A 144,179-nucleotide genomic window follows, 5' to 3' on the forward strand; every position below is an offset into this window, starting at 1 on the left:
TCAGCAGGGAGTCTGCTTCTCCCTCTCCCCCTGCTTGTATTCTCTCAAATAAATTCATAAAATCTTTTAAAAATTATGTACTTCTATTATAATGTATATATGTTGAAAACTAATATAAGCTAATAATTAATATAAATTAATATAAAACTAATAGAATACTGTATGTCAACTAGAACTAAAAAAATGTATACACTTCTAATCAAATGAAATGCAGGATTTTTTAAAATATTTTTTCAATGCAGGATTCTTGATTGATCCTAGATTGGGTGGTTGGTAGGGAGGGAAGGCTAAAGGATGCTTTAGGGGAAATTTTAATATGAAATGCATCTTAAGTAATAATACTCTTCTGTTAGATTTCTTTGGTGTAATATATTGTGGTTATGTAAAAAAGAATGTCTTTGTTCTTAGGGGACACAGCTTGAGGCACTGAGGGGTGAAATATCATGATGCATATTTCAAATGGCTTGGGAAAAACCCTATTTATAAAGCATATATTGCAAAATGTCAACAGTAAGTCAATCTTCAGATAAAGGGTGTTATTATGTTCACTGCACTACTTGAAATTTTCCTTAGGTGTGAAAATTTTCAAAATAGAAACCTGAGGAAAAATTACATACTTCTATAATAATAAAGCAGTTGGAAAACAAGAAAGACCCATAAGACAACCAGTCACTGATTAAGATACTTTCTACATGGATGGGTCACATCTTTTTGTCTATGGGGATCTGTTTCATGTTGGTGACAGTGGCTCACCACAGGCTGCTGCACTGATACGATAGGCTGTAGATTACCACAGCCCCCAGAGGTGGCAGGCATAACTCAGTGCTCACTCACTTGGTCTCTGGAATAATCAGATGATGCTCTTTTGATGAATATAAAGTATAAAAAGAACCTCCTCTTTGAGAAGTTTTTACTATTTCATACAAAGAATGAAATTAAGCAAATGGCTATATTCTACAGCACATAACAAGCTCAGAATGGGCAATATTATTGATATCATGATGGTGGTTAATATATTCATTCATTTCCATTTCCATTTTCCCACTCTTAAGTCCCAATTCTCTGAAAAAAATTCTTTTTAAAGGTTTAATCTTATATAGCAAAGGAATAAAGGTAATGTTTCTTGGTTTTCAAGTTCTGATTTAAAATTTAAACCAAGTCAATACAAAAATGTTCCTTCAACCAAATAAAAGCCCTTTTTGGGACGCCTGGGTGGCTCAGTTGTTTAAGCCTCTGCCTTCAGCTCAGGTCATGATCCTGGGGTCTTGGGATCAAGTCCCGCATCAGGCTCCTTGCTCGGCAGGGAGCCTGCTTCTCTCTCTGCCTCTGCCTGCTTGTGCTCTTGTGTGCTCTCTCTGACAAATAAATAAAATCTTAAAAAAATAAAAAATAAAAACACCTTTTTCTTTTTCTTCAAATACTTAGTATTATCAGGTTCCTATGGAACTGTAATAACTGAAGGACTATATCCTATGTACAACAAATAAGTTGAGGAATATAAAAATAAATGTATGTCTACAAACATGTTTTCCAAAGTACTATAAACTTTTACCTCAGGTTCTTTAAATAAAAATTCATACAGTATTCAGAACGAAATCAAATGATGAAGCAACATCAAATACCCAATAGCATAACTAATAATAGCCAACATCTATATAAAACATTACTATGTATAGGAACTAAGTGCTTTTTATCTCATTTAATTCCCATAACCATAAAGTAGGTACTATTATTATACCCATTTTACAGATGAGTGGTCAAAGGCTAGAAACTTGTCCAAGGTTTATTCGGCTGGTAGGTATTACAGGGAGTCTTCAGACCCAGGTTGTTTGGCTTTGAAATCTGTGCTCCTAACCACTGCACTATAATGTTTCTCTATACCAGCTACTAATTAAAAAGTCAGAAATGTATTCCTTCCTAACCTTAGTCATCATGATAAAGAGTACCTTTGGCTTCTACATATCTGAATTTTCAACATATTATATTCCTTCCAACATATAATACCATCCTCAATTCTGAGCCACCTGATTTATTTTTACTACAACCCCCCCTCCATCCCCACCCCTATGTACTCTGCTCTCATTAAGTGGCTGCATTTATATTAAACTCTGCTTAGAATAATAACCAAAAATATATGAAATAATTAAATCTTGTTTGTTCAAAATTAAAGAGGAGTTCAACACTTTCCCTAACTCTTCAACTACTCTCTTATCAAGGCTTCAAAGACTTGCTCAGGAAAATACTGCTGATGATGATAACCAGAGTATCTTACCAAGAACACATTATGCCCTAGGCTGAAATACTATCAAAACAGTATCCTCAATCTTCTTTTCCATGTGTATGATGCTTAGCAGGATGGGGGTGATGGTGGAAATTATGGCAATAAATATAAACTGTATTTTCTAGAAACATTTTCATTTCATGGAAATACAATGTTAAGACCACAGCAAGCTAAATATGGAAACGTGAAAGTCATTTATTTTTTAAAAACCAGGCAATACAAAGACAATTGAAACCCATATATGAAGAAATTTCTGAAACAAACAAAAGAAAAAATCTCATCTACAAAATTATTTACATGTTTAGGGTTCATATTAAAAAACATGGTCCCTAGTTCAGTATAGACATAGAGAAGAGTCTATGGTAACAAACCTGGAGGGCAACTTCTGCAGTACTTCTCCGTACATGACATAAACCAAATGAGGAAACCCCTTGAAGGTACTTCAATGTTCAGAGGTTTTAAGACCTTTGATGATTTTAAAGGTAAGAAACAACATTAAACTGGCTTCCACTAGGACACACCACTGGCTTCATATCAGTGACTAATCACAGTGTTTCTCAACGTACCTCCATTTGGGAGCAGAGCAATCTGCAGAGATGACAGTTTTTACACATGCCCTGTTACCTACACCAATATAATCACTACATTATCTTATGAAGACAAATAGTTGTCACTAAACTCTCAAAATATATAATGAGTTTTCTAAAGTTTTTTTTTTTAAAGTCCAGGTTCATCAATGATGAATAAAAAATCCATTACCGACTTTCCTACTTTCTTTAACTCTATTCCTGCTTAAATGCAAAAGCTGACAGTTTCTGATTGGTAGAAAGATCTAAAGGTTTTTGCTTTTTAGGCAAATTCAGATTCTCCTTTGCTTTTTCCTTCTCATTTTCAGTTTCATAACTTTCATCAACCACATGTTTTCGCTTCTTTGCTTCAGCTCCATCACTTGTAGTTCCTCCTTTGGCCTTGGAAGCCCATGCCTTTGTAAAAATATGGGAGGAGAAAAGATTTTTAGGCAGTAAAAGAAATAGGAAGGAAATTATTTCCTTTCTTTTCCAGGTAAAAATCCATATATAAAAGAGCAGTATTAAAAAAAAAGCAGCATAATTAGCACTTGAATTGTTAAGCTAATCATTAAGGGCTCTCATCGTTAACAGATCTTTTACTTAATTGCAGGGCACGTTAAAAAATTTACATTCTACCTCTAATATCTCAACCTAAACTCTGCTTGTATTTAACCATATTAAGTGCAAAATACTATAACAGCAGCTACTTTTTTAAAAATGAAACTTTTTGAGATTATTCACAAGCAGTTGTAGGAACAATACAGAAGAATCTCGTGTACCAGTTTCCCGGTTTACCCCAATAGGAGCATCTTGCAAAACAAATGTAGTATGACAATCAGGGTACTGACATCAATACAATCCTCTCTTTTTTATTTCTACTCCTATGTGTGTTGTGTATATTTAATTCCAATGTAGATTCCATGTTCAAGATACAAAACAGTTCCATCATTATAAGGATCTCTCATGTTGCCCCCAAAACCTACACTTCCCACCCAGGTCCCCACTCCTGGTAATTACTGCTCTGTTCTTCATCCCTATCACTTTGTCATTTCAGGAATGACATTTCAGATATTCTTTTAGGACTGGTTTCTATTCACTAAGCAAGAACCTTACAAAGTTCAGTCGTTTCCATTTGTCTCTTATTGACTGACTGAATGACTGATTTTTTAAGTAGGCTCTACACCCAGCATGGAGACCAACGAAGGGCTTGAACTCACAACCTTGAGATCAAGAACTGAGCAGAGATCAAGAGTCAGATGCTTAACTGATTGAGGCACCCAAGCGCCCCTCCATCAGTCTCTTAAATCTATTTTAATATGTAATAGTTCCTCCTTCCACTTTGCTTCTTTTCCTATTTCTTTACTATAGAAAAGGAACCCTTTGAAGCTGCAGAATTTCTCACATTAACAGACTGGATTTAAGAAAACGTTTAAGGTTTACCTTAACAATACTGATTACATTTTTAAGTATTCAAATACACAATCACAACCTTTACCAAGTCTCTTTCTCTTCTGCTGCATAAGACCATTCAAATGCAATTTTATCTAATTCTTTAGCATTTCTATCTTCTTATAAATTCTTATAAAAAATGAGAAGCATGAAGTTGCCAGTGAAATTCTAATGAGGCTAGAGGTGGTTAAACCAGTTTCTAGTCTCCTCTTTTTGTAATATACTTTACTCTTGAAACCCAGTTTATCGAGGCAGGTATCTATTTCACCAGGTGCCCATGCTGTGTACTGTCAGCCCTGGGGAAGTGAAATCTGAGGATTTAACTGATATACCCCAAACATTCCTTCCCCTTGCACCAGAACGCTGCTCCCAGCCCTCCCTCACATGACAGAAATTACATGAGGAGCAATAGGTACCAGCCACCTGTCCTAATTTCCAAGTGAAAGGCTATAATAGAACACTACCTTTTCTCCCCAAAAGCAGTATTCTCATTTTGGGTTTTTTGGGTTTTTTTTCCTTAAAGTAAGCTCTACACCCATAGTAAGGCTTAAACTCATAATCCCAAGATCAAGAGTCACATGCCCTACTGACTGAGCCAGCCAGGCAGTCCAGTATTCTCACTTTATATTCAATGTGGAAGTACACAGCATTTTAAAAAATTCTTCTTAAATTACAAGAACCTTAAAATCCAAACATGTGAATTTCATTTTTACTTATTCACTCAGTTTGCTTTTGATTTAGAAGTAATGTACTTTTTCTTGGAGTAGCCTCCTAACTTGCATTATATAGGAACTTATATACAGATATAAACAGTATATCTGCACCAAATTTAACCCCTGGCACTAAATAACAATTATTATACACCCATACAGTCAAAGCTGACATTTCAGTTATTTAATTCCCTCTCAACCAAGAGTTTACCAGAATATCTGCAATTTCCAAAAACAGAAAAAGGGAATTTTCTGTAAGAATTTTTAAAACCTGGGAATTTAATAAGCTCTCAATCTCAGCAAAATTATCCTTACCTTCCTTTCTTCAGCTGACAATACTCTAAATCGCATCATTCCTTCTTTTATTATGTCTGCTTCATCTGAAAAGTCAGGATTGTCAGACAAAATACTACTTCTGTTTTCTTCCAGCCACATCTGGAACCCAGTCTTTGGCCTAAAATAGCAATTATGTGAAAAATATTTTATACTTAAAATGCAGTTTAAAGTGCTTTATGATTTTTCAGGTTAGTAATGAACCATTAGTCTTTGCATACCTATATAAAGTAAGAGAGACACAATTAAAATTATTTTTTTAAGATTTTTTTTTTTTTTTGACAGAGCACAAGCAGGGGGAACAGGAGAGGGAGAAGCAGGCTCCCTGCCGAGCAGGGAGCCTGATGCCGAGCTTGATCCCAGGACTCTGGAATCATGACCTGAGCCGAAGGCAGACACTTAACCAACTGAGTCACCCAGGCACCCCGAGTGACACAATTAATTACATCTGTTAATATTCATACTACATATTACCCTGGAGACCATGGGAATAACGAACTGAAAAATCCCTTGTAAGATCAATTCAAAGATTTTACTTATATTTGTATTTTCCAAGTGGAGCAACCATGAACTCTATACTTTCAGCTCTTTTTAGAATACTTATATACTCAAGATCTCCAATTCCCCTCAGGCCCGCTGGGCCAGTAAAATTTTTCCAAGTATCCTTGGTGGGTTCTCTTTCCATTTCCCAAACCAGCTATTTGAAATTTTTATTTCTCTCAAGATCCTTACCCAACCCCTCTCTGCTCTCATAGCTGACCAGGGAGTGTGGGTCCTTTCTTGTGCAACTATTATGTAAAGCATAAACACGGCACACTTGTCAATTTCATTAGACTTTACTTCTGACACAACTGTCTTTAGGTCATAAGCAAAGGTTTAATGTAAACATTTAATATTTACTGAGCACTTACTATGCGCTAGGCATTGTTCTAAAAGCCATGTATTACCTCATTTCACCCTATGAGGTAGGTGCAATTACTATCTCCATTCCATAGATGAGGAAATTAAGGCTCAGAAATGTGAAATAACTTATTCCAGATTACACAGATAGCAGAAATCAGACCTGGGATTGAACAACTTGGCAGTCTGACTCCAGCGTCCCCATGCTTAACACATCAGCTCTACTACTGCCCCACACTATTCTGTAACCAAATGGAGCCTGAATAATAAATTTAAGGACACAGCAAAAATTAGATGCAAAAATACCACGGAAAAATGTTTATGATAAAATTTTAAATGGAACCAGAAAGACAGGATATAACATTATAGCTCTAGTACAAATCTCATTAAATATAACATCTTAATTTTACTAAAAAAAGATTAGAAGGGAATTACCTTTATGAGTAATTGCGGGATTTTGCCTAAACTTACTAATTTTTAGAAAAACAAGCTATTAAAAAAATATTATTAGTCTGGCTAGAACTACTTGCCCAATTTCTGGAAATATCCTAATATAATTCTACTTTCAGAAAAATAATAGAGCAAATAAAAACAAATAGCAACACTAAATAAAGGTTCTTGAATTTCTAGAAATTAATATTCATTTTAATCAAACTTGGGGCAAGTCTAGCTAATAGCATACAATCCCCCCCCAAACAGCTGTTGTTCAAGAAAAAAACAAAATTGAACATTTCTCTTCTGATTAAGTATATCAACATTTGTGACAAAATATTTAGTTAAGCAGTGATAATTCTTTAATGAAATTTCATGTAAGTAAGTTTTCTGTATAGCTCACTGATAGTAAAAAAAAAAATGGAATCTTCTTAAATAAAATCTTCATCATTTAACATTTGATTTGAATTCGGGACAAAAATGGGAAAAATAAAAACCAAAGCTAATCCTCAAATTAAATTGGTTAACATGAGTGGCACCTGCCTGGCTCAGTTGGTAGAGCATGCAGCGTTTGAACTTGGGGTCATGAGTCTGAGCCCTACATTGGGTATAGAGATTACTTAAAAAATAAAACCTTTAAGGGGCACCTGGGTGGCTCAGTGGGTTATGATAGATAGTTACATGGGAGAAACAGTCATGATCTCAGGGATCCTGGGACTGAGCTCCATGTTGGGCTCCCTCCTCAGCAGGGAGTCGTCTTCTTCTCCCTCTGCCCCTCCCCGCTGCTTGCGCTGAACTCTCTCTCACAAGAAAATAAATAAAAACCTTAAAAAAAAGAGAGACCTCAAGAAATGTGGTAACATACTGCACTGGCAGACAAATAGGATACAGGCAAATAGGAACTCTCATATTGCAGGAGGCAAAGAAAATGATACCACATCAACGGAGAAAAATTTGGCAATATCTATTGAAATTACAAGTGCACATTAACTTGAAGCATACAGGAATCCATCTTATAGCTATATGTATATGTGAGAAATGACATTCACATGAAGTTATTCTTTGTGCTACTATTTGTACTAGCAAAAGACCAGCAACCACATTCTGTTCACCAGTAGAGAACTGAATAAATTATGGTATATCCATTCAGTGTATGTGAAAAAATTAAAGAAACTCTTTATGTAGTAATATGAGATGTTCTATAAAAAATGTTAAGTGAAAAAAAGCAAGGTACAGAATAACATGTATGCTACCATTTCTGTAAAAATAAAAAAAATAGATAAATCTAAATATTGGAGGCTATGTGAGAAATCTGTTGTAGTGACTGTGCAAGAGGGGAACTGGGTGGACAGGAAAGATGTTTACTCTTTATCACACTTTTTTTGGGTAGCTTTTCACTGTTTCTCCCATGTAACTATCTATTTTAAGATAAACAAAAAAAACTATAAAATATGTACAATTTAAAACACATATAATTTATTAGGGTGTATCTTATTAAGTAACATAAATAGACATTAATCAATATTTATGGCTTCCTTTCCTTAAAGTTATGTGTTCAGAATGTCCACTACCAGTGTCAATGTATTACTTGTAATAATGAACAAGAGAGTTGAGTAATTTTGTATTGTTTCTGTATGCCTTTTATTGGGATATTATATCTTAAGAATAATAAATTTGTTTATGTACTGACCTTTGATTTTCAGTGTTTTGAGGAGACATAGCTGGTGTTTCAGATGACGACTTTTTAGGATGTTCTTCTTTTACATCCTCAGTCTTATCAGTTTGGGAAGTTCTTTTCTGGAAATAGGATGCTGCAGATGCCTGTAAAAACAAACATAATGAATACTCCAACAAAATCTAGTAAGATTTTATATACTACAAGCAACTTTTGAAAAGTGTGGGAAAATATATGTAGAATTCTTAAACCAACATGTGAAGAAGCCCCCTAAGGTTCTCAGCTGAACATAAACATGACTACAGACACAAAATCCCCTAAAACTACAAATTCCGTATTTTCTAAGTGCTGAATTTTATTATATGAAATAGAAAAGAAAAAAGGTCTACCGTACTAATGACAAATCTGGGATGAAATACAAAATCTGGGCTGAAACCAGAAGGCAAAATCAGAATACAGAACAAGACTGGGGGGCGCCTGGGTGGCTCAGTTGTTAAGCGTCTGCCTTCAGTTCAGGTCATGATTCCAGGGTCCTGGGACTGAGCCCCACATCGGGCTCCCTGCTCAGAGGTAAGCCTGCTTCTCCCTCTCCACTCCCCCTGCTAGTATTCCCTCTCTTGCTGTCTCTCTCTCTCTGTCAAATAAATAAATAGAATCTTCAAAAAAAAAAAAAAAAAAAAAAGATTGGGGCCAGCTACTACAGCATCATCTTTAAACAAAGATACACATCAGAATCATCTGGGAATTTTTTTTTAAAGACCAGACAGATGCCTGAGTCCCTGGGCCCTGAATGTATATGTATATGTATGTATGTATGTATGTATGTAATATATATATATATTTTTTTTCTTTCCCCCCCAAAAAGTGATTCTGAAGCAAAATCAGATTGGAGAACCACTACCCTTGCTAGACAATCAATCATAAACAACTGGAGCCTCCTGTCCCATACCTGAAAGAGTGAACAAAACAGAATATGTGCTGCTTATTGTTAATGTGGGTAGTTGAAATTGTACCTGCTTAGACTTTGGCTTTGGAACTAGAGGCTTTATAACTGGAGACTTTTCATTATTTATAGCTCGATTAAGTGCAGCAGATTTCTTGGATGATTTGTTCATATTGTCTAAAATATTACTTGAACGTGCTGAATTCACTGAAGTGGATGGTTCTTTGGAATTGGTTGATACCTAAAGAACAAACTATTAGCATTTTATATTTAAAGAAGAAAAAAAAATCCCAAGAGATTCATTTTTCCTTAAAATATGTCAGGTCTATATTATGGTCTCACATTTGGAACTGAACACATTTTGTACAATACAAATTAAGACTGATACACATATTAAACATACCACATCCCCAGGGAAAAGAGGGAATAATCTTTCAAAACTATCAGTATTTAGGGGCACCTAGGTGGCTCAGTTGGTTAAACAACTGCCTTCGGCTCAGGTCATGATCCCGGAGTCCCAGGATCAAGTCCCACATCAGGCTCCCAGCTCTATGGGGTCTGCTTCTCCCTCTGACCTTCTCCCCTCTCATGCTGTCTCTCACTCTCTCTCTCTCGAGTAAATAAATAAAATCTTAAAAAAAAAAACAAATCGGTATTTAGAAGGTAAGTAGAACATACAACTCTTAGCCCAAGTGTGAACTAGTGCTGCTTTCATCTGTTTTCATGAAGATCTGCTTTAGTCTTTAATGCCTCCAAGTCTGGAGAGTGTCATCTGGTGGTTTGGAAATATTTCTTTGTATAAAAATGTATTGAAATACATTTTAAATATCACTGGAAAGAGTTTACCTTGAAGGGGTTTACTCGTCCTTGGTTGCTACAGGTAACTGCACCTTTCGTAAGAAAGCAAGCCTCACTTAATAGTGGCAAAACATAGAAGACTTCTGACTTCTCTAATAATAGATGGAATATTTTAATCTGTATCATACAAAAACAAATGTACTTTGCAGCTTTAAAATTATTAACAACTATATATGACCTCCTACCTCTTTCCAAGCTAAAATACAAGCTAGTAAATGGGAACTATCCCAACTTGTTACTATGAAATATAACAACCCAATATTCATATAGATCTATCCTTTTCTCCTATTACCATGGAAGAACAGTGACTCGTTTTAGCTAAGGTTAATAATTCCTCTACTTGTGCTCTAGATCCCAATCCCTCCTGCTTTGTCAGGAAACTTGCCCTATCAGTACCTACACCATCTTTGGATGTATACTATCTTTTCCTCTTTATTGGCTACTCAAGTTTCCTAACTTAAAACAAACAAACAAAAACAAGCCCTCTCAACCCCAAAGCCCCTCAAGCCACTACTTTTAATTCCTTCCCCTATAGAGCCAAATTCAAGAGCTGTCTACAAAGCTATTCCCAGTTCCTCAAGGTTCATACATTCCCACATCCAAAATAAAACGGCTTCCAGCCCTACTATCCTATAGAATACCCTTGCTAAGGACCCAATAAAGTCCGTGTGGCCAAATCTGGTGGGTAGTTTTCACTCATCATCATTTTGACCCACTCAACAGCATTCTACAAAGCTGAGTGTTCCTTTCTTTTTAATACTGTCTCCTACCCTGATTTCTGAGATTCCATGTTCCTATCTCCTTCCTCTCTTACCTCATTTTCTTTTGATGGTTCTTCCTTCGCCTAATGTTTAAATGTTGGGGATTCTCCACCCCCTAAGCTCACTTTTCTTCTCACTTTATATCCTCCTCCAATGCTCAATCACCCATGCCCATGATTTAAATTGCTATAGTTATGCCAACAATTTTCACTTCATCTCCCTCCCAGACTACTTTCCTGAGTTCCTAACCCAAACATCCAATAGTAGTTCATCTTCCTCCTATCTAAACCTGAGTTTCCCTAGTGTTTTCTAACCCAGTAAATGGTACCATCATTCATTCAAATATTCAAGCTGGGAAACTGAGTCATTCTTTATACCCTGAACTTTCATACTCTCTACATTTTCTTCAGAAACACTTTATCAATTCTTCTCTTTCTTTCTCCCATTAGTCACCACCACCCGAGTCTAAGCCACTATTCAATGTCACTTGGGCTGTCTCCTTATGTGCATTCCTCCTCTGCCAGTGTGCATGCTCTGCCTCTGCTTTAAACCTACAACAGCCTCCCAGTGACCTCAGAATAAAGATAAAAATCCCTACTGTGGCCTACATGGATATGCATGATTTAGCTCCCGCCCTTCCCTCCAAAACCACTCGGTGTCACTTTTCTCTGCCTCTGTGCTCTTCGCACCACTCTTACAGTCTTCGCAAATGCTGTTCCTTAAGTCACACACCTTTCCCTTGCTTCTGCTCTCACCCACATCAGCCTAGCTGATTCTTATTAATCTCTGCTTTAAACATTCCATGAGGCCTCCCTTGGGGTCCCAACAAAGCCCTTACCTCTGACTAGATTATAGCACACTGTTATATGCTCTTATAATACTCTGTACATGTGTTTACAAGTAATTTTTAAAAATCAAAGGTCTATATACACATGGTTTAAAAATTCAGTTGATACTATGTAAGATTTACGCAGGAATCAACCACGCATGTCTGCCTGACTTCAGTATGTCCCACCTAGTCAAATACCTGACACACAATAGGCATTTAATAAATATTTGTAAAATTAGCAGTTTCACAAACAATATTTCTGATAAAAACAAACCAAGGGCAGAAGAGTGGAGGTGGGGGTGGGGAAAAGGGGTGTATTTGAATAGATATATCACTTTAAAGACTACTTGCACAATTTTCTTGATATTACAGAATCACAAATATTTCTTACCTGACTTAATAGCTGGCACATCAGCAGAATTTGCACTTTTGGAAAATGGATTCTGTCCTATAAAATTTAAAACAATACAATGTAAATGGGGAGATAAAGTCACTCTCTATAATCAACAATCAGCATAGATATCTCAACAAAGCACCAGTATTCAATTTTCCTCAGCTAAGTAAAATGGGGAAAGCCACATAAATGACATTTCTCATCCTTAAATTGCCTTAAAAATGTATCTTATGGGGCACCAGGGTGGCTCAGTTGGTTAAGCATCCAACTCTTGATTTCAGCTTAAGTCATAATCTCCAGGTTGTGAGATTGAGACCCATCTGGCTCCTCGCTCGGCGGGCAGTCTGCTTCTCTCCCTACCTCTTTCTCTTTCCCTCCCCCAACTCACACACATACTCTCTCTCTAAAATAAATAAATAAATCTTTAAAAAAAAATCTTGCCATGGTTATGTAATTCTGGTTCTTCTTTATCATCAGATTCTCTGGTGTCCTCTGCATCTTCTTCAACTTGGTTTCTAAGCCTTGGCTGGCTCCACTCTGTAGCAGCATTACTGTAACTAAAAGACAATATATTGTTCAATAAAGAGCTATACAAAGATCAATTTAATATTCAGAATGGTAAAGAAAAATTTAAGCAACTGATTATTTCTTACCCAGCATTCAGATCTTTTCTGAAATCTTCCTCTTCCTCTTCTTCTACCTGGGTTGCTGCCAATTCAGCTGCCTTCTCTACAGCCAGTTCACTAAGTCTTTGGGCCAATATTAATCTCCGGGAACGAGAAGCATATTTAATGGCTAAATTCACAGCATTTTGAGTCATTAAATCAGCTAGTTCCACACAACGGAATTCCCGATCCAGTTTACAAGAAAGCTAACCCAGAATAGAAAAAAAACAAAACCATGTCAAGAGAAACTTTTTATTTTTAAAAATTTTAAATGTATTATTATGTTCAATTAGCCAGCATATAGTACATCATTAGTTTTTGATGTAGCTCTCAACAATTCATTAGTTGCATATAACACCCAAGAGAAACTTTTTAAAAATTAGAGAATACTAGTAGTAAAACTGAGAAATCAGTTTTCTAGATAATGCATCTCATTGATTCTAAGAACCATATTTTTATACATTTTAACATCTCTGAAAGTGGGAGCATCTCACAATTGATGATGGGTCAGAGTTTAATTTCTAGCATTTTGGGGGGGGCTTAAATAATGATGCATTTTACAATCAATAGTAGCTTAGATTCAATGAAATAAGGCTTAGAATTTCAAACTATTAATTGCAAGGGAAGTAAAGATACTCCTTTACAATTCAAATGTGGTTTTCTTAAACTTGTTTCACTGCCCACCCACCCTCACCCCACCCTCGCCAAATAAGGCAGCAAGTTCAAAGAAGGAATAGATAGTAAATGATTTATTTGTTATTACTTTGCCCAGAATTGGTACACAAATACTACTAAGTGAGTTTGGGTGGGGGGAAGTATATTTAGCCATTCATTTTTAAGTGTGATTGTCTAAGATCTCCAACTACCAGAAATAGTTACACAACTTCTAATTAACAACTCCCTTTTTCTTGCTCTATTTTTTTATATGTAACAATACAAAACAAAGGGCATTCATTTAACATCTTAGAAAACACTTGACTACTTTTCTTTTGGTATGAATTTTTACAACTCAAAGTGAGGCAACTCAAGTATAATGTAAGGAAAATTAGTACTTCACAGACTACTAAGGGTTTCCTAATTCATAGGGTAGAAGGATTATTTTGTTACTTAGACATCCCACATCTCATGCCTCAGCACAGAAGGTTTAGACAGTCACCTGCATGTCCTTTTCAAGGTTTCTATTATCACTCATCTATAAATAGTACTTCTTAATCAGGGTAGTACTCTGCCTCAGGGGGCATTTGGAAATGAAAAGTAGTATGATTCGCATAGTAATGAGGCTGAAGTTCCGGCATTTGCCAGGGGGACAGGAATGCTAAAGAACTGACCAGTCCTTAAGCTACTGATAGTCTGTTCAGAAACACTGTTCCAGAGGAAATGCTCCTCCAATGCTACATGGTAAATAAACCAAACGGATATTCTTACCTGTGCTGTGGGAAATAAAAAGGTTACTAGTTCCTGCACAAATGACATTTTTATAAAAGGAACAAAACTTACTCTACAATAAGCTAATTAAATTTCTTTAATACTGGGGTGCACTCAGTTGGTTAAGTGACTGCCTTCCGCTCAGGTCATGATCGGAGTCCCAGGATCAAGTCTCACATTGGGCTCCCTGCTCAGCAGGAAGTCTGCCTCTCCCTCTGAACCTGCCCCCCTCACACTCTCTCATTCTCTCTCTCTCAAATAAATAAATAAATAAATAAATAAAATCTTTAGAAAAAAATTTCTTTTATACTATACTCAAGGCAGTGTCACATAGTGGTGACAACAATGAATACCACCTTTTTCCAACATGATGGCTCTAGAGAGTATAAGGCTAAGTGAAATTAGTCAGAGAAAGATAAATACCATATGATTTCACTCATATGTATAATTTAAGAAACAAAACAAACATAGAAAAAAGGACAAACAAAAAAACTAGACTCTTAACTATAGAGAACTGGTGGTTACCATAGGAGACATCAGTAGGGAGATGGGTGAAATAGGAGGAGGAGGTTAAAAGTACACATATCTGCCTATGATCTTAGTTACAAGGTAATGTCTAAAATATTTTACTTATTTATTTTTTAAAATATTTTAACGGCAACATCAACTGGGAAACAACTGAGTAATGTACAGAATTGTTGAATTATACACCTGAAATTAACATAACACTAAATTATACTAGAATTAAAATTTTAAAAATTAAAAAAAAAGTTTCTGAGGTTGTGGAACTTGGTGCTAATTCACATACTTTTAAGAAATCCAATCTATAGAAAAGTGCAACTTTAATTTTTCCAGCATATTTATTATACTTACCGCAAGCATTTTCATTAAAAGCTCCTGTTGTTCTTTTATTGCTTGATTTTTAGTGCTTTCTTCATATTCATAACCATTTTTAGCTAAATAATCAAGGTGATTGTGAAACATGATGGAACGCCAAAACTGTTCCTACAAAAGTGAAAAAAACAGCTTAGAGAAAACTACCAGCTTAATATCAGGCAAGTATTAAATATTTATCTTAAGATAACGGATTCTGAATTAAAATAATTTTTGAAATACTTTTTCTATAGTTTATTTTGTAATTCAAATTTTAACATGATACCAAACCTTAACGTCATCTTTTGTACTTAAAAAGAAAAAAAAAAGGAAATATAGCATTTTAAACAGTATCTTACTATCATTAATGCTCAGAGAAGGTGGTATACTACTTTTTAAGAGGCTGGTTTACTTCCTATTTAGAATAACTAATTACAAGATTTCAAATGACTTTTGATGGTACAGGGCTAGGCCTAGAGTGAAGCAAGCCTGGTCTAAGACCCAGTATTTATGGAAGCCCACCCTCTCAGGCACTCGCCCAACTCTGAGAGTGAGTGAGAGCACTTACCCTGATGTTCATACCCATTTACCTGACAGACAAAATCCCTGGAAGCAGAGATGGCAATCAGGTACCCTTGTGATCATAAGCAGTCATCCTCCCACCCTGTTACCACTATTTATTTAATCATAAAGTAATGAGATTCAACACTGTTTATCAGGGAAATTTTTAAATGTCTACATCACAGGCAATGTATTATCAAATTCAGAGTGCCAAGGTAAGATTTCCACATACCTCCATTTGTCCTTTCTCTGTTGCAATCTGACAATAAGGAAGCTTAAAGGATAGTATAGCTACAGCAGGTCGTGGAAGGGTGGGAGGAAACCGAGAACCTTTGCAAGGAATGCACCTGTCAATAAAAAAAAAGTCTCACTTCAAAAACTCCCTCCCAAATCATAAAAACTCTTAAAATATAAAATTTCCAAAATTCAGTAACTTGGAATAATATTATTCCAATAGCTAGCTTAATAATATACAACAAATTACTTTTTTTTTAAACTTCACACCTCATTAGGTTTAAAAACTATCCCTCCCCATGCATTTTAAGAATTTCAACAACCCCTCCTCACATCAGTTTTTCCTTCGGAAACTGTCCACTTTTAAAATACGGTAGCTATGCCATAAATAGTTGTCAAGGGATCCATGTTATAAAACAGTTCACCCAAGATGAAATGCTGATGAAGCATTTCCTTTTATTTATCAGTTTGGGAATACTTGGTACTGCTGGTAGAAAGTGTCAAATAAGAGAAAAAGACAGTGATATGTCCAATAGAGATAAGTATCTACTACTAGATATTGGTAAAAGTGAAGCAGAAAATCCAGTATATACCTGGTTATAATATATACCTGCTCTGCTAAATCAATGGTTGCCTTACGTGATAATAAATAGCTCAGCGGGTGAGAGCTTTGTCTAAACCTTTTCTGATTATGATATGAAAGTACTTAAAGACGCCCATCAGTATGAATAGTAATGCAATTCATTAATTAAAAAGCATTTATTAATCGCAGAGTGACATATGCATGTAAAATACCCTTTCAACTTATGTACTCCAAATTATTTATAAGAAAACCACTGGAAAACCATGCTCACACATGAAGTACCTTGGGCGAATTTTCTAATTTCTCTAGTCATTTAAAAATACAGTACAATGTTCAATGCCTATTAATAAACACCCATTTAATTTATAGTACAGCCTTTTAGTCATGGCTTAAAGTCATGACTTTCTTAAAGGGAAATACTAAGTAGAAATCAGATCCTCAGGTGTAAATTTTTTTCATAAATGTCTTCTAATATTATCAAATGCCCACTAGAATAGTTAAAAATTAAATAAGTGGCAATACTCAGCAATCTTTTAAACTATAGAGGCCCCCCTTCCTAGTAAGATTTGAATACACTTTCTTCTTTTTGTGACCCTACAATAAAAATACAAACATGTTTTTAGCGTTCCAATACTTTTGAACATATAATCTCATTTCTTCTTCTCCTTTCACAATTTCATATAAATCAGTGGTTATCACCATACCAGGTGGCAGTTTGAATACTTGAAAAAAATCTCTTGTAGCAATTCTGTCATTCACAGAAGCTAGTGGCTTATTAGTCATGCAAAATGAAAAAGCACATGTGCATTCGGAAAGGAACAAGTCTAATTATACATATATATGTACATTAACAAAATCAGAAGGAACATTGGGAGTAATCTTAACTGCCTTAATATTTATTTTTTTCTATAAAAAGACTTATACTCTCTTGTTTAAAAAACATTTTATACCTCAAATACTCTATTGACTTATCACAGTAAGCAATTACCACAAAGAAAAATTAGGACTTTAGCTAATGGTTTTTTAAAGCTACATTTACATCAAAGCAGGGTACTAATTCACATTTCTTATACTTTTAGCTTTAAAGACTTGAAGTAAAAAGACCTGTTCTCCATTAAATACCCTTTCATGAAAGAAGAGGAAGAACAAACTCATCTGACTGCTAATTTGGTGGGTTTTGCCTACAATGAATGAGCCTCCAGGAAATTGCGTGGCTAAACCATCTGGAGGAGAATATGCAAAAAATAAATTATGGTTTACTAAGAAAACAAAATTACTTCAATTCCTTTTCAAATAAATATTAAAACTTGTTCTCTTATTAAGGGAAGAGTTGAAAAAATATTAGACTAGTGAAAATTGGGGCCAATGTCCAGACTAAGCTTCCCCCGGGTAACAAGTTTTGCTTTGTGTTCTGGGTTGCACGGAGGAGACTTTGTTCACAACTTGTTTAGAGCATGTACTCAGGAATAAATAATGATTTTAGCAGCCAACTCTTCCAGGCTGCTGGCCTTATCTACCTTTACGTAGTACAGCACATACAGTCAGTACTGTAACAAATGCTTGTTAAAACTCAAAACAAGAATTTGTTTGAAAGCATGCTTAAAACTCTTAAGAGCTTTTAAAAGCTAAATAGAAAAGGAAGGAAGGTTAATGTTGGTAGAGAGCAAACTGGACTGTAGCATGCAAAATCAGGAAACTCAGTTATATATTAACCAGTAGTGATTATGAAAAAAAATCTTCAGTGGAAACAATAAAGATAGTTTTTGCTAAACTGAAGTATCATTCGAATGGAGGTAGGAGTGATAGCTTCTACAGATTAGTAATTACTCATATTCATGATTAAAGGCAGGTATTTCGTATGGACTCAAATGACATGTTTTTGTTTTTGTTTTTTAAGATTTTATTTATTTATTTGACAGAGACCATAAGTAGGCAGAGAGGCAGAGAGAGAGGGGGAAGCAGGCTCCCTGCTGAGCAGAGAGCCTGATTCGGGGCTCGATCCCAGGACCCTGAGATCATGACCTGAGCTGAAGACAGAGGCTTAACCCACTGAGCTACCCAGGCGCCCCTCAAATGACATGTTTTTAATTCCTTTATTTATATCCCTAGGAGTTGAACAGTTAAGTCATATACTAACTCTATGTTTAACCGTTTGAGGAAATGCCAAACTGTACCGAGTTTCTATCCCCACCTAGCGCTGTTTAGGGTTCTGCATGCTCAACAGCACTAATTATTGTCCATCTTTCAGATAATAACCATCCTGGTGGGTATGAAGTATCTCTGTGATTTTGATTTGCATAATGATGCTTAATAACTAATGAATACCTTTTCATGCATTATAGGCCATGCGTGTTTTCTTTCGAGAAATGTCAATTCAAATACTCTGCCTAGTTTTTAATTGAGTTACCTTTTCTTAGGTTACAAGAATTCTTTATAAATTGATACACATCCCTTATCACCTAAATGATGTGTTTCACCTTTTAAATCTACATGGTACTCTAGTGTGCACTCGTACCTAACATTATTACCTATTCTACTAATAGAAATTTAGAAATCTTTTGCTAATATTAACAATCCTACAATGTAGGATATCTTTTCCATGTGTCATTCCCACATGTGCTAGCAGCAGTATTTCCTAAACTTTAATGCACACACAAATCACCTGAGGATCTTGTTAAAATGTAGGTTCTGATTCAGTAAGTCTGAAGTGATGCCTGAGATCTGGCGTTTCTTTTCTTTGAAAGATTTTATTTATTTATTTGAGAGAGAGTGCACGCATATGCGTGCGAGAAAGAGAGCATGAGGAGCAGGGGAGCCGGCATGTGGCTCCATCCCAAGACCCTGGGATAATGATCTGAGGGGAAAGCAGATGCTTAACCGAATGAGCCACCCAGGTGTCCTGAGATCTGGCATTTCTAATAAGCTCCCTGGTGATGCTGATATTGCTGGTCCATGGATCACACTTTAAACAGCAAGTACTAGTATATCTGCAGGACAAATCCTAAGGCAGATAAAAGAGCACATGCATTTCTAATTCTGGTAGTTCTTGACAAACTGCCTTCCATAGGGATTATAACTAATTATACTCCTATCAGCAATTATAAGCTTGATTATTTCCCCCCAGCCTCACCAACTAAGAGCGTTATCAAATTTTCAGATTCTCCTCACTTGATAAGTAAAAAGAAAGTTTTTATAAGTTTTGATTCATATTTTTCTTATTTTGATATCAATCATCTTTTCACATATCCCAAGAGCCATTTTTATTTTCTTTTCTAACTAGTGCCTTTCTTGAAATAGTCTCTACTTACAGCTTCTGTGATATGATGTTCTTCAAGTGATTTTTCTCTTATTTGCTTAGCCAATATTCCTTTGCCTCATTCAAAAGCTCCATCTCCCAATACCTGACCTCTAAATGTTGGAATTTCTAAGGGGTGGATTCTGTGACCTTTTTTGTTTCTTTCTTCTAAGTGATCTCGTTTATTACCATTGACTTTATTTTTTGTTAAAGTGTTTTATTTATTTTTGAGAGACAGAGAACAAGCGAGCGGGGAGTGGAGGGGCAGAGAGAGAAGTAGGCTCCCCACTGAGCAGGGAGCCCGATGTGGGGCTCAATCCCAGGACCCTGAGACCATGACCCAAGCCGAAGGCAGCCTCTTCACTGACTGAACCACCCAGGTGCCCCGTGTTTATTACTATGACTTTAATACCTTCTATATTCTGGTGATTCCCAAATTTATATCTTATAGTCATGTATTATAATACCTTCCTGATATCGCCACTTGGATATTCTGCAGGCATTTCAACAATATACCCAAGAGAGAATTTGTTTTCATCTCTCTTATTTCTATAAATGGTATGACTATCCATCTAGTTGCTTTAATTGGAGACATGGGTGTCATTATTGAGTCTTCTCTCTCACTCCCAACACCCCATCTATCAGAAAATCCTACTTGTTTCTATCTCAGATCTAGTTCCCTTAATTTCTACTGCCGCCACCCTAGTTCCAGCTACACTAATAGCTCTGCTGGATCACTGCAAAATCTTCCTCAATGTTTCTCAATGGAGGCACTGATAGCACTTGGGAAGGACAATCTGTAGTTCAGTAGGACCATCCTGCACATTCTAAGATGTTCAACAGCCCTGGCCACAGCTCTCTAAATGCCAGGTAACCCCTGATCATTGTGATGGCTAAAAATATGACCCTATGTCTCCAAACACTCTCAGAAAGCAGGATAAATCCCCTGACTGAAAACTGGGCTCCCTGATTTCAGTCTTACCTCTGCCAATACGTTTAGCACATGTATTTTTCTTTTTATAGTATAAATCAGATTACATCATTCCCCAGATAAAACTGTAGAACGGCTTCACGATACAACTTCAAATGAAATATTAACTTCTCTATATGGTCTATAATGCAGACTGTGTCTAACTTTCCGATATCAGCATGGACTTTTGCTTCCCATCAACGCTTAACTTCTTGTACGCTAGCCATTTTTGCATTGATTCAATTCTTTAAACACACCTAGCTCTTTCTGACCTGAGGACTTTTATACATGCTATCTATTCTGCATGGATCATTTTTCACTCTGCTTTTGCCTCACAGACTCCTTGGCCTTAGTCTCATTTTAATTCTATCTCTATTAAGAGTCCTATGTGATCATGCTACCTAGAATGTGCCCTTCTGTTATGCTCCATCATGGGTCTGCTCAGATTAATTTGTGGCATTTATCCCAAGTAGTAATTAAATTTACTTATTTCTGTTATCTGTCTCCCCAGTCTATAAGCTCCATGAAAGCAAAGACCTCTTTGTTCACCAAGTACCGACATAATGTCACTGCCAGTTGCTTAGACCAAGAAGATATACAGTGTCAAAAAAAGAAGAAAATATTTAATATTGAATAGAGACTAAATGGATTGAGAGTTGTACACCTGCAGTCAGCTACTAAATTTCTATTAGTCCTCTCTCTGGTTACAATTACTGAGCCCTTTAAAGCTTTCAAAAAGCCACTGAATTATTCAATTCTAAATCACAGTTTAAAATAAAAGGCTGTAATAAAAGATGAAATGCCACATTTAGCTCTCCTTTCCCTGTCTGGCTGAAATAATACTGAAGTCTCACCAATAAATTTAATTTCTATTTTGTTCAGTAAGTTCTAAGTCAAGCAATCAGTTGAAAACTTCAAAATGAATATAAACAAACTTCTAAGCTAGTAAATATGGAAAGCAAATATATGAACTAAGGTGAAGGACAAAAAAATTTTTTAAATACCCTTAAAGTGTATAAAACAAAAAATTTCACAGTACTTTTTATAAAGAAACAACCAAGCACTTTCTAATAGCCTACCTGAGTTGCTGGGGATTTTCATGGATACCAACCACCCAGTAGTGATCAGATTTTCCTTTGCAGTGTTCTCTTGTGTTACATATTGGAGTCCATGTGTTACCAAGCCCTCTGTTAAGCATTCGAACAATGCCTTCTGAATCCACATAACAGGGAGTACCTACACACCAATTGAAAAAGAAATCACTTGGAGAAATAGCTACATATTTGTGAAATAAATCCCATTTCAAAAATATATACCAATGATTCAAATGTCAGTTCAAAAGCAAAAAGGTGAATAACTAAGATCATTTCCCACAAAACTTCATTAACCACACAGAGTAAGACCTAACTGAATAAAAGAAAAAAAAATTGCATGACTAAAATTTACCCAAGGGAAAAGCTGATAGTTTCAGTGAGAACTATGCCACCTACTGGAATATAGCAATATTTTTAAAAGCCAATTTCAGTTAAAAAAAAAAAAAAAAGTTAAACCTGAATCTGAAGTTTCGCTAGTTAAGAGACATTTGGAAAAATGACCGGAACCTGACGCACAGTGATGATCTAGAGAAATTTGTCTTTAGTACTCTTCTTCTTCTTGCTTTCTTGGGCTTGTCACTGTTGTGTTCCTCAACTCCTACCTAAGCAATTCTTAACCTGAAAACAAGTCAGTATCTCTGTTTCCCACTTACTCTGCTCTCATGTCAGGAAGTACACAGCATATTTGCTAATTACCCCTTTCATTATCTGTGACTTCATACACCTCTCACACTGCAAACAGCATGTTCCTCAAGTCTAGATCTAACTGGTAACTGGGGAAAAAAATAAAGCTATATGAATGGAAGTTATTAATGGTCACATTAGAACATAAATAACCAATAAGGGGCACTGGGGTGGCTCAGTGGGTTAAAGCCTCTGCCTTCGGCTCGGGTCATGATCCCAGCTTCCTGGGATCGAGCCCCATGTTGGGCTCTCTGCTCAGTAGGGAGCCTGCTTCCCCCTCTCTCTCTGCCTGCCTCTCTGCCTACTTGTGATCTCTCTCTCTGTGTCAAATAAATAAATAAATAATAAAATCTTAAAAAAAAAAAATGCTAAAAAAAAGGAAAGAGGGGAAAAAATGAAGCTAATTTGAATAATATATTTTATTAAATCTAGTATATCCAAAATATTATCATTTTAACATGTAATCAATGTAAAAGAATTACTGAGATTCTTCTTTTTTTGTACTAAACTTTCAAAGTTCGGAGTATTTTATACTTACCACCATCTCAATCTGGATTAGCCACATTTCAAGTGCTCAATAGCCACACGTGGCTACTGCAGTAGATAGTGCAGCTATTGAAATTTCCTATTTTTTTTTGCATAGAATCTCCTGGAAAAGCCACAACTTTACCACTGACTTGTATCTCCTCGTTATCTATAACAAACTTTTAGAGAAATGTATTTCTCTCTTTGTATGTTTTCTAAACAGAATTCACATGAACATCAGATCTTATACATAAAAGAATGGCTATCTTGCCTAACAATTCCAGTTTCCACACTGCCAACATAGTAAAGAAATTTACACATATAATATAGATAACTCACCTTAAGAAAAATAATTAGGAATAAAACAATGGAACAATTTCTACTTGAAAAAATGTCTTTAATATAAATAAGTTAATTTGTCTTGCCTTCAGCTGAAAATCCAACCCACACTAGGTAGGATTTCCTCGTAAGAGGAAGAGGATCACCATGTAAAATTTGTTTTTTCTTTTTCCCCAGCTCTAGCAGTTGAATTCCAAGGCACTGATCACCATCAAATCCTGCACCTAGTGAGAATATATAAATAGAAATCAGGTATCAAAGGCTACTTAGCTATAATGCTGTCTAGAGTACCTTCTGTGAACTGATTTTGTGATAAACTCTACATTAAGTAGCACTACTTTTTATGGATAACCCACCTGACTGAGGTACCATTCCAGTATTAAAGCAGAATACTATGTTACAGGGACTATTTATACAAAGTGGTATTAAGATATTATTATTCATTCACCCAAGAAATATTTACAAAGAGCTTACTATGTGCCAGGTACTAAGGCTACAATAGTAAAGAAGACATATCCTCAGGAAATTTATATTCAGGTAGGAGAAGACTAATTTTGGAAAAAAATGTTAAGTGTTAACAGAGAATTAAAATAATAATGTGATACAGAGTGTCAGATTGAGTGATTACTTTAGACTGGAGAGTCAGAGGTGGCTGTGTGAGAAAGTAAAATTTAGCTGAGATATAAATTACAAGTTAGGGGAAAGAGCTGTAATATAGTAAACAGAAGGAACAGCTAATGAAAAGATCCTAAGATGGGAACAAGCTTGGTAAATTTGAAGAGAACAAAGAAGCTAGTATGGCTAGAATGAATGATAAGAAAAAGTGGCAAGAGATGAGGTTGAAGAGGCAGGCAAAGGTCAGATCATGTAGGACCTTGCTAGCTGTGATTAAAGGTTTGATTTTTATTCTAAAGCAATGGGAAATCATCAGAGGGATTTGAGCAGAAGAGGGACATGCTCTAATTTATGTTTTTAAAAGATCACTCAGGTTGTTATATGGAGAATGGACTATGGAAGGCAAGGGTTGAAGCTAGCAAGCCAGTTACAGGGCTACTAGTCCAGGAGAAGAGGGGTTTTAGTGGAGGAGATAAAAAGACAGTTTGGAATGTTTTACTCGATAGAACTGACACGGTGATATGACTTCACTGATAGGGTTGATGTGGGGGCGGTGAGGGAAAAAGAAGGATTCATGATTCATTTCTGACTTGACTGGCTGGGTTAAGAGTATGCCATTTACTCAGATGAGGAAAACTAAGTAAAAGGGAAGGCGAAAGGTAAAAAACAAAAAGGCAAAAGTTTTATTATGACCGAATTTGAAATGAGTATCAAAATTGTACAAAGAGATTGCAAGCAGCCACTGGATATATAAGTCTGTAGATACAAGGAGAGGGTAGGGCTGGTGATACTAATTTATAGGTCATGGACACACAGATCTATATAAAGCCACAGGCCCTGGGGTACCTGGATGGCTCAGTTGGTTGAGTGTCTGCCTTTGGCTCGGGTGGTCCTGGGATCGAGCCCCACTTTGGGCTCCCTGCTCAGTGGGGAGCCTGTTACTCCCTCTCCGTCTACCACTCTGCCTACTTGTACTCTCTCTCTTAAATGAATAAATAAAATCTTAAAAAGTAAAATAATAAAGCCACAGGCCTTAAGGAGATATCCCAGGGTAGTTTCTCAAGCTGTACTTTTGAGCTATGAGTCAAGAAATCAATTTAAAGTTGCAAATAGTATTTAAAGAAAATTAAAATCAGGGGCGCCTGCATGGCTAAGTTCGTTAAGCATCTGCCTTTGGCTCAGGTCATGATCCCAGGGTCCTGGGATCTAGCCCCACACTGGGCTTCTTGCTCAGCTGGGAGCCTGCTTCTCCTCTCCCTCTGCCTGCTGCTCCCGCTGCTTGTGCTCTTTCTCTCTGTCAAATAAATAAGATCTTTAAAGAAAACTGAAATCAAGGAGTAAATACTGTCCATGAGACTTTTATTTCAGTTACATTTACAGATATGTATAAAATGGCAATGAAGAATGTAGTTCTTATTAAGGCTAAGAGTCAAAAGACTGAAAGTTCCTCATCTAGAGAGCGTACAAGAGGAGCGGGGCTACGATAGAGTCCTGGAGCATTCCAGCCAAGAGGCTGGCATAGGAGGTAGAGCCAGAAGAATAGCCAAAGGAGTTATCAGTAAAAAAACATCCAGGGTGATGTTACAGAATCCAAGAAAGGAAAGTGCTGGGTAGGGGATGGGTAAAATAGGTGGTGGGGTTTAAGGAATGCACCTGTTGTGATGAGCACTGGTGATGTATGGAATTGCTGAATCACTCTATTGCACACCTGGAACTAATATAACACTGTATTTTAACTAAGTTGGAATCAAAATTTAAAAAAACAGAGAAAGATGGAACTAGAGTGTACTGTGCTAAGCAAAATAAGTAAGAGAAAGACAAATATCACATGATTTCACTCATATGTGAAATTTAAGAAACCCAACAGATGAAGATAGGGGAAGGGAAAGAAAAATAAAATAAGATAAAAATAGAGAGGAAGAAAAAGCATAAGAGACTCAATAGTTAAGAGAACAAACTGAGGGTTGAGGGAGGGGAGGTGGGCAGGGGGATGGGTTAAATGCATGATGGGTATTAAAGAGGGCATGTGTTGGGATGAGTACTGGGTGTTATATGTAAATGATGAATCACTAAATTCTACTCCTGAAACCAATACTACACTATTTATGTTAACTTGAATTTAAATAATATTTTTAAAAAATAGAAAAAGTGTTTCTAATGGAATTATCAAAAAAATAAGCATAAAAAGATTATCAGTAATCTTCCTTCTTTTCTTAAGTAAGCTCTAGGCCCAACATGGGGCTTGAACTCATGGCCCTGAGATGAAGGTTGCCTGCCCCCTATCAATAATCTTGATAAAATCAGTCTTGACACATAGTGGTGGGTACTGAAGACAGAATATGAAGTGAAGGAAGCAGCAACTTCTTAAGTCATATTCAAACTGTCTTGGTCCTGTACACTAGAAATTAGTTTATTTTTTGAGGCATTTAAACTCTGAAAATTCTTACAAGATTTAGACATGGAAGTAACTAAACATGGAATTCTTTCTAGAATACAGTTTTCCTACAAATAAAATATTTTCCTTTTCATTGCTATTAGTGAATACAACAAAATTCTGTAAATTTGAAGACTATACTGATTCAAATACAAAATGACTGTAAAAGTAGGTATATAACCCAAAACAAAATAAGAGAAAGAAAAATTCTCAAGTAATTTTCATTTTACTTCAGGTCTCGGTAAAATTATAAAAGACTAGGAAAAAACTTACCTCTATGATAAACAATGAAAAGCTGTTCTCCATGTCCTGCCATTGATACTATAGGGCCAGGAAGACTGAAGATCTCTTTCTGAACACCTCCAATAGTGAACAGTCGAAGGAGCATGGCACTGGTGGCAGCAGCTGCCCATCCCAGACCAAGACATATGGCTTCAATATCTTCATTCTGAGGCATGTCTACTAACCACTCTTTGCTTGAATCCCAAGAACTAAAGTGCAGACAGTGAAGCTTGCTAAAAATTAAAACAAGACAGAAACAAACTTTCATATTTGATATTTTATATCTATAAAACTAATCATGATATCCCAGTGATAAAACCAAATAGCTAATTTTTCTATTAAACATAAATAGTCCAAAAATAGCTTTGAAAAAGTAATTATGAAATATCCTTAAAATGGACTATATTAAAGCCATTTAACAGTCATGTTAACAGTAAAGTGCTCATAACTTAATGTTAAATGAAAACAGGCAGACTAAAATCTGCAGAATATGACCTTAGGTTGCAAATATACAGAAAAAGATGACTAAATTTTTAAAAAGAGATGAAGCATCAAAATGTTGAAGAGTTCTTTCACTGCCAAAAAAATTTAATACAGGAAAACAAAAGAAAAAAGGAAAAACAATCACATAATCCCACCAGCAAGATCACCAACCACTGCAAACAATTTGATGTTTCCAGTCTTTTTTCTTTGCATACATACAGACACATAAGTTATTAAACTTAAGTTTGGGAATGCAGATACTATAGTACTTGGAAACAGAGGTAGTACTGATTTTCTGAAGAGTAATTTAAAATTTTTTTTTTTTAAAGATTTATTTATATGAGAGAGAAAGAGAGAGCAAGTGCATGAGTGGGGGTAAGTGGCAAAGGGAGAGGATGAAGCAGACTCTCTGCTCAGCAGAGAGCCTGATTAGGGGCTCAAACCCAGGACCCTGGGATCATGACCTGAGCCAAAGGCAGACACTTAACCAACTGAGCCACCCAGGCACCTCTAAATTCAATTTTAAAATAAAAAGTCACATTGTATATAGCTATGAAATAACATATCCAGGAAAACAGGGAAAGATATTTGAAATCAAAATTGCACATGGAAACAAATGTTCTAATTATGGTAAGACTCTGAGTTGGAGGCACTGGTGGTTTATTTTAGTGTACTAATTTAATTCAATAATGAAGTATTGAAAAAAATAATGAAGTATTGAGTGGATTTTACAATGTGTAAATTAGGAAACCAATTAAAATGTTAAGATGTGTTTCTCAGACTTTAATGCAAACTCAATCACCTGTAGATCTCATTAAAATGCAGATTCTGATTTAGGTCTGAGGTGGAGTCTGAGATTCTGTTTTCAACGAGCTTCCAAGTGACCCATGCTCCTAGTTTGTGGACCACACTTAGAGCAGCAAGAAGCTAATGTCTCCAATCAGGATTTTAATTTCGAATCACCTCAGAGTTGGTAAAACCTATAATCAAGTGTATAAGCATTAAAATCAGCTGAAAAATCAGGAAAAGGCAATCTGGCTGAAATAACAGAAAGATGAATAAAAATATTTTTTCTTCTTTAAAAATATATGGATGGATTCAGTGTTCCACTGCTTTTCCATCATAATTTTGTCTATGTATCTACTTACCAAATATCATTCTGCCCCCTCCCTTTTTAAAAAGAAGTTTCAATTCAGGGCGCCTGGGTGGCTCAGTGGGTTAGAGCCTCTGTCTTCAGCTCAGGTCACAATCCCAGGGTCCTGGGATCGATCCCCACATCGGGCTTTCTGCTCAGTGGGGAGCCTGCTTCCTCCTCTCTCTCTGCCTGCCTCTCTAGCCTACTTGTGCTCTCTGTCTTTCAAATAAATAAATAAAATCTTTTAAAGAATTACATAAAAAAAAGTAAATGTTTCAATTCTAATTTATAAGGACAAAAAAACCCAAAAAACAGAAAAAAATCCAGGTCAGTAGTTGTCCAAGGTTGGTATCAACTGCAAAGGGATACAAGGGAATATTTTTGAGTGATAAAAAATATTTTGAGGAGGACCTGGCTGACTCAGTCGGTACAACACGTGACTCTTGGTCTTGGGGTTATAGGTTTGAGCCCTACACTGCTGTAGGGATTACTTAAAAATATAGCAGCAATGTCCACAACAGCCAAACTATGGAAAGAGCCGAGCTGTCCACTGACAGATGAATGGATGAAGGAGATGTGGTATAGGGACACCTGAGTGGCTCAGTCGGTTAAGCGTCTGCCATCGGCTCATGTCATGATCCCACAGTCCCGGGATCAAGTTCCACACAGGGCTCCTTGCTCAATGGGGAGTCTGCTTCCCTCTGCCTGTTGTTCCCCCTGCTTGTGCTCTTTCTCTTTCTCTTTCTCCTTGACAAATACATAAATTAAAAAAAAAAAATGTACACACACACACACACACACACACACACACACACACACAGAGGAGTATTATGCAGCCATCAAAAAATGAAATCTTGCCATTTGCAATGACGAGGATGGAACCAGACTGTATTATGCTCAGCGAAATAAGTCAATCAGAGAAAGAAAATTATCATGATTTCACTGACATGTGGAATTTAAGGGGTGCCTGGGTGGCTCAGTGGGTTAAGCCTCTGTCTTCGGCTCAGGTCATGATCTCAGGGTCCTGGGATCAAGGCTCTGATTTTCTGAGCCCACATCAGGCTCTCTGCTCAGCAGGGAGCCTGCTTCCCCTTCTCTCTCTGCCTGCCTCTCTGCCTACTTGTGATCTCTGTCAAATAAATAAATAGAATCTTTAAAAAAAATTATTAAAAAATGTGGAATTTAAGAAAAAAACAGAGGATCATAGGGGAAGAGAAGAAAAAATAAAACAAGGCGAAACCAAAGAGGGAGACAAACCATAAAAGACTCTTAATAATAGGAAACAAACTGAGGGTTGCTGGAGGGTATGGGGTTGGGGTGATGGACACTAAGAAGGGCATGTGATGGACACTAAGAAGGGCATGTGATGTAATGAGTACTGGGTATTATATAAGACTGATGAGTCACAGGTCTGTACCTCTGAAACCAATATATGTTAATTAAATGAATTTAAATTAAAAAGTTTTTAAAAAAAATTTTTTGATTGTGACAGTTGATACATACACATTCGTTAAACTCACTAAACTGTATACCTAAGAAGTATATTTTATTATACATGAATTACACTAATAAAGTAAATTTTAAAAGGGGGAAAAGGGGGCAGGGGTTTGTACAAAAAGAAATCTAGAAAGGATACATACCAAATTGTTAACAGTGGTTATATCTGAAAGTAGAATTCTGGGGGGGATTTTTATTTCCTAAAAATCCTGTACTGCTTGTCTGTTTACAATATATATATTAATACATATACAATATATATATAATTACATGTATATATATGTGTGTATATATAATGTAATATATATTATGTAATATATATTATATTATGATTCTCTAAGTATGATTTTTAATTATATTATGTAATTATGTCTATAATATATAAGCAATTATAGAGATAATTATATAATTATAACTATATAATATACCATACTATATACATCTATATATCATATATATCTTACAATAGTAATGAAACAGAGTATTAATGTTTTATCTAACTCTTTAATTTCTCTTGCAATTATAAATTGTTAATTGTATCATGTCATTTCCCCTGCCCCCCCCACAATGCAGGGCTTGAACTCACAACCCTGAGATCAAGAGCTGAGCTGAGATTAAGAGTCAGATGCCTAAACCGAATGAGTCACCAGATGTCCCATGTCATCCTGATTTGTAGTTAGAGACTGTAAAGGACAGGACAATTAGGCAAAAAGAGACATGTTCTGAGGTATTATGTATGAAACTCTTCTGTATCTAACAATTCAGCAGTGACAAATTCTTCCTAATAATCTGGAATTTACCTTGCTAGTTCATCAGTACTTTCACATGCCAACAAAATAGCTTCATAAGATAGATCTGCTACTGTGTAATTCAAAGTGTTTGATAAGTGTGTTGCGTGGTGTATGGAGGTATCATGGAACTCCACATCTATGGCATTGTCTTGCTCATCATTATAGCAGCGAATAATTCCAACAGAGTTCCACACCTACAAACATTAAGGTTAAATACAAGTCTGAGATAAATTAAAGGTCCTAGAATCAGTGGACTAAAGTAGTACAAATTAATAAATATTATAATTCAGTCTGTATTGAAATTGAAGTTATGGGAGCAAACACAGCTTAACTACCTTTAAATAGTTTCAAGTAAGAGTAGTGACATCAGAACTACAATTACTACCCACTCTTTTCATGAGAAGAAGGCACATAAATATTTAGTAGCAAGTGGAGTATTTCATTTAATATTTTAAAAATTACATGAATGCCATAAAAAATATAATTCTGAACAACCAAACCATTAAATTCCCCAACAGAAATATTTCAAAAATTTATTTACTTATAAATATGGATATAAATGACAGAATATTTTCCTGCTCCAACTAACTGCTTTATATTGTAGGAATAAATATATACATTTTAAGGCAACATAAACCAATACCATTAAACATAAACCAATACCATTTAGGAAACTTATCTTCCACCCATATAGACTACAGGCTGACACTTTCCTCTACTACAAATAACTATAAATAAAATATGTAACAACAAGAAATTAAGACCTACTACTTGATGATGACTAGGGACACCAATAAAAAGTTTTATTAAAATAAAACATCACTTTTAATATTTACATACAAATTTATGCCAGGCCTATCCTTTCAAAAAGGACAAGAGGCAAAGTCCTCAATGGAAAGCCTCAAATAAGTAAAAATATTAAACTTTTTAGTTCTCAGAACAAAAAGCTAATATATTCATTCATCCATTTAGGAAATATATTCTTAATGCCTACTGTGCCATACCTTGTTCTAAGTGCTATCAGTAAACAAAACAAAAACAATTTCTTATACTTATCACCTTCTAATATATTATATTAGGAGCTGCCTTCCTAAAATACCTTCTATCCAGCGTTTTGGAATCAGTATAAACTTCTATATAAAAATATGAGAAATAAAGTTTGGAAGTACAATCAAGAGATATTGCAAGATATATAGTCACACTATGTTCATTATGTCACTTTGCAAAGCAGATTTTTTTTTTTTTTTTGCAAAGGAGAATTTTATTTAACGTGATTTCCAATAATAAGGTTGAAATAAGGTTAAAACTATAAGTTAACCATAAAATAAACCAACCACAAAATTATAATGAACCAAAGTGCTTTTGGCCAGTTAATCAAGGTTTTAAAAAATACTTTGTACCGAACAAAATTAACTATAGTGAGATACAACACTTACAGTTTAAAGAGTTAAATAAAACTATTTTAAAGTTAAATGTAGATCCAAGGCTTACCATGAACCTATGTGTGAGATGCATGGGAGTAGAACCTGACTGGAATGGCTTTTGCCGGGGAGTTGGCATTGGCCCATCATAAAACGGCCTTTGGGATGTTACAAGTGGTAGATTATGAATGCTGTTGGCCTGATCATCTTCCTCCTCCTCTTTGGAAAGACTAGAACCAGCTTTCAACATGGTAACATCTAGAAAATAAAAAATCATACTTAGAGAATCATAAATACCAATGATCTAGAAAAAGGAAAGCATTATGAAATCTAAATAAACTTTTCCATTCATATTTAATAATATTAACATGCTATCTGCCTCTTCTACTGTGTTAACATTTACAGTGATGGTACAAAACAATAGAGGGTAAAACTGTTGGTGTGGCAGTGGCAACAATCTGTATTAGTAGTCAATTCATTGTTAACCACCACTCAATTGCAGTAAAAATATTAATTCTGTTGAATCTTGATCCAACATAGATTTTTTTTTAAATGTTCTTTGTGCTAAAATGGGAAGTGTGCATAAAGAGTGATGTCTGTCTCAAAAAAAAAAAAGCATTTGTGCAATTGAGTTGTAAGCTGAACTAGTTGATTTTTTCACAGAACACCATCTATACTTGAAAGAATGCCAAATAAACTATGGCTATGCAGTCTTTGGTATTTGGTAAACATTTTCTTTAAATAAATGAAGTTGATCATTTAAGAAAAATAACTGACAGAATTTGTTGTCAATGATAAAATTTGAGTTTTCAAGCAAAAATCAGAATATTAGAAAACAGGGCGTCTGGGTGGCTCAGTGGGTTAAGCCTCTGCCTTCAGCTTGGGTCATGATCTCAGGGTCCTGGGATTGAGCCCCACATCAGGCTCTCTGCTTGGCAGGGAGCCGGCTTCCCCCTCTCTCTGCCTGACTCTCTGCCTACTTGTGATCTCTCTTTCTCAAATAAATAAATAAAATCTTTAAAAAAAAATATTAGAAAACTTATACCTGCCACCATGAGCTTGACTGCTTCCTAATATTTAAAAACTTCTGATGAGATTGGTGATGATACTGATACTGGGCAATAGTGTCAAAATTAAAAGACCTGCAGACCTATAGTGAACCAGTATTTTCCAAATTACCAATGCATATATTTCAAAATCAAACATGGTAAATTAAAAGATTCATTCAAGTCAGACCAATGGATTTTAATGTAATACAGCTGGAATATTCACTGGAGTTTCTGGATTCCACATTGCAAGTAAGTTGAGTTTTTGGTACAGTAGCAAAGAAGACTATCTAGAAGTATTTCAACAGGCTGTTAAAATACTCCCTTTTCAAACTACGTGTGCATGTGAGCCTGAATACTCTACACATACGTCAAGTAAAAACAACATATATGGCAACAGACTGAACTCTGAGGCATATGAGAGAATTCAAGTCATCTTCTGTGCTAGACATTAAAAAAATTTTCTTAATGCCAATTTTAATAATGCCAATTTTCTTATGAAATTTTTTCATCTGAAACATTATGTATACACAAATGAGTTTATTGTTATTTAAAAGTAAATATTTTTAAAATTTCTTAGTTTTAGTTTCTACCATGGTAAATAACAATATAACTCCACAAATAATTTTCTTTGAGATCCTCAAAAGTTTTTAAGAATGTAATGAGCTCCTGAGATCAAACATTTGAGGACTTCTGTTGTATAAAACCTGTATGATTTAAATGTAGCACAATCTACCACCATAAAATGGTATTTGGCATTTATTTGATAATGCCATTTATTTGATAATGATACATTTATTTGATAATGTTAAATGTGCTATTTTAGCATATAAGTTGTTGCAACAGGCACTTTATAAAGGTTTTTTTTTTTTTAAATTTTATTTATTTATTTGACAGAGAAAGAGACAGCGAGAGAGGGAACACAAGCAGGGGAAGTGGGAGAGGGAGAAGCAAGCTTCCTACTGAGCAAGAAGCCAGATGTGGGGCTCAATCCCAGGACTCTGGGATTATGACGTGAGCCAAAGGCAGATGCTTAATAACTGAGCCACCCAGGCACCCCTAAAGGGTTCTTTCAATTATCTCTATTTCTTTAACAGATACTATACTATTCGGGTTACATATTTCTTGAGTTAGCTTGGTAGCTTATATCAAAGAATCATCCATTTTATCAAAGTCGTTACATTTATGGGCACAAAGTTGTTCATAACATTCTCCTTTATTCTTCTGTTATTAATAGCAGTGCTATCTTATAGAAATGAATTATATGCATAATTTTAAATTTTCTAGTAGCCATATTTTAAATAGTAAAAAAACCCCAGGTCTAACCGATTTTAATATTATTCTATATTAAAATATTATAATTTCAACACATACTCATGTAAAAAAGGACTAAAATATTTTACAATCTTCTCATACTCTCTTCAAAATCTGGTTGTGTTTCATACTTACAACACATTTCATTTTAAACTAGCCACATTTCAAATGCTCAATAGCCACAGGTAGTTAGTGGCTACCATACTGGATAGTATACGTCTATAGGATCTATGGTGATGAGTCCCCTTTCATCACTTATATTAGTCATTTGGGTCAGTCAGGATAGAGATTCAACAACTTTACTGATCTTTTTAAAGAACTAGCTTTTGGTTTCACTGACTTTCTTTATAGTTTTTTGGTTGTCAGTATCATTGAATTGTTTATTTCCTTCTTTCTGCTAGTATGGAGTTTAATTTCCTCTTAATTTTCTAATTTGCCAAAGCAGAAGCTTAGATCATTGATTTGAAACCTTTCTAACAAGTATTTAATATGATACATTTCCCTCTGTATACTGCATTAGCTACATTCTGTAAATTTAATAATGACTTCAAATAAAAAAATCTTTTCAATAAAAAATTGAAAAGATCAGTCAATGGGATGCACAATCATATCCACAAAATCAACACATACCAACTGAATTATCATCATCTTCTAGGATGTGACTTCTTTGTCTAGGACGACCTGAGGCCAGCATGAGGTTGTCATCCTCTTCCTCATCATTTATAATCCTCTTTGAAAAAGAGGGGGTCTCAACTGCATTGTCATTTAGAAAATCACCAGCATTATTCGCATCATCTCCATCAAAAAGATCACTGTAATCCTTTTCCACTTTGCTAGATACCTTGAACAAATTAACACAAATTACAAAGTATCAGTGAACTATTTAGATAGACTCCTTTACTCAAAAGGCAATTCTGTAATACATACCTATACATTCTACCATGTAAGCAAATGTACCTGACAAGAATAATAAATGTACTTACGAGGGCTGTATTTATATTTATGTGAGAACTAGTCGTTACTTTAAGTGCCTTACAGACTAAGGATGGGACAGGAGTGCAGGACAGATATGTAAAGAACTACTGTATATACCCAAATACAAGGCAAGATTTTACTCCTCAAAGGTCATTCTCCAGAGAAGTCACCTAAAGTCCCTATAAAATCTCTTTTATTATAAGATTCTCTCATTTACTTTTATTAAATTGATTTTTTACTGCTTAGGTAGGATATGTTTGCTTTCAATGATCTCAGTTAAAGCTAGTTTTTTTGTGGGCTTTTTTTTTTTTTTGATGCTTATAAAAGTAAATGGATAGAACCAACAGACAAAGGAAGCAAGGAAATTCAACACTAATCCCTGATTCCTAGGAATATGAACATTGTAGATGTAGAATCTACCTTTGTAGATCCCAGATGACTGTAAACAGTTTTTTAGATCACATTACTATATTTGTTGGGTAATCTCCATGCCCAACGAGGGGCTTGAACTCACAACCCTGAGATCAAGAGATGCATGCCCTACTGACTCAGAAAGCCGATGAGATCACTTTAAAAAGTGAATAGTGGGCGCCTGGGTGGCTCAGTCGGTTGAGTGTCTGTCTTCAGCTCAGGTCATGAACCCAGGGTCCTGGGATCAAGCCCTATGTCTGGCTCCTTACTCAGCAGGGAGTCTGCTTTTTCCTCTGTCCTTCCCTCTGCTCATGCTCTCACACTCAAATAAATAAAATCTTAAAAAAAAAAAAAAAAGAATACTAAGCAGATACACTGTAGAACTCACAGGTGACTCCCATAGTATAAATGAATGTACAAATGTTCAATACATTTGTTATTGTATAACAATTTTTTTTACAACTGTATAACTGTACAAATGTTAAGCCAATGGAAACTTATAGTTTGGTAAAAATTCTTTTTTTTATTTTATTTTATTTATTTATTTGACAGAGTAAGAGAGGGAATACAAGCAGAGGAAGCCAGAGAGGGAGAAGCAGGCTTCCCGCTGAGCAGGGAGCCCAAAGTGGGGCTCGATCCCAGGATGCTGGGTTCATGACCTGAGCCGAAGGCAGACATTTAATGACTGAGCCACCCAGGCGCCCCTGGTATAAAATTCTAATGAGAGCACAATCAACAGATTCAAAAAGACTTTATCACAAATCTTTTAGATGGAAATACATAAAATTGTGTTCTAGAAAACTAATGTTTAATGAAATGAGAGAACAGAAATAAAAAATGCTTCTAAACTCCTGTATTTAAATATATGATCTGAAAGTAATAATTAAGAACTAAATGCTCTAGGAAGGTTTTTTTTAAATATTTAACTATTTTATCTTTAGTCCTAGAAGTTTACATACTCACTTGGGTTAAAAACTTTTTTTGGATTTTCTTTTTAAAAAATGAGGAATTTTATTAGAGAAATTAAAATCAAAACCTCATTGAAATACCACCTTATACCATTTAGAATGGCCAAAATTATCAGGACAGGAAACAAGTGTTGGAGAGGATGTGGGGAAAGGGGAACCCTCTTACACTGTTGGTGGGAATGCAAGTTGGGGCAGCCACTTTGGAAAGCAGTGTGGAGATTCCTCAAAAAATTAAAAATAGAGCTACCCTATGACCCTGCAATTGCACTACTGGGTATTTATCCCAAAGATACAGATGTAGTGAAAAGAAGGGCTATATGTACCCCAATGTTCATAGCAGCAATAGCCACAGTCGCCAAACTGTGGAAAGAGCCAAGACGCCCTTCAACAGATGAATGGATAAAGAAGATATGGTCCATACATACAATGGAGTATTATGCCTCCATCAGAAAGGATGAATACCCAACTTTTGTATCAACATGGACGGGACTGGAGGAGATTATGCGGAGGGAAATAAGTCAAGCAGAGAAAGCCAATTATCATATGGTTTCACTTACTTGTGGAGCATAAGGAATAACATGGAGGACATTAGGAGAAGGAAAGGAAAAGTGAACTGGAGTAAATCGGAGGGGGAGATGAAGCATGAAAGACAATGGACTCTGAGAAACAAACTGAGGGTTTTGGAAGGGAGTGGTGGGAAGGATGGGTTAGCCTGGTGGTAGTTATTAAGGAGGGCAGGTATTGTGTGGAGCACTGGGTACAGTGCATAAACAATGAATCTTGGAACACTGAAGAAAAAAAAAAAAGGACTTTTGCCTTATACTTACGATGAGGACCATAAAGTATTAGAGGTATTATGATAGGAATATGTACTCTGAAGAATAAAAGCAAAAAAGAAAAGAGTGAGCGGTTCTGGATATAAGGCTTAAGGTTTTATAAGAGGTGACCTTTGAACTAAAAACTGTTTTACAATTTACTTCATTTTTATCAATGTTACACATGCATATAAATTAGTCAGTTACAAGGTTTATTATAAAAATGAAAATAGTCCTCCTGTACAGCCTCCAACTTACCTTTCTATTCTTTTAGACAATTCTTTTGATAACTTCCTCCATAGTTTTAAATAATATTCTAGTGCTATTTTTTTGGCTTTTCAGTTTTAACCATTATCTATTAAATAGATTCTATTAGCTTCTGTATATTAGGAAATATGAGGATTTGGTGTAATTTTCAACCACCCCTATTCTCTTGTACGTATGTACATTATTCTCCTACTCCAATCCTCCCAATATAGAGATTATTATGACCATATAGATGATATTCATGGTTGAATAAAAATACTAACAGCTATTCATGGTTGACTATAACTTATAAAGTGTTGTGTTAGAAACCTTCTAATTCTATACATAATTCATATAATCCTCACAATAAAACTCTACATGGTAGACATTATTCCCATCCTCATTTTATAAATGTGGCATATTATGATCACTTTTCCTTCCTTTTGTAATTTTTTTTCCTGGAGTTAAGAATCCTCTCTCTTTAAGCCTTTTTTCTTGGACAGATTCCCCAAAGACAATTCTTCCAATCTCTTGCCTGAAAAGCCTAAGTAAGACCAGCTGACAATGGTCTTAGGAGCCAACTATGAAAAATAGGCTGGGAATTTTAACACCCAAGTATATACACTTTCATTTAATCCTTTTCAGTACAGTATTCCTCCTCCACCCAATGCTGCTCAACTGTACCCAGTGCACCAACTAAAGACCTCTGTTTTACCTTTTCTAGAGAACAAATTTCCAGCATTCTGCCAGAATATACATGGCAGTGAGGGAAGGCAGTTACCTAGGTGTGCACACTAATGTTGAGATTGGAGATATCTACTTGTTTATTAAACCAACCTTCTGTTTTTAGCAGAAGTGGGGTTTTTAGCCCCACTTTTAGATGTGTCTAGTGCTACCAAATTCTGAATCACTGAGAGAGTCAGGCAGTGAAATACTATTTCAGGCAGGCAGTCTGAATTGCATCTCTGCTTTCCCCCAACTATGGTCTTAGGAGTCAATTTTTTGACCTTTTGAGAAACTAAACTTAAGTTTCCCATCACACTTCTATTTTCCAGGGGTTCCAGTATCAGTATCCGAGTAGACATAAATGGGGGGGGTGGGTTAAGTAAATGATCTTTAACTGGAACCCTAAACCAAGACTTAAAATAAGACTGGGTATATTTGCCATGTAGGAGGAGTAACAAACAAAAATAAGGAGTTGTATAAAACAAGGTGGCCTGTTTAAAGCAGTTCAGTAAGGCCAGATGGCTAAGCATTAAGAGATCTAAGGGTAGCTCTAAGAGTTAAAGCTAATTCAGAGCGGAAAAGGTTTAGAGGCTAACCTAAGTTATACTTATTAACCCTAATTTTTATCTATATTTATTTAAATAACAATCTCCAGAAACCCAGGATACTAAAACAGTATTTCACAGTGGTATTCTTTATAAAGCCAAGAAATATTAATAGGCATTCTATGGAGGGGAAAAGTTTCTCAGTAAAATATATTTAGGAAGCATTAGGTCAAACAAGTTTAAACAGTTTTCTTTATGACAGGTAATTACTGAATATCTAATATAACATGAATTGTGATTTTCCAAGAAAGTACTGTATTTTGTGGTGTTTTCCAAATCCATATGACAACAAAAGAGTTTGAAGAAACTGTTCCACCATCTATTACTTGTTACCTTACTGCTTGAAGTCTTTCCACTGGGTTCACAAACATTCTCCAGAAGCCCTAGATTTCCTTCTGCATCAGTATAAGCTATTCGACCACAAGTAGGATGCCATGCCAGGCCACAAATTGCATAACCCTTCTCATGTTTCACCCTAAAAATTAAAAAGTGAGTTCTTAAAACAGTACCAAAGTATATAAACTATACATTGCTTTAGGTTAATTTTAATTAGAAAGGTTAAATGACTTCTGACAAACTAATAACCATATACTATATGTTTGTATTCTGACAGTCTAATAATTGCAAAAATTTGAAATGCTTCATAATAAAACAAGAAATCTAATAGAAATGAGCAAAAAAACCAAAAATAAAACAAAAAAAAACCCAAAAAAGGGGGGGGAGGGCCTGGTTGGCTCAGTCAGTAGAGCATCCAACTCTTGATCTCAGGGTCGTGAGTTTGAGCCCCACACTGGGTATAGAGATTAGTTGGAAAAAAAAAAAAAAAGGACAAAAGATATGTTGAATCATACCTTTCCATGCAATCTTTGGTTTCCACATTCCAAACTATAATTAAACCATTAATACTCCCTGCAGCTAAATATTGCCCACAGGGAGACCAGGTTACTATATTTAGGGCCTATGAGGAAAAACAATGAATAAATAACAATCTGCACAATTCGAAACTAAACACTTATTTTTATTACCAAATTCAAATTTTTACAATCCATACTCTGTGTAACTTCTAATTAAACTGATTCATAAAGGCAGGACAGTTTGGCAAGACTTTCTAAATTTCTTTTTCAGTAATATTTAACTATCACTAGCAGCTATTACTTTGTTTACCATGAGAAAATTATATTGACACAATTTTAAAAGCAAAATCTAAAAACTGTTATTATCCTAGAATACAGATCATAAAAAGTACCCTCGCAACCATCCCTATCAAGATGAAGAGAACCACAGTAAGTGAAGTGAACCATATTAAGCCATTGCTGACTTACTGGGCCTCTTGTTTCCTTGAGAGCCAAATGGGAATGTATAACAGAAAAAGAGAGAGAGAATATAGAACAACAAACTTTCCTGCCCTAACATTTCAGAGTCTATGATCACAAGTCTCAATGAAACTCACTAAAAATAAAGGTGAATTAATTACTGATAATGTGAAAATAACATGTTCTAATATTATGTTAGGGTTAAATATGACTTCTTATAAATTAAGAGATTTTCTTATCAAATACCACAAGGAGGGACGCCTGGGTGGCTCAGTCGGTTAAGCGGCTGCCTTTGGTTCAGGTAATGTTCCCAGGGTCCTGGGATTGAGTCCTGCATAGGACTCCTTGCTCAACGGGGAGCCTGCTTCTCCCTCTGCCTCTGCCTGCCACTCTGCCTGGTTGTGCTCTCTCTCTCTGACAAATAAATAAAAATGAAATCTTAATTTTTTTTTCCACAACGAAAGAGTTCACACAGGACCTAACAAAGACCTATTTACTGTCCAGTTACCGGCTAAATGAAGAGAGGCTGAGGGGGCAAAAGGTGGACACATGCACAACAATCTGGAGTTGTTCTCCACGTCCAACAGTACTTCACTACAACTATATTTAGGCAAAGTGTGCATGAAATACTCCTGCTAGCCTAATGAAAATTTCACTTATAAAATCTACCTGGGGGGGGGGGGGGAACCTACCTGAGAGATGAAATTGTCTGAAAGATCATATTGATTATTCCACGTTTCTCTTCTATATAGCTTAACAGACTTTTCCACAGGAACTGCCAGCAACTATTAGGAAAGATAAATGATTTAAACAAAAGTTTACATTAAATTAGTGAGAAAAAAAGCAAAAAAAAAATCATCCAAATAAGACTACAAAACATAAAAACAAAATTGTACTTCATTTGGCAGCTAACAAAATTCTGAAAATTACTTAAAATTTTGATAAGCAAAGAATGAGTGATCACTCTATTGCTTGCACTGACAACCAGAGCACTTATAGTTACATATTTTTGATACTACTTCTCAGGAATCCAAGCCCTTTGGATCTAAACATCCACCTCATTTGCCAAAAGGAAAGAAACAGATCCAGAATGCTTTAAATATATTGAGAAAAGGAAGCTGATCTTCTTACACATTCTTCCAAAGAACAGACTAACAGAATAAAAACCATATATTCTTTCCATGTTTATACAAAAAAGAGAAAACTATATATTATTTATGAACAGAAAAACTATGTTAATTGTATTGATTTTTAATTAGATTAATGTTTCATGAGCAAAAAAAAAAAAAAATACAAAGTCCCTCAACTATCACTTTAATGCAGAATGTAGTAGTCTTAAGAGTTCACATGCTACAAAGGGCATACATTAAAAGAAAGTCTCTCCCTCCCATCCCTAAATCCTATTTCTACTTCCCAAAGGTGCACATAAGCATAGACTGCACCAGAGTGCATAAGAACAGGGGTGGTTGGGTGGCTCAGTCAGTTATGCGTCTGCCTTTGGCTGAGGTCATGATCCCAGAATTCTGGGATTGAGCCCCATATCAGGTTCCCTGCTCAGCCAGGAGTCTGCTTCTCCCTCTCTCCCTCCCCCTTACTTGTGCTTGCTCTCTCTTCTCTGTGTCAAATAAATAGAATCCTAAAAAAAAAAAAGGCATACACACACACACACACACACAACAAATAGTAGCATTCTATTTATACACCTACTGCTCTACAGCTTAATGTTTTTTATTTCACAATGTATCAGAAGACTATTCCCAGTAAGCACATACAGATCTACCTAACTTTAACAATTGCAGAATACCCTACTTTCAGGAATACCAGGCTTAAAGATACAAATGTAGTGATCCAAAGGGGCACATGCACCCCAATGTTCACAGCAGCAATGTCCACAATAGCCAAACTATGGAAAGAGTCTAGATGTCCATCAACAGACGAATGGATAAAGAAGATGTGGGGTGTGTGTGTGTGTGTGTGTACACACACACACACACACCCCACATCTTCTTTATCCATATCCATATTCCTGTGTGTGTGTGTGTGTACACACACACACACACACACACACACAAAATAAAATCTTGCCATTTGCAATGACATGGATGGAACTAGAGGATATTATGCTAAGTGAAATAAGTCAATCAGAGAAAGCCAATTTTCGTATGATCTCACTGATACAAGGAATTCGAGAAATAAGACAGAGGATCATAGGGGAAAGGAGGGAAAAATGAAACAAGACAACCAGAGAGGGAGATAAACCATAAGAGACTCTTAGTTTCAGGAAACAAACAGAGGGTTACTGGAGGGGAGAGGGTGGGAAGGATGGAGTGGCTAGATGATGGACATTGGGGAGGTTATGTGCTATGGTGAGTGCTGCGAGTTGTGTAAGACTGATGAATCACAGACCTATACCCCTGAAACAAATATACATTATATGTTAATTTTAAAAAGGGGAAAAAAAAGGAATACCGGGATTTATATAACCAATTCCTATTAATAAACATTTAGGATGTTCCTATTCTTTTGCTACTATAAACAGTGATGCAACATTTTCATTATATATATCCTGCAGTGCATGTATACAAATATGCTTACAGGATTTATGCCTAAAACTAGTACTGTTCATTCTGATAAAAACTGCCACACCTACTTTCACATAGTATATAATCAAACTTTTAATGTTTGGACATCTGATAAATGAAAAACAGGCTATCACAATAGTTTCAATTTGCATTTCTTTTGGTATGAAAGGTGGCATATACTTTCATATGTCAAAAGTCATCTGTATTATCTTTTTCTATACACTGCCTGTTCATGTCCTTGACCATCTTTCTATTAGGATCTTACGAACTGTTTTTTTTGTTTTTTGTTTTTTGAAAGGTTTTATTTTGGGGCGCCAGGGTGGCTCAGTCATTAAGCGTCTGCCTTCGGCTCAGGTCATGATCCCAGGGTCCTGGGATCAAGCTCCACATCGGGTTACCTGCTCAGTGGGAAGCCTGCTTCTCCCTCTCCCACTCCCCCTGCTTGTGTTCCCTCTCTTGCTGTATCTCTGTCAAATAAAAGAATAAAATCTTAAAAAAAAATAAAAGGAGGAAAAATTTTATTTTTATTTATTTTTCAAAAATATTATTTACTTATTTCAGGGAAAGAGGGAGAACACAAGCAGGGGTAGACAGGCTGAGGGACAGACTCCCCACTGAGCAGAGAGCCCAATGTGAGCCTCAATCCCAGGACCCTGAGATCATGACCTGAGCAACACGATACTTAACCAACTGAGCCACCCAGGTGCCCCGAAGATTTTACTTTTAAGTAATCTCTACACCGAACGTAGGGCTCAAACTCACAACCTTGAGATCAAGAGTTACACACTCTTACAAACGAGCCAGCCAGACACCACAGATCTTACTGATTTTTAAGAACTTTTTTTTTAAAAAGACTATTTATTTATTTGAGAGACAGTGTGTCAGAGAGAACATTAGTGGGAGGAGAACAGAGGGACAAGCCAACTCCCCATTAAGTGTGGAGCCCAACGCAGGGCTTGATCCCAGGACCCTGAGATCATAACCTGAGCCAAAGTCAGACACTTAACCTACTGAGATACCCAGGTGCCCCGACTTATAAGAACTTTCTGAATTTTAAGAAAATTAACTCTTTGGGCGCCTGGGTGGCTCAGCTGGTTGAGCGTCTGCCTTTGGCTCAGGTCATGATCTCAGGGTCCTGGGATCAAGCTCCATGTCGGGCTCTCTGCTCAGCTGGGGGGTCTGCTGCTCCTTCTCCCTCTGTAGCTCCCCAATTGTGTATGCATTGTCAAATGAATAAATGATAAATAAATAGAAAATTAGCTCTTTGTCATACTGTTTCAAACATTTTTCCAGTTTGTCATTCGTTCTTTGAAATGTTTCATACAAAAATGTGTGCTTTTTATACTGTCAAGTTTATTAATCTTCTCTGAAAAATTTCACATACACAGAAAAATTGAAAGAATTATATAGCAAACACGATTCATCATGTAGTAGGAAGCCTTTAAGATCGTTCTCAAAGATTCTCAGCTCCTGGTATTCATACTCTCTGCCAATACATTTACTCAATCTTCTTTTCTCCACCTTTCAATAAACTAACTCTTTACATACTGGATCTATTTCTCTGTTTAACAGATATCTATCCATGACTCAGTGGCACCCTTTAATTCTCATAGCATCACAATATGTGTATCTGACTAGATTAGATTCCAACACTTTTATTTTCTAAGACTTTGTTTTCCACATGGATTTTACAACAGCTCTACGGTCCCCTTAAAACATCTTACTGATATTTCACATTTGAACGTTTTCTAAACTATAGGTTAATTTAGGAAAGAACTGACATCTTTATATCAAAAATTCCCTTCTAAAAATGGAATATATTTTTCTATTTAAGTCTTCTTTTACTCCTCTTGATAGCATGCTAAAGTTTTCATTATACAGTCCTTTCACATTTTGGTAAGTTTATCCTTGTTATTTCATCTTTTTTGATTTCAAAGTAAATGCATCATTTTTCCCCACTATCTTTTCTAATAATTATTTTTTTAAGATTTTATTTATTTATTTGTCAGAGAGAGCGAGCGAGCGAGCAAGCACAGGCAGACAGAGTGGCAGGCAGAGACAGAGAGAGAAGCAGACTCCCCGCTGAGCAAGGAGCCCGATGTGGGACTCAATCCCAGGACGCTGGGATCATGACCTGAGCCGAAGGCAGCCATTTAACCAACTAAGCCACCCAGGCGTCCCTCCCCACCATATTTTCTAAATGGCTATTTTTTATATATAGGATTGTTACTGGTTTTGCATATTAGTTTGTTTCCAAACACCTTGCTGGATTTTCCTACTAATAATATTTTTCCCTCAGTTGATTTCTTAAGATCTTATATTCAACCATTTCATTTGTAAATAATGAGCATTCTCCATCCTCTTTTCAAACAATTCCTACCTTTCTATTGTCTATCAGCTGCTACTAAAACGTTAAATGCTACTAGTAAGAGGTAGACATAACAAGACTTTCCGGAGTTGTTCCATTATATACAAAATAAAGAATATAAAATTAACTCATACAAAATGTATGCTTCAGAAAGAACCTTTACAAAGTTAACATGTTTCCTTTTTTTTTTTTTTAAAGTAGGCTCCATGTCCAGTGTGAAGCCAACCCAGGGCCTGAACCCACAATCCTGAGAAATCAAGGCCCACACCATCAGTCACAAACTTTAACCAAATGAGCCACCCAGGCACCCCCAAAGTTAAAACGTTTCTTAAAGCATTTCAATACTTATTGGTTGGCTTGGGGCACTAAAACTTACAACTTAATGAAACAGTTACAATTTAAAAAACTAATTCTACTATTTTCACATTCAAAGTTGACAAGAACTATAAGTAACTAAAACAAAGGTTGAAAAGTAAGAATCACTTACCTTCCCACTTTTTGGCTGCCAAGCAAGTCTGCAGATTGATTTTGCATTTATCACATCATTGCATTTTTGTAGCAGTGGCCAACTAATAGTACAAGTCTGATATTTTAAAAAAGAAAATTTATTTCCCTTTATGAAACTTCTCCCAAAGAGATATGCAGAATGGAATATATTTCAGAGGTGCTTTCTTCAACTGACATATAGCTATGAAAAAAGCAACTTGACTCACTTTCATCTAACTATGATATATGATTGACCTAAATTACTTTAAATAATTCAGAGGTATAAAAAGCACAAATCTTAAATATTTAATTAAATAAGTGTTTTTCCTATGTAGAATAAGCAAACAATATACTCACTGAATACACGTATATACACACATGAAAAAAAACCTCAATACATTAAATTCTTAAAACATTTAAAAAAATAAAGGTAAGAAATCTATAAAATGCTAAGGTATCAAAGTCAACCCTTTAAAACAGTTCAAACATGAGCGGAAAAAACTGTGGCTATTGAGGCATACCCTGTGGGGGATGCTTTTCTCATCAGCCACATTATCTCTAGAATGCCTCAGGAAGAATTAATTATTCCCTTTGCCAATCCAGAGACCACTTCCCAACACATGGTAGTTCATAGGAGAGTAAATCTATACTGACAGATTTTTTCCTCCACTGATTTATAAAACCTAAAACTGAAATATAAATCTACTATTTCCCATGTGATTGGGTATAAACACAATTACCCTTCAACACATTTCCACATTAGGTTATTACAGGAGTTGATCACAAAAACAGTACTCAATGCTTCTCAAAAAAAAAAAAAAAAAGAACTATAAAGAAAAAGAATTATTAATTTGACCCCATGCTATGTAATACCACATTTATGGCAGAAATGAGCACAAAGTTTTAAATTCAAATTGATAAGTTTACCTGATCTGAAATTTGCCACACTTTGACAGATCCATCACAACTAGCTGATGCCTGTAAGAATAAAATAAATTTCTCTATGGTTACAGCCATAATACCATAAAGTAATTGGTGCAACTGATAAACCAAATAGCCTTTTTATCAACTGTGTGAAATTTTCTGCTAATTTCCTTATAATTTTAAAAATACTGAAAAAAAAAGAAGAAATGGAAAAAATGATTACCAGAAAGATGTCCTTAGGATCAAAGGAAAGACTTAAAACAGGAGCATCATGTCCTCGAAATGTTTTCTGTTGGCTGCAATCCATCACATCCACAACTTTGAGTAGAAAATCACTATGAACAGTAAGAGTAATGTATAACAGAGTATTAATAAATACCCATGCAAAAGCCTCTCCTATATCTATGACCCAAATATTTCAAAACCACAAGAGTAAATGTCATAATTTCTTTACAGCAACATGTAAAATTTGGCATCCAAATTTAAGGATCTACTTTTTAATCTTGGCTCTGTAAAGACACTAAAAACACAACTCAGGATTTCCCTTTAAAATACAAATACTTCCTAAGTGGCTTCCTTCGTTACATCTTAAGCTTCTATTATTAATTAATTAATTAAAGTCCCAACCATTTTTATTTTTAAGTTACAACCACTTTTAAAAGCACTATGTCAGGGGCATCTGGGTGGCTCAGCTGGTTAAGCAGCCAGCTCTTGATATTAGCATAGGTCATGATCTCAGAGTCCTGGGATCCAGCCCTGCGTTGGGCTCCATGCTCAGCAGGGAGTCTGCTTGAGATTTTTCACTGTCCCTCTCTACCCCTCCCCCTCCTCATGCACACTCTCTCTAAAATAAATAAATAAATTCTAAAAAAAAAAAAGTACTATGCCTTTTTTTCCCCTCAGCAATTCATTAGTTCCTTTCTTTTTTTCATATGACAAATAAGCATAAAGAGAAACAACAAAAATTCTGACAATTGAAGTTCTTCCCAAAATGATTTTTAAAATTTCCTATCAAACTATCATGTTTCCCCAATCTTTTTCAGCATTTATTGAATAGGCTGTCTGCAAAGCAGTCTATCTCAATTAATAAAGCAGCACAAGGTTGCCCTCAAAAACCTTTACTAAAGACTTGAATAGGGGCACCTGGGTGGCTCAGTGGGTTAGACCTCTGCCTTCAGCTCAGGTCATGATCCCAAGGTCTTGGGATCCAGCCCTGCATCGGGCTCTCTGCTCAGCAGGGAGCCTGCTTCCCCCACCTCTCTCTCTTTCTGCCTGCCTCTCTGCCTACTTGCAATCTCTGTCTGTCAAATAAATAAATTAAATCTTAAAAAAAAAAAAAAAGATAGTTAAAAAAAAAAAGACTTGAATATAAAAATTAAGTGGGGCACCTGGTTGACTCAGTCAGTTAAACATCTGACTCTTGATTTCAGCTTAGGTCACGATCTCGAGGTTGTGAGACAGAGCCCCACATCCGGCTCTGAGCTGGGCATGGAGCCCACCTAAGATTCTCTGTCTCCCTCTCCCTCTGCCTCTCCCCACCCCACAAAAAATTAAGCCCCCCACCTTTCCCCCTACACACACACACACACACACACACACACACACACACGGGACAGAGTCCTGAAAATGTTACACTGAAGCCAATGAATGAGGCCATTCTGTTCTAATATTACTTTTTGGGTATCAGAGGGCCTTACCTAGATCCAGCAGCAACTTTTCCACCATCCCCATTAAAGACCACATGGTTTGCATTTGTGGTGAAGCGAGTCAATATACCATCTGGAACTCCTTCAGGAAATGTGTGGACTTGAATAGTATTATTAGATACTGCAGTGACCAATTTCCCATTCTAAAAGAAACATTGGCAAAAAAAATCCTAATCAATTGAGTCTCTCCATACTTAACAGTCCTATAAAAAACATAAAAGCTTATAATTGTAGTTAATGTCAAGAGAAAAATCATCATTCAATGTACAAGTTTCCTGAAGTACCTATTAGCAAAAAAAATTTACTTACTACCTTTACGGAATTTAATTCTCACTTCATCAGCCAAATTTTTAGCCTCTGAATTTTCATTTACTTCTGACAAGAAAATTATTTAAATAGTATTTTTATGCATCCCCAAGTGTCATGAAAGAGACTCAAGGGAGTTTTTCAGAAAAAAAAAAAAAAAAAAACATAGCTAGTCTCAGTGAGGGAACAGCACATCAGAAGGTATGGCTGGACTACAGCGTTGCCACTGTGTTTCCACAATAAAATCATCAGATATCTTTGGAGTAAGTAAAATCTAAATGCAGAATCCATGGCTTCTCTTTAAAAACACTAAGTAAGAAGACAGCAGAATCAGAGAATCCTAAAAAGAATACACTTATAATGATGAACAATGTAAAATGGTTGAGAATTACTATATTGTACAACTGGAACTAATATAACACTGTAGGTTAATTATACTGGAAGTAAAAATATAAACAACCTTTTTAAAAAATAATAAAAACACTAAATGAACAGAAACTTTCAGGATCTGAAAATGATCAGCAGATACCATTGCTCTGAATAGATTTTGGCTAAGAATCATAAAAGGTCAAGTATCTGCCCCAGAACCTTAATTTTATTACTTACTTCTCTAGGAGGAACTAAATCCTGACAGACTAAATCATAGTCTACCAATGCCTTACATGCTATAATAAATCATAATCAATTATTTAGGTTAAATGGTAACTGCCGACGAAACAAATTACTCAAGTTTGTTAATAAATATCATACAGCAATAGGTCTCAGTCATATTTGCACATGTAAGACCCTCCGCTTGTCTACAACACCTGCTCTCACTCCAATGGAAAAGGAACTTGGTAATACAGTGACATTTTACTATATAGAAAAATTGGGGAAGATGTATACATCTGTTCAACGAACAGTACAGATGACTCAGATTTGAACTATAATATATACTTATCTTCAATTACCGGAAAATTGGTGAAAAAAACTGTTTATGCCTACATTGTAACTACTGTTTAAGTAATTAAACAATCCACAATACACTAAATCTAACAGAAGCTAATCTAACAATAACTTAAATGTGAAAACAAGAAGAGAATTCAGGAAAAACTAACCAACTCAAGACAACACATGATGCTACATGTTCTTTGGCAAAACTGCAGAAACACTAACTATATGTATGCATGTACAGGAATTTTGCAACCTGGCTGTGCTTTACTTGGCAGACAGATCTCTCAGTGGAATCCAACTAAGCATCCTCAGTTAGATCTAGTAAAGAATTCTGGTAACCATTAACTGGTCCTCTATTCATGCAAAAATATTAAAGTATATATCTATACTTACTCACCCAAGAGACCTGAATAAAGGACGTGCTTTGAAGTCAATTTCCAACAAATCTACTGGGAAACCAAATCATTATCAGTTCTTTATCAACCAGTAAAGTTAAAAAAAAGAAAACACTCAAAAAGAATCAGGGATCTGATCAGATGACTCTTCTCCCTAATAGACTGAGAAGAATGGATCCAAGCACAGGCTGACGTGAGCTCCAGCCCACTGTGTTCCTTTTTTTTAAGATTATTTATTTATTTATTTGACAGACAGAGATTACAAGTAGGCAGAGAGGCAGACAGAGAGAGGAAGAAGCAGGCTCCTCCCGATGCAGGGCTCAATCCCAGGACCCTGGGATCATGACCAGAGCCAAAGGCAGAGGCTTTAACCCACTGAGCCACCCAGGCGCCCCTGCCCACTGTGTTCCTTACCAACAGTGTCAATTGACCTTCTTCAGAGCTTTGACCTTTCCAAGAATAAAATGGAGGTAATTTCACAGACTTCCCCGTATCTTTGTTAAAAGGCCTTGACAATGTAAAATACTATGCAAGCTTTAACTATTACTACCAGATGATTCATCTCATTTTCACTGTTTTTGGAGAGTGATATTTTCTCCACTTTGTTCTCAAACAAAACATCTGACTGTACTTCCCTATACCAATGACTCCAAGAACAGAAAGTATATTTATAAGCAATTATATTTTATTTTTTTTAAAGATTTTATTTATTTATTTGACAGACAGAGATCACAAGCAGGCAGAGAGGCAGGCATAGAGAGAGGAGAAAGCAGGCTCTCCACGGAGCAGAGAGCCCGATGTGGGGCTCTATCCCAGGACCCTGAGATCATGGCCTGAGCCGAAGGCAGAGGCTTTAACCCACTGAGCCACCCAGGCACCCCAGCAATTATATTTTAAAAGGAAATCTGTTGTAAAATTTTCAGCTTCACATGGCTATGTGGTAATGTCATTTCAATGAAGTACCATAAACTCTATTCCTAAAGCCAAAGAAAACATTTAAGCAACAGACTACCAGACTTGTAATGGATTGAATAATGGCCCCCAAAAGACATGCCTAAGTCCTAAGTCCAGTTACCTGTGAATGTGGTCTTATTTAGAAATAGGGTCTTAGCACATGTAGTAAGTTAAGGATCTAAATCTAATGACTGGTATCCTTATAAGAAAATGGACAGGAGATTTGAGACACAGAGAAGAAGACAGAGGTAGAGATTGGAGTGATGTATCTTCCAACTAAGGAACACTGAGGATAGCTGGCAACCCAACAGAAGCTAGAAAAAAGGCATGGAACAGACTCTCTCTCACGGTCTTGGAGTTAACCCTGCCCACACCTTGATTTCAGGCATCTTGCCTTCTGAACTGTGAGACAATAATTTTCTGTTGTTTTAAGCCATTGAGTTTGTGAAAATTTGTTACAGCTGCCCTAGGAAACTACAAGACCACTTTTTTTTCCTTCTTTATAGTCTTTTCATACACAAATAATGCAGTGCATACATACTGTATAAGAAAATTAAAAACATGAAATTGTTCTGGCCAAAGCATGAGTTTCCCTACTCTAATGAAATAATCTCCACTAACATTTGGGGTTAAGTCTTTCTTATTTTCTTATATACATTTATGTATATATGTATCCTTTATCTTAAACATAAGACTACACAATACAGACTACTCTGCAACTCATTTCATTTTTCAACTCGTTGTAAATATCTTTGCAGATGAAGATATATAGCACTCACTCACTTTTTTTTTTGTGGCTACATAAAAATACATTTCATGGGTCTACCAAAATTTATGAAATAGGGGTGTCTGGGTGGTTCAGTTGGTTAAGCAATGGCCATCAGCTCCAGTGATGATCCCAAGGTCCTGGGATCCAGCCCCGGACCTGGTTGGACTTCCTGCTCAGTGGGGAGCCTGCTTCTCCCTCTTCTTGCCACCCGCCTTGTGCTTTCTCTTGCCATCTCTCAAATAAATAAATAAAAATCTTTAAAAAAAATTTTACAAAACAATTTCTCTCCTGAAGGACACTTCAATCAGTTCTAACTTATAAACAATTTAAAAAATATACTCAACCACACAAATAGAAGGAATATAAGAATTTCCTCAGGGTAAAGGGTACCTGGGTGGCTCAGTCGGTTAAGCAACTGCCTTCAACTCAGGTGATGATCCCAGGTTGTGGGATCAAGCCCCAGGTCGGGTTCCCTGCTGAGTGGGAAGCCTGTTTCTCCCTCTGCCTGTCCCTACCCCCGCTTGCGTTCTCTCTGACAAATAAATAAAATCTTAAAAAAAAAAAAAAAAAAAGGGCACCTGGGTGGCTCAGTGGGTTGAACCTCTGCCTTCGGCTTGGGTCACGGTCTCGGGGTCCTGGGATCGAGTCCCGAGTCAGGCTCTCTGCTCAGCAGGGAGCCTGATTCCCCCTCTCTCTCTGCCTGCCTCTCTGCCTACTTGTGATCTCTCTCTGTGTGTCAAATAAATAAATAAAATCTAAAAAAAAAGAATTTCCTCAAGGTAAATAGACAGAAATGACCATGTGCATTCAATGTTTTATACACAGTATGAATTCACTCCCTTTTTTTTTTAATTTGAAAGAGTGCAAATGAGGGAGGGGGAAGGTCCATCCAAGGAGCAGAGGGAGTATGACAAGAAGACTCCTTTTTTTTTTTTTTTGAAGATTTTATTTATCTATTTGACAGAGAGAGACACAGCCAGAGAAGGAACATAAGCAGTGGGAGTGGGAGAGGGAGAAGCAGGCTTCCTACCAAGCAGGGAGCCCGATGGAGGGGTCACGACCAAAGCCGAAGGTGATGCTTAACGACTGAGCCACCAAGGGGCCCAAGAAGACTTCTTGTTGAGGATGAAGCCTGTCATGGGGTTCTATCCCACAACCCTGAGATCATGAACCAAGCTAAAATCAAAAGCAAGTCAACCTACTGAGTAGCTCAACCCCTGAGCCACCCAAACATCCCTCAATTTACTTCTTAAAAAGCTCCCCAAGCACACCTGGGGACTTGATTTCAGCTCAGGTCATGATCTCAGGCTCATGAGATGGAGCCCTGCGTGGGGCCTACTTAAGATTCTCTCTCTCTTCCCTCTGCCCCTCCCCTCACAAAAACCAAAAAAACAAAACTCCCCTGTTACATTTCCAGCAACTGTTGTGCCAATACTGTAAAATAATAGAAAATACATATTGGTCTCTGCCTCTTATTCCTGGCAGAGTTCCTAAAACCCTTGTAATTTCCTAAGTGATAAGACTACTAGGAGCAGCTTTTGCTCTAATATTTGGTCTTTGATCCCAGTTCCCGACACAAGCTCCTAAATCCCCTGAGATTTCCTGGGTGATAGAAAAGACCCTTCAAAGGAGGCAATTCTTGGTGGGCTCCTGGATAGCTTCAGGATGAGGGCTGGACATCAGAAAAATCAAACCATGATTAGAAACAGAACTTTCAGCCTTATCCCATCATCATCCAAGAAAGGGAGAAGGGCTGGAAATGGAGTTAATAATCAATTATGCCAATGTAATGAAGCCTCCATAAAAATCCCAGTGGTATGGGGTTCAAAGAGCTTCTCGGTGAACACATCCCCATTAACAGGAGGGCAGAGGATTCCAACTCCATGGGGGAAAAAAAGCCTTTCAGACCTTTCCTATATACTTCTTTATCTGGCTGTTCACCTGTATCCTTTCTCTATATTTCACTACATAATGAACTGGTAGGAGTGTTTCCCTGAATTCTGTAAGCTACTGTAGCAAAAGACTGACTCCAAGTAAGGGGTCATGGGAACCTCTGATTTATAGCCAAGTAGGACAGATGCTGTGGGTAACCTGGGGACCTACTACTTGCAACTATTATCTAAAGTGGGGGACAGTCTCATGGGACTGAGCCCCTGAACTCTAAGGTCTGTGCTCACTCCTGTCAGTGTCCAAATTGAACTGAACTGTAGGACACCCAGCCAGTGTTACAGAAAATTGCTTGGTGTAGGAGAAAAAACCCACACACCTGGTGCTGGAAATGTTATGAGGAAGGTAGTGTGAGAATAAAGGGAAAAGATGGGAAAGTGTTCTTCCTTTACAAATACTTACTTCTCCAAACCCTCACTATTACTGGAATTAGCAATATTTTTCACCCTTGCCAATCTGATAGAAAAAAAAAATTCAATTGTTTAATTTGTACTTCTTTGCTTATTAGTAAAATTTAACTTGTAACTAATATATGTTGGTCATTTCTATTTTTCCTTCTGGGAATATATTTTCCATTATATATGACCATTTTTTTTTTAGATTTATTTATTTGAGAGAGAGAAAGAGAGCACACGTGAGAATGCGTAGGAGTGGGGAGGGAGGAAGAGAGAAACTCAAGCAGACTCCATGATGAGCACGGAGCCTGACACAGGGCTCAATCTAAGCCTGAGACCACCACCAGAGCCAAAACCAAGACTTGGAAGCTTAACTGACTGTGCCACCCAGATGCCCCTATATAGGACAATTTTAAAAAGAACATCTTAAGTATCTAAAGACTATCTCATTCATCTACCTTAATGAGCCTGGGTTTGAAAAAAACATGAATTCTGTGAAAATATTTTTTTCTACTCAAATATAATACACTCAACTTAAAATTCATCACAAATAAAAAGCTTAGTGGTTTTTAGATACAAACTGCAAAGGTCTTCTGAAAACATGTCTCCATTCTCCAAATAACCTACATATCATTCCCCTATTTACCTTACATAAAACATTAGAGGGGTGTCTTAGTGGCTCAGTTGATTAAGCGACTGCCTTCAGCTCAGGTCATGATCCCGGAGTCCTGGGATTGAGTCCCGCATCAGGCTCCCAGCTCCATGGGGAGTCTGCTTCTCCTTCTGACCTCCCCTCTCATGTTCTCTCTCACTCTGTCTCTCTCTCTCTCTCTCTCAAATAAATAAATAAAATCTTTTAAAAAAAACCCAAAAACATTAGAAATATGTATATGTCTTGAAAAAGTTAAAATATTCCTCTTTTCTAGTGTAATTGGTTGTCTAAATTAGTGAACTAAAAACCTGAAAATGCCATGGAGTTTTCTCTCAAAGGGAAATAAAGGGAACATTTAAATCTCAAAAGAAAAAGTATAATTTCTTGCAAATATTTTAATTGGTTTACCATTAATAAACCATTAATCACCTTTAATAAACCATTCAGATTTTATTTTTTTAATTTTTATTTAAGATTATTTATTTATTTGACAGAGAAACAGGGAGCACGAGGAGGCAGAGCAGCAGGCAGAGGGAGAAGGAGAAGCAGGCTCTCCGCCAAGCAGGAAGCCCCATGTAGTGCTCAATCCCAATAGGACCTGAGCTGACGGCAGCCGCTTAACCAACTGAGCCACTCAGGTGCCCCCCATTCAGATTTTAGATTTAGATTTTAAACCCACTGAGATTCAGATTTTACTTGTAAAAATTTTGGGAAATTTATGGTATTATTATTATACACATTTGAGTATTATGACTTCATAAGAGAAACAAATAAAAAGCACATCCACATTCAAAACTATAACAAAAATATTCTTTACCCATTTATAAAATATCAAACAGCAGTATCACTTCTCATCGTTTGCTATAAATGTTTTCAATACCTTCAAAGCACATGAATATGCCTTTTCTCCAACGTTAATGGACTTAGGATCATCATCATCTAAGTCTTCCCAAATCCTCACATCACCATCACTTCCACAAGTCACAATGTAACTGTGAAGGGAACACACTCATTAAAAGGTCATCCAAGTTTCAGGAAAGAAAAAAAAAAGGTCACCCAGTTTCAGGCCTATTAATTTTTTTTGAACACTTTATCTTTTTTTCAATAAAATTAAAGTGTTACTCAATGTTTTCTCACTTTACATACATAGCCTCAATAAAAAGGCCTGCTAATCTCCTATCCTATAAAATGAAAGGTGAGTTTAATGTTCCCTACAGTTTCTCCTTGGCATAAAATTCTTTATCTGTAATAATGTAAGAAAGGTGAATGGGTAATCTCTATTAACAACAGGGACCAGGTCTACCTTGCTCACCACTGTGCCTCTAGCACAAAGCAAGCTGACATATAGAAGCCTTAATAAATATTTGTTGAATGAATAAGTGGATGGATACAAGAGCTCAATTATCCAAAGCTGATTATTCAAATGGCCACCTGTATCTCTCAAGTCTTGTTTTAAACCCATATTCCTGGTGCTTTTATTCATTTGGTATGTGTCCTATCTATGTGTCCTGACACATATAAAAGCAAAAAATATAAAAAAGTAACATGGCAAATGGCGAAGAGAAGTCACATAAAGAACTATAGAGGTTCATAAGAAAGGTGGTGTCTACATGGGGAAGTCAAAGGCCAAGTAGAACTGGATATGCTGAGATTGGTGAAAAGAGCAGTTCCAGAGGAAACCACATGAACCAAAACATGAAGTTAGTAAAATATGGGGGAGTTCACTTAGAGCAAAGCAGACAGTACAGGAAATTGGGAAAGAAAATGTAGATTGGGGGACATCCTATTTACAATGATCTTAACGCAAGGGTAGGAGCTTGGATTCCCTTCTATAGGAAATAAATAGAATCATTAGTCTTTTTGTCTAGGACATTCCTTTTTTTTTTTTTCTTTTCTTTTCTTAAAGATTGTATTTATTTGCTAGAGACAGAGAGAAACCACAAGCCAGAGGGAAAAGTAGACTCTCTGCTGAGCAGGGAGCCCAAAGTGGGGCTCAATCCCAGGACTCTGTGATCATGAACTGAGCTGAAGTCAGACACTTAACCAACTGAGCCACCCAGGTGCCCCAGCCTAGGACATTCCTGATTTATGCATACAGCTGGTTTAGAACAGGTCCTCAATTGTTTTTTATTTTAAGACATATTAGTATTGGGGCACCTGACTAGCTCCATCAGAAGAGCCTGTGACTCTTAATCTCGGGTTGTGAGTTCGAGCCCCATGTCGGGTATAGAGGTCACTAAAAAAAATACATAAACTTTAAAAAATAAATAAAATGTAGTATCTTTAAAAAATATATATTAATATTATTTGTATCAAAACTGGTTGGGTGGGTTTGACAGACCTCTTCTTTGCATTTCCAGCTTCTGCCATTATCTTGTTTACCAGTGAAACATGTACAATTAAAGAATTCTCCCTTTATCACATAAGTAAATCTAAAAGACAAGTGACAACCCATCTCCCCATTCCAATCTTTTTTTTTTTATTAGCATATAATGTATTGTTTGTTTCAGGGGTACAGGTCTGTGAATCATCAGTCTTACACTACTTGATGTAACATAACTAAGACCTCCTTTCACAGACAACAGGGGCTAACGAACAAAAACTAAAGTGAAGCCAGTCAAGAGGCCTTACAGTGATTTCTTTCAGTCCACAGTAGTGATGGGGTAAGTACTTCATATTGCTGTCCCTACTGACTATTTGACACAATCAGCCAGCCAGCAAGGGAGAAGTTGCGGGTGCCAGTTGGCAGTACTAATGGCAAATTATAGTGAAATACAGGAATTAATGAGAAATATATCTAACAAGTAGTTAAGTTAAATAGTTAAGTTGAGCTTTTCGAGTTGCCTGAACATTCTTCTGACAGTGCTTTTGTCATTTACTACAGGAATAAAACCAAATGTTAACTTTATTATTGATTATGCCTTTTAATGAAATACCTTAAAGTAGCAACTAAAAAAATGCTACAAGTTGAACAAAAGTACACATTTAACAAAAAATTAAATACTACATTTCTGCTTCTCAAGAAGTTGATAATGGAACTGTAACATGAACAAAATGTTAATTGACACTTATCATGGGGGCTGGAGTGGTAACACCAACCATATGAAGTCAGAAGACACAAAATTCCTGAAGAAACCTGAGCATCTACTTTGTAAGTGAGTAGTTACTTTGTGACTCCCTGAAAACCATGCTTCTACAGCTGCAGAGTCTGCATCTTGTCAGGCGGGACTTTTCATAATTTAGTACTGTCCAACAGAACTTTCTTAAAGGATGGAAAAGGTCTCAATCAGGCTCCTGAGTAATTAAAGTGGGGTCTAAAATGTGACTCATGCAACTGAGGAACTGAATTTTAAATTTAATTGACTTTAATTAAAATCTAAAGAGCCACCTGTGTCTAGTGGCTATTGTACTGAACAGTGCAGCATTAAAACAGATGACAGCAGTTCTAAATTAATTTTGTTCATTTTTCATTTTAATTTTTCTAATTCAAGTATGAAGTAAAGTTATAGCTGTTAATAAGTTGTTGCCATTAGTAAAATAATTTTTCAAACAGTTAAATGATACTGGTTTTATTTCCATGTCATCAGAGGGTTTAAATAGAGAATCAGTCAGATTAATTCCAATAATGGCTTAGTCTTCTCTTCAGCTCATGGAAACAAAGTAAAGCTTCTAGTTTATTCTGTGGACGTGAAACATCTAACATTATTGGCGATTCTATATAACTTCATTTGAAAAGTTCAATGCTAAAGATAAAATTCTTAATTTTTGTACTAATACAACATTTTGGTTGAGCACAGCACTGTAGAAAAACAATGTACTTACTAAATTAAGAAATTTATGAAAGACATATGTACTTCAAATTGAAAGCATAATTCATAACCAAATGCAATGTGATAATGTACCAATTAAAACAGAAGCCATAGCTGTCAAATTCTGAGATCATTTTATTTATACCAGAAAAACAACAAAATTTTTGTAACAAACTGATATTAAATACATAAAAATACTTCAGCATTGCATGAGGAGCTTTCTCTTCTGTCTATCATCACTTAGGATTTTTTAAATATTTGACCTTTTGAAGAGTGACTTTTTTAAATTTAAATTCAATTAGCTAACATATAGTGATGATTAGTTCTAGATGTAGTGTTCGATGATTCATCAGCTGTGTGTAACACCCAGTACTCATCACAGCAAGTGTCCTCCTTGATGCCCATCACCAAGTAACCCCATGAAGAGTGAATTTATAAAACCTACATGTCCTATAATGATGGTATTATTATTACTGGAAACAAGTTCCCTAAGTCTTAGTAGCATCTTGCTCAAAATCAGTTAACAATCTTTAATTTAAGCATTCAACTTAAGGCTTTGAAGCTTTTGGCAAAATGAAGTTAACGAAAACAAAGCTTATGCACAGGAAGATAACTAAAACATATCCCTTCAAAAGCAAATAAGAATTGAACAAACTGTACATTAAAAGCTGAAAGACTGAATGATATAATTTTGAAACTTGCTAATTGTACTCTGGAATATCTTGACCTGTGAGAAGAATCTTTTGAGGGAACTCCTTTTTTAATTGTATAAATTTATGAACTTATTCATAAATTTAATTTTAAATTTTTTATTTAAATTTTTAAATATTAACTAAGTACGCTTAAAATTTGTGAAACATTCAAAGAAACCACACACAACTTACCTGATAAATTTTATCTTTAAAAATATTAAAGAACTAATAAAGTAAAATAAATTTTAAAAATATTGAAGAGCTTACTATTGAAAAAGGATCTCTGAATACAGGTAAAAAAAAAAAACTTGTAAAAATACTGAAGGTAAAAGATTTACCTATTTAAAATAAATTTTTAAAAACCGAGACTCTTCTGGGACGCCTGGGTGGCTCAGATGGTTGAGGTTCTGCCTTCAGCTCAGGTCGTGATCTCCAGGTCCTAGGATGGAGCCTCATGTCAGGCTCCCAGATCAGTGGGGAATGTGCTTCTTCCTCTCCCTCTGCCTCTCCCCCTGCTTGTGTTCTCTCTCTCTAATGATTAAATAAAACCTTTACAAAAAAATAAAAATAAAATAAATAAAAATTGAGATTCTTCCATTTAATAGAATTTGCTCTGACCTTACCAAGTATGTGAGAACCTAAAGAGAGTATTTTCTGATTGAAAAATATTATGGTCTAGGGTCACATGGGTGGCTCAGTCAGTTAAGCATCTGTGTTGGACTCAGGTCATGATCCAGAGTCCTGGGATAGAGTCTGCCATCCATCAGGGCTCCCTGCTCTGCCTGCTGCTCCCCCTGCTTGCCCGCTTGTGTGTGGGTTCTTTCTCTCTCTGACAAATAAATAATCTTAAAAAAAAAAAAAAAATTATGGTCTAAAAAAAGTCACTGAAGGTCTCACTTCAAGGTCTCACCATAAATTTAACTCTGAGCAAGACTGCAATTTTTTAATAAAAATAAAAAGAAGACAATATTGAAAAAAATATTTTTCAGAAAAATATCAGCAAATCATGTTAGAGACAGGTTGAAAAATGATTAAAGCACATAAATATGTACCAAAAATATTCTACTTATGTAAATGTTTGGATTATATGTTTAATGTTTAGAAAATCAATGTAAATTTTTTTAATGTTTTAATGTCACAAATGTTTTTATAAAAAAATGTTTTGAAACAGTTTTGATAAGAAATGTTACATATCTACCAAAACAGAATAATTTGCCAATCAATAAATAATTTTAAAAACTAATTTTAACTCTTGAAATTCTTTTCCTCATTCCCAAAGGTGCTCTAGTTTGGACGGTAAGAAAATCACTGTAAGTTTCTGAGTAAAAAAACCACTGTAAGCACTAATTCTATCATGCCTTTATCCTCTTTGTGACATAACTACAAGAAGCCAATGATTACCAAGTTATTTCTCACCATCTGGATTCTCCATCCTCACAAAGCAATGTTCTTTCCCTCATCTGACCCCCCTCTCCCTGACCCTTCCACCGGGCCTCATGAAATTCACGGTCAGGCACCAGAAAAATCTCTCCATCCTCAGCTTTTTTTCTGAACATTTCTTCTGAGAACACTGCTTCATCTTCAGTCCTCTTAAAGGGTGGCTGATTTTTCTTCTACATTCCTGTAGGGTCTATTGATGGGCCTCCCTTGCATGTCACTATTACTTCCATTCTATTGCTACAAACTATTCTTTAAAAAAGAGAAAACGGCAAAAAACTGCTATCAAAACACTTACAAATCACTAAAGAGAAATCTCCCATGTTCCCTAAGAATTTTTAGCACAAGGCTGGCTCATTGTCATTCTCTAACAACACTATTCCTATCGTAATTCTTAGTATTTTCAGTATCCATATAGACAAAGACTTACACCAAACCTTGTCTTCCACCTCATCCTCAAACTCCCATGGTCATAGCATAAATTTTGTCTTTACCAACACTGCAACTGCTTCATAACTTCAATTTCAATGACCCTAATCACTTATATTTTCACCTTATACCCTTAATATCTTAACTTCAACAATTTTTAACTTCTATTAGGATCTACAATCTATTGAAACTACTTCCTCACTGTCTCTCACTCCCTTCAAATTCTCACATCCCTCCTAATCTGGCTTAGATTCCAGTCTGTCCTTCAGATCACTCCTTTACCTCATCCTCAAACTCTCTGACCCTTCTTCACTGTGTCATACTTACCTGGCAAAATCCCTATCTATACCTATTAATAAATTTGCACTTGAAGTGCCTGGGTGGCTCAGTTGATTAAGTCTCTGCCCTTGGCTCAAGTCATGATCCTGGGGTCCTGGGATAGAGCCCCACTGCAGGGTGCCTGCTCAGCGGGGAGCCTGCTTCTCCCTCTCCCCTTACCCTGCCTGTGCGCTGTCTCTCTCTCTCTCTCCCTTCCTTAAACAAGTAAATAAAATCTTAATAAAAAAAAAAAAAAAGAAAAGTTTGCACTTGTAGAGCTAAACACAGCTAGAGAAAAACACATAATTGGGTTGTCTGGTCTCACTTTAAATTTGTGATCACTAACCTAAAGTAGGCTTTTAGTGCTGCCCAGTATTCCACCTAACATTTCCCTCGGCCTTTCAGCTTTCCCTCTCTTCTAAACATCTATCTCATATATACTCCTCTTTCTTCAAACCTTTACTGCCTCCCACTCTTAACTTTGCTTCTTATTTTACTCAGAAAACAGAAGCAGTCTACAGAAATTGGCTGCATGTTCTCTCCATTCCATTTAGGTGCTCCTTCCTTCCACTTGTGAATTTGACCATGCTCTTACCTTTGGCCACTGTCTCCCCCTTATGCACTATACCGTAGCCCCTCTCACCTACTGAGGGCTACCACTCCAGCAATTCTCCCTCTTTCTATTTTAACATCAACTTATCCCTCTCTGTCAGATCATCCCCACTCATACATATACTGTATCTCTCACCTTAAAACAAAGACCTTTCCTGACCTCAAATTCCTATCCAACTACCTTGCTCTTTATGTGTCATCCTTACTAACTCCAGTTCCTTCCTTTCCATTTTCTTGAATCTACTGTGACAAGGTTTTCATTCTTACCACTCCATTTAAAAAGCTCAAGATCGGGACACCTGGGTGGCTCAGTTGGTTAAGCAGCTGCCTTCGGCTCAGGTCATGATCCCGGCGTCCTGGGATCGAGTCCCACATCGGGCTCCTTGCTCGGCAAGGAGCCTGCTTCTCCCTCTCCCTCTGCCTGCCACTCTGTCTACTTGTGCTCACTCTCGCTCCTCTCTCTGACAAATAAATTAAAAAAAAAAAAAAAGCTCAAGATCATCCAATGCCTTCATATCACTAAATCTAATGGTGGATTCTCGGTCCTCAACTTGACCCACCACCATCTGACATAGTTTATTACTTCTCTCTCTCTTTTTTTTTTAAAGATTTTATTTATTTATTTGACAGAGAGAGACACAAGAAGAGAGGGAATATAAGCAGGGGGAGTGCGAGAAGGAGAAGCAGGCTTCCACCAGAGCAAGGAGCCTGATACGGGGCTCCATCCCAGGACCCTGGGATCACGACCTGAGCCAAAGGCAAAAGTTTAACAACTGAATCACCCAGGCGCCCCAGTTTATTATTTCCTTCTCCTTAAAATGCTTATATTTCAGGGCACCTGGGTGGCTCAGCGGGCTAAGCCTCTGCCTTCGGCTTGGGTCATGATCTCAGGGTCCTGGGACTGAGCCCCACATCGGGATCTCTGCTCAGCACGGAGCCTGCTTCCCCCTCTCTCCCTCTGCCTGCCTCTCTGCCTACTTGTGATCTCTGCCAAATAAAGAAATACTTTTTTTTTTTTTTTAAAAAGCTTATATTTCATTTGCCTTCTAGACATCATTCTTGTCTCTTGATTTTCTGCTTTTCCAGTCACCTTTTCTAAGTCTACTTAGCTGGATCTTCCTCTCTAACTTGATCTCTAAATATTTTGGAGTGTCCCAGGGCTTAGCCCTTGAACCTTCTTCCTTTACATTTACTTCATCCCTAGGTGATTTCATCTAAGTTCATAGCATTAAATATCTACTTACTGACAACTTCCACATGTAGATTTCCAGCCCGGACCTCAATCCTGAACTCTAGGAGATATCAGCAAAAGATATAGATTTCTAGGGTGCCAAGGTGGCTCAGTCTGTTAAGAGTCTGCCTTCAGCTCAGGTCATGATCCCAGGGTCCTGGGATCAAGTCCCACATCAGGCTCCCGGCTCAGTGGGGAGTCTGCTTCTCCCTCTCTTTGTGCCTGCCACTCTGCCTGCTTGTGATCTCTCTCTCACACTCTCTCTAATAATAAATAAATAAATAAAATATTTTTTAAAAAAACATATAGATTTCTGTTTCTAGCTTACATTTATTTCTTCTCTTAGCATTCAACCCATTTTATCCAACTGTCTACATCTCTAATTGATCTCAAAGAAATATTCTAAATGTCCAAATGTAAACTCCTATTCTCCACTCTCATTCTACCTCTGAAATAAGCTCCTCTCCAAGCATTTCAGATATCTGTGAATGGCACTATCATTTCTCCAAATGTTACATCCCGAAACATAGACATTATCCCATACATCTCCCTCTCCTCCATCTTTAATGTCTGATCCACCCTATTGATTGTACCTTTTAAGTATTTCCTGAATGTATCTTTTTTTTTTTTAAGATTTTATTTATTTATTTGACAGACAGAGATCACAAGTAGGCAGAGAGGCAGGCAGAGAGAGAGGAGAAAGCAGGCTCTCCACGGAGCAGAGAGCCCGATGCAGGGTTCAATCCCAGGACCCTGGAATCATGACCTGAGCAGAAGGCAGAGGCTTTAACCCACTGAGCCACCCAGGTGCCCCTAAATGTATCCTTTTTTCCATACACATCTTCTCTAGTTCAAGCTACCATCATACTCTACCAGAGTAATACAGATCCCAGTCCTTCTGCATCTACTTCTACTTCTCCAATTCATCCTCCACGTAACTTCTCAAAAACAAGAGTCTGGTCACATCTCTCTGCTTCAACTTTTTAATACATTCCTACTGCTTTTAGGAATAAAAACAAGATTCCTTAATAAAGTGCAGAAGGTCCTGGTTAGGATAACCACTACCTACCTTCACAGATTCATCTCTCATCAGCCCCCGTATCACACTCTACATTTTGGCATCCCTAGCTTTCTTTCAGTCCTTTGAGCATGGTCCCTACCCCCACTGGAATTTTGCAGTGTTCCCTCTGTCTGGAATGCCATCTCCACCCCACCTCTTTTTACTCCCTAACGTCTACTCAATCCTCAGATCTCATCTCAAGAAACAATCCCTCAGAGAAAACTTCCCTGCTTCCTCAAGCTGTATCAACTTCCTTTCAAATATACTTATCATTGCACCTATCACTTATTTCTAAACATACATTTGCTTTTGTGATTAATTTGTGCTCAATGTATGTCAATTTAAAAAGACTTTAAGGTCAATTAAGGAATAGATTGTGCTTTGTACTACTGTACCTCTAGCCTCCACCAGACTTGACACGCAAGTATTTTTTCAGTGAAAGAATCAACACAGGAGTGACAGTGGAAGCCACACAACTGGACAGTACTGCAGAGGACTGAAACTTAAAAAGGTAAAAGAGACCAGGGTTTTGGGAAAGTATCACAATTTAGCAATCAAGCAGAGGAAATAAGTTGGGAAAAAAGCTATCAAAAGGGGGTATGGGGTAACTGAGTGATGGGCATTAAGAAGGGTACCTGATATAATGAGCACTGGGTATTATATAATACTGATGAATCACTGGGGCGCCTGGGTGGCTCAGTGGTTAAGCATCTGCCTTTGGTTCAGGTCATGATCCCAGGGTCCTGGGATGGAGTCTGGCATCAGGCTCCCTGCTGAGCAGGAAGCCTGCTTCTCCCTCTCCCGCTCCCCCAGCTTATATTCCCTCTCTGTCAAATAAACAAATAAAATCTTTAAAAAGAAAAAAAAAAAGACTGATAAATCACTAACCTCGACCTCTGAAAGCTAAAAATATATTATATGTCAATTTTTTAAATAAATTAATTTTTTAAAAAGCCATCAAAATGTTAAAAACAATGAAAAAACGAAATAGCATCGCAAAAGCCATGGAAAGATACAACACCAAAAAGATAGAACAGGCCACTGAATTTGACAAGTAGGTGATCTGACAAAAAAAACAATGTGGGACGCAGAGAGGAAGTCAACAAAAGGAAAATACGGGGGAAAGGTCACATCTTTCCAACTCGTCCGGAAATATGATTTTACACTCGCTTTTCCGAGATACTAGTACTACAATGTTGGTCCGAATTGAACAATAAATCTAAGGAAAATATACGTGCCATTTTAGATTTCAGCCTTATTTCTCTCTACCTGGGTGTGTCATTTTAGGTTGACTACTTATCTACCTTAAAACAACGAAAGTGCTAATACTTACACCCGAAATATTGTTTTTGTTTTTCCAAGAACCTTACCTCCCCAAATCATCAAAACAGACATCTGTGTGTCCCTCTGTATGTCCAAATCTCATCGGCTTCTGTGTCGCAGGCATCTTTTCTTCTACCTACCTAAAAATGTTTTATAAAAGCTAATATTATTTCAAAGGTGAGGAAAGACGGTGGCTGATGGGGAAGGGAAGTTAGTCTCCGGCGGCCCTTTTTCCCCCACCCTGTGGCACAAACAAGACATAGTAGAGGGTCTGCCAGACAATAAGCCGGGAAAAGGACACACTTCCCTTCGGTGCGCGACACGGGCACCGGCAGCGGGAACGAGTACTCACCAACGGGACCGACCTCCTCCACTGATGAAAAACGCGTTGCAAGAGCCAACCGAGCGCTGCTTCCCGCGCTCTGGCGAACTCGCTACACTGCGCCTGCGCCCGCTCGCCCACGCCCAGCGCCGGGCGCAACCGAAGTCGCCGGGTGGTGGCGTCAGCGGCGCGCCGCCTGGAAAGGAAAAAGCCGGTTGCTAGGGGAGTGAGAAAGAAAGGGAGGGTGCCGAACACGGAAGTGATGGCAGCGCCTTGGGAGTAGGTGGAGGCGGTGACCGCAATGTGTGAGACAGGAACTCAGCGCCGACGGGTGGGGGCTTGCACAAAGGCATCGGCCTTTTAGGACCTACACGAGGTGCAGAAGTGGTTGGGCCTCCCTTCTCCACCTTAGCGAGCACTCTAGAGGGATGGCGATGGTGATGGCGGCAGTTTCTCGGACAGCCCCAGTTAAGCTGCGGTCTGAGAGGTGAGTGGGGGAAGGGTGGTTGCTGCCCGGCTTTGCCGATTGGGGTCGGCTGTCGCCTTCCAGCCTCTCCTAACATGAACCATATCCGAGTGCAGCTGAACGTGTCCAGCTCCTCCTTGGGGCCCAGTTAGAGAATGAGGTCTTTGAGCATCTTCTCTCAAGGAGACCGAGACCCTTCCCAAACCTTTAATCTTGGCATCCTTCGTGTCCTCACCTTGTCGTTTCTATAGAGATAAAGGAGGGAAGATTTTCATCTCAATTCTCAGTTCCAAGAGGTATGGCCTGCACATTAATGCTTATTGGGGGAGGGGGGAACCTCTACATATATCCCTTAAGAATAAAGTAACTTGGGTTTCCCCCTTCACACCCCACCTAAAATTCTCTGAACTGCGTATTTAGAGCTAAAGGAAGAGCCAGAACTAAAGTATATTGTTGAATACTTAGTTCGCGCCTTACAATCTGAACCGAGGTCTTGGCTATTAAGTTCATGCTTTGATTGTGTCCCTGTGTTCTCCCATGTTGGTAGACGGGTCTGATGGATACATTCACAGTTACATATTTTTGTGGTACCCACCTTCTAGTCTGCATCAGACACTAATTTATGAACTAAGGGAGACGTTTTTCTGGTGTAGACATTTCCCCATTGTTTTCAACCTAGTTCCGTTGTGAAAAGTTGCACAGTTTCACAAACGGTGCTATTGTTCTTCCTGTCTTGGCATTCTGTGAAGGTTGTTTCGAGTACTAGGGTTCCACATAGGCTTCCTAGATACTCAAGTTTGGTATGTTAATGAAGAGGAAAAATGGTTGGCTGAAAATGAACTTGGAATTTGTGGAAAAATAGCCAAACTATTATGGATTTCTCGTAACAGCAAAAGATACCTGAGGTGATTCTTTCTCGAGTGACTTAATTTTATTTGGAGATGATTCATTAATTTTTAGATAGACTGATTTGTAATTTTTTTTATCCGAGTAAATATCACTGGATAGACCATGGGATTAAAGTTGAACACTGATAATATTTGTCTCTATGTTGAATATATCTTGATGAGATTTCAAGGCAGTAGTATTCAGAGCTCAGCATAAAAAAAATCTGTAAATTGGGACAAGAGTTATAGGTATAAAATGCCCTATCTATGACATCTATAACACTATGTGACTTTAAAATTATGAATGGCTTTGTGGCCATTCATGGCCACATGAATGAATGGCTGGGTGGCTCAGTTGGTTAAGTGACTGCCTTCAGCTCCGGTCATGATCCTAGAGTCCCAGGATCTAGTCCCACATCTCGCTCCCAGCTCAGGAGGGAGTCCTCTTCTCCCTTTGACCCTCCCCAGTCTCATGTGCGCTCTCTCTCTCTCAAATAAATAAATAAAATGTTTTTTAAAAAATAATTAAACTATGAATGGTATCTATATTTCTCTCCCTTAACTCTGCCTTAGCAATCAAGCCATTTGATCCATAGGTTAAAGAAAAATTTCCTTTACAAATTTCACGTGTATGGAAAGAGCTTAGGCCTTAGAGTCAAACAGCCCCAGGTTTTAATTTTTGCTGACAGTTACTCATTGTATGACCTTGAATATGCTTTACTTTTTCTGAATGTCAGATTCCTTATTTCTAAAATGGAGATACCTGCTTCCATGAATTGTTATAGTGTATAGAAGATACTTGTGGATGTATAAAACTAATTGTTACTAACGCCTGGTGTTATTAACAGGGTACCTTAGGTGGGTAGTTAGTGCTTTTATTTAAAATAGACTTTGTGGGGCGCCTGGGTGGCTCAATGGGTTAAGCCTCTGCCTTCGGCTCAGGTCATGATCCCAGGGTCCTGGGATCGAGCCCCGCATCGGGCTCTCTGCTCAGCAGGGAGCCTGCTTCCCTCTCTCTCTGCCTGCCTCTCTGCCTCCTTGTGATCTCTGTCTGTCAAGTAAATAAATAAAATCTTTAAAAAAAAAAAAAAAAAAGAAGTCTGTTAATTTAAAAAAAATAAAAATAAAATAGACTTTGTTGGGGCACCTGGATGGCTCAGTGGGTTGAGCCTCTGCTTTGGGCTCGGGTCATGATCTCGGGGTTCTGGGATCGAGCGAGCCCTGCATCGGGCTCTCAGCTCAGAGGGGAGCCTGCTCCCCCCTCTCTCTCTGCCTGCCTCTCTGCCTACTTGTGATAGCTCTCTGTGACAAATGAATAAATAAAATGTTTTAAAAAAATAAATAAAAAAATAAAATAGACTTTGTTTTTGTTTAAATCATTATCTTGTAAAAGTTTTCAAGTATTAAAAGATATACTCTTACTTTTGCTGGTATTACATTTCTCTTTCAGTCAAATGCCGACAAATTTTAATGTCAGTGAGTTTTTTGTCTTGTTGGAAACAGACATTCAAACAATATGTACAAGATAGTGTGGTAATGAAATGCAAGTAACTTAAATGTTAGCAAAATAGTGTGGTTAGTTAGGATAATATAGCCTTAAAAAAATTTGTTGTGGCTGTCAAAATTTTCCAAATGGATTTATTTATCATTAACAGTGGGTGTCTCATAGGAGTGGGTAGCTGAATGAACTCCCTGAAAATGACACCAAGATCACAGTTTAAATTGTTGTGAAGATTAGTTAGCTTTGCTCTGTTGTGACCATTTATACACTCACAAATATTGTTCTCAAGAGCAATAGGATGAGAAAACATGAATATATTACAATTCTGCTGATGGTGATGAGTATTAGCTACATTATATACTCTTAGAGACTCAGTATATCTAAGAAACATACCAGTATTGTGTTATGGAAGGAGTTTAAAAAATGCATTTTCAACAAAATATGTACTTGATGTAAAAATCACTAATTATGTGAAAGATAAGGCTGGAAGAGAATGTTAAAATAACTGAAGAGAGGGACATCTGGGTGGCTCAGTCAGTTAAGCATCTAACTCTTGATTTCATCTCAGGTCGTGAAATTTGAGCCCCAAGTGGCCTCTGCTCTGGGCATGGAGCCTACTTAAGATTCTCTCTCTCCCTCTGCCCCTCAACCCCCATCTCTCTGACACGTGTGTGTTCTCTCTCTCTCTCTCAAAAATAAATGAGGAGAACGGAGTATTGAAGAAAATAATATCAAAGGGAATTTAGATATCTGAAGATCTGTGTATCTCTGAAGATGTCCTGCAACTTACCAGCCTATTTAATTTATTTTTGGAGTAAATAATACTTGAATCTGTATAAACTTACTAAGGTATAAAAGACAATACAATAAAAGTTCTTTTCCTAGCTATCCAGTTCTTGTGGCTAGAGACAGTGACAGTATTTGATTATGTTGTCACCTGGATAGTGGATCCTTACATAGCAAGACAGATATAATCACACTTTTATTGATGAAGAAACCGACTCAGATTATAGTTTGTCCAAAGTCACATTCCTACCAAATGTCAAAATGAGAGATAGAGCTCAGATCTTTTACCTTCTGATTCAAGGTAATCTACCATACTGCTCCTCCATATCATAAGTGTTGACATAAAACTTAGAATTTAGTAAAACACATCAGGACACAAAAGCATTTTAAGTCTAGAGTCACCTTATACTAGTTTATTAAAACTTGCATTGGTAAAACTTATCACCCAAGCTTAAATATAAGGATATGTAATTTTTTTAGGATATGTAATTATTATAAAACAATGGAAAGAATAATTTATAATCAGTTAGAAGAAACTTTGCCTACTCTTTCTTTTCCTTTTTTTTTTTTTAAGATTTTATTTATTTATTTGACAGAGATCACAAGTAGGCAAAGAGGCAGGCAGAGAGAGAGAGGAGGAAGCAGGCTCCCTGCGGAGCAGAGAGCCTGATGTGGGGCTCCATCTCAGGACCCTGGGATCATGACCTGAGCTGAAGGCAGAGGCTTTAACCCACTGAGGCACCCAGGCGCCCCTTGCCTACTCTTCCTGTTGAAATCTATGTATTTACTAAATTTGCTTGCTAGAAGCTACACTTTTTAAAAAAGATTTTATTTATTCATTTGACAGATAGGGATCACAAGTAGGCAGAGAGGCGGCGGGCAGTCGGCGGGGGCGGGGCGGGGCGGGGCGGGGGGGGGGGGGGCGGGGCAGCAGTCTCCCTGCTGAGCAGAGAGCCTGATGCCGACCCTGAGATTATGACCTGAGCCAAAGGGAGAGGCTTAACCCACTGAGCCACCCAGGTGCCGCAAGAAGCTACATTTTTTAATAATTAAAGGTTTAGGGCGCCTGGGTGGCTCAGTGGGTTAAAACCTCTGCCTTCGGCTCAGGTCATGATCCCACGGCCCTGGGATTGAGTCTCACATCGGGCTCTCTGCTCAGCAGGGAGCCTGCTTCCTCCTCTCTCTGCCTGCTTCTCTGCCTACTTGTGATCTCTGTCAAATGAATAAATAAAATCTTTAAAAAATAATAATAATTAAAGGTTTAGTTATTTATACCTGTAATATTTTTAAAGAATTTAAAATTTTTTAACTTTTTAAAAGGACAGTGTTTAATATCAGGAGGAATATAAAGTGCTTTATGATATTTCAGAAATGCTGAAGCCGGGGCACCTGGGTGGCTCAGTGGGTTAAACCTCTGCCTTCGTGGTCTCAGGGTCCTGGGATTGAGTCCCTTGCCGTTGTCTGGCTGTCTGCTCAGCGGGGAGCCTGCTTCCCCTTTTCTCTCTGCCTGCCTCTCTGCCTACTTGTGATCTCTTTCTCTCTCTGCAAATAAATAAATAAAATCTTTTAAAAAAAAGAAAGAAAGAAAGAAAGAAATGCTGAAGCCTCCTCAGCCTCAGATTTTCAATACTTATATGTGGCCTTTGTTTTCTCTTGTTCCTTTTTTTTTTTTTTAATTTTGCCACTTGCCCACCTCTCGTTTTTAGAAATTAATTTTACATGAAAGTTCTGAGTACTCTTGGAAGCTAACTAATATGCATTTTCATTAATCTCAATGTATGCTATTTTCATACATCTTAATCCTAGTGGTAAAAACATAAGGCAGCTGGCATTATCCAGATTTTGCAATGTGAAAATTGAAGCTAAATGAGATTTTAAAATCAGATGATATAACTAGTATGTGACAAAGTCTGGATTTTAGCCCATGTTTGATGATTTAGTCCCTCATGCTACTTCATCTGCCCATGATCATTTTTATGTATAATATAGTGAAAAACTAGATTATTGATTTTTTTATAGATGTTTAAAACATGAAAATTTTCTTTTTTTTTTTAAGATTTTGTTTATGTATTTGACACAAAGAGAGAGAGATCACAAGTAGGCAGAGAGGCAGGCAGAGAGAGAGGGGGAAGCAGGCTCTCTGCTGAGCAGAGAGCCCAATGTGGGGCTCAATGCGGGGCTCAATCCCAGGACCCTGAGATCGTGACCTGAGCCGAAGGCAGAGGCTTAACCCACTGAGCTGCCCAGGCATCCCTAAAATGTTCTCTTTAGACTAAATCACTCTTACAGGAAAAAAAAGTGCAAGAAACTAGAACAAAATGTCTAAATTCACTACCTTTAGGTAATTGAATTATAGGTTTTTTTAAACTTTTAAACTTTTCTGGATGTTCCATATATTTTATACTGAGCATATATTGTTTTTATAATTAAAAAATTATAAATTGGAAAGAAAAAATACATCTGTTTAATCCAGTTTATTCCCTAAAGAGTTAGAATCATGTATCTTAAATATTTTGGTTTTTAAGATTCTTTTAAGGTCCTTCCACTTTTAAAAGTCCAGGTTCTGCCAGCTCTTAGTTTTCTTTTCTCTCCTGTTCAGTGACAGGTTCCTGGCCATTTCTCTCTGGCATGCTCAGGGAACGTACAATCATTTAAATATTGGCCCAAGTTAATATTTCTCCTAAAATTTGCTCCAAAAGGATTTGTGTGGACTAAGTACAGGAAACTGTGGCTTAGCAGGCTTCTTAACTGAAGGACCTATCAGAACCTTTTGCTAAATATGCATTGTAGTAGTTCAGATGGGAAGCCATTCCTAAGCTTGTTTAACAAGGAAACCCCTATCTCTCTAGAATGTGTATTAACATCTTTTAGAACTAGTGTCCATGAAAGTACAGGCTGGCTGGCAGACACCAGCATAAGCAAACTGTAATTGGGAATGTAAGTGGAGAGTATGGGGAGAAGGGAGATATAGTAGTACTAATTAGTAATTCCTTTTGTTAGTTTGTTTATTATTCCAGTTAGGTCCCATGAGCCCTGACTTGATAGCATGAAAATGGCAGACACCAAAATATTTTCTGGAAAATGAACCTATATTGCTCTTGTAATGAGAAAAACAAAACAAAGCACTTTTTTAGTGCTGAGATTTTTTTTTTCACGTGGACAAACTTGGTTTTCGTGTTTTTCCTTAATATTTCAAGGAATTCATCTGTCATCTACTGTCCAGTATATTCCATTTGTGGGCTCTAAATGTCTCCACAGAATCCTCCTCAAGTATCAAACTATGATCAAATGTTAAGGACTATGACCCATGGAGTACAATTGAGCTATCACGAACTATGATCAGAATGCTTTCTGATCATAGTCTGTGATCAGTTTGGGGACATATAATGGCAGGTAAACTTTGGAGTCCTGGATTTGGTCAGGAAATTCCCAGAGCTGAATTACTACCAGAGTAATAATTTATTTATAAGTTCTTTATGTAGTGTAATAAATAATTATTTTAGGATCAAATTTATTTTAATTTAGTATTTACATGAATTCTGGCCTTAGATATGCATCAGCATTGTAGATAAAGTTGTCGTTCAGTGAATAATTGATATATATAATAATGCTCTGGTATCCAGTGACATAGAGAATACAAGGAATTTTTCAGATAGATGAAGTTTAACCTTTTAATTATTGGGTTTTTTTTGTTTTTTTTTTTTTTAAGGAGCCTTCATGCCCAACATGGCCCTTGAACTCATAACCCCCTGAGACTGAGAGTCGCATGCTCTGCCTACTGAGCCAGCCAGACAGGCATCCCTAATAGTTGGCTTTTTAAGAATTTTCTGTAGAAATCTTGAATTAAAATCACCTATTTGGCCTTACTCAATAGACCTAATTAAATGTTATTTAAACCTTTGTTAGTAGAATGGCTATGTTGGATATTTATTCTAGGTTCACTGTCCTTGCAGTAGAAGCTGGAATCAAATGACTGCTGGGAATCTGGGAACTTGCTTTCTTGAAAATGACTTTTATATAAATTTGCTTTTTTAGATATTTGCCTCTTGCTCATTAAGAAATAATAATTTGGGGGGTGCCTGGGTGGCTCAGTGGGTTAAAGCCTCTGCCTTCGTCTCCGGTCATGATCCCAGAGTCCTGGGATCCAGCCCCGCATCGGGCTCTCTTCTTAGCAGGGAGCCTGCTTCCCTCCTCTCTCTCTCTCTGCCTGCCTCTCTGCTTACTTGTGATCTCTGTCAAATAAATAAATAAAATATAAAAAAAAAAGAAATAACAATTTTTAAAAGATGTCACTGTGTACTCCCCAGAGCAATGTAATTTAGCTGCCTTTATAAAAAATTAATTATTGAATCAAGAGCCAAAGCAAGCTTCTCCCTAGTGATTTTTTTTCACCCTCTTAAAAAAAAAAAGGTTTGCAGTTACCAACAAAGATCTTTGATTTGTCAGCACCCTTTAAAGTATCATCTTTGATTTCTATACTACATTTAAGAAGGTAGTAAAGGCACTTTCTTTTTTTTTTTAAGATTTATTTATTTGACAGAGAAAGAGAGGTCACAAGTAGGCAGAGAGGCAGGCAGAGAGAGCGGGGGAAGCAGGCTCCCTGCTGAGCAGAGAGCCCGATGCGGGGCTTGATCCCAGGACCCTGAGATTATGACCTGAGCCAAAGGCAGAAGCTTAACCCACTGAGCCACCCAGGTGCCCCATAAAGCCATTTTCTTATCACTTCGAATCTCTTCTGCCTCATTTATTCAAAATTTGTAAAATTCCAAGAACTAGTGGTAGGTTATTTGAAAGGATTCTGTCAGATTCAGAACCCAACACCTTTTTTTTTACATTTAGATTTTACTTCTATAGGCAAGACACCAAAACACTTTTCTAATACTCATCTTTAGTCTTTAAAATAGAACAGTAAAAATAATGTTCTCATTAAAAGTTGTTATTTTTATGGAGAACACCGTGATTGAACTTTTACTTTTGAATTTTAAGGTTTGGGGGCGACTGGGTGGCTCAGTGGGTTAAAGTCTCTGCCTTCGGCTCAGGTCATGATCCCAGGGTCCTGGGATCGAGCCCTGCCTTGGGCTCTCAGCTTAGCAGGGAACCTACTTCCTCCTCCTCTCTCTCTCTCTCTCTCTCTCTGCCTATTTGTGATCTCTGTCTGTCAAATAAATAAGTAAAATCTTAAAAAAATAAATAAATAAATAAATAAATAAAATCTTTTAAAAAAAATTTTAAGGTTTGGAAAAAGAAAAAAGAAAAAAAAAAGAATTTTAAGGTTTGGGACACCTGGGTGGCTCAGTCGGTTAAGCTTAGTAAGTGTCTGACTCTGGATTTCATCTCAGAGCATGATCTCAGGGTCACAGGATTGAGCCCCATGTCAGACTCCACACAGCATGGAGCCTGCTTAAGATTCTCTCCCTCTGCTCTGTTCCCCACCCCTTGCATGCGCTCGCTTTAAAAAAAAAAAAAGTTTTAATGAAACTTGTGGAAGAGATTAAAAAATTATTTTTCTAAGTGTAAAGATTTGAGAGTTTATACATATAATGGATTTTTATCCTTTTTGTAAAGAAATCATGTAATAGTAAAGGAAATTCTGAATATCTTTTTTCTAAAAAGATCTCTCTGTAGCACAATTTTTTTTTTTAAAGATTTTATTTATTTATTTGACAGACAGAGATCACAAGTAGGCAGAGAGGCAGGCAGAGAGAGAGAGAGGAGGAAGCAGGCTCCCTGCTGAGCAGAGAGCCCGATGCCGGGCTCGATCCCAGGACGCTGGGATCATGACCTGAGCCGAAGGCAGAGGCTTTAACCCACTGAGCCACCCAGGTGCCCCTGTAGCACAAATTTTTTAAAAGCAGTTACTTTCTTAGTAATTAAGATGTTACCTACACCATGAAGTAACCAGCTAAATGTTTTGTTTTGCCTTACTTTTTTAATATATCTGCTAAATAGCTTCTGAGAACCACTTATCCCAGTAAAGATCATCAATTTTAGAACACCTTAAATTTCAACAACTTCAGTACTTTGCTAGTTACCTTAAGGTAACTAGCAAACCTGATATGTTATAAAATTTCTATGATTGTGTCTATTTACAAATATTGTGCAGATTATATTATTTAAGGTAATATAATCCACAAATCTATTCTAGCAACATGGAAGCAGGTGCAGTTCACCATAGGTAAACAAAGAAATGGAGAGGGCTGCCATCAGGTCCTCAGCTTTTTGGAACCCCGACTCTTCCTTCAGGAACAGGACACCATCCAACAAGTAATTTGACAATGAGCGATGGGAACATTGCCAACCATATATTCAACAGTAATGAATTTTAATTTTTCTAATGTTTATACAAATATAAGTAGAAGTTAAAATTTCTTACTGCTTTGAAGACTATAACATTAAATGACATTTTGGACCGTATATTGATATGGTATGTTTTACCAAATCAATTTTTTTGCCATAATTTATAAAAGTGGGAGGGACTTCTAAAGCATGAACTCAGTTTTCTAGCAAAAGAATAGTTATGTGAAATTTATAGAAGGCTATAATTCTCAGATACATCCAAAACTAAGTCGAGATTTTCTGTGTATTAACTCTTTAAGTACAAGTAAATGTATGGAACATTCGGGGCGCCTGGGTGGCTCAGTGGGTTAAGCCTCTGCCTTCGGCTCAGGTCATGATCTCAGGGTCCTGGGATCGAGCCCCGCATTGGGCTCTCTGCTCAGCGGGGAGCCTGCTTCCCCTTCTCTCTCTGCCTGCCTCTCTGTCTACTTGTAATCTCTCTCTCTCTGTCAAATAAATAAACAAAATCTTTAAAAAATATATATATATGGAACATTCATCTAGGGCTATTGTATGTCACATTATTTTATGGACATCTGCAGCATTAGCACATGTAAGAACAGTTAACCAAAAATCCAGAGAATACTTAATTTATTAGTACCTATTATGTACAAGTTGGTAAGTCTTGTCAAAGTAAATCTGTTATGTTGGCATGTTAGCTTATATAGAATAAGGGTGGAAATTAGTTCTTTGGGAGAAAATGTGAAACTCTTCTCTAGCTTCGTGTCTCTTGAGTTCCAGCTATATCTGGCATGTTGATCCTTTTTCACTGAAACATGTTATCCTCCTGAAAATTCTATTTACTTATAAACTTTTTAAGTTAGAATTGTACTAGAGACAAAAGTATTCTGCCGTGTTGTCATTATAAACTATTTCTTTTATTTATTTGAGAGAGAGAGAGAAAGAACAAGTGGGAGGGACAGGAAGAGGGAGAGAGAATCTCAAGCAGACACCGTGATGAATGTGGAGCTGAACATGGGGCTGGGATCACGACCAGAGCAGAAAACAAGAGTTGGACACTCCCAATGACTATGTCACCCAGGAGCCCCAGGAATAATTTCTGTTAAACTGGCTTATGTGCTTTAATAAAACAATATATGTGTAATCTGTCTTTTTAAAAAAAAATAAGAACATTTATTGATTACTTAATACATTTAGGATCTGAGCTGAGTACTTTATATACATTATTTCATTTAATCCCCAACAGCCGAATGAAATAGCATCAATATCTCTATTTTTTTTTAAGGTTTATTTATTTATTTGTCAGAGAGAGAGAACATAAGCAGGCAGGGTGGCGGGCAGAGGCAGAGAGAGAAGCAGTCTCCCCGCTGAGAAAGGAGCCTGATGCGGGACTCGATCCCAGGATGCTGGGATCCTGACCTGAGCCAAAGGCAGCCACTTAACCGACTGAGCTACCCAGGCATCCCCAATATCTCTATTTTATAGATGAAAAACACTGAGGTTTCAAGTTGTATGGCTAGTATAAAATAAACCAGACTCAAACCATACTACTAGTGGCCGCCATTACTGTGCTGTGGAACTGCATTCTTGTCATATCCATGCATAGAGATATTGAAAATGTTAAAATGGTTTCTGCTGAATGGTAGGGTTATGGATAGCTTGGGGTTTTGTTTTTTTTTTTTCGTAATTATAAGCTTAGTTTGAATTAATCATGACTATGAATTATGGTTATTTATGTTCATCAAAATGATATATGCACCCAGGTTAAAAATGAAGTTGAAATATTAGATAATATAAATGCTACAGTCCTACCCATTCCAAAGGCATCTACTTTCAGTCTTTAACTGTTTTTCAGATATTTACTTTTATACTTCTTTCTTTTTTTTTTTTTAAAGATTTTATTTATTTATTTGACAGAGATCGCAAGTAGGCAGAGAGGCAGGCAGAGAGAGAGGAGGAAGCAGGCTCCCCGCTGGAGCAGAGAGCCTGATGTGGGGCTCGATCCCAGAACTCTGGGATCATGATGTGAGCCGAAGGCAGAGGCTTTAACCCACTGAGCCACCCAGGTGCCCCTCTTCTTTCTTGATTCATCAGTTATCAGACGTTGTCACTTGACTTCCTTTTATGATAGATGAGGATTTAACTCTTTTAGTCTCCTTCTTTTCTTTTTTTTTTTAGTCTCCTTCCTTTCTTTCCATTTTTTTTTTTTAAGATTTTGTTTATTTGTCAGATCGAGAGAGTGTGCATGAACACAAGCAGGAAGCAGAGGGAGAAGCAGGCTTCCTGCTGAGCAAGGACCCTGATGCAGGACTCGATCCCAGGACCCTGGGATCATGACCCAAGCGGAAGGCAGATGCTTAACCAACTGAGCCACCCAGGCATCCCATCTTTCCATTTTCTTATTGCATTTATATCACAGTTTTGATGAATATGTAAATGATATTTTCAGTCCTGAGCCAGATGTTTTACAATTCTACTTTCTTGTATAACTCTTGAATTTTTGTGTAATTGATAATTACCTAATTCTTCTTCTGTTGGCATTGTTCTCAATTGAATTTTCCAGAAATCTGTTCTTCTTTTTTTTTTTTTTTTTTTTTCTCAAAATCCTCCACCTTGGAGTCTATAGCCTTGTGTCGTTAAGTGGACTAGTTGCTCTGGAGACCCTATTATCTAGAGACTTTCCTTCTTCATCATCCTGAGAATTCACATTTCCTCTCTCTAGTGTTAAATATCTTATTTCCTGTGTTACGTCTTTTGTTGTGGGTGTACATTCTAATTTTAGAAGACTGTATCTTCCAATATGAGGTAAAATTGTTGATGCTTTGCATATCTGAAAATTTCTTTAATTTATCCTCATATTTGATGGATAATTTGGCTGGTTATCTCTTCAAAGTTGGAAAGTAGCTTCTAGCTTCCAAAACTAGCCTCTGGCTTCCAGTGTTACTGTTGAGAAGCCAGATGCCATTTATTTACAGTCCTTTGTGACCTTTTTTCCTCAGGAAGATTTGTTTTGTTTTGTTTTGTTTTAAAGTTTTTATTTATTTATTTGACGGAGAGAGAGAGTGCGTGATCACAAGTAGGCAGAGAGGCAGGCAGAGAAAGAGGGGAAGCAGGGTCCCCGCTGAACAGAGAGCCTGACGTGGGGCTCGATCCCAGGACCCTGAGATCATGACCTGAGCCAAAGGCAGAAGCTTAACCCACTGAGCCACCCAGGTGCCCCAGGAAGACTGTTTTTTAATTTTTATCTATTTTGGGGTGTGGACATATTTATTTCTTTATTTAACTGTGGTAAGAACACTTAACATGACATCTACCCTCTTAACTTTAGTGTCTCTACTTTATCTCTAGGGTTCTAAAATTTTAGAATAATGTAGCTCGGTGTGTGTTTCCCCCCATTGTGCTGGGTAGTCAGTGGACTCTGTCAGTGTGGATACACATATCCTTTGGTTCTGAGAAATTGTCTAACATAGTTTCCCTTCTTCATTTTGTTATTTTCTGTGAAATGTCTATATTGTTCCTCTAAGTTTTCTTACCTTTTAGGTCTAATAAACCGTTTTTTTCCTATTTCATGTTATTTCCTCAATTTATTCTCCCAACTTTCCTATTGAATATTTTATCTCTGTAATCAAATTTTTAATTTACAAAACTTTCTTATTCTCTGATTGTCCCAGACTCCTCTTACTTATTCATAGGTGTGATATCTTTTCTTAACTTGGAAGAAATCAATTTTATTTTCTGCTCTTTTTGTGGTTATTGTTTTCTCTAAGCTTTTAGTTTTAGCCTCTAAAACTGTTGTTGTTCATGTTAGAGGCTTTCCTCAAAAATCTGATGACCTGTGAGTATTCATTCATATTGTGGAGTGAATGAAGCACAACAATGCTGCCCGACAGCTGTGTGCATAGGTGGGGCTTGTGGACTGGCAAGCTTCTCTGCATGCTTGGGTGGGTCTTCCAGTTTTATTTGTTTTATTTTGTTCTTTTTGATTCATTTATTTATTTTGAGAGAGAGAGTATATGTCAGGGGAGGGGCATAGGAAGAGGGAGAGAGAGAATCTCGAGCAGACTCCCCACTGAGCATGGAGCCTGGCAAGGGGCTTGATCTCACAACCCTGAGCTCATGACCCGAGCCACAGTCAAGAGTCCACTCTTGAATCGCTTAACCAACAGAGGTACCCGGGCACCTCCCTCCAAGCTTTTTATTGGTGGAGTCCCAGCTGTCAGCATCTAGAGGTCTTTTCTCTTTGGCCATTCTATTTCTTCTGCAAAGTATCTTTTAGTCCCCTATTAGGAGATATAAATCTGGCTGCTGGAGTTTTGGGTGTTGGATGGGAAAAGGAAGTAGGAGCTTTCATTCTGATTTTTGTCCCAAACCTCCCCTCCGCCCTCTATGTCTGATATCCAAAGTTCTGGTCTTCGCTAATTCCATTTCACCAAATGATAAATATCCCATCTCTTCTAAGTGTAGGAGTAAAAAATGGAGAGATCCAGTTGTACTTATGCATATTTTCAACCTGCTTCTCCTATTTTCCACCCTGTTCTCCCCCCACTTCTGTGTCCTCTGGTGCCTCTGGGTCCTGGACTTTGCTTACTCTGTTGGTTTGCTTCTCATCCATGTCATCTCTGTGCCTAGTGTTACCCAGCTCTCAGCTGCTGAGTTATTTACTGCTCCTCCATTCATATTCTCTCCTCATATTTTGTGATTCAAGTTGTAGACATCTGCTAGTCTTGTCAAAGATAAGATTTGTGTTTTCTCATTTTTTGCTTGTTTTAGGTTGACTTCTGAGAGGATAGAGCAAAAAGATTTTCACTTGGCCATTTCAAACCAAACAATTACTTATTTTATAATCAGAAGAAAACAAAAAGCTGTTGTCATTTTGAGGGGAAATGAAGTTACAATACTCACTAACAAATTTAGTAATGGAAAGCAGCAGGTGTAGTAGCTAAAGGAAGCATTAGAATCACTAAAGGATTTTATAGGAGACTTGGTTGTTACTGACAGCAGAGAGAACTTGAGAGAGAAAAACTGAAGCAGGCCCTGGCAAAGATGGGAATGCCATCAAGAACAGAGATAGGGAGCTTATCTTTGATAATAGAAGTGAAAGAAGAAATGGTACAAGGTAGAGTTAATAGGCAAGTTGAGGGAGTTTATATTCAGTGGAGTAAAGTTGCTCATAGAGTTTAATAAACTGCTGTTTGGATTTTTTTTTAGTAAATCACCAGGCATTTCAGATCTTACATATTTTTCAGAACTGAATAAAAAAAAGTAGAAACTATGTAGTATTAATGAAAAAGGTCTGCTTAGGGCTCCTATATTACTTTTTTATCTTGAAAAATATGTTTAAGTATAAGCTCTTAATAACAAGTGTCTCTTCTAATCAATGACTCTCCATATTCTTCAGCTTACTTTGTTGCTTCTTGTTTATTTTTGTTCAGTGAAACTTAGTCAAAGTCAAACACAGCCAAAGCATAATGTTGAATATAATTTTGGTATAATAAATGATGATGTATCCCTCAAAATTAGATTTTAAAATACTTTCCCTATGGATTTTAAATGAGTATACACTAGTGAGCTCACTAAACAAAATAGTCTGTATAATCACCAGGTGCTATTCAGTGTTCAGAAATGGAGTATTTTATTTGGCAAGTCTGATTTATTAGTTCACACTTTTAAGTACTTGCCAGTCATATTTGCTACTACTACAGATGCTTGCTTGAAAAATCCTATTGCTTTGAAAATGCATTCAGGTGGCTCGAAACATTTACGTGACTGGTGGGATTCTAATGTTCCTTTGACATAATCAGAAACTTAATTGTAAAGTCTCCAAATTCAAATGTCATTTGCAAAATATTTGAGATTATAAAATCCTTATTTAGGATTACAGAATCCCAATTCTGGGTTTAATATTCCACCTAAGAATAGTTAAGCTAATCCCCTCTTTGACCAATCATTACTATTAGTCTTAATAAAACTCAGTGCTTCACATTGTTTAATTCTAATATATCTAGCCAATTTTTTTTTAAAGATTTTATTTATTTACTTAATAGAGATCACAAGTAGACAGAGAGGCAGGCGGGAGGGTGGGTGGGGGGAGCAGGCTCCCTGCTGAGCAGAGAGCCCAATGCGGGGCTCAATCCCAGGACCCCGGGACCATGACCTGAGCTGAAGGCAGAGGCTTTAACCCACTGAGCCACCCAGGCGCCCTCTAGCCAATTTTATAAGACAGTCATTGCTCTATAGAAATTTATCTGCTTGTTTCTCAAGATTACCAAGAAAAATACAAGGGTGTATGTGTAAAGTAACAGATTTTTTTATCCTATTCCTTATTTTCTAAAAACTGCCTAGATTGATAGTGAAGTTGACCAGTTACTGAAATGAGTTGACAAAACTGCATAGGGAATGCTCGCATGATGTTCCTGTTGTTCAGTGGTGATTATTTAATTCTCAACAGCTTTTATAACTTAAAGTTTATATTTTCAATCCATAGGAAACAAAGCAAGGAGAGGTAGGTGAGGGAACTACAGGGTAGTGGTTCTCAAACACCAACTCATGTATTCCTCCTGTCTTTTATAATCGACTCACTGACTGGTCTGCTGTGAAATAAAAATAAGGGGAGGAGAGATTGGCATAAGGTATACCTCAAGACTAGAAATTGTTCACATTTTGAGCATACAATTGGACCAAGAGGTGGCCTCACTTTTTCCAACCTACATTGGAAGTTAACTGTAGGAAAGGAACGTATATTCTTGACTCCTGGGCACTATGAAATTATAGTATATGGTAGAGCAGATCATTTAAGTGAAAACAAAATATCTTGGAACTGTCTTCCAACATATCCAGTACTCTTATCTTGTTCATGTACTAGTTATGCTTTTTCATCTTATGTCTGATTGGGGCTTAAAATAGAAACTACTGTATGTGAAGTAAATGACAGTTGGATGCCTGGGTGGCTCAGTTGGTTAAACGTCTGATTCTTGGTTTCAGCTCGGGTCATGATCTTACAGTCAGGAGATCAAGCCCTATGTTGGGCTCAGTGCTCAGTGTGGAATCTGCTAGAGATTCTCTCCCCCTCTCTCTGCCCCTCACCCCTACCCTACCCCTGCCCACTTGCTTATCCTGAGCATGGAGCCTGCTTGGGATTCTCTCTCTCCCTCTCCCCCTCCCCTGCTCCCGTGGTCTCTCTTTCTCTCTCTCTCTCAAAAAAATTTAAAAAAGAAGAAGTGAATGACAAATGACTGCTGTTTTGTTTTGTTTTCCTTTAGATATATCCAGAGAGTGCCCAGAAGAAACTTCCTGCTGGAAAAACTGAAAAAGCAGTATTTATAACACTGGAATTTGTGGAAAATTTGTTAAAATGGCAGAAAATAGTGAAAGTATTAGCAAAAATGTAGATGTGAGGCCCAAAACTAGTCGAAGTAGAAGTGCTGACAGAAAGGACGGTTATGTGTGGAGTGGAAAGAAATTATCTTGGTCAAAAAAGAGTGAAAGTTGTTCAGATGCTGAAACAGTGAATGCTGTAGAGAAAACTGAAGTTCCTTTAAGGAGCCAAGAAAGGAAGCACAGCTGTTCATCTATCGAGTTGGATTTAGATCATTCCTGTGGGCATAGATTTTTAGGCCGCTCTCTTAAACAGAAACTGCAAGATGCCGTGGGGCAGTGTTTTCCAATAAAGAATTGTAGTGGTCGGCACTCTTCGGGGCTTCCATCTAAAAGGAAAATTCATATCAGTGAACTCATGTTAGATAAGTGTCCTTTCCCACCTCGATCAGATTTAGCCTTTAGGTGGCACTTTATTAAACGACACACTGCTCCTATAAATCCCAAATCCAATGAATGGGTAAGCACAGACTCGTCTCAGAGTGACCTGAGGGATGGTCAGCTAAAACAAAGAAGAAACGTGGAAGAAGAGGTAAACTGCTTCTCACAAACCAATGTTCAGCCCTGTGTCATAACCACCAACAGTGCTTCTTCATGTAGAGGTGGTCCTGTGACTGGCTCTGTGATGAACCTGGTTTCAAATAACAGTATAGAAGATAGTGATATGGATTCAGATGATGAAATTATTACACTTTGCACAAGTTCCAGGAAAAGAAACAAACCCAAATGGGAAATGGATGAAGAAATCCTGCAGTTGGAAACACCTCCTAAGTACCATACCCAGATTGATTATGTCCACTGTCTTGTACCAGACCTCCTGCAGATCAATAACAATCCATGTTACTGGGGAGTTATGGATAAATATGCAGCTGAAGCTCTACTAGAGGGAAAACCAGAGGGTACCTTTTTACTTCGAGACTCAGCACAGGAAGACTATTTATTCTCAGTTAGTTTTAGACGCTATAGTCGTTCTCTTCATGCTAGAATTGAACAATGGAATCACAACTTTAGCTTTGATGCACATGATCCTTGTGTCTTCCATTCTCCTGACATTACTGGGCTCCTAGAACATTATAAGGACCCAAGTGCCTGTATGTTCTTCGAACCACTTTTATCCACTCCTTTAATTCGGACTTTCCCCTTTTCCTTGCAGCATATATGCAGAACAGTTATTTGTAACTGTACAACTTATGATGGCATTGATGCCCTTCCAATTCCTTCTTCTATGAAATTATATCTGAAGGAATATCACTATAAATCAAAAGTTAGAGTACTCAGGATTGATGCACCAGAACAATGCTAGGGAATATGTAGGAATATGGGAATGATTATATACATATTTTCATTTAATATTTTATTTTTCTTATGTCACTTTGAATTTTTCTACAAGGGCAGTTGAAATATAAAATAAATCTCTGCCCTAAATTTTACTTCCAGATCAGTTTATTTTTCTTATGATAAAGTAATTGTTTAAAGTTACACACTAGGGGTTAATGAATATTTTTGACCAGGTGTTTGGTTTTTGGTTTTACAGATAGATTGTATACATAATTTTTTTTCTTAATTGTAATTTCCTTAAGGTCCAGGGATATTTGAAATTTGGTAGGCATTGCAAATACAGTTAAGTAGTCTATATTTCATACTTTTCTTTAAAAATAAGCTTATGTCCTTTCCTACATGTTCCCTTGTTAACCTATGCCATTGGCATTCCTATACATAAAATATAGTTTCCTCATCCTCCTTTCCCGAGTTGTTTTAAAATTCTTCAGTAAACCTGAGTGTGTTGTAATTCACAATCCATATCAATGTAATTGAGTCTTGTAACTTAATAATAAATAATAGGGATGTTAAAGGTAACAAATGGTTTGAAATTAAACTTGAAGTGTTTTCATTTTAAATACTAACTATAAAGCAGTATTACTAAATTTGATTAATCTGATTAGGAAGAATCAAATGAGTACATGACTTTTTGGAAGTGAATTTATTTCCTACACTGTAGCATGGTCATTTATTTTTGAATAGGTCTTTCACTCAACCTAGATGAGTTGCTATCTTCAGAACAAATATTGTTCCTTTCTCACTGGAAGCTTTAAAAATAACAACACTATTAGTATAGTAGTTACTAACATATTAAAGCAACTATGGGGTTTTTCTGTATTTACTTATGAAGTGTTTCTTCTGATTAGCCTTTTCATAGAAACTCTGAGCCTGTTATTTTGGGGAGCTGCCACGGTTTTATAAACAGCCAGAAATTTCCATCAGTAACCAAAGAGGACCTAAGTAGTCTTCATTATTTTAAAGTGAGCTTCACTAAGGATTCAAGAAGTAAAACATGGAGCTCAGTTTTCTGAAACTTAATATTGGTTTTGATTTTCAAGTTTCAAATAATTATTCTTGTCTTCAGAATTAACATGTCTTTACTGTGGCTTCAAAAAAGGGAAAACGTTTTGAGAGCTACATGGCTTATACCATACTGAAAAGCACTAGGCACTAGGAGTAGTATTTTAAATTTGCTATCCCAGTACAGAAGCATTTTTAGGAATGTCATCCCAGTATGATAAAGGTAAATGGAGTGATACCCTATCTAACTCCACTTTTTTAAAGAGTCAGTGCATAATAAATTTCCTAGACGGTTATTTCTTCTGGTGAGCTGTCTAGCCCTTTGTACAAATTGGCATTTTTAATATCCTAGTAATTGATTTCTTTTTTTTTTCCTAGTAATTGATTTCTTGATGCTAATTTAGATCCGGTAGGAAGCTGCTTCTACCTGGATTGGAAGAAATTTGACTCAAGTTTCCAAGTTAGAACAGATGCTTCTTAAGTATCATTGCTTTTATGTTGAAGTAGCATTTCCCTTTCCTGCAGTTCTGTTGTAAACATAAAGATGGCATTTTTCAGTAATAGCTTTAAAATAAATTTTTAGCAATTACAACAATATTAAACCAAGAAAATCTCTTAGCATTTTCTAGCATTCTTTTTTTTCTCAGTGATCTCAAGATTGTCTTATTCCAGGTAGGGTAACTACTAATTATGGCACCTGTCTGTGGAGTAATGAGGCTCAGGATATCATTAACACCGATACCGGGATAAATATCTCTTCTAAAGATGATATTTCCCTTTTACAAAAGTAGAAAAGTCTCATACTACCTCATCTTTATTGTGACACTTTTTGTAGATCACTGAGAAGCTTGTCTTATTTACCAATAAGCCACTTCCTAAATATCCATTTTTGGTGAAAGAACACTAATAGTGTAGTAAGACTCTACCCATGATTATAGTTTTTTATCAGAATTTGATAATGAGACTTTCTGTTTCTGTGAAACAATTCTTGTTTTAAATATTTTTCTTTTAAAAGTAACTTTTTATCAGTACAGAAAAACCTAAGGGATGACTAGCTAACAAATATTCTGTTATAGAGTAATTTTGTAAAGAAAAAATGAAATATAATTATGTTGTCTTTTATAATGGTAAAAATTAATGTTTATATGAAAATCAAGATATGAGTAGCTTTTCATATATTCAAACTGGTTGCTTGTGATATATTTTCTTTGGCTTTCTTATTTTTTCACTTAAAGGTATTAATAACTTAACATTTTCAAAATACTGCCATATATATACCCTTGAAGTAAATGACCTAATAAATGAGAGCAGGGAAGAGACTCATTTACTCTGAAATGGTTTGTATTTTTCCTTTGGTATTTGCTAGAGTGAAAAGAAATATGGAAAGTACAAGTATAAAGACTTGAGAAGGGAATTGTTTACCACGAAGGAAAAAGGAAAGAGTAATTAATTTTTTAAAACATTAAAGAATTGGAATTTAGAAAGGCTAATACCTTTCTCTTACTTTGTGAGGATACATTTGGAAGCACATCCAGTATTCACAAACTTATTTTAAAAATGTAAAATATGTAATTATTGGAATGTATAAAACAAAAGTGACTAAGTCATGAAAGGAATGTAAGGAAAGATACAAATATATCTAAATATAAATTTTGTAACTCTAGGTTTGTGGGCATTTGAAAAGTGTAAATTCCAGAGTTGAGAAAGCATCAGCATGGTGGAAATGTGTAGCGCCTATTGGTGAGAGAAGATGGAGCTAAAAGAAACAAGATAAAATATTAAAATTAAGAATTTAGGCATCACCTCAGGGAAGAGCCTTGATAGTGAAAGGGAACTACTTAACTGCTAATAGCTGGTCTGGACCAGACACTTAACTGCGCTTTGGGAATCATCCTGCACTAATCAGGAAATAAAGTTGACTTTTCTATTTCTCAAGCTTTTCAGGACAATCCCACCACCACCACCATGCATCTTTTTTTTTTTTTTTTTTTTAAATTTAAAGCTATAGCATCTTGATTCATATTCTAATTCCTAAAATATTCTGAATGGATTTTTTTAGGATCCTTGAGCATTTTTGTATGAAGAATCCTATGTGATCTTTCTATAGCTATGCCATTCACTTAAATAATTTATAGAATGGTTTAATTTAAAGGAAGAAGATTAAAGGAACCTTTTAGTCAGCCTGTGGTTAGATTTATTGATTTGGTGAACAGAACTGTGTTCTTTCCTGAATTTCAGCTAATGGTCAAAGAATGGCTTTCAGTTAAAGTTGTGACTTATTATAAATAATATAAAGAATGTCTAAGTAATTAGAAATCCTTTAAAAAGTAGAGTAAATGTGGCCAATAGGACTCATACAAATTCCATTTCTTTTTATAAGAAAAACACAAACCATTATCATTTATTCATGAGCCAAAGCCATTAAGAAGACAAATCAAGTTATCAGCTTCCTGCCTCTCTGAAGTTTGGATCATTTTATAGACCCACATAATAGAGCAGTTTTTTCCTTTGAAACAAAAACCTTGAAACCTAACTCTTACAAATATACTTAGTTTTTATTTAAAAACTTTTTTGTTGCTTTTATTTATAATGAGTCAAATAGGTTATATATTGATTTTGGTGGAGTAAATTTCACAGGAAAGTAGACTTAACTATTTCTGGAGACAACACAGGGAGAACAATGTTTAAATGTTAAAACAAACAAACAAACAAAAAAACTTCTATGTGTTAAATAATACCCAAATGAATGAAAGATTTTAAATCAAGCAGACTATTGTTTCTATTTTGGAAAAAAAATTTTACGATTTTGGTTTTAACTGTAATCAGTTTTACATTTTTATTTCTAAAGAATGAACAGAAAGCACAAAGTTTTTTTTTTTTTCTTTTTTTAGTGACCTAGTAGAAATGAGCAATGCTACAAGAGTCTGCCTATGCCATTCTAATATATTAAGATATTTGACACAGTGGAGGTGACTTTAAATGGATTGGCTTCTAAGAAGTGTAGACTAATGGATATAACCCAATGGAAAGGGATTTGGGGTACATTGATCCTATTTCAAATAAAAGTGGAGTCTTAGTTTTTGTTTAATTCTGAATAGATTACTCAATCCTAAATCTTTATCTTCATCTCTTAGCGTATAAAATGTAGATAAATAATACTTGTCACTTGACTTCCTGAAGGTTAATTCTTCATTTAAGAGGTGACCCTTGGAGCATACTTGAAAATAATTTCTGTAATTTCTTGAAAATAATGTGATGATAGATTTTCAGAGTATACCCTTAGTGGATCCTGCAAGTTCACATTCACTTCTTACAGTCTGTAATAGGCTTTCTTGGCTTGATTTGACAATAGAGATAACAGTACAATTTGGATTTGTGGTTTAGACTCGAATTGAATGAACAATTGCAGTTTCCTCCTACCCTTAATAAGGTTTATGTAAAATTGATGTTTGCCTGTTATTTTAAAAGTTGATTACATTTGCAGGAAGTGAAGATAATCACTTTTGCTGTGGTTATAATCAAATCTAAGCTTTCAGACTTAAGAGTAAAACTCAAAGAGGTTTACTTAAATTACCCTGACTTTGCTAGGATTGAATCAATTCTGTATAAACCAAGTAAGAACTTGATATATACTTGAATAGACAGAGTTTAACTAGTAACTTCACAAAGCTGTTAGTACTCTTGTGAGTTGGGCTTGTATGATCCACCCCTTACCAAAAAAGAAGTAAACTTCCCATTTTTATTTCTAATCCTGCAGTTGAATGTTTCTTCTTGGATGTGAGTTCAAATAAATTGATCTGAATAAATTTTCACTTCTTAATTAAAACTTCATATATAAAATCCAAAGGCTTTGTATTTTGTTTTTAAAACATTGTGTATTCTGGGGTGCCTGGGTGGCTCATTTTGTTAAGCATCTGACTCTTGATTTCAGCTCATGTCATGATCTCAGGGTTGTAAGATCAAGCCCCGCCTTGGGCTCCATGAAGGGCATGGAGCCTGCTTAAAATTCTATCTCTTTCTCTCTCTCTGCAAACGCTCTCTCTAAAAACAAAAGACATTGTACATCCTCCTGGCTTTGCACATTCAACTTAGAAACAAAAAATTGGGGGCACCTGGGTGGCTCAGTTAAGCATCAGACTCTTGGTTTCAGCTCAGGTCATGATCTCAGGGTCCTAAGAGCCGCACCAAAGGCAGAATCTGTTTGGGAGTCTTTCCCTCTCCCTCTGCCTATGCCACCCCCCCCCCCCCGCCACCTTGCTTTCATGTGAGCGCACTTTCTCTGATCTAAAAAAGAATCTAAAAAAATTTTTTTAATCTATATTACACATTTCTAATTTAAAATACACTTTCTGTCTTTAGTGTGTCAGTTTGGGTCTTCTAGAAGCAGATGCCAAGATGTGAGTAAATGTGCAAGAGATTTATTGGGGAAACACCTATGAAGGAAGAAGGTGTGGATGTCTTCCTATCACTTTGCAAGTCTGACACACATGAAAGAAATGCAAAGACAAATGATGGTGGGCTTCAGACTGCACTGCAGTTGTGAAGAAGTTAGATGGGGATTTAGTATCCAAGAAAAGGTTGATTGAGGGAGCCCACATGGGACAGGAAAGGCCTAGCTCTAGAACACTCAGTATGCTGTTATTGGCTGAGAGCGTGGGAAAACGAAGTTGTCAGTCACTGACAGTGATCAGGACCAGAATGAGGTGGGTGAGGCACTCGCGCACAAAAATTTTTTGACCAAAAAGCTCAGCAATGAAAGGCAATATTTCAGTACAACGTTCTAAATTCAGAATTAAGGGGCGCTTCTGCTGAGGTCATGCCAGTGTCCTGAATGGAGCTCCGTGACTGGGTCTCTGCTCAGTGGGAGCCTGCTTCTCCCTCTGCGGGTCCCCCAGCTTGTGTTCTCTCGGTCTCAAAATACTTTTAAAAAATAACATCAGAATTAAAACAATACCTAATGAAGAGAAATGTCAAAATTTTACATACAATTTTACTGACTTCTGGTGACTCAGGCTTCCTTATACCTCCACGAGGCACTGTGGATTCACTGCCTCCTGAGGGCAGGTAAGTCTTTCACACAGATACCATTTTTCCATAGACCATTTTCCTTGTCTGAGAATGTCTTCAACAGGCTTGGGTATTTGCACTTTCTCTACGTTTTTCAGTAAAAGGCGTGTGTGTGCTGGTGAAGCATACCCAGAAATAAGTCTTCATTTAAGAAAAAAAATTTTATTTAAAAATATTTGACAAGAGACAGAGCAAGAGAGGGAACACAAGCCGGGGAGTGGGAGAGGGAGAAACAGGCTTCCCCACTGAACAGGGAGCCGGGTGAGGGGCTAGATACTAGGACCCTGAGATCATGACCCCAGCACAAGTCAGACGCTTGATGACTGAGCGACCCAGGCGCCCCAGGAAATTTCTAGTAAGATGCCCCTGCCCATTGACCCACTAACGGGCTACACAAAGAAGCTAAATGTTTTAATGATTCTGCATACTTCTAACGTATTTTTACGTGTACGTACGTATTATATGTACATATATTTTCACGCTATGTAATTATGGCATTTATATAACTCGCTAGCAGATTCCTGGGCGCTGGGGGAATGTGTCAATCATCCTTCAGACCCGACCTGTAGTACGTAAAGGTTTACTCAAAGACGGACATGTGGAGGGAAGAGGCGCTGATCAGGGAAAGGCTGCATAGACAACGTCCAGTCAGTACCAACTGCCAAGCCATTTACAAACGTCTTCCCTCCCCCGTCCAGTTCCTTTAGCGCTCCTCAGTTTGGGCCCGAGGGCGGGTGGCCGCGTCCACACCCAGCCCCGTTCGAGTCCCGGCTGTAAAAATCTCTAAACCTAGGACATCCAAAAAATCAGTCCTTACACCACTCCAGGAAACAAGTTAGCAGTTTCCGTCAGGGTGCCCAGGACGTCACTGACTACAGGAATTTCCGGAAAACCGGAGAGCCTTTCGCCCGCCAGAAGAAAACAGCCACGCGGGGCGAGCCGGAAGAACTACCGCGTCACGCCGCGCTGAGCAGCCGGGCAGGCCGCAGTGCCGTCGGAGGCCTGTAGGGGGCGCGCGCGCTGCCCCGCCCAGCCCCGGGAGGAGGGGAGACCGCGGGCGGGGGCGGGGGCGGTGCCACCGCTCGGCGCTTCCTGTTCCGGCGCCAGGAGGAGCCGCGCGCTGTTAGTGCTGCCGCCGCTGCCGCTGCTGCCGCTGCTGCTGCCGCCGCCGCTGCCGCCACCGTCAGTCACTCCGCGTTCGGTTCTTCGGCACCCGGTTCGCTGGGACCCTTCGCCGCTTGTGAACTTTGCTGCGGGCTCGGATCTTGCCGGGTAAGGCTGCTTCGGCGCTAGTGGGGATCGTGGAGGGGGCCAAGGGAGTGCCCAAGCGGGAGACAGGCGCGGTAACAGAGGTACCTCGAGTCGCCTTTTCGGGGGCCAGGACTAAGCGCCTGCCCGCGCGGTCTTCCTTCGAGCTGTGAGGTGCCCCCTGGTAGCCCCCCAGGGAGAAGGCGTCGGAGGCGGGTGACGTCGCGCCCGACGGGTTTCTCTGCGCTTGACGTCGGGCCTGGCTTGGGGGCGGGGCGGCGAGCGTGCCTGGCCCCTCCCCCACTCACCGCACCCCACCCCCACCCCTTCCCGGGCGGCGGGACCCGCTCGGAGGCCGGTTCGCTCCGGTTGATCCCGGACTCCCTTTGTTCGTTTGGCCCTAAAGGGTTCCCGACTCGCGCCCCTCGGCCCCGACCCCCTCCCCCATTTATTAATTTCTAAATAAAACGGGAGATACGGGCCTGAATAGTCTTAGGGGAATCTGGCACTTGTTTAATATTGTCCTCAATGTGACGATGTTCTGGTCCTTATTTAACCAAAGGAATTGCTGGCAAATACATTCGATGAATACACATGACAGAGACCATGAGAAGTGCTGAGTTCTATGATACTCTCTTTTTTAGGATTTAGGAGCTTATGTTACACATGGAAGCTTATAAATAGCTGAAACATTTCCTCTTTGAAGACCAAGAGCAGTGCTTTTACTGGATAAAATTTCTAATGTTGAGGCATCAAACCATACCGAAAAAAATTTTTTACAGCATTAAAGCTAAAGAAAAACACAAGTCTTACACCTGATGATTTTAAAGCCCTGTTTTGGAAACGAACGTTTATTACAGGCCAAGATAGCCTTCAGAGATCTTTCAGAAGTTCTTTGTTCGGCTGTATTCATTGGGCAGGAAGAACAAATTATTTTTGGTACTGGCGTCTCTGGAAACTGGTTTGTCTCAGAAACTTTAGTTGGGTTGTGTGTATTAGAATGTTCTTTTCCTCTCTCCAGGAGCAGTAGAAGTAGACCCATTCCTTAACTGCAAGCCTTGGGGCCAATGTGTTTTGGAATTCAGAAATCTTTGGATTTTTATCTCTAGATTTTAGGAAGAGAATAAGATGCACAGACAAGAGGTATCACCCCCCCCCCAAGTCCCCGCAACATCCCCTAAGACAACATTCATATTTGTGCGGTGATAGGTGTGACTTAACGGAAACTATAAATACGCTTAGGTTAGATTTTGCCACCAACTGTTCTATGCCAGACTTGGGAATGTTTCTTTTATTTTCAAAAGTTCCTGAATGGAGAACTGCAGATAAAGGTTTGCAGACCTATAATAGCAGTTGTAAAAGCTAACATTTGTTGAGTTTTCTTTATGTGGCAGACATTGACCTGGAGATTTGTTTATGATATAAGTCTTAGGGCAGGTCTGTGAGAGAGATACCATTCCTGTCTACTACATCTCAGGTTTGAAGCGTTCAGCCTGTCCAGCGCCAGCCAGCAAAGAGCTGTGGTTTTATCTAGGCGGTGGTACCTTTCACCGTCATTCTCAACCTTTGCTACGTGCTTGTGTACAAAGGAAGAGGGGGGAATGTATGTGTTGCCAATCCACTGTTTTTAGAGCACTATTTTTACAGAAACTTACTTATCAGTACCATTTAGTCTTTCACGTCACTAGCCCCTTTATAGATGAAGAAACTGAGAGTCACTCAGGTGAGCTGAAGCTGATGGAGACCCTCAAACCTTAGCCTAAAGGAGCTCTGCTAAGACTCCTGTCCCTCCCCTTTCTGTATTTCAACCGGTCTGAACTGCTTACATTTCCTATAGTGTACTCTTCACCTTTTGCACAATCTGCTCTTCTTTCCTAGGGCCTGTCCCACCATCCCCTACTCCCAGCTCTTCCTTCATTGTTCCTACAGACTGCAAAAGAACTTCTTCTCAGGATTCCTCCCCTGATACTCCCTTCCTTGATTCCTTTAGGAGCTCTTTGAGGTACTCTCTTGGTGCCCTGTGCTTACACCAGGTAAGGTAGTTAACTGTTTAAAGGGTAGTTCTCTACCAGACTGAATTCCTTAAGGATTTATTCTGTGCAATATTACTTATTTCCCCAAAACCCAACACAGTGCCTGGTATGTATGTTCCAGGCATAAGTATAAAAAAATGATTTTTTTAAAATTACATGCCTTTAAAAAGTTTAAAATACTCCAAACCTTTATCAGGTCCCCAGTTCCTTGAGTTGCCCAAATGTAAAATAGAACTTACCTGATAAAAGAGCCAGTATTAAATATGATCAAATATTCTAATTCAAATTTTGTATTTTTCAATATATTGCCACCATTCCCCTAGCCCCCCTCAAACATCATTGCAAAAATCCTGATTTTCCTTAGTCTTATTTATTTTTTTAAGAGGCGGGGAGGGGCAAAAGGAGAGGGAGATAATTTTTTTTTTAAGATTTTGTTTATTGATTTAGACAGAGTGTGGGAGTGAGGGACAGGGGCACGGGGTTGGGGGAGGTGGATCTCAAGGTCACTCCTCTTGGAGCAAGAGCAGGGAGCCTGAAGGTGGAGCTTGATTCCATGACCTGAGGTGAAACCAAGAGTCAGACGTGCAACCAACTAAGCCATCCAGGCACCCCTCTTAAGTTTCTTTTAATAAACATCTTACATGTCTGTAGTACCTTATAGATTATTAAACATGATATTTTTAATTATCTGTAAAGTAATCAGGAGTTAAAACTTCTGCAGATGAGAAATGGTCTGTGATTAAGAAGTTTGCCTTAGTCAAAAGGATTGATGTCCACATTTCATAACTCTCTAGTTCCATGCTCTTTATCACCCCACCACAATGTGATGGCCCTTTGAAATAGGCCTTGTTTGGTAGTCACTAGTGATTTACAGAGTTCAACTTTTAAAACCTCCTTGTGATTGGAATGCCTTTTTTTTTGTTTTTTAAAGATTTTATTTATTTGACAGAGATCACAAGTAGGCAGAGAGGCAGGCAGAGAGAGAGGAGAAAGCAGGCTCCCCGCTGAGCAGAGAGCCCGATGCAGGGCTCGATCCCAGAACCCTGGGATCATGACCCGAGCCGAAGGCAGAGGCTTTAACCCACTGAGCCACCCAGGCGCCCCTGGATTGCCATTTTACTCTAAAAGCCGTAAGAGTTACAGAAATGTTTTACCTTTCTAGTATATGTCAAAAGAGATTTGTACTGTGTTTCATTTACTGTTTTTGCTGCTCAGAAAATAAAATGATTATTTTTCAGGTGATGCATAGATCTGCCATAAAGTAGCAATGGAAAGTTTTGGAAATAATAATCTTTTCAGAAAGAAAAAAGGAAAATCTCTCTTGCTCATAAACACTTTTTTTTTTTTCTTGGCCAGTTCAGGGTTACATTGGCCTCATCTTAATTAGCATAATCCATTGGCGCCTGAGTGGCTCAGTTAGTTAGGTGTCTGACTCTTGATTTTGGCTCAGGTTATGATCTCATGAGGTGGAGTCCCATGTGGGGATCCACACTGCATGGGACCTGCTCAAGAGTCTCTTCCTCTGTTCCTCCTCTAAAAAATTAGCATGATCTAAGTATTTTTGAGTGGTTTTTTTAGAAAATCTAGATTTAAAAAATTATGTAGCTCTTCTCATATTCAAACTCGAATGTCCAACTCTGTTTTTTGCCTTTTTATGATGAAAGTAAGTATAAATTACAATGTTTCCTGTTAATATGAACACTGTATGTTCTACACATGGAGAGAAGGTCACTTTACTAAAAGTGCTGTAGATCAAGAAATGATCTATTTTTAATCCCTTTATTCAGGGCTTCATTACTTAGAAGATTCTAATACCTCCATGATCTTCCAGGATTTAACTTTTTTTAGGATTTTATTTATTAGGGAGAGACAGAGAGAGAGAGAGCACAAGTGGGAAGGAGAGGGAGAAGCAGGCTCCCTGCTGAGCAGGGATCCAGACTCAGGGCTTAATCCCGGGACTTAATCACGGGACCTGAGACCATGACCTGAGCTAAAGGCAGACCCTTAACTGACTGAGCCACCTGGGTGCGCCCAGGATTAATTTGGAAAGCCAGAGTTGTGAGTCAGTTAAGTAGTATTTACTTGTGGAGTAACTTATATTCTAATGTAATTTTACAACTAGTTAACTTTATATTGTGTATATATGTATATATTTTTTTTAATTAAGAGAAAAGAGAGAATTCTGAAAACCCAAACAGCAAGACCACATGAAATTGAATGTATTACTTTGTTAGTTCTCTGCTTCAAAATTAATGTGAACTTTGATACGGAACCATTTTCTGTTTCAGAAAGGCTCACCCTATTCAGAAAGCATGTTAGTCTTATGTAGACTTTAAACTTGCCACGCACTGATAAAGTCCCTTCAGGTGTTCATCCTAAGAATTTACTATTGTGTGATAACAGTGTTTTAGTATAAAACCTTAATGTGGGAAAGAATGGATAGTTGCATTTGCTGTATATTCTAGATGTTTTTGATGATCTGAATAAATAGCAAGGTCATAGCAGTTGTAGCCTTCATATTCTTTTTCTTTATCATTCCTGTTAGCCAATTGTACTTGAAAATAACACTCTAAGAATGCAAGGGTGGCTCAATACTAAGCAGTTTATATATATAATTGTCTTTGTGGGTCAAAGGAGAAAAACTAATCAGCTCATTAGGTGTCAAAAAGATCTGAAGAAATGCAGTGTCTTCTTTAAATGGTTTTTTCCTCTGTTTTTTAACTAGCAAAATAAGAATAAGTAAATCCAGCAACATAGGCATAAATAGACATCTTTAATGTAAGTTTTTTCATCTCAAACTGAAAATGGGAATTTTATTTAAACATTAGAAGCATTTCCAGGAGAGTTGGGAGCAAGACCATTGTGCTCACTATTTAACATTTCATTATTAAGTTTAGATGTAAATATTGGAAAGAGAATGTAAAATTATTATTATTATTGTTACAGATGACATAATTCTTCACCTGAAATCCCAGAGAATCAACTGTGACACTTTCAGGAATAACGTAATTTAGTAAGGTCACTGCTTACAAAAGTAATACACTAAAATTTAAAAAGCTTTTCACATGGGGTGCCTGGCTGGCTTAGTCAGTAGAGCATGTGACTCTTCTCAGGGTTGTGAGTTCGAGCCCCATGATAGGGCTGGAGTTTACTTTAAATATAAATAAATAAACTATTGAGTGATAAATGACAGTGATGGGAACTAGGAAGATCTACCTTGTTCTTGAATGAAAAGATTGGATATTTTGAATATGTTACATGTCTTCTAAATTAACTGTAAATATAATGCAATTCCAACCAGAACACCCAACAGATTCTTTTTATTCTATTTTTTTACAAAAAGATCTGGAAAAAAAATAAACAGAATATTCAGGAATCTAGGGGGAAAAGACAACAGCAGTAGGTCAACTAACATTAAAATCTGTTAAAAATGCAAAGTTAATGAAATTAAGATGGAATGTTGTGGTGCAGATCAGTAGGAAAGAACAGACTTCAAAATATCTATAGGAATAACAGAGACTCTAACCTGGTGGTTAAGAGCCTTGGCTCTGGAGTCAGACTGTATACCTGAGTTTGACCCCTCTTCTACTTGTCACTAGCTCTGTCCCCTTAAACAATTTAACTTGATGAGCTTCCTTTTCTCAAGCTGTCAACTGAGTGGAAGAATTTGTGTCTATTCAGTGAGATTACCCACCTAAAACACTTTGAGCAGTGTATCTGTTCTGTGGTAAATACTCCATTTGTTGTTAGTACTGGCAGTAGAATGTTTTAAGGGTAGCTTGTCGTATCCACTGAGAAAAGGTAGATTATACATTAAGTCAGGGGTGCCTGGATGGCTCGGTTGATTAAGCGACTGACTGGCTCAGGTCATGATCTCAGGATCCTGGGATCAAGCCCCACATCTGGCTCCTTGCTCAGTAGGAAGTCTGCCTGTCCCTCCGCTCCTCCCCCTGCTCATTCTCTCCCCCTCTCTCTTGAATAAAATCTTTTAAAATATACGTATTTTGAGGCGCCTGGGTGGCTCAGTTGGGTAAGCAGCTGCCTTTGGCTCAGGTCATGATTCCAGGGTCATGGGATCGAGCCCCGCATCGGGCTCCCTGCTTAACAGAGAGCCTGCTTCTCTCTCTCTCCCTCTGCCTGCCTCTCAACCTACTTGTGGTATCTCTCTATCTCTCTGTCAAAATAAATAAATAAAAATCTTTAAAAAGAAATACGTATTTTAAGTTAAACCATATTAATACTGTTAGAAAGCATGGGTGAATTTTTTGTCTCCTATGTTTCAGAGCTAATCTTAAAATTTTATAAAGCACTAAAAAAAGATGTACTAGTAGAAAGGAGTGAAATTGTCAAAGGCAAGAAGAGCACATACTGTCTTTATTGAAATGAAGTCAAAGAATAAGCAAAAACTAAGAAAGTGGTTGCTGAGTGGAAGGGCAGTTGATTAGAAAGTAGCATGAATAAACCTGGAGTGAAGGAAATTGTTTTGTACCTTGGTTAAAGGGGCATATGCAGTTGTCAGAGCTTGTTGATCTAAACACTGCACATCTGTGCGTTTTATTGAGTATTAATTATGCATCACTTTTAGAATTTGACAAAAGTGGCTCGAAGACATGAGCAAATCCACAGAAAAAGTTTATCATAAATTGGGTATGAAATTTTAAAAGATGCTCTACTTTGCACTAAATTTTAAAAAATGCGAAAGTTAAAATAACAAAGTATCAATTTTTAACCTGTCATAATTGAAAACTATTTAGACATTTAATACTCTCCAGTGGTGAAGAAGAGTTTTCAAAGATAGTGTAGGGGCACCTGGGTGGCTCAGTTAGTTAAGCATCTGCCTTCAGCTCAGGTCATGATCCAGGGGTCCCAGAACCCACCCCCATGTTGGGCTCCCTGCTCAGCAAGGAGTCTGCTTCTTCCTCTCCCTCTGCCCCTCCCACTGCTCCTTCTCGCAGCACAAGCGCTCTCTCTTTCAAATAAATAGGTAAAATCTAAAAAAAAAAAAAGTATAACTGGCAAAGGACTTTAAAGTGGCATGGACTTTTTTTTTTAAATAAGATTTTATTTATTTGTTTATTTGCCAGAGAGAGCATGAGAGTACAGGCAAGGGGAGTGGCAGGCAGAGGGAGAAGCAGACTTCCCGCCTAGCAGGTAGATGGATGTGGGAGTGGATTCCAGCACCCTGGGATCATGACCTGAGCTGAAGGCAACAGACTGAGCCACCCAGGCGTCCGGTGGCATGGACTTTTAAGATGTGTTTTAGATAGCCTTACCTGTTGACCGCAGACTTCCCTTTTAGTACTTTTCCTGATGACACGTTTACAAGGATATGTGTTGAGAAGTGTTCACTGTATCGGGGTGCCCGGGTGGCTCAGTGGGTTTGAGCCTCTGTCTTCGGCTTGGGTCATGATCCCAGGGTCCTGGGATTGAGCCCAGCGTTGGGCTCTCTGCCCAGCAGGGAGCCTGCTTTCCCCTCTCTCTCTCTGTCTGCCTCTCTGCCTACTTGAGATCTCTGTCTGTCAAATAAATAAATAAAATCTTTTAAAAAAAAAAAAAAAAGGAAGTGTTCACTGTATCATGGTCTGAAGCAGCTCAAAGTGCAAAGAACGTAAACTACCACCAAAATGAGAGGCAGACTATATTGTGGATCACTTCTATGTGATGTGCAGCCAGTGGAAGGGGGCGACATTTACAGAGTTACATGAACTACAGTGAAAGTTTGCCCTCTGTAAAGAGAAAGACCTTGTGTACGTGATTAAGTAACAGTGGTTTATACAAAGAAAGTTCCTTAAAAAATACATAAGAAATGGTAAGCACTGGTTTTGAAGTACTCTTTTTGTTTTTTTCTTTCTCTTTTTTAGGAAAATGTCTGATGAATTTTCGGTAAGTTGATGCATTTATCGTTCGTAAGTATTTTGGCTTTTAAGAAAATGACATAGTTCTAACTGCAGGCCATGTAAGTCTTTAATTTAAAAGAGATGCTTTTTGTGATCCTTGCTTTTGGCTGGGGAGAGCATGTGATTTTCATAGATGATCTGCCTTAATTGACTTAGATATGATATGTTTGAAAGTTTGTTCTGTTGTATGTATTTATGAATCCTTAAGTAAAAAATTTTTGAAAGTGTTAGGTTGCTTTTGTTCTGTTAACATGGCGGTGTTAATAATAGACAGCATTTTTTAATATAACATACACCAGGTACAATGTTAGGGTATTACATGAATTATCTCATTTAAGCCTCAAGTTAATGCTGAACTTTTTTTTTTTAAATGCAGAAACTAAAGCTCAGAGAGGGTATGTAAGTTGTTTGCGGTAAAGCCAGGATTCAGTTCTGCAGTATTTTGAGTAATTGTATTTAGAAAATGTGATCTTCTCTAAGAAATTTGCATTGGAAAGTTGATTCTTATATTACATGAATTGCTTTTACACTGAGCAGTTTGGCTATTGAAGATGTTCTAGGGGTTTGCAGTCCCTCGCTCTGCAGCTTACTATCCTTGATGGCTTTATAATCATGTTTGAAATGATTTGTCCCTAAATAAGATAGGTAAGACATGCCTGTTTTGTCTTCCAGTTGGCAGATGCACTACCTGAACATTCCCCTGCCAAAACCTCTGCTGTGAGCAATACAAAACCTGGCCAGCCTCCTCAAGGCTGGCCGAGTTCCAGCCCTTGGAATAACCCAAGCGCTCCACCTTCTGTGCCGTCCGGACTCCCGCCAAGTGCAACACCCTCCACTGTGCCTTTTGGACCAGCACCAACCGGAATGTATCCCTCTGTGCCTCCCACGGGACCACCTCCAGGACCCCCAGCACCCTTTCCTCCTTCTGGACCATCATGTCCCCCACCTGGCGGTCCTTATCCAGCCCCAACTGTGCCCGGCCCCGGCCCCACGGGGCCATATCCTACACCAAATATGCCCTTTCCAGAGCTCCCAAGACCATATGGTGCACCCACAGATCCAGCTGCTGCTGGTCCTTTAGGTCCATGGGGATCCATGTCTTCTGGACCTTGGGCACCTGGAATGGGAGGGCAGTATCCTACCCCTAACATGCCATATCCATCTCCAGGGCCATATCCCGCGCCCCCTCCCCAAGCACCAGGGGCAGCGCCACCCGTTCCGTGGGGCACTGTTCCACCAGGAGCCTGGGGACCACCAGCACCATATCCTGCCCCTGCAGGATCATATCCCACACCAGGACTCTATCCCACTCCCAACAATCCTTTTCAAGTGCCTTCAGGACCTTCTGGTGCTCCACCGATGCCTGGTGGCCCCCATGTGAGTGTTAAATTTGTTCTTTAAAATGCACTAATAGTCACATAAGCACAACTGAAAGATTATTTGCCTCCTGTTTCGGATAGAAGATTAGAAAGCATTTAAAACTTTTTTTAAAAAGGGGTGTGTGTATATAAGGTAAGAGTAAATTTCAAACTTCAGATAAAGCATTTAGAAGGATGAAAACAAAAGTATTCCTGGTACTTAAAAATAGAAAAATTTCCCAAAGATCCCCAAAGACTTTGTGATGTAGAAAGCAGTGTCCTCAGTAATATCCTTGAGATAAACTCAGGTGCATTTCATGGGACCCTTTTTTTTTTTTTTTTAACTATTTCTCAGTCATATTTTGTAGCATCACACCAAAGCACGGTTCAGTAAAACAGTCTCTGCCTGGGTGACTTCATCCAGATGTACATTTTTAGAGCATCTAGGACAGTGAATACATAAGATTGCCTGTCCTTCCTGTAACTCTCCCTCGTGTTTCTCAACCAAAGTTTTGTTAGATCCTCAGCAGCACTGAGCTCCAGAATAGACCACTGTTCTGCACTGTCAGTCCCAGGCAGTGCCTCATGCTGCACTGCCAGCCAAGCCAGAGGGCCAGGGTTGGCATCTGAGTTGGAGGACCTGTCTTGGACATAAGACCAAATAGAAAAGCATCCCTCTTCTCCCCACCCCAGAAGTAAGCCAAGTGAGTCTTCGGAAAGAATCCTGATTCTTGGGGGGGGGGGGGGGGGGGGGGGGGCGGGGCGCAGAAAATGACTTACTTTTAACAAAATAATCAGAGGTCTCCAGCTAGATGAATCGAATATCCACCTCAACTGTCAAGGAAAAAGAATCCTAATAAAAAGCCCCCAAAACTTGACTTTCATTAGTATAACTTCTTGCTATCCAAATTCCCTTAAAAAGCTTTTTTTTTTTTTTTTTTTGCAAATTGTATGTCAAAATAAATGGGATGAGTTGCCGTTTGGATTTATTAAGCAATAAGTTTATTTTATTTTAAACCACAACAAGGAGTTAATAAACTCCACTTAGAAAAACTGTAGGTTTACTTTTTCTTTCTTCTGTTGCAGTCTTACCATTAAGTTAATGGACGAAGAGATGACGCTTTGCTTTTTGAAGTACATATATATGCACATGAATGCATATATAAAAATTGCTGGTCTCACTATTCTTAGAGGGCATTCATGAAAGAACAACCCTTGCACCTCTCAGAGAAGATATCTGCCTCTTGTACTTGGATGTATAGTACATCTGATGGATACAATCAGATAAAAATGTAAAAGTAAATCATTCAAATGTGATTTTTATTCGGTTTTTATGGAACGTTAAAGTGATGAAGTATATTGAATAGCTCTTTGATACAATTTGTTTAAAAGTTTTCGATTTGTTTAAATTATGAAACCACACACTTAAAAATCTAAGATGATGTGGATTATTGTTAGAATCTGCAACCTCATTGGCGAATTATTTCAAGTATTTTTCTATAATCATTTTTTCTCTAAATAAACACACTTTGGAAACAATCACATTGTCATAATTTAAACAAATGATGCCTCTCAACATCTTGAACTGCTCTGTCGGTAAAAAAAAATACACCTGGGCCTCGTGAGAGTGTAGCTTGGATATATATTCTCAAGCTGTTGGTAATTATTGTCAGATGTTGAGTTCATTAGCCAGGCAGTGTTCATTTTTATCCTTGAGCTTTTAGTAAAAACTTTTCTTTGATTTTTGAGTTCCACCTGATTTGCTTTATTTTTAGCCAGATGGGTCACACAGCTCTAAAATCTGCCATTTATGAAAACTGTTCTTTTTAATGCAGGCCAACGTGTGTAAATTATTCTTAGAGACTTGGTCATCTCTGTATTGCTTTGGAATAGATTTCGAGATGTCAGTATTGCTTTGGGAAGAACTCGAAGAAGGAAATAATTCTCTCCTTTGTCTTGAACCTCAAGCCAGAGGAAACCCCGGAAATTGCCTCATAGTGACAAGTCACTTGGATTCCCACAAAACCCTCTTCTACTCAGACCCTTCCCTGTAGGTCCCTCTGCCTCAGTTCTTTAGAAGGAGCACATCCCTTAGTTTCTCCCTGATACGGAAAACTGGCACATTCTAGGGGTTTGTTGTAAACACGTATAGCAGTTACGGTTCAAGAACCTTAGTCATTTAGACATGACTCTCTACAAGTGCGATCAAAACGTGTACATGTTTTTCAGAGTCTGGTTAAGCTGTGTCAGTTGTCTTTTGCATAGTTTCCTGCATCTGTTGTGCTTATGGCTAACAGTTCAGTTCTTTGTTGACAGGTAAATAGGTAGAATTGAGTGCCATTCTTAAAAATTCTTAAAAAATTATCCTCTAGCTCTAACACTGAAACTAATAATAATAATAATAAGGTGTAGATCTCTGCAGTGTGACTGTCGCTTAAATTAGTGTTGTTTGTAACCACCAAAATAGCCTGAGTAGCTTTTTGGCACCTTATCTCTAAATCAGATCCTTAGAGTCTTAGAAATGACCATGTTATTTGTCAAATAACATTGTGAACCTATGAATGTATCCATGGGGTTACTGAAATATGTTGTGAATTTCTTGCCTAGTCTAGGAGAGATTTATGCTGGAGCTCTTGTTTTTGCTTAGAAATAAAATATTTAGTAGTTTGTTTCTCTTACATTGAAAATGTCAAGAATGCCAAATGCTGCCAATTTAATGGTTTGATAGCTACCTCCTTTTAAGAAAGCAAGATGGTCATCTTTGAGAAAAATTCAGTGTTTAAGCTCCCTTTTAAGTAGGTGATAGAGTCAAGCTTTTAGAATTGAAGCTGATTTGTTTAGATATCTGCAGACTGGGGAATGTCGTTAGACAGCTCCTACAGAGTGGCACGAGCAGTCTTGAACAAGCCGCACAAATCTACAACACTCTTGGAATCTCTCGTCAGAGTAGCCTCCCATTTACAAGGCAGGAGCCTTGGAAGGTATTTTAGCTTAAATGATCAGGCAGTATCATGTCAGCTAGCCGGGGGCGGGGTAAGAGGAACAGTGAGATAGCAGTGAAGATTTCCTGGTGGTTATTTTGGTTGTGCTACGTTGGGAGAAGTTGACAACTCTGGCTTTAGATAGAATATTTAATGTAACACTAGAGGATACTGTTTGATTAAGAGAAGTGGTAGCAGGTTTGGGGATCTGTGGTCATGCAGTCCATTTATTAGAGGAGAAAATCTGCTAAAGGTTTTGAAGGACCATGAACATGAGATTTGGAATTACTACTCCCAATAAATACATAAACTTGGCTAGTGACCCGTATTGCCCTGTGTGCCCTAGACATAACACCTTTTCTTTGCTTTTCAAGGACTTTCCAGCTGGTAGTTGTGAAATTCTTTTTAAGCTGAGAATGGAAATCACAGGGACTAGAATTTGCTTTAATGTCCTTTTGGTTTTTTAGAACCTTATTTCTCAACCTGCGAGGAGAGTCTTAATTCTTGTGGGTACTCTGGGACAGAAATGTATTTTTAGGTTCAGGGTAAAGTTAAAAGCAGAAGTTGTTCCAGTGGAGGAATGGGGAAAAGCATAGAGGAAGGTTTTTCTCTTTACAAGGAAATAACATTGCTGTCGAAACCAGTCCTTTTAGGCTGGCATCAGTTTAGGGAAGAGACTGTTTCTTAGAAAGTTTGTTTGGTCTCAGAAGGGAATACACAGGATGGAATATGCTGGCACTTGCACTCTCTCAGAACAAGAACTTGAAGGCAAATTTGATGGAGATAACCGAGATGTGTTGAGGATTCATGTTTCTAGAGTTGGAATCTTAGATTTTGAAACATTAAACCTAAAAATGATTTTTAAAAAAATGAAAATAAAGACCTTAGGTCCTCATCATCATGTGATGAGAATCAAGGCTCCTTTCCTTAAAGGAGTGCATGAAATCCTTGGCCTTGTCTGTACTGGACTTAGTCTGACACCTTTTCATGCTTTTGAAGATGGCTGTTCACAACTCGGACTCCACAGCCTGTTTTGTGTGAAGTAAAACATTGATTATTCAGGAATAGGCAATACATTTGGTTTAATTACCCAGGGCCTCCTTCCTTTTTCAGTTTTCCTGTTGGGATAATAAAAGGGGAGAAAAGAAAGGGGGTGAATTTTTGGCCTTGGTCTGGCACACCACTACAACAGAATATTGGCCTATTTTCTAGGAAAGAAGTCAGTTTTGCCCGTAAAATTTTGCCTCACAAATAATAAGTAGTGCTACCTATTGTACTCCAGTGGACAGCTTTTAAAATTACGTGTTTAGAAGAACGAAGCTCTACTGTTTCAGTTAAGATGCTGTGCCTCTTTGGCATGTCTGTCAGTTGCCTAGACTTCTAAATGATCAGTGCCAGTGTCTTCCTTCCTCACCCTGATAATTGAGTGCTAGATTTATAAAATGCCAGGGTTATAAACCCTTGACATTAAACCTAAGCACAGACCTTCAAGTGTTGGTTTTTGAAAAGCATAAGGTTAAATTCAGATGAATCACACTGATAGAGGTACTATGCAGAGAAAGTGGTGGGCAGCTTTTAGGGAAGACTAAAATTTACTCTTAATTAAGCAATATTGAGTATTGAAGACAGACTCTTTTTATTTTCAGAATTCTGCCAAGTAAAATTAAAATTGCCAATAAAATAATCAGTATTAAAGAAATGCCATGCAAACTTCTGGCTGGAGAACACATCTGAGAACTGCATTCATTTGGCAGACACTCAAGTGTCCAAACGAGCTTTGCCACCTTGCAGAGGCACAGATGAAAGAGAAGGCCTGTCCCGTGGAGGCTTACCGTCTAGGGGTTGATTTACAGAATGAATTAGTACACGCATTTTTGGTTTACTTAGATAAACATATTTTAGTTTGCTGCTGGTGGAAATGAGAGGCCAGCTTTTGGGCATTTTAAAGAGCAAAGTGTGGTGTACCTTTTTTTAAAGTAAGAAATTAATGTTTCTCAAGATTGTAGTGTTCGTCAGTGCAACTGCTCACGTGTGCAAAGTAACGGGATGTTTTTCCTCTCCCACTTCTTCCCTGGATGAAGGCACTTACTGCCTGTCACTGATTAGCAGATACTGATTTGTTGCCATTAAGTAAACTTGACTTATGCGTGCTCTATAAAGGTTTTTTTTTGGTATTTTTTCTTAATATTGTGATTTTTAAAATTGACTTAATAATGACAAATTTAATGTATGTAATTGTCTATGCATTTTAAGTTAAACTGCCTAAAATGTGATTTGAGACATAGACATTTGTTTTGTATTATGAACTGTAAGCAATCTGTTTGAGACGTTAGGTTTTATCACCTGCTGCTGTATTTGTAAACAAAGACATGTTGCTTTAAGAAGTAATTATAATTAGGAATAGTTTATGGATGTGATACTTGATATTTTTTAAGATAAACTTGTTTGCTTTTGTGTATTATACCTGAAAACTTTTTAAAACTTTTTAAAAAAATGTATTTTCATGGTTTCACAGTTTTCCCCTGTATCTTATTCTTTAGGCCCAGTTCTGGGCTTCCCTGAGAAGTCCGGAGCCTAATTAACTACAAAATTGTTATCCTAAAGAAAGAAAGAAAAAAAAGGGCCTGAGATGCTCCTCGTGTGTGAACAGCATTCTCTTAGTCATTTAAATAGGCTGCCTGGGAACAGCCTTCCCCAGACCCTCCTTCAGCAACATGGTGTCCACTGTGTGGGTTTCCTCTTCTCCCTTCAAGGCTACATTATTCTTTGTAACCAAATTATCGGTGTATACAGAGTTAGGGAGCTTTCCCTCTCTGCCCTAACTGCCACCACCCCCGCTTTCTTTTATGAAAGATGGTTCTATTCTGTGTAACTACTATGCCTATGGTGAGCGTCACATTATCAAACTGGGTACAGTTTGCCATTTCCACAGGGGAGTTGCTAGCCTGTCTTGAACCCGGATGTGGGTGGGCCTGTAAATGAGTTATTTGTACAACATTGTGCTTTTGGAAGAGTCTTCTGCTTTTTGCCTTACAATTGAACAAAGTGCAATGTAAATTTTTAAGTTCTGTTTGATGTCTTACTTCCTATCCCTTAACGGGACCCACCTCAAACAGAGCTTTGAAATAGGTAGTAGAATGCAAGATCATTCTGGAACAGGACTAGGGCTTTTTTCCCATCGTGAAATGACATCACTTCAGCAGACATGTTCCTCCCCGGGTACCTGACCCAAGCAGGTTCTTTTTTTTACCACCATATTAAAACTTAGCACCAGTCCTTTTGCAACAGATGTCTAAAGCAAAACAGAATTCTGTTTGCTTTTTTTTTTTCAGTAAGCCAATATAATAGAATTCTCTTTTAAGATTATTTAAGATTATTTATTTATTTATTAGAGATCACAAGTAGGCAGAGAGGCAGGCAGAGAGAGAGGAGGGAAGCAGGCTTGCCGCTGAGCAGGGAGCCCGATGCGGGGCTTGATACCAGGACCCTGGGACCATGACCTGAGCTGAAGACAGAGGCTTCAACCCACTGAGCCACCCAGGCGCCGCAATACAATAGAATTCTAATATCAGAAGAGAATTTGGGCCATCCCATAGTTTGTTCCTATGGCATGTGAACATCATACTTCCCATGTGGGCATTAAATAGTTACTTTCACTCTATTTTGGGACCCTGGGGTTCCCAGGATGATGTAGAGCTTAGTCCCTCCCTATTCCGTGTTTTCTCTAAAGCAATTCCTCTCTTCACTTCTTATCATTTTATTTAGTGTTTTAGCTTGGGCTACCATAACAGAACATCATAGACTGGGTGGTTTAACGGATGGGGATTTATTTCTCAGTTCTGGAGGCTAGGAGGTCCACAGTCAGGGTGCTGGCCTGCCCACTTCCCCGCCACGGGGTCTTTGTGGCTTCTTGATGGCCATCTTCTCACTGTGTCTTCATTCATGGTGGAGAGTGAGAAGCTGTGTTGTCTCGTACAAGGACACTAATCCATCAGGAGGCTGCACTTCTTGACCTCATCTAAATGAATTAGCTCCCAAAGGCTCCATGCCCAGATACCGTCTCGTCTAGCGTTAGGGCTTTGGTGTGAATTTTGGGGGACAAGTTGGTTCGTAACACAGATACGTTGTTGGGGGAACAAAATATTTTTCTGCTTTTAAATTCCAAAAATGGTTGTAGATGACTGTGTCTCCTGGTTGACATTTGCTAAAATCATAATCTGATACAAGTAAAAAAGAATCTTAATCCATTTAGAATTGGAAGCTACAGGGGCACCTGGGTGGCTCAGTGGGTTAAGCCCTCTGCCTTCAGCTGGGGTCATGATCTCAGGGTCCTGGGATCCAGCCCCACATCTGGCTCTCTGCTCAGCAGGGAGCCTGCTTCCTCCTCTCTGCCTGCCTCTCTGCCTACTTGTGATCTCTGTCAAATAAATAAATTTTAAAAAAAGGAATTCTAAGCTATACTCAAAGTGTTAGTATCCTATAAAAGAGGAAATTTAACACTTCAGTTTTTGCTTTGTTCTTATTTTATGTTAAGCCTCATTTTTTAAAACCGTCATTTAGACGAGCATTCTTTAAAGATTGATAGGCAGATTTAAAGGATCCTTTTTTTTTTTTTAGAGATAAAGAGGTTAAGTAAATACCCAAGGTCATAATCATAAAGGATGGTGCCCAGTTCTTGTCTTCAAGGCTTAGGGCTTGTCCTGGTTTTTTTGCTCTGGCATCCAGTACCCTTTATATGCAGTTGCTTGCCTACCAGTCTAGACCCTTGCCATTTCTCTTCCACAAGACACCCTGACTTGTTCTTGTCCCCTTAAGTTGCCACTAGTAGGTAGGTTCCAAAGCTGTGGGAAACTCTGATGAAAACATTCAACTGGTTAACTTTCTAGATCAAGAAGCCAAGTTAAATTGAGCTCCATGTATTTTCCTACTTAACAGTTTAATTTCTTGGGAGCTAATGATAGCTTTTATGTATATTTTACATACTTGGCTTATTCCTTTCTTAACAACCCTGCATTTGAGATTCATATAGTCTAAGAGGAGACAAAAACAAGTAGTTGACACTAGATTAAACAGTTCACAGGCATTATCTCAGTTAAGCTGCACAACAAACCTAAGACAAGGACAGTTCTTGTCCCCATTTTATAGATGATGAAACTAAGGCTAAGAGGTTACTTAGCTCTTCGGTCTGTGTGACTTAGGTCATATAGCTACTATGTAAGGAACAGAGATTAGAATCCTAGCTGTGACTGGTACCAAAGCTTTTGCCTTATCCAACCGTACCACAGGACGCTGCTTTCTAAGAACAGCATCTTATCCTGGTCACCTGAGTGCAGTAGTTCTGCTTCCCAAAGTGTATACCTTGAGAGTCAGATCCATCTAACATCGAGTGTGATGTGGCAGACCTTTCACACGTGCCATGTCATCAAAGGAGTTGAACTGGAAATGCACTTTCAAGAGCTAGAATTTGTGTCTGAAATGCATGTCCTCATAGTTGATGAATAAGCACCGTTCTTAAACTACTAATGTAGAACTTTAGTTCTATTTTCATAAACAAAGGTGGATTATATTCAGAGGAGCAGCAGTTAAGAGTAGGTTTCAGATATGTACGTGCGAGTTGTTAGGAAAGGTACTGGACGATCAAGCCACCAGTCGCCTGTCCTACCGATTATTGAGGACACTGGGCGTCCAGCTGCTCTGCAGTGGGAAAGGCTTGGAGGAGGCTGTCAGGAGGCTGAGACAGAGGAGGTCTCTGTTAGCAGTGGAGGAGCAGCCAAGATGTACAGGAGAACTGTACAGAGGGCGGGAGAGTCCAAGGGACGTTCTGCCAAGTATGGCTTGACAGTTCTTTTTTTAAACTTGCCAGTACAGGACATGCTAAGTTAAAACATCTTAACCGTTGCCTAGTTACTGCAACACACAAAATTCCCAAGGACTAAACTTAATGAATACCGGGATCCCTTCTTGAATGCCCAAAGGAATCTTTACAGAAAAAAGACCACAAGTACATGACTCATGATTCAGACTAGCACCCAGGCTTTTTAGGGAAGTGGGATGAAAAGGATTCATGCGAACTGGGAAAAGCCTCTTTAACAAATTGTACAAGATTTCTTATCTGAAGGGCAGTCCTAAGTCTCCACCTCCAGTGAGTCTGCAATTGAAATCTGATCAAATTCTACAAGGCCACCCTTCCGCGTGATCAACACAACTGCTGTGGACTCAGGGAACAGTTTTTAGCTCTGAGCTCAGCTCTGCACTCATTTGCTGCAATTGACTAGCTTCCTGTGCTCACCTTAATGGAAAACATAATACTCAAAGCACCACGAGGGAAAAAAAAAAATGAAACGTGTCCTTCTTGCTGAAGGGATCTATCTGGTGTAGTAGCATAACTAAAAGATTACAGCTCTCATAAATAGTACCTATATGGGGCACCTGGGTGGCTCAGTTGGTTAAGCGACTGCCTTCAGCTCAGGTCATGATCCGGGAGTCCTGGGATCGAGTCCCACATCAGGCTCCCAGCTCCATGGGGAGTCTGCTTCTCCCTCTGACCTCTCCTCTCATTCTCTCTCTCTCTCTCTCTCTCTCTCGAATAAATAAAGTAATTTTTTAAAAATAGTGCCTATATTAATGTCCCTTTTTAAAATTCGATTGTCACGGGGATTCCTGGGTGGCTCAATTGGTTTAGTGACTGCCTTTGGCTCAGGTTATGATCTCAGGGTCTTTGGAGCGAGCTCCTCATTGGTCTCCCTGCTCAGCATGGAGCCTGCTTCTCCCTCTGCCCCTGCTCGTGCGCTTGCTTGCTCACTCTCAAATAAATAAAATCTTTTAAAAAAAACAAAAATAAAATTATTAAAAAAATAAATCAGATTGTCATACTTAAAGGCTTAAAGTTACACAATGTGATAACATACTTACTGAACAACAAGGTTGTACAGTAAGTGCTCATATATCCCAGTTTGCCTGGAACAGTTCTGGTTTCCGTTGTCCAGGTATAATTATTAGTACCCTCCTTGAATTCCCATTCTCCTGGTTTTGAGGATAAATTATATGGCTATCCTAACTATAACAAAAAGTAAGGGAAGTGAAGATTTTCCGTATTTGTTTCCTGAGATACAAACTCATCCTAAAGAACACTTTTTAGCATAGAGGTTAACCTTTGACTCACATGTCATTTAGGCTGCCACTTACACTGCATCTTATAAAGGTGAAGAAAAACATCCAACTCACTCAATCGTAGCCACGTCGTCTTCAGCAAATCCCAAAAGTGTGAAGAACACACATTCTAGTTCTAGAATAGGAAGCCATGCCTTTTTTAGGCTAGAAAAGATGGATAGAGGAGTAGTGGGAATACTCCTTTTCTGGGCATCTCTCCAAAGGTTTAAGCCTCATGGCCTCAAACATCTCCCCCCCCCACCCCCCACCCCCGCCAAGTCCTGAAAGCAGTTTCCCTTAAAGCTTCAAGTTTCTTTGTTTTTTGTTGTGGTGGTGGTTGTTGTTGAACTTAGTCTTCTCACACACTGAACTGAAAATTGTGTCCAATTTTTGGGGTCTTTCAGCTGCTGCATACAAACATTACCAGAGCTGTGGTAGAACTGCATTACATTTCTCCAACCCTGGACTGACATGAGTGTTTCTGATGCACAGTAATGGTGGGAAGGAGCAGACAGTGAAATTTTTTCAACGGGGGTCCGTTAGTGGCAGAGAATAAATGATGAAAACTCGTCAAACCACGTCAGAAATATCTGCCGGCTGGTGTATTGGTTTTCACTTTTTTGGTGTTGGAGACACATTTTTGAATACCGGACCTTGCAGCTCTCCCGTGAAGAGTGACTGCTTCAGGGGTCAGCACACTAATATTCCGCCAGTATTCCTGCTGGAGTGGAACGCCTACAGCCACGACCAAGTTCTCTTGCACGTTCTCTCACATAGTTTCACAGCAAAGTTCTTGCACGTCAGAAACAATCTTTCTTGCTGCTGGCTTCACGGTACATGCCCTCTTTCCCCCGCAGTTGGAATCCCACTCTTCAACTTCTGCAACGGCACTCAGCCTGTCCTCTGACAGCCATTGCCATAAAAGTACGTGTCCCAACTGCGGCCAAAATTAATTCTGCACATTGACCACAATTTGCTGACACATTGGTTCTCAGCACGCTATCACACTGCTGTGGTCATGAAGTTAGAAACAGCTCACCGAAAACATCAGTGTGACTAGGATGTGAAACCTCAAAACACTAGTATCCATTCGCTGCCAGCACCTTCTATGACAAAGCACCTGGGAATCACGTCTGACTTACTCAGCCAAAACATAGTGCTCTCAGACAACTCATACTCTTTGTACGCTGAAAAGCATGTTGGGGGGTTGGGAGAGGGATGCAGCTGGGGAGGGGGTGCATGGGAGACTTGGTACAATGTGATACTACTGTACTGAGTGGAGCGATGGCTATACATGAGCATTCTATTTAACTCCAAAGACATGTAATACCCTTTTGTATGTATAATTTACATGCTTTTTAAAAAAAGTATAGGGGCCTAATAAAAGTATAGGTGTATCTAATCTTGAAAGGAACCCCGGTTTCACCTAGAGTCTTCCTGAGAAAGGTAGACAGGCCTAACTTCAGTGGTAGCTGATTCCCCAGGCATGTAGCAGCGATGTGAAGCTGTGCCTAGAGACAGCGTTCTTCCTTTATGCTAACAACTGAATATTTCAAATGCCTTAGGAAACAGATGGTGTCATTAAGGACACAAAAACATAAAGGGTCTGCCCAGTGATCCACTCAGTCTAGTGTCCAGCGTGACAATGGAACCAAGAGACGTTTTGTGAGAGAGCACAATGGGTACATAAACCTAGTATGCCACAGCCAGCCCTAGACAAATGGAGAAGCAATGGTAAAGGAGACGAGTACATCAGGCATTGTGTGGGCCTAGCACAACGAGAATCACAGAGTAATTAGAGCCCCACAAACACAGGAGGAGATAATAGGGATGACATGTTCCACAGTGATAATTAGTGTAGCTGGAGAAAAATGAGGACAATCTACTAAGAGCAAACGCCGAGGCAGTGCATTGCCCAGTAAAGAGCCCAGGTTCTGGAACCCGACCAGCTGTATTTAAATACTCTCTCCACCACTTACTAGATACATCACATCGGGAGAGTTACGTAACCTTTTGGTGCCTTCATATCTTCAGCTATAAATGCAGAAAACAGTAGTTCCTAACCGCCCCCCCCCCCCGCCTGGTTTTGAGAATTAAATGAAGTAATCCAGGTAAAGCATTTAGTGCTTGTTAAGCACTCAACCAGTGGGAGCTTATCATGGGACTTGGAAAGCATCTTCCTAGGTTTGGGGCCTACAGGGATGTTGACATCTAGCGGAAGAAAGAAAAGTAAATGAGCCATTTCCATCCAGTGTGATGTCACTGAAGCAGAAGGCACAGATTCCTCTGAGCATACCCAGTGAGCTCAGGTGGTTAAACGGCTACCATGTCCTGAGCACTAACCATGTGCGATCCAGTCTCCAAAGGGCTTTAATCACATTATATCCTAAGTCCTCACACCAACTTCCAAGGCAGGGGTAAAAGCCAGCTCTGTCCAGTGCAGAGCTAGGTTCCTTCCCCTTCGTGATGCAGGTCTTCATGAGTGCGGCAAGGAAACTTGCACTGCAGAATAAGTCCTGTCTCTAGAGAAAGCACAAGAGGGAGACTGTCCTCACCTCCAGCCACGTTGCCCGCAGCCATATTTGCCGGGGTATGCGAGTGAGTTTCAGGGAAAGAGGAGCGGCAGGCCAGGATGTTGGGGAGGAACTGATCGAAGTAGATTGAGTGTAACTGGTACCTCCAAGGAGCCATGTTCCCAACATTCCAGAGAATGTCCCCACACTGGAACAGCTTTCCTTGCATTTGTCCTAGTGACATCAGCAGCATAACGGCAAACACGACTTGCTTCGTGCCTGCCCACAGCTACACTGTTCCTTAATGCTGGACTTCGGGAGAACACACAAGCTATTCACGGCAGAGTCTCAAGCTCCCTGGAGACTCTGAACACTTCATACTTAAAAGGAAAACCATTGCTTTTCCGTGGCTCCTTTGCTCCAGATCACATGAGAGACTTAGCCTTTGTACACTGATGTCAACCTCTACTCTGATCAGGGAGTAGATAGGGGAGGCATTCCTTGGAATGAGTATCTTAAGAAGAATCTTAGGAGAATCCAAGCCTTGGACAAAGGGAATTGAGAAGCCTTTGACCAAGAACAAAGGAAAACAGAACAGCCCTAAGTTAACTGCAAAACATACCAGCCCCTAGATCGTTTTCGGACTTATTAACCACTTACCCTCTGCCTTACCCTCTGCCATGTCTAGTAATTCAATAGAGAGCTCGTCGAAACGATTCCTGCCTTCATTCAGCTCACAACCTGGTGGGAGAGACAATCATTAAATAATGTTAACTCGCTTGTGATAAGTGACAGGGGAAAAAAGCGTGATTCAGTAGGTAAGAGTGGAGTAGAGCTCACCAGAGGAAACCCCTGAGCTGCAATGTGAAGGATGAGCAGGATTTAGGCAGGCGTTAAATTGGGAGAAGGGTGCCAGCGAGAGAATCCAAGAGCGGTAATCCAAGAAGGTAACCCTTGGGTGGAGGAAGGGAGGGAGGGGCCAGGAGTGGGGGGTATCTACCTGCCCCTGGATGGTGTTGAGGCAGAGGATGCGAAATGGAGCAAAATAGGGGAGGAGACCTAGGATGGGCTCTACTTTTCCTCTGTGCTGCCTACTAAATGAAGCCAACTATCTTCCCATTGATAAATGCTCCAATAAACTCAGTTTCAAGTCTTAAGAATCCCTTGACCATCCAGGATAATCACACCATGAGATCCTCTGCATAGAGATCTGGGTTCCCTGAAGTCCCATGAGGCATATTTTCCCCAGCCTGGTGGAAGAGGAAGTCTCCTTTTTTATAATCTTACTATCTTTCAAAGCCCCTGCCTATGCCAAAGCCCCACTCTATAAGCCATTTGTGAAAGAATATTGTTATCACTGTGCTGATTGGGGGAAGGGAGATCATCCCTGGATTTATTCCAAAGGGAAAATTAGAGAAAGGCTTGATTGAATAATTTGGTCAGCTCATACCCCCGAGTAACTGTAATTTCCTTAACATGCTTTTTTTTTTTTTAAGATTTTTATTTATTTAGTTGACAGAGATAGACTCAGCGAGAGAGGGAACACAAGCAGGGAGAGAGGGAAAGGGAGAAGCAGGCCTCCCACTGAGCAGAGAGCCAGATGCGGGGCTCGATCCCAGAACCCTGGAATCATGACTGGAGCCGAAGGCAGACGCTTAACAACTGAGCCACCCAGGGACCCCTCTTTATGCTTCTTGTCATAGTTTTCTTTCTAATCCAGAAAAACAGAGTGTTTATAAAGGACACAAGGTAATTTCAGACCAGCTGCTTGGCCTACACCTGCTGTAGTAAATATCTACATTTTCCAGCTTCTTTAAGGCCTTCACAGATCAATTCCCAAGGCAGCATTTCCCAAGATCTGTTCAAACATACGGCGTTGTATGCTTTAAATACATATGTGTATATTGTATGTTAATTGCCTCGACAAAAATGCTAAAAAGATCAGAGAATAGGGTTTTCTGAAGTAAATGGAATACCTATTTCAAGAATAATATACATTATTATCAAATGTTTTTATATGCCAAACTCTATACCAGTTAAGAGTTATTACTTCCTTTTGTCTTCCCAGTAACCTAATGAAGGAGGAACTTTGATTTCCACTAAGTCACTCATGCAAATCACACAAACCAGTGAGATGCTAAGCCAGAATTCAAACCCCGGACCATTTGACTTCACCACCCACAATCATAACCACTGCTTAACCAGGTTTGAGGAGGCCCCCAAGGAATGTGCAGGGCAGTGGAGAGATAGACATCCTCCTCCAACCTACAGTAAATGAGGGAGAGAAGGGGGGAAATTTGGTGAAGAGGAAACTAATGTCTTGCTATGTTCCAAACTAGACCATTGACCCAGTGGCTAGGTTCTGGATGCAGAGTCCTGGTGCTTCTGTCAGGCCACTGGACAAGGGAGGTGTTGGGGAAGGATAGGACGCCTGTCTAGACTGAAGGCGATTAGACCATGCACACTCGGTTCAGGCGGCCCCACCAGTCAGGGCTCCTCCAGTTTCTGCCCAGGGTTAAAGACAAGCAGAAGCAACTGAACAGACATTGCCTTGTCCCCTTGCAGGAGTTCCGAGAGAGGTTGATCATGGAAAGTTCTAAGGTTTAGAACCTTGGATGAGTCCTCTCATTGCTCAGTATTTCCACTGCCTCATCTCTAAGGTTGGGAAGTTGAACTAGGTGTCGCTGTGGTTCCCTCTCTGTCTCACATGCTTTGTCCTGGTCTGTTTTTAGGATTTTCCCAAAGAGCCTGAAGGCTCTGATGGACATCCATCAAGTGTCTAGTGGGGTGACCTGACTTCTCTCAGCAGCTCTGCTAACTACAGGGCAATGTCCTAAGATTATAAAACATCATTAACTGAAAAGGAAAATCATTAACTTTGGGTCCCTTTATATTCATAACTACTTTTCTCATTATAGAAGTAAAAGAGATTAATTATAGACATTCTAGAAAATACAGACTGCGAGGAAAGAGTTAACACAGCAGGTCTGGTTGCACTTTACCCATCTTCGAGGGACCCATGATTAACCCTTGGCAGCCCTTAGAGTGTCCTTTACGTTAGTGGTTGATGGGTTTGTTACATACGCCTGGACCAATGGACCATACCACATGTCCTCCTCAGGTTGCTTCACACAAACTTCAAGATCAACAACCTGCACCTAGGTGCATTGCTAGGGTTGAGTTTGGTTGCCATAGCTGGTTGCATACACAGCAGGATCTACCTATGCGACCCCATAAGAGCCCCCCATAAAAGCCTTGAACTCTGAGAGAAATAGGCTTCCCCAGGCAGACATTCTACACATGTCCTCAAAGTTAATGGTGAGACAAAGAGTATTCCTATATGGCCTCAGAAAAGGAGTATTTGGACCAGGAAAGACATTGGAAGTCTGTGTTGAATGTCTCTGGATTCCACACGTGCATACTGTTTTCCTGCTACCTTTGCTCTGTATCCTTCGCTATAATAAATCTCAGCGAGTATATAACCTGCTATTGAATCCTCTGGGTCCTTCTGGTGAATCACTGAATAACGCACAGACAAATATAAATATATATATAAAAATATATGACAATATATATAAATTAACCAAATCCTTATACCTGGAGATAACACTTTGCTAACTTTAAAGACAATGTTTTGACCAACCAAATCATCTCACAGAAGTCCTTCTAAATTGTGAGAAGGCAAACAAAACTGCTTATTAAATTGGTAAATTGGGGGTACCTGGATGGCTTAGTCAATTAAATGACTGCCTTTTAAGGTCATGATCCTGGGGTCCTGGGATTGAGCTCCGTATCAGGCTCTCTGCTCAGTGGGGAGCCTGCTTCCCCCTCTCTCTCTGCCCTTCCTCCAGCTCATGCTCTCTCTCTCTCTCTCACTCGCTTGCTCACTCTCTGTGTCTCAAATAAATACAATCTTTAAAAAAAGAACTTAAAGGGGCGCCTGGGTGGCTCAGTGGGTTAAAGCCTCTGCCTTCGGCTCAGGTCATGATCCCAGGGATCTGGGATCGAGCCCCGCGTCGGGCTCTCTGCTCAGCGGGGAGCCTGCTTCCTCCTCTCTCTCTGCCTGCCTCTCTGCCTACTTGTGATCTCTGTCTGTCAAATAAATAAATAAAATCTTAAAAAAAAAGTACTTAAAAATAATAAATTGGTAAATTGTATCATGGAGTGAAGACTGAATTTTATGGAAGCCCCAGGTTTGGACTTAGAATAAATGTACTGTTTTGTTTTTTTAAGATTTTATTTATTTATTTGACACGTAGAGAGAAATCACAAGTAGGCAGATAGGCAGGCAGAGAGAGAGGGGGGAAGCAGGCTCCCCGCTGAGCAGAGAGCCCAACACAGGACTCGATCCTAGACCCTGAGATCATGACCTGAGCTGAAGGCAAAGGCTTAACCCACTGAGCCACCCATGTGCCCAAGTGTACTGTTTTAAATGATTATCAAGATTCACTGAACTTTGCTTTTGTGACATAATAATGATTTCATACATGAATTCATCCTTAATTTGGAATCCAACTTTTAATCTTTTTTTAAAAACACTGTTGTTGTTGTTGTTTTAAAGATTTTATTTATTTATTTGACAGAGAGAGAGATCACAAGTATGCAGAGAGGCAGGCAGAGAGAGAGGAGGAAGCAGTCTCCATGCTTAGATTCCAATGTGGGGCTCGATCCCAGGACCCTGAGATTGTGACCTGAGCCAAAGGCAGAGGCTTAACTCACTGAGCCATCCAGGAACTCCCCCGAACTTTTAATCTTAATTGGGTTCCTATGGGAAGAGATAGGACACCTTACAAGAAATGGCTTTATATTATCCAGGAACAGGCAGTGAAAAGCAGAGACTGCCTGTGCATGAGGGTCTGGGGGAACCAAGGGTGGGGAAGTGAATGAAACTAGCTACCCTTCCATGTACCCCTCATCCTGTAAGTCACCCTTCTTTGACAGTTTCCTTCTATGACCTTAATAATAATAATTAAAAATAATTACTAACATTTATTTAGTACTTATTGTGAGCCAATCACTATTCCATGCATGTGTTTTCTCTTAATCTTCACAACGGCCTATCCAATAAGTGTTATTATTTCCTCCTTTATACAAATGAAGATACCAACGGTAAGTATAATTAAGGAGCTAGTTTATGAAACTAGTAAATGAGATGGTACTGGGACTTGACCCTGAACTCAGAAGGTCAACTGCTATACTTCATGTCCTCTTACATTTGCGCAAACAAGAAGTCAGTGATAAAAATGGGTTTTGGAGTTAGAGTTTGCATTAGGTTTTCCAGGGAAAAACAAAACCAACAGGATACACACACACGGATTTATTTTAAGGCATTGGCTCACACGGTTGTGGGGGCTGACAAGTCTGGAATTTGCAGAGCAGGCTGGCAAGCTAGAAATTCAGGGAAGAGTTGATATTGCAGTCTTGTATTCAAAATCTGAAGGCTGGGAACTCAGCCAGGTTTCTATTTTGCAGTCTTGAAGGAGAATTTTTTTTTTTTCTTCAGGAAACCTCAGGTTTTGCTTGTAAGGATAACCACCCGCATTATGAAAGGTAGAAAAGTTTACCGATTTAAATGTTAATCACACATTCAATGTAACCGTCACAATTTTGATTTTTCTCTTCTGAAGAAGAAAGGGAAGGTGGATCCCCAAATGTGATTTGCTCAAGACTGACCTCAGGATGGATGAGCCAGCTCCCTCCCAAACACCAGACCCAACGAGCTGGCAATTCCCTTAGCCATAGCCGTGCAAGTGTGACATTGGCCAGAAGAGGGCACTGCCTTCTACTTGTGTAACCATCTGCCAGGGAACCAGTAGGTTGGAAAAAAATGTTGACACTACTTTCAACTAATTATTAGTTTTTACAGCCCCTGATGTAGCTTACTTAGCAGTCTTTGGTAGAATGAATACCTGTGAGCTTTTAGTTGTACTGTGAGACCAAAGAACCTCATTGACAATACTCACACTTTACGTTCAATAATGCAGGAAGACATAGAAAGATTGTGTCCTTTGGCTTTCCTGGTGCATTATAACTGGTCCAGTCAGGGAGAGCCAAACCAGTTTTTCCCAGAGCAGGCCAACTCAGGCTGATGCAGGAGGAAGGAAAAAGCTGGGGCATTTGGTGCCTGAGAGAAAGACGTTGGGGTTGGGGGTTGGGGGCTGGGGGCTGGGGGCTGGGGAGGACCCCTGGGGCTCCAGGCCCCTGAAGAATCTTCTAGCAAGAAACAGGGGCTGGGTTTGGGAAGCTACTTCCTGTGTCTGGGTTTGAGAGAATAATAGCACAGACCCCTTTGGCAATACAGCTCTGTCCAGCTGAGCAGTTAATCTAATCTCTGGATTCTGAGTGGGGAATGGAAATCCACATAAGTATAGTTATTCTTTAGTTCTCATTAATATTTAAAAATCTCCCTTCCCTGCTTCCTTTTTAATGATAGCTTCCATTTGTGCAGCTTGAAGTTTTGCAGAGGGCTTTTCTAGCCCACAGCAAATACTAGAGCAGGTTCTAATTATTTCCTATTTACAGCCGAGGAAACACAGAGGGTAAAGGCTTTGCACTGTCTCCCCCGTGGTCCCAGCCTGGGAGGAGACCAGGAACCCGGCGCCTGATCTTAGCTGTGTGCTTTGTCCCCTATCAAAAATACATTCCAGGGCGCCTGGGTGGCTCAGTGGGTTAAAGCCTCTGCCTTCAGCTCGGGTCATGATCCCAGGGTCCTGGGATTGAGCCCCGCATCGGGCTCTCTGCTCTGCAGGGAGCCTGCTTTCTCCTCTTTCTCTGCCTGCCTCTCTGCCTACTTGTAATCTCTGTCTGTCAGATAAATAAATAAATAATCTTAAAAAAAAAAAATACATTCCAAACTCTCACCTACTGCTATTTCCAGGGGCCATGACAGCCGAATGCCCGCACACGCTGTGAGCCAGGATTCCGCTTGCAGGCCCGTGTGCAGCTGAAATGCATGCACACGGACACCAACAGAAGGTGCAAAACTACTCCTAACAGCAGAGTTCGAAGCTGCCAAAGTAGAAGACAACCCCAAGTTCCATCGACATAGAATGGATAAAAAACTGTGGCATATTAGCGAAATAAGTCAATCAGAGAAAGACAATTATCATATGATCTCCCTGATATGAGGAAGTTGAAAGGCAACATGGGGGGTTTGAGGGGTAGGAGAAGAATAAATGAAACAAGATGGGATCGGGAGGGAGACAAACCATAAGAGACTCTTAATCTCACAAAACAAACTGAAGGTTGCTGGGGGGGAGGAGGGTAGGGAGAGGGTGGTGGGGTTATGGACATTGGGTGGGGGGTATGGCCTATGGTGAGTGCTGTGAAGTGTGTAAGCCGGATGATTCCCAGACCTGTACCCCTGGGGCTAACAATACATTATATGTTAATAAAAAAAAATAAAAAATAAAACCGTGGCATATCTCTATCATGGAATACCGTATAGTAACGAGAATAAGTAACAAGTAATAGTAATAAGAACAAGATCTACACAAAACGTGAGTAAATTTCACAAGTGTATATAAAGGTCAAAACCAGGCAAAAACATAAAGTGTTGAAAGTCAGGTTAGTAGCTATACCTCAAAGGACTAGTTACTGGGGGGGTCGGGGGACAGGGGTCCTCTAGGGGCCTCTAACGGTCTACTTTTTGACCTACGTCGTGGTTACCAGGGTAACGTAGGTATGTTCACTTGGCACAAATTCACCAGGCTGGGTATCTACAGTGCACGCACTTTTCTGTATCTGTTACACTTCAAGAAAAACAAATTTAAAGATTTGTCTAAGTAGATCACTTTTCCATGAGCAAACTTTAGTACTGCCCCAATGTAGCCTATCCCTGATTGCAGATTTGTTTGTTGCTCTAACAGTGACCACATCACCATTTCCCAAAGGGTTTCCGAAGTCCTGTGAGAGCAGGTCAACAGCTGCCTTTGCATTTGTGCACGCAGGAATGCATTTCAGGAGAGAAGCTCATCCCCTGCCTCCAAGACTACGAACGTGTGTTCTTTCCGCGTGTCCGGAAAGTAAGGAAGAAGGAAACATCCAAGCAGGATAAGCCAAACACAGAAAACATCTCATCCGAATGAAAAAGCGCCCTTGTCTGTCCCTTTTTTTAATTTTATTTTTTTTATGGAACGCTTCACAAATTTGTATGTCATCCTTGCACAGGGGACACACTAATCTTCTCTACACCGTTCCAGTTTTTTAAGTGTTTGTGCTGCCAAAACAAGCATGCCTGTCCCATTTTTTAACACTGGCCCTATTTTCCAGGAAAAACAAGAAACCTAACCCCTGTATCCCAGAGGTGCAGATGGCACCTCTAAACAAGAGGGCACGGGGCGGCAAAACAGCGCTGCTCAAAATCCTATGGCAGGCCCTGGTGGGGCCATAAATGGAACCAGATTTCCTGTTCCACAGGGCACTGTCTGCTTCTCATTAGCCCTTATTGCTTCCTGCAGGATGATGTTGCTCAAAAATCTTAAAGGACAAAAGTACAACAACATATTAGATCAAGGGTTGGCAAAGTCTGTCCATGAGCCAAGGACATTTGGTTCGGGGTTACACATACACACACACACGCACACACACACACCATACTTCCTCACTCCCTCTGCTGCTTCGGAGAGCTTCTACCACCACTGTAGCTCTTGGGTCTTCTATCTCACTGCTGATTCACTGCTGTTTCAGTGCTGTTTCAGTCCCACACTCTATCCCAGGGGCGAAAGACCTTGAATCTTGAAAAACATTCTAAGAGCGCCTGGGTGGCTCAGTCATTAAGCGTCGGCCTTTGGTTCAGGTCATGATCCAGATTCTGGGATCGAGCCCCACACTGGGCTGTCTAATCAGGGGGGAGCCTGTGTCTCCCTCTTCCTCTGCATGCCACTCCCCCTGCTTGTGCTGACACTCTCTCTCTTTCTGTCAAATAAGGAAAGGAAGGGAAGGAGGGAGGGAGGAGAAAAAGAAAGAAAACCATTCTGATAGATAACCATGTTCATACTTTCCCCAACCAGATTGTGTTTGAAGGAGCTGGCCCTCTTTCTTTCTTCCCAGTGCCTTGGAGGGACACTAGCTATACTTTTTGTACCCTTCCATGATATGGTGGGGTTATCAGAATTCTGGTGGCTGGTCCAGAGGCATGCTGCAAACATACCCGCAGAACAACAGGGCAAGAGCAGAAGCCGGGACTGAACCAGGGCAGTGTTCTTCCAGGGTCTCAATGAGTCCTGGAGGTAGCAGAGATACTCGGGGTGTGCATCCTTGGAGCCCAACACCAGCACTTCTCTGGCTGTGACGATACTCAAAGCCTCGTAGATGACACAAAGACATACATACAAAGGAGCTAATCGCAGCACAGTTGTTATAGAGAAAAATGAAAGGCAACTGAAGCACCCAGCAACAAAATGTGTTCAATCATATGATAGCGGCATATACCAAGGAGTATCATGCAGCCATGGAAAAGAAGGATGATGTATATTAACTAACAAAAGGTGGTCTACACTTTAAAGTTAAATGATAAAGGCAGGTTGGGGAAAACTATATATACCATAACTCCATTTATGTATTTTAAAAATACTGTGTGCATGCACACAGACTCACACCTGCTACAAAAAAGACCTAGAAAGAGACACCAAACTATTCTCAGGTTAGCTCTGGGGAAGAGCATGGAAATCGGGAGGTAAGGGAGAACTTTCCAATTAAGCCATATTCATTTCTGTATTACTGTTTATGAATATAATAGCCCTTTGTATTTAGAAAAGCAGATGGAGCATCTGGGTGGCTCAGTAGATTAAGTGTCTGACTCTTGATTTTGGCTCAGCTAATTATCTCAGGGCTGTGAGATCGAGTTCCGAGTCAGGCTCTGTGCTGGGCATGGAGCCTGCTTAAGATTCTCTCTCTTCCTCAGCGCCACCCCTCACCACGCTCTCCCTCTCTCTCAGTTAGTTAATTAATTAATTTTAAAAATAAAAAAGCAATTTGGAAAACCAAGACCAGGGGTTAACTGGAGGAGGCACATATGATGGGAGTGGTCAGACAGAGGTTTCTGTGACTCAGGCCCAAGGGCAGGGAAGTAGATTCTCTGAGCGTTGGGGGAGAGGCTCCTTGTTCCCAAGGGTGCAGAACAGTTCCTTTTTTTGTCCTGTTCTCCCTCTTCGGGATCACGTGCTCTTGGTTGCCGTTGGGTCACTGCCAACCCTTGGCCGCCAGAGGAGTCAGGCCCCTCCCTAGGAAGAGCCAGGGAAGATGACTTGAGCCTACTGGGCCCAAGGCCTTGGAAAAGAACCTCCTCTTTACCTTGGTGTCCACTTCCTGGGTTTTTGTATCAAAGGATCTCCAGAGGCTGAGGAAAAGGGGCCACAGCACTTGGTAAATTTCAGTCCATCCTACTATCCCTCTCCACCCAGACTCCACCTTAGGATTGCCTGGGGAGCTTTGAAAAAATATAAGCCTCAAGTATAGATATATACATTGAAATAGAAAATAAATGTTTTGTTGTGTTAGCAAATGACCAATGTTGGATAAAATAGAAATTTTCATCCAGGGGCACCTGGGTGGCTCAGTGGGTTAAAGCCTCTGCCTTCGGCTCAGGTCATGATCCCAGGGTCCTGGGATGGAGCCCCGCATCGGGCTCTCTGCTCAGCGGGGAGCCTGCTTCCCTCTTTCTCTCTCACTGCCTGTCTCTCTGCCTACTTGTGATCTGTCAAATTAATAAACTAAAAAAAAAAAAAAAAGAAATTTTCATCCATTTTGGAAGGAGCATAAATTGGTTAAGAGCCTTTTGAAGAGGGACGCCTGGGTGGCTCAGTTGGTTAAGCAGCTGCCTTCGGCTCGGGTCATGATCCCAGCGTCCTGGGATCAAGTCCCACATTGGGCTCCTTGCTCAGCAGGGAGCCTGCTTCTCCTTCTGCCTGCCACTCTGTCTGCTTGTGCTCACTCTCGCTCCTCTCTCTCTCTCTCTGACAAATAAATAAATAAATAATCTTTAAAAAAATAAAAGAGCCTTTTGAAGAGCAGTTAGACAATATTAAGAGGCTAAAATACTTTCATATTATTGTGTCCAGTAATAAAACTTCCAGAAATTTCTCCAGGTGAAAAAGCAAAATGCCTCAAATAAGGAAAATTCCTGTGAAGAATGCTCTCATTATGTCTCCTTTTGTAATAGCTAAAAATCAGAAACAAACTAAATGTTCAACGAATGGCAGATGAATGGTTAAATAGGTGGACTCCTTGGAACACTTTGTAACAGTTGAAATTGTAATGAAAAGTGTAATAATAGGTTAAAATGTACTAATGATGAATTTGTAACATTTCTTTGGACAAAAGTACTTGCGTACCTACACAAAAGTTCATTCCAGAAGAAAGAATAGACACGTCCAGGCCTCATCCCAGTCTAATTAAATCAGAAGATCACGGGGTGGGAACCGCACATGAAAATGTGTTGTTTCTCCAGATGATTCTAACTGAAGTCAAGGTTGAGAGAGTACCGTTGGCCTTGGGTCCAAATGAGACTTCCTGGTTGAGGTGCGGCCCAGTCCAGCTCATCTGGATGGTACCAAATGGCTTGTGTTTTCCTGGCCTTGTCCCTGACTAGAGACACCAGTGGGCCAGGTAGTAACCCCAGTAGGAGGCTAATCATAAATTTGAGATCATGGCCAAAGAGCTCTACATCTTACCACAATTGGCGGCACGTAGGCTCATTAAGATGGTTAAAATAGCCCAGGTAAGAGGCAAGCAAGGGCTTGAACTGGGTCAGGACAGCAGTGGGAGGCAGAGGAGAGGTGCATTGTACACAGCTGGGCACCTGAGCAAATAGGGCAGGCTCAAGAGTGGAAACCAAACCCCAGAACACACATGGCCTGTCAAGGAGGGGCTCCAGGCCTCCAGGGCCCCTGGTTGCAGGCCTGCTGCTGTCAACCTCTACCGTCCTGCTGGCGGCAATAAAAGCTTAGGTTTGCTTCCAGGAGATTTGGTGTCTACCAAGCTCCTTAGAAGAAGGTGCCACAGCCCATTTGCTGCTGGGCCAGAGTAAACACATGAAAACCGAATGGGAGAGAGCAGCTCAGGAAACCAGGCAGCAACACAGTGCAGCAGCAGAATATAAGGATCACATTATGGCCTGACATTCCAAGACCCTCAGGGGAAGAGTAATATGGTGATGTGGCATGATCGGTGGGGCACCGAAGAGTCCCCCGCTCATAAAGGTCCTCCTCTGGCTCTCTGATGCCTGTGATTCCACTGTCAGGGGAGTGCCACTTGGGTTATTAAGCATGGCCCATTCATTGCTGCCCTCTTCTAAAACACAGACTCCTGAAAGGAATAACACTTTGCCCCAACAACCATGTAGTGCAATCAGTTCATGATTTACTCCATCAATCTGAGTACCTACTCTGTGCTTGGAATCGCCGTAGGAACTGGGATACTAGGGAGGGATGACCTCATGAAAGTGACTAAGAAGACTTAGTTTAATTCAAAAGTGTCTACTAAACACCTCCTGTCACATAACAAGGAGTTGGCGCTGAGTTGGGAGGAAAACGGAAAAATGCACAACCTAGTCACCTCCCTCAAGGAGCCCTTACTTAGCCTTGTGGCGGGCGGGGGGAGGCAGGGTTAGGAGGGGGTTGGGGGGGTGCACGGGGATCCAAGCACACAAAAGGCAGAACAAGCAACTGCTTATTAAACCACTGATATAATCAAGGGCCAACATGAAGAGTGCAGCAAAGAGCCTTCGTGTCAAAGAGTCTTTTCAGAAGCTTTCATGACTGAACCACACTACCTCTTTTCATTAGGGAGCCTAGAAAAGAAGCTATTATAACCCCACTGTTTTCTAAATATCAGCATGGGTGTGACTTCCTGGTTCTGAGACCTCACCTTAATTTCTACCCTCTACACCCTATAGGTCTGGCTAGGCTGGGCACTACTGAAAGGGAGTTATTCATTAAGCATTAACAGGATGCATAGGGACCCACCCACCTTCTCTGCCTGTGCCCCACCCCCTCTGGCCATTGGGCACATCTTGGTGGTGGGCTGAGTGATTTCACATGTACTAAACACCCACAAGATACATGGTTTCTGTTTACCATAGTCATGCTCACAAGGTACCCTTGTGAGAAAAGCCTCACCAGCTTCTGGCTCTCGCTGTCACAGGGATCGGAGGATTGTGACAGACACCCAAGTGGGTAAGGAAGCAAGATTTGGAAACAGAAGAACAGTCGGTTAAGCACCTAACTCTTTTTTCTTTTTTTAAGATTTTATTTATTTATTTGACAGAGAGAAAGCAAGCAGAAGCAGGGGAAGCAGCAGTTTCCCCCCTGAGCAAGGAGCCCAATGGGGGACTCGATCCCAGGACCCTGAGATCAGGACCTAAGCCAAAGGCAGAGGCTTAACCGACTGGACTGAGCCACCCAGACATCCCAGCATAAAACTCTTGATTTCGACTCAGGGCTGTAAGGTTGAGCCCATGTTGGGCTCCATGCTGGGCAAGGAGCCTGCTCTCTCCCTCTCTAAATAAATATATAAGTAAACAAACAAACAAATAAAAAGAAAGAAAGAAAAACAGAACGGGTTGGCTCAGAATCCAGATATCAAATAGGATCAGACAGGGCAATATTACCAAATCTTAAGGAGCCTTTTCATGAAATTATGTCTTTTTATGAAACAATCTTTGGTAAATTGTGTTATCCTGGAAGCATATTCCAGGCCAGAGGTCCTTTGGGGCTGGATCAAAAGCCCAGGAAGAATGAGGAATGTAGACAAGTGCAAGAACAAATTAACATCTAGCCCAGAGGAGGGGCAGACTCATTGGCACCAGGGATCGGGAAAGACTGGAAGCAGAACTGGAAATCAAATCTGGAATTGCCAAGAAAGAGCAGACAGAACAAAATCTAAGGCCAGGCACTGAGGTGGCACAAGCCCTGAGGGAGAGAGCACAGAGTAGGGTCCAAGTTGAAGATGGGTGTTCAGAACCAGGGGGGCCAACTGATGTCTACAGACTAAGCAAAATACCGGAACAGTCGCTGCCCCTTGCTTGCAGGGGGAGGGGTTGTTGCTGGCTGAGAAGCAGCAGGAGGGGACTTTCTGAGAAGATACAGAGATAAACGTTCTGTATCTTGAAAAAATTGTGGGTTACACAGGTATATCCATTTGTCCAAAGTCACTGAATTGTAGACTTGGGATTTGTGCACTTCAATGTATGTAAGTTTTAACCCCCCAAATTGTAAACAGCTTGAACTCTCATTAGGTTTTCTTTTTAAGACTTTATTTATTTATTTATTTGAGAGAGAGAGAGAGAGAGAGAGAGATCACAAGTAGGCAGAGGCAGGCAGAGAGAGGGGGAAGCAGGCTCCCTGCTGAGCAGAGAGCCTGAAGTGGGGCTCAATCCCAGGACCCTGAGATCATGACCCGAGCTGAAGGCAGAGGCTCAACCCACTGAGCCACCCAGGTGCCCCTAGATTTGCTTTTAATGGTACTATGGATTAGCAATTCTGAAACTACAATCTGTGTACTCTTGAGCTTGAGGTTAGTGAGAAACAGATTTCTAAACATTGGGGAAATCACTCACAAATTTGGAAAAGGTGTTTGTTGCATTGAAATTCTAGTTATATATATATCTCTCTATATATATATAGATATATATATATATTGAAATTCTAGTTATATATATAGTTATATATATAATATATAGTTATACTATATATTATGTCATAGTTCTATAGATATACAAATATATATATATCCAACACGCTTCTCATATATATCTTTGCCTCTATATGTATCTATTTTGTTTGTATATGTAATATTACCTAATTCTGTCTGCTAAGAGGGCCCAGAAGCAGTGACACACCAGTAGGAATAAGCATAAGTAGCACCCAGATCTTGGTTTCTAAATACCATTGCCCACGAAAAGAATCAGGGATTCTTGAGAAATGGCTTATGCTGCAGGAATAAGTAGGAAAAGTAGAGGATAAGCCTGGAACATCTTATTTTGCTAGAAGGTAAGGAAGTGCTCTAAGAATCATGAAAATATTTTGAAAAGACTCAGAAGCCTGCATGAGGGGGCTCCACTCAGTAATCTGGAACAATTTGAACATCAAAATAAATATTTATAATGAAGTATACTCTGATAGAATAAGAATCATATTGATATAGATATATGGATGATAGATAGGTGATAAGAGTGAAGAGAAAACTCTTCATTACGGTAGAATGCCAAAATGAGAGACATAGAAAATCATCAATGGATGATAATTAAACAAACAAAAAAAAAAAAGAAAGAAAGAAAGAAAAAAGAAAGGGATAAAAATAGGATAATTGCAGGGATGCCTGGCTGACTCAGTTGGTAAAGCATGTGACCCTTGATCTCAGCGTTGTGAGTTCAAGCCCCATGTTGGGCATGGGGCCTACTTATAAATTAATTAATTAATTAAAAAATAGGATATGCAATTGCACTACTAGATACTTACCTAAAGTTTACAAAAATACTAATTTGAGAGGCACCTGGTTGGCTCAATTTGCTTGAGCATCCAACTCATGCTTTTGGGTCAGGTCATGATCTCATGGGTTGTGGGATGGAGCCCTGAGTTGGATTCTGAGCTCGACAGGGAGTCTGCTTGACAATTCTGTCCCTCTGCTCTTCCCCTTCCCCCACCCCCACACACTCTCTCTCAAAATAAGTAAATATTTTATTTTATTTAAAGATTTTATTTATTTATTTGACAGGCAGAGATCACAAGTAGACAGAGGCAGGCAGAGAAAGGGGTGGGGGGGGGAGCAGGCTCCCTGCTAAGCAGAGAGCCCAATGCGGGGCTCCATCCCAGGACCCTGGGATCATGACCTGAGCTGAAGGCAGAGGCTTTAACCCACTGAGCCCCCCAGGCACCCCAAAATAAATAAATATTTAGAAAAATACTAATTCCAAGGGATACATGCATCCTGATGTTCACAGCAGCATTATCTACAACAGCCAAATTATGGGAAGAGCCCACATGCTCATCTGCTAATGAATGGATAAAGAAGATGTGATCCTGGAATTTTAGCGATAAAAAAGAATGAAATCTTGTCATTTGCAACAACATGGTTGGGGTTAGAGTGTATTACGCTAAACGAAATCAGTCAGAGAAAGACACGTACCATATGATTTCACTCATATGTGGAATATAAGAAACAGAACAATCAAAGGGGAAAAAAAGAGAGAGGTAAACCAAGAAACGGACTCTTAACTATAGAGAACAGACTGATGGTCACCAGGGGGTGGATGAAACAGGTGAAGGGGATTAAAGAGTGCATGTGTGGTGATGAGCACCAGGTGGTGTAGGAATCACTAGGTTGTACACCTGAAACCAAAATAACACTGTATGTTAACTAACTGGAATTTAAATAAAAACTTTAAAAAAATAGGTTAATTACAGAGATGTAAAGTACGCTCCCCTCCCCCCATTACTTATTGAAAGGTTAAAATAATAACTTCACAGTATCAGGTACCACTATGTCAAGTCATGAGACCTAACATCACTATATTGGTACAAACCAATATCCCACATCATGTCCCCTCAATTGGGATGCTTGGAGGAGGGCCTATCAACTCTGCATAACCTGAGTCTGATCATGAGGAAACATGCGACAAACCAAATTGAAAGACGTTCTAAAAAATAACTGGCCTGTACTTTTTAAAAATGTTTGGGTCAAGAAACACAAAGAAAGGTTGAAGAAATGTCCTAGAATATGGGAAAATAAATAGACCCGACAACTAAGGGCTGTGCATGATCTTGAATTTGACCCTGGGCTGGGGGGTATGGGGAAAAAAAGAGTAAGGACGTTTGGGGAGCAATTAATGGAAGAGATAGTAGCATGGTATTAATGCTTCACTGCCTGATCGTGTAACTATACTGTGGTTATTAAGAGAATGCCTTTCTGGAAAATGCATATCAGAACAAGGAGGGGCACTACCTCTCCATCTTACTTACACGCAAGAGGAGAGTGGGAGAGAGAGAGAGAATAGCACAGCAAATAAGGCAAAAATGCAAACAAAAAAATCAAAGGTTGTAAAAGTTCCTTGTGTTGTTCTTGTAATTAATTGAAATCGTATCAAAATAAAAAGATCCTCCCGCAAACAAACTCTGTATGGGTGTGGTCCACAGCCGGGAGACCTGTGCTTCCTGCTGGGGCCGGAGCCAGCCCCAGGTAGGGCCATTCCAGGGCGTGCTGGAGGGAAGGGGTAGTCAGGCTACAGGGTCGGCTTAGTTCGCTGGAACAAGTATTATGGAAATGCAGTCAGCGACTAGACCACAAGCAGGGTACAGTTCCGGGTAGGGCCACCCTGTCCTTACAGCAGAGAGGCCCTACAGCTGTTTTGCGTCAGATGAGTCATAGATAACATGCAACGGAAAAGAATCATTGGCAAATGTGTGAACTGTGCTCAGATTTCATTTCATAAAAAGAATTGTTAAGTCTTCTGCTTTTGTTATAACCCATCAAGAACTAGAAAGGTGTTTCCATTTTTGCATGGAGGCCTGAATTTTAAAAATCTGGTAAAAGAGCTTAAAGTTCAGAGATTTAAGGTAAAATCACTTAAGGTTTTCCCATTTAGTAAGAGTAATAATTAAAGTGTCAACTTTCCCTAAGCAATTCCTTTCCGAAGAGAAGCATACATTTAAAACGTAATTCATTTGTATCTCTTCTACATGGCCATTATTCAATGCTTGGCCTTTTGCCATGGCTCTAGAGCACAGTGATTTTTCTGTCATTTCTTTTTTTGGTCAAAGATTCTAAGAATCTCTGAATTGTTAATTATAGGATTTCCTCTGGTTTGTCCCCCAGAAGCTTAACAGTCAGATTCCCCCCACCCCCGCCCCCGGCAAATTGAATGCCCACAAATCAAAGACCAATTCTCTGAAAGGAAGACAGAGACCTCCGTGGGTATTAACTGCCTTTTCTCGAAGTAACAGGTAGCCACTCTGCCTGCTCCCTTCAAAACTGATCCCACTAAGTTCTTTCTAACCTCTAATTTATGCATCCTGGGCTGTGCCTAGGAAAGGCCAAGAGTGACAGCAGTTTTGGGGAGTAGAACAAACCAGAATTCACCTTCCCTTTCCCTCTGCCTACCTGTGGGCGGTGTTTCTCACTCCCCTCCAGGCTCACTCGAGGCAGCTGGGGGGCAGCACCTGGCCAACATTAGAGGAGGAGTTGCCCCCCCCCCCCCCAGGAAGGCCTGGAAAACACCAGTCATTAGAGCTAGGCTGAGTCATCAGGGTGTGGAGGCTGTTGGGCCACATTCTTGCAACATAACAAGCAAACAGATTACAGGCGGAGAACATCTAGACTGTGGATTCTTTAACTTTTCCAAGGCTGGTTCACAAAGGCCGCTCCGTGAGCGTGAAATAAAACGGGAGCAGAACCACAGCCCCAGACTCAGGCCGGTTAGAACTCCACAAGGTCAGGTTAGCCCGTGGCCGGTGCGGACAGCAGAGGAAGAGGCCTCTTCCGGGGCCCGAAGGCCCTGGCAGACGGTGGCTGCGAACCCAAGCATGTCTCTTCCAAGCCTCTGGTCTCTGTTAGGTCCCCCAATAATGGGTCCATGATTAAAGGAGCGAGACTGATATAAAGCGAAGGTCAAGCAAAGCTTTATTCCGCACCAAGCATCAAGAATCGAACCGAGCATTCGGGGCCGTGCCTCTTACAGAGAGGGTGACCTCTCTCTGCTTCACAGACTAGCTTTTAAGGGCAAAGGCCATGTGGTTGGGCCTGGCCACGCACAGGTGGCCAATGAAATTGTAACACATAGAGAAAGCTGCATAGTCATGTTAGGTCACACATAAGTGACCAACTGAATTATAATTTATCCTAGTAGATATTTGAACCAGCCTATCACCTTGGTCAGAATTGGCACCCAAAAGGTGCCCCAAGGGTTGGGGCCCATACTCCTTGGTAACTAGGGAGACAGTATGCACCCCGCTACTGATCGGATGTCTCCACCTGGCCGACCCACCCTTGTATTTGGGCTTTGTTACCTGGGACTGGTTTCCGGGACTTGTTTTTAAGTAAGTCCCCTGGGGGAAGGGGGACAGGGACAGTTTAAGGGTTAAACAACAAGGTTATTGTTTAACCTGGATGGAAGTGCTCTAGCTAAAATAGGTCCTTACATCTCCAGGTTTAATTGCTCCTGGTCTTGAACTCCTAACTGGATAGAATTTACCAAAGTAGAACGTAGCCCTTCATACTCCTGAGAACCCAGACAGAGAGGAGGCTCTCTTTGTCTTTGAGACTGAGATCTGTTTACAGAGCTCTAGCACTGGACGATGCAGACCCATCCTATTAGGGGTCAACAGCAGCTGAGAGTCAGGTGTCCTGGACTAGGGAGGATCCCACTGACAAGTGGAGGCAGACCTAACTTAGTCTCCTGGGGCTCAAACCAGTTCTTTGCTGCAGTGTGTCTGAACGTACGCACCTGGCCTGGAGACCAAACTAAATGGTCAGCCTGATGAGCAAATGGTTCTGATAGACCAAAGAAAGGGTGGGAGTCGGCAAGAAGCGAAGAACGCCCAGACTAAGGCACCGGTGTGATGGCCACACCCTACGTCCCCTGCTACGTCCCCAAGCAGACATCTTAGACCTGACATTTAAACAAGCTATGAGACGTTTGTTTTCACTCTCACCGTCAAAGTATGGGGAGTCAGACGCTTTCTGCCTTTTTGCCTTTGGGTATTTTTCTCCTGCTTCCTGAGCTGTGCTGGGGAGAGATGGCGAAGAAAGGGAAGGAGAAACCCAGGAAGATGAGAGAAAGGCACCCCCATCCAGAGCAGAACCTTGCTTCTGCTCCTGCGCCAGGGGGGCGAGGGCCTGGGCTGGCTGGTCAGCTCCACTCACACGCTGGTCAGCCCCTCCACTTGTGTTACAGGTTTCTGTCTGAGGGGCCTATGTACAGTCTTGCAAATGTATCATCGGCAGCAAGGAGGGCCAGGTGTGGTAGTGGACAGACAGATGCAAGTCCATCTTTGCCTCTGGAAAAACAAGAGGCACGCCTTTCTTTTTTTTTTTTTTTTTTTTTAAGATTTTATTTTTATTTGACAGAGAGAGAGAGAGAGAGAGAGATCACAAGTAGGCAGAGAGGCAGGCAGAGAGAGAGAGGAGGAAGCAGGCTCCCCGCGGAGCGGAGAGCCCGATGCGGGGCTCGATCCCAGGACCCTGGGATCACGACCCGAGCCGAAGGCAGAGGCCTCAACCCACTGAGCCACCCAGGCGCCCCAAGAGGCACGCCTTTCTAAAGGCAATCAGAAGGGAACACCTGGATGGCTCAGTCGGTTAAAGGCAATCAGACTCCCTCTTCGTCCAGTGTATTTTACTGCATTAAGGGATACAGAAGAGATGAGAACTAGCATTTGTTGGGGGCTGGCTAAGTGTGCTGGACACTTCAGTTATGTTCTCACTCACTGCCGCAACAGCTCAGAGGCAGGTGACATTAGACCCATTTTACAGATCAGGAAACTGGGGATGCGTATTTGATTGCGTACTAGTCACCAGACCTTAGGCAACTGGCAGAATTAGGATCTGAACCCAGGTTGGTATGTGCAAAGGCCCATGTGCTTTCCACAGGACTGTGCCTACTGTTCTTTGTCATCTCTGGTCAGCCAGGGCTTCTTAAATCTTCCACAGTTTGTCAGTGATTGTAAGGTCATGATTTAATTTCCATCTTTTAAATATATTTGATTTGAATTTTATTTTATTTTATTTTTGTATTTTATTTATTTATTTGACAGACAGAGATCACAAGTAGTCAGAGAAGCAGGCAGAGAGAGAGAGAGGAGGAAGCAGGCTCCCCGCTGAGCAGAGAGCCCGCCGCAGGGCTCCATCCCAGGACCCTGGAATCAGGACCGGAGCCTAAGGCAGAGGCTTTAACCCACTGAGCCACCCAGGCGCCCCTCGAATTTTATTTTTAAAATAGAGTTGACCTCTGAACAAGATGGGTTTGAGCTGTGCAGGTCTGCTTATTCACAGGTGTTTTTTTTTTTCCAATAAATACAGTACAGTACTATAAATGTATTTTCTCTTCCTTATGATTTCAATGACATTTTCTTTTCTCTAGCATACTTTACGGTAAGAATACAGTACATAATACATAGAACGCGCTAAATATGTGTTCATTGTTGATATGATCAGTAAGGCTTCTGGTCAACAGCAGGCTATTAGCAGTTCAGTTTTTAGGAGTCAAAAGTTATAGGCAGATTTTCAACTGCCCATGGGCTCAGTGACTGTAACCACCGTGTTGTTCAAAGGTCAAATGTATACATGGATTTCATTTTTAAAATGCATTTAAACTATTTTTAAAAACTATAGTTAAGAACACAAACAGGGGCGCCTGGGTGGCACTGTCGGTTAGGTGCCGGCTCTCGATTTTGGCTCAGGTCATGATGCCAGGGTCATGAGATCGAGCCCTGCTTCTGTCTCTGTGCTCAGCTGAAAGTCGGTTTGGGATTCTTTCACTTCTTCTCTTGCTGCCCCTCCCCCTGCTTGCAAGTGCGACCTCTCGTGCTCTCTCAGTCTCTCTCTCTCTCTCTCTCTCTCTCGTAAATAAATAAATAAATCTAAAGGGGAAAAAACGGTTAAAAAACAAACACACAAACATACGCAGGGCACCTGAGTCAGTAGAGCATGGGACTCTTGATCTCAGGGTTGTGAGTTCAAACCTCACCTTGGATGTGGAGCCAACTTAAAAACCAAAAAACGTATGTTAGCTAGTTACCAAATTATAACACTAGCACAATAGAAACACAAGCACATAAATTTCTGCTGACAGATTTTTGACCCAGGTCCTCCCTCCTTTTCTCTCTCTTTTGGCTAACAGAGATTTGAAGTATAATTTAACCTACAGTACAATGCACAATTCTTAAGTGTACAGTACCTGAATTTTCACACATAGGTACTCCTTACGACCCTACCCATATCAAGGTTTACATGATGTCCAGCATTCCAGAAAGTTCTTCTGTGCCCTTTTCAAGTCATGAGCCACCCTGCCACCCATCACTAATCCGACTCTACTACTAGTTAGTCATAGGCCACTGATTGGGAAGGTTATGGGCGTGCACTGGCCTTTCATGTCTGTTCCAAGAATGCAATGCTCAGTCAACTGTCCCACGAGGCTCAGAAGCATCTATCTGGTCCCGGTTAGGCCTCAGTGGGCTTTTATAAGTGAATGCATATCCTGCTACATGAGTCAACCACTTATAAAAAGCATTGGGTATTTCATGTCTGACTTTCATATCTAGGACAAGAAATTCAACAGTCTTGAAGATTTGATTTAAAAATTTAAAACTGTTCTGGTATTCCTTTCTCAAATTTTGAATCTGTTTATACAATAGAGTACAAATCAAGCTGATTAAAATACATATATATGTATGTATGTATGTATGTGTATATATATAAATACTTATTTACTCTTTGCAACTAAAATGATATAGAGAAGTAAATTAAATGGCAAGCTTGATTTCAAGATTGCAATGGTTATAACTACATTAATTATTTTAAATTTTGGTATTCATTGAAATAGTAGTTTTCCCTCATATATTAACTTTATATGTGGATGCTAAATAAATTTTAACTTAAAATGTATACAAACAGGGGTGCCTGGCTGGCTCAGCCGGTAGAACATGATCTCAGTGTGGCCAGTTAGAACCCCATGTTGGGTTGGAGCCTGCTTAAAAAAATAAAGTGGGGGCGCCTGGGTGGCTCCATGGGTTAAGCCTGTGCCTTTGGCTCAGGCCATGGTCTCGGGGTCCTGGGATGGAGCCCCACATTGGGCTCTGCCCAGCAGGGAACCTGCTTCCACCTCTCTCTTTGCCTGCTTCCCTGCCTACTTGTGATCTCTCTCTCTCTGTCAAATAAACAATAAAATCTTTAAAAAAATAAAATAAAGTGAAATCTTTAAAAAAATGTATACAAAAATAATTTTTAAAAATGTATACAAATAAAGTATTTTATAAATAGTTTAAAATTAGAGTTCATGTAAGATTGTCTGAAGAAGTTATACTCATAAAATGTTTGCAACCCACATGCTAGGACATAATTTGTCTGGGCACAGAGAGTTGGCTCTTTAAGTAGCAAAATCATTTTTTTCCTGACATGCAATTTACTTCAGGCTTACATCCTTCTGGACTGCCTTGTTTTCTTCCTATCCAGTTGGAAGCACTTTCTCTATTTGTGGAAGCAATGGAAACAGAGTAGTTAATACTCCCACCACCTTTCCCAGGAGAGCCCCACCTGTGTCCTTCCTTTGTAAAACTGGTTTTAGAAAGCTCCGCTTTTGGGTGTGTGCGTGCGTGTGAGCGTGCGTGCATGTGTGTGTGTGTGTGTGTGTGTGTGTGTGTGTGTGTGTGTGGATATCTATATTATTAACAGCATTGGGGATCATCATTCTTGCTCCCTGGGGATAAAAATTACTTTTCTATTGTTAAAAAGACCATTTTCAAAAATCGTTTCCTGAAAAAAGTAGGAAGGCGTGGGCGTGAGGGCAGTGAGTCAGCCGAAGGCAGCTTAGAGAGAACACGGGGCTGTGGGTGTGAGCTGGGGAAGCCTTGCTTAATCTTCACAGGACTCACATCCGCGGGCTGAATAGGATATCGGGTCCTTCCAGCCTAAGAAAACGACCTAGTGAGAGGCCCACACCCCGTGAATGCACAGGAGGGTGGTCAGCTGGGGGCTGTTGGAGGTATTGGTGGAAAATAAACAGGTCCTAGGAACACTCGACTGCTAGAAGAGGGAGGTCCGGACAGTCACTGGGACTGTCTGAAGTTGGGCTTAAGGCAGGACCAAGCTTACCCTTAGGTTGGGTAACGCACACCACAGGCACTTTGCAAGGGAAGAGGACCTGGTCCGTGCAAAGTAGGGCAACTCTAGTTGGCCTGGGTATCTGAGCCCCTGAGAGGAATCCCTGGGCTAAAACCTGAGCTAGTTTCAAGCAAAGCAGAGCAACTGGGCAGAGCAAAGGGCAACAAAGACCCCCTAACCTGAGTAAAGTCTGAGAAGTTTCTGGAAGGGGCTGCATAGTCCACAACCAGAAGAGGGCCAGCCAATCCTGCCTCGGTCTAAAATTGGAGATTATGACTCTAGCATCCAACCCTGAGGCAGTGGATGAGTAGGAGGATGATTTTCTAGATAAAACCTAGACCAACAAGTCCCACCAAAGCTTCTAACAAGGAATTAGGAGATGCAGGAACAAGAGGTACCTGGTCCTACTTGCACAAAAGTATGACATCATACAGCAACTTACTCTAAGTTTCACTGTGGTTAACTGCCTGTCATTTGCTAACTTTCTTATCTTCTATTTCTCAGTAATTAGCAGTACACTGCAGTGATTAAGAGTGGCCAAGAAGTCAGACTGCCTGACTTCATATTACAGCTTTTCCACTTATTAATTGTGTGCACTTGGTTTTTAAGTCTCCCCAAGTTTCTACTTCTTTATCTGTAATGTTGGAATAATGATAGGACGAATTCATGAGGTAAATAGGATTATATGAAATCACACATGTAAAGCCCTTGGCACAAGATGAGGATTCAATAGATGTTTGCCTGTAGTGATGGTGAGGGTAGAAATAATAGCAACAGGGGGAATAATAATAATGACAAACCAAACAGCAGTTGTGACTCATCTCAGGGATGGGAGAGTAGAAGAGTGGGAAGGTGGTACTCTGCAAGCTTGAGTGCCAGAAAATGTGACAGGAAGTGGTTTCCACTGTGGTTAACCTCTGGGCTCCCCATCATGCAAGTCGGTTCCCTTAAACCTGCCAACAGCCCTGAAAGTCCTCCCCTCCTTCAGGTCTTCACACCGGAACCATCTCAGTGGATTCTTCCTCCTGCTGCAACCCTGACTGATCCAGAAGCTGAGGGTGGTTGTGTGTCTTTCCATCTATCTTTCGTGTTGGTCCTCAGATTGGTCCCCTCACCCAACTTACCCCTTTGGCTGTGGGCACCAGCATTTTCCCAAGCAACTGAGTATGACTTTCAGTCAACCCAGACTGGTTTCCCCCCACCTTTGAGCCCCCACAATCCTAGTTCTCACATCCTGAGACTCTTAGCCCACAAAATCTTTCATGTTTTCCCCTCCTTTCCCTTCTTATTTAGATCCTTCTTACTGCCCACTTGGGCTATGACAAAAGCATTCCAACCAGAGTCTCAGACTCCAGGCTCCTCCCATGTACCCATAATTCAGCCAATGATATGCCACCAGATAAATCTTCCTAAAACTGCATCTTTCAAACTTTTCTGGCCATGACAAACAAGAAGAAATGTATTTTACTTCTCAACCCAATAGACACATACAAAACTTGCAAAGCAATACTGCACTCTGACATTTTTTAAATTTATGACCCAAGAGATTGACTTTCTGACCCACAATTGTCATAACCCACAATTTGAAAACATTGCCCCAAACAGTTCTAATTATGTCATTACCCCAGTGAAAGCTTTTGATAGTCCCCATCATTGGCTGAATTTACTATAAGTTTTAACCCGGCATTAGAGGATTCTATAGGATGACCCCAATTTTTCTGTCTAAACATCTCTTGCCCTACCTCCATTTATGTCACTTAACATTTCTGGGCCTTGATGGCCTAATATATAGAATGGAAACAAAAATATTTCCTCAGCCTGAAGGCCGGGGGTAGACCAGATGATCTATTTAGTATTCTCTAAGAGCTGTGAGTCTGGGACAGTAAGTGCCCAGTGTCCAGTAACCAGACATGTCTCCTCTCTGGTCTCCACTCTTCCACCTCTGGATATGTCTTTGCTTATGTTGTTCCCTTCGGTCATCTTTCTCCATCTCCCTTTGTCTTCCTATGCTGAAATCGCATCAAAGTTCAGCGAGAGCAAAGGACACAAGTAGGAAAGGCCAGAACATGGTCAAGGAATGCAATGAGTCCACTAAGGGTGGAGCCACCAGAGCTGGTATGTTACACACTGGTGGGAAGAAAGATGAAACTAAAAAGTGGGCTAGGCTAGGTCATGCCAAGCTGAGACCCTCAGACTGAGGTTTTTTGTTTATTTGTTGAGATTTTATTTTTTATTTAAATCAATTAATTAACATATGGTGTATTATTAGTTTCAGAGATAGAGTTCAGTGATGAATCAGTCTTTTATAACACCCAGTGTATTCACGGGATAATGACATAATGTGCCCTCCTAAACTCTATCACCCAGTTACCCCATCCCCCATCAGGCTGAGGTTTTATATGAATTTAGAAGCCATGGGAGTCATTAATGGTTTCAGAGCAGGTGTGACATGATCAAAGGTAAGGTTTAAGAAGACTTGATCTGCATGGAGCTCGAGACATCAGAAGTTATTTCAACAGTAAAACGGATATAGCCCAGATGTATTAGAATAGGCCGAGTGGTATCAGGACAGGCTAGACCAGGGATGGAACTGAGAAATCCAGGCAGGCGGCATCTAGGAGGCTCAGCTTTGGCCACAGGTAAGCATCCTGGTGAGCAGAGGGAACACAGAGTGTCGAGGTATAAGGAATAGACTGAGCAAAGAGCCAAGAAGGTGCCCGGCTTCTGCCGGCTCTGGACACAGCCAGGCACTGGGACTGCAGAGCAGGCGGCCAGTCTCGAGAGGGCTGGTGACAGCAAAGCTTCTGGCATAAAAGGAAAGGAACTAGTCTTTACTCAGGTCCTGTATGTGACAGTGTCTGTGTCAGACACCTTCACACACTGGTCTACGTGACTCCAAAGCCTCTGAGGACAAGAAGTAAATTCTTTCTCCTCCTGGGACCTAGCACAGTGCTCACATAGGCCTAGGTAAATATTTGTTGGGTTGAATTAAAGAGGGATTATCATTCCTATCACCTCCCAAGAAATCACTGCTTGCTTGTCTCTCCACACTGTTTAACTGAATGCTTGTATACCAAAGCTCTGTGGCTGATTGTATCCATACCCTGAACTCATTAACCTCCTGTTCTTCTAGATGAAAGGCTGGAGGTGCAGCTTCAATGACTGCTGGTGTGTGAGTGGCCAAGGGAGAAATGAGCGTCACTGCTGTCTTTCATCCCAAAGGCCTTGGGGATGGTGAGAACTCGGCTCTATGACGAAATATGCGCTCTAAACCCTCGTTAGATGTGTTTCTCCTCACACAGTAGGAGAAACCGGCACTATTATTATTTCTCTTTTCATGTGCTCTCTTCCAGTTATACCATAAATTCTTGGTCTCCCCGCCACCCAAGGTGCTCAATAGGTGGGTGGTTAACCTCAAGGAGCCACCGGTGTTGGGAGGAAGCTGAGTCTCATGCCGCTGGGATCCTTGTGGACCCCACTGTCATTCTGGCCGCCCCAGCGTGGGTGCGAGGAGCTGCCTGTGGTCAACACACTCCTGGGGGGGACCGGGGATGTCTGATTGCCGGGAAAATGGTGTAGAACGGTCTCTCTTGGTAAACTCTCCATAAGCCCGTACTATTCAGAACAGATGGCTCCTAGTTAATCGGTCCACACTTATTAAAAGCCCCTTTGCTAGCAGGAAAGCAGAGGGAAGGCAGATCAATCCCACTTTTGTGGCTCCTGGTGTACTAAAAAAAATGTGCACGTGGCTAACCAAGATTTTATTTTATTTATTTTTTTGATTATTTTTATTAATTATTTTATTAACATATAATGTATTATTTCCCTGTATCACAGGTCTGTGAACCGTCAGGCTTACACAATTCACAGCACTCACCATATCACATACCTTCCCTGATGTCCATCCCCAACCACCCTCTCTATAACCCCCCACCCCCCAGCAACCCCCAGTAACCAAGATTTTAAAATCGTAGCCTATTTTAATGTTCATGCTTTTATTTTTTTTAAGATTTTTATTTATTTATTTGACAGAGATCACAAGGAGGCAGAGAGGCAGGCAGAGAGAGAGGAAGGGAAGCAGGCTCCCTGCTGAGCAGAGAGCCTGACGCAGGGCTCCATCCCAGAACCCTGAGATCATGACCTGAGCCGAAGGCAGAGGCTTTAACCTACTGAGCCACCCAGGCGCCCCATGTTCATGCTTTTAAAATTAAAATTATATATATAATGAAGGGTGCCTGGGTGGCTCAGTCCATTAAGTGTCTGCTTTGGCTCAGGTCATGATCCCAGAATCCCAGAATGGAGCTCCATTTCAGGCTCACTGGGGAGTCTGCTTCTCCCTCTCCCTCTGCCTCTCCCCCTGCTCATTCTCTCTCTCTCTCTTGCTCACTATCACATTAATAAAATCTAAAGAAATAAAAATAAAAAACATAAAATAAAATAAAATTATACAACGAACATTGTCTTTTTCTCTCCTGAAAGTACAACTTCGTGTCTGAATTCATAACCTCATTTGCAGATAGCACAAAAGGCCAAATGTAAGGCTTTTTATGAATATGGGACCTGGATCTCTTGCTCCCCAATCCTACCCTTGAGTGCCCTCTATGTCCCCTACCAGTCCCTAATGTCCAAAGGACCAAACTGCAGGTCCTTATGGCTTTGACTAAAGCCACACTACCCACTGCTTGCATTCAAAGGCAGAGGCTCCCTCTGAAATCGAGACTGGAGCTTTGATCTCCCCAAGGACCTACACCCAGCTTCAAGACTCCATACTTGTCTGAAGCAAGTCTCCTAGGTGGTGAGAGCCTCTACTGCCAACTCAGCCAATAAACTGCTTCTTGGCTCGAGTCCCCTCTATGATTTCCCCACATGCACTAAAATTGTGAGAACGCCCTATTTCTAAATGCTTGGACATGCTTACCTGTAGCAGCAGGAAAGGAAGGGAATTCCCCGGAGAGCTTCTTTGTCTTGGGCACATAATAAACGACTCTAAACCCACTGAGCCAGGAATAGGAGGTGCCCCAATGTCCAAACACAGAAGCGCATGATTTGATTTCCACTGTGATAATATAGGGAGCTGCCAGCACCCTCTTTTAAAAAACAGCCAGAGACCTAACCCAAAACATTAACGAATCTGCTCTACGGGATATCAGCTTTAGGGAACCATAGTCATGGGACCCATTTCTTTGGACTCTGCTTCTTCAGTTTTGGGTGGACTGAAGCTGGAGGCCTCTGCAACGTCAGCCAATCTATGAGTCAGAACTTTGTTGGGTTTTCCTTACTCAACCTTTCCTATGAAGAATTTCACACCTGTTTCAAGAGCGTAAAGGACTTAGCACTCAACCATACACACCCCACAAGGAACAGGGTTCCATCGCTTCTTAAAGAGGTAAATCTGAGGCCTTAGGGCCTTTTTTGTGTCCTTGAGATGCAGCTGATTCCTGCCCCAGAGTCCACTGACACTTGAAATACAAAGAGGTGGTGAGGAACGGGGAGTGACGCAGTTAGAGAGTGCGGTCTAAAAAACTCGGTAGCCTGGGAATTACTATGTGTAAAAGTGCCTACCCTTCAGAAAAAGCAGATAAGCAGATGAGAAAGAGCAGAAGGAATAACATAGAATTTATATTATCATAAGAGGAATAAAAATATTTCTTCATATCAATCTCATCTTAATTATAAAGAGGCACAAATATGATGATGTTGCTGCCACTATTGTGTTTTTTGGCAAACAGCTATGTAATTTTGTTTCCTCACAGGCTATGGCAAAGGGAAAACATTAAAAAAAATTTTTTTTTAATCTCAAGGGGGAAGAAAAGACATCAGTAGAAAGAACACTTTTTGATCAGACCTGATGACAAACGCTGTAAAAAGTAGTGCACCTCTAAAGCGTATAGATTCTAGAAAGCTTCTGCCGACCAGATAAATGCTAGAAAATAGAGGTGGCTACTTTGCATTTATCTTCGGTGTTCTTGAAAGGAGTTCTTGAAAGAAGAGAAAATTATAAAGGAAGTACCACCCCAATCACTAATTATTGACCTTCAGAAGTGTTTGTACAGTTTTTTTTTTTTTTAAGATTTTATTTATTTATTTGACAGAAATCACAAGTAGGCAGAGAGGCGGGGGCGGGGGGTGGTGGTGGAGGCAGGTTCCCTGCCGAACAGAGAGCCCAATGCGGGGCTCGATTCCAGGACCCTGGGATCATGACCCGAGCCGATTGCAGAGGCTTTAACCCACTGAGCCATCCAGGCGCCCCCATACAACTTTTAATGTGTATTTCTAAGGGAAATAATGACTATTTTCTTCCCTCTCTCTTTTTGCCTTGAGAGTGAAAATTCTGGTAGAGCTTTTATATGAATTCTGGTGAA

General features: G+C 39.3%; 3 protein-coding genes across 6 annotated transcripts; 2 read left to right on the forward strand and 1 right to left on the reverse strand.

The window, feature by feature from the left end:
- Positions 1 to 2,405: 2,405 nt before the first annotated feature.
- On the reverse strand, positions 2,406 to 66,230 carry WDHD1 (WD repeat and HMG-box DNA binding protein 1). 2 transcript variants are annotated; one of them, XM_080809590.1, is made up of 26 exons: positions 66,140 to 66,230; positions 65,835 to 65,927; positions 55,757 to 55,868; positions 48,517 to 48,668; positions 47,043 to 47,154; positions 46,823 to 46,873; positions 45,897 to 45,992; positions 41,152 to 41,244; positions 39,998 to 40,104; positions 39,480 to 39,621; positions 35,031 to 35,241; positions 32,111 to 32,298; positions 30,629 to 30,813; positions 26,705 to 26,946; positions 23,469 to 23,606; positions 21,820 to 21,976; positions 15,891 to 16,005; positions 15,098 to 15,229; positions 12,788 to 13,005; positions 12,576 to 12,691; positions 12,132 to 12,188; positions 10,139 to 10,182; positions 9,363 to 9,533; positions 8,365 to 8,495; positions 5,325 to 5,463; positions 2,406 to 3,264 (listed from the first exon to the last, which is right to left on the reverse strand). In XM_080809590.1, the coding sequence occupies exons 2-26, from the start codon at positions 65,909 to 65,911 to the stop codon at positions 3,064 to 3,066; spliced, it is 3,387 nt and encodes a 1,128-aa protein (XP_080665716.1). In that variant the 5' UTR covers positions 65,912 to 65,927; positions 66,140 to 66,230; the 3' UTR covers positions 2,406 to 3,063. The 2 variants fall into 2 exon arrangements, 1 of the variants encoding a protein (XP_080665716.1); XR_013967197.1 differs by lacking the exon at positions 10,139 to 10,182 and having other exon boundaries at positions 2,457 to 3,264.
- Positions 66,231 to 66,473: 243 nt separating this feature from the next.
- On the forward strand, positions 66,474 to 87,076 carry SOCS4 (suppressor of cytokine signaling 4). Its single transcript, XM_080809588.1, has 2 exons — positions 66,474 to 66,596; positions 83,306 to 87,076. Exon 2 carries the CDS (start codon positions 83,398 to 83,400, stop codon positions 84,721 to 84,723), a length of 1,326 nt encoding a protein of 441 aa, XP_080665714.1. The 5' UTR covers positions 66,474 to 66,596; positions 83,306 to 83,397; the 3' UTR covers positions 84,724 to 87,076.
- Positions 87,077 to 91,966: 4,890 nt separating this feature from the next.
- Positions 91,967 to 107,401, forward strand: MAPK1IP1L (mitogen-activated protein kinase 1 interacting protein 1 like). Of its 3 annotated transcripts, none has more exons than XM_080807496.1 (4): positions 91,967 to 92,099; positions 99,970 to 99,991; positions 100,678 to 101,382; positions 102,450 to 107,401. In XM_080807496.1, exons 2-4 carry the CDS (start codon positions 99,974 to 99,976, stop codon positions 102,459 to 102,461), a joined length of 735 nt encoding a protein of 244 aa, XP_080663622.1. In that variant the 5' UTR covers positions 91,967 to 92,099; positions 99,970 to 99,973; the 3' UTR covers positions 102,462 to 107,401. The 3 variants fall into 3 exon arrangements, with proteins under 3 accessions (XP_080663622.1, XP_080663620.1, XP_080663621.1); XM_080807495.1 differs by adding an exon at positions 94,066 to 94,108 and having other exon boundaries at positions 92,041 to 92,099; positions 100,678 to 107,401; XM_080807494.1 differs by having other exon boundaries at positions 100,678 to 107,401.
- Positions 107,402 to 144,179: the final 36,778 nt, after the last annotated feature.

This window comes from Martes martes (genome assembly GCF_963455335.1).
Source record: "Martes martes genome assembly, chromosome: 7".
NCBI lineage: Eukaryota > Metazoa > Chordata > Mammalia > Carnivora > Mustelidae > Martes > Martes martes.

Coding starts and splice junctions, on each gene's coding strand:
- WDHD1 (XM_080809590.1), bottom strand. CDS start 65,911: ATGCCTGCGACACAGAAGCCGATGAGATTTGGACATACAGAGGGACAC. Junction 48,669..55,756: donor CATATTCATGTGCTTTGAAG/GTATTGAAAACA, acceptor TGTTTCTTTTAG/AATGGGAAATTGGTCACTGC. Junction 10,183..12,131: donor TGTGCCAGCTATTAAGTCAG/GTAAGAAATATT, acceptor TTCTTACGAAAG/GTGCAGTTACCTGTAGCAAC.
- SOCS4 (XM_080809588.1), top strand. CDS start 83,398: ATGGCAGAAAATAGTGAAAGTATTAGCAAAAATGTAGATGTGAGGCCC.